This window comes from Equus caballus, chromosome X, assembly GCF_041296265.1.
Source record: "Equus caballus isolate H_3958 breed thoroughbred chromosome X, TB-T2T, whole genome shotgun sequence".
Classification (NCBI taxonomy): domain Eukaryota; kingdom Metazoa; phylum Chordata; class Mammalia; order Perissodactyla; family Equidae; genus Equus; species Equus caballus.
This window is the reverse complement of record NC_091715.1, coordinates 40,283,999-40,399,501: the sequence shown is the minus strand read 5'-3', so window position 1 is coordinate 40,399,501 and position 115,503 is coordinate 40,283,999. Positions and strand designations below refer to the sequence as shown.

Here is a 115,503-nt window from a genome sequence, read left to right as displayed (position 1 = left end):
ATCTTACATGTCCAAAGCTGTACAGGAATAAATATTAAAGGCATGTGTGTGCGCGTATGTTTTTAAAAAATGGGTATACATTCAGATAGTTCAAAATTCAAAAGGCACAAAGGAGTATAAAGTGAAAAGTTTCCCTCCTCTCTGGAGGCAACCAGTGTTATCAAATATCTTTTGTACATGTATAGGATGCTGGACTGATAATGGGGTTGCTGTGAGGATTTAAATGAGTGATATATATGAAGCTCTCAGAATAGTGCTTAACACATTACAGCCACAATTTAAAATGTTAGCTATTCTCTCTATAATAATGATATAATCCTTCCCTTCTCTTTGTACACAGTTCCAACACAGTTCGGCATCTTGCATTTCTTACTTAACTAAATATCTTGGTGATCGTTCCATAGCTCTATATTATTATTAAGCATAGCTGCATAGTACTTCATTTTGTGTCTGTGTCAGAGTTTATTTAAACAGGTCACCAGTAATGAGCATTTAGGGAGTGTCCCCTCTTTCTTGTTATAAACAGTGCTACAGTGTATGGCATTATACATACATCTTTTAGCACATGTATGAATCCATCTGTAAGATAAATTCCTAGAAGTGTAAATGCTGAGCCAAACAGTATATGAATTTGTTAGTTTGCTAGATTTTGCCAAATTACCCTCTACAGAGGTTATACTAACTGAACTTCTACCAGCAATTTATGAGAATGCCTGTTTCTGGCCAATCTGCCAATATTGAGCATTAGCAAACTTTTTTACATTCATCCTCCTCAAAGATGAAAAACACTATCTTAGTTTTTACAGGCATTTCATTTAAATGAGTGAAGTAGAGCATCTTAAGTTCCAACTGTACTTATCCATTGGATTTTGGCAACATGGCAATTGTCATTGGTGGGCCTAGTTTTAGTAACATGAACAGTAGTCCAGTTAAGACAGAGCTGAGAAATAAACAGGATGTAAAGTGTAGAGTTGGGGTAGGCAAAAATTTGACTAAGGGGAAGACAGAAATAGGGGAGACGGTTGGAGGGTGGAGGAAGCGGTCTTTAAGATGTCCTTAAAATGCAGATGAGAAGAAACCCTCAAAACTGTTAAACTGCAGGGACTTTGGGCACTGCCAATTACTAGCTGGGTGAGCCTGTGCAAGTCATTTAACCTCTCTGCGGGCCATTTTCTTCATCTGTAAAAATAAAGCTGATAGTCCCTACTACATAGGGCTGTTGTAAGGATTAAATGAGTGAATACATTCAACAAACTCAGTGAAGAGCCTGGCAAAACGTCATATTGTAGGACCGACTGGCCCACCTCTCCCCACAGCTCTAGCTGTGTTTTCAGAGACAACAATCTCCCCAAAGCGTTCTCACGGCTCCAGCCTCTGGGCCGGAATGGCTGCCGGGGAGATTTAGGCACGGCCCGTTGTGCGCAGGCGCGCGCGGCAAGCAAGGCGAGGGGCGCAAGGGGCGGAGCTGCGGCTGCCTGGGCTGTTCCGACGATTGCGCGCCTCCCCCGCCGCGCCCTGCGCCCGCCCTTGCTAGCAGGCGCCTCCCGCCCCCCGCATTGCTGATGCTGCTGCTGGCAGACATGGACGTGGTGAATCAGGTACGCATTCCAGCACCGCGGACAGAGCCCGCCGCTGCCTAGCCTCCCCGCCCGGGTGGCAACGGGTCCGCCGACTTCTAAGAGGCCAGGGTCCTGGTAGCCGACACCTGGTCCCGGGCGCTGGGGCTGGGGTCTGCGGCAGGCGAAGGGAGGAATGGGGAGGTGAGGAAAAGAAGGAGTGCATCCTTTGCCGCAGCGAGGGCCGTCCTTACTGCCGCAGCGGGGTCCACCAGAAGCCCGGTTCCTTACAGGAGACCGCGAAGGGAGAAAGAGGGGTCTTGGGGCTGGGGTGCGGACAAGGGGGGAGGGGAGGGGAAGGTGGAAGGAAGATGGGGGGGTGCTGCGGATGAGCTAGGAAATAGAGCGACAGAAGGCGTGGGGGTGGGGGTGGGGGGGAGGGCTGACACCTGCCCCTCCCAAACGGAGACAGTACCCCAGTAGACGACCACTCCTTCCCCCAAAGCAGACCTAGGAGGACGATCCGGTTTTGCCTCTCCAAAACCCCTAGTCTCCCCTCTCCCAGCACATATCCAGTGAAACCATGTCCCAGCCCTCCCCCGCCTTAATCAGCCAGACCCTCTCTGCCATCTCACTCTTCTTCACCACCTCAGAACCTCACCGTCTCTCTAACCAGTACCAACCGCTCCCCATCCTCATCGCCTCAGACCCCCCATCACCACCATCTGACTCACCTTTACCGCTGCAGACCCTTCCCCCACCCTAGCCAACCCACTCCCTCCCTGTCATGACTCACCTTCACCGCCCAAGACCCCCTCCCCCACCCTAATGAACCCGAATCCTTCCTCACTCTCTCCACCTGATCCCCTTCGCCATCTGACTCACTTTCACCGTTTCAGACCTTCTCCCCTTCCCTAACTAGTCCTGACTTCATTCCCATCTTCCTCACCCCTGACCCCCTCTGCCGTCTATCTCACTATCTCCCCAGACCTCCCCACCAGTTCTGAACCCTGGCGGGTCTTCTCTCAAAGATTCTGTGTTCACACCTTCCCTGAAGTGTCACTTTCTCCTTCTCACCTCCTCTCCAAACATCACTCCCTCCCCGAGATCACATGCCCTATCCCCAGGGGTCATCACCTGATGGCCTTGACCCTCACCTCCTTTTCCATCCCCAACAACCCCACTCCCTCCCCACGGTTTCTTTCCTCAGCTGGTGGCCGGGGGTCAGTTCCGGGTGGTCAAGGAGCCCCTTGGCTTCGTGAAGGTGCTGCAATGGGTGAGTGTGGTCTTGGCTATGGGGAGAGAGAGGGAGGTCGTGGGGTCCAGAAGAGCAGGGGTGGAGTAGGGATGGGGAGCCAGTAATGGAAGGAAGAATTGGGCTCCCTGGTGAAGTCCCAGGGGATTGGGGCCAGAGAATGGATGGGCTGTGATGTGACACCACATAAGGCCAAGGGTACCCCCATGGTGAACTGGAAGACTATGACGTCCTACCTCCTCTCCTGAGGTGAGAGAGGGGCAGGGGAGGTGGAGCCTGAAGCCGGTTGCTGCAGGAGAGATGCAAAGCCAGAGAAACCCAGAGACAGTGAAGGAGACAGAGAGACTGAGAGACAGGGAATGATGGCGACAGAGATGGAAATACTGAGAAAAGAGAGATACAGAGATGAGACAGAGAGAGACAAACCAAAAGAGACAAAGAAAAGGGAGACAGAGAAAGATACAGAGAGAACAGAAATGCAAAGAGAAATAGACATAGGAGGAGGGACAGAAAAATGGGATGGGGGAGAGAAAGAGACAGAGAGAGAAAAAGAGACACTCAGAGAAAAGAGAAAACCATCCACAGAGAAGGAGAGGCACAAGGGAGACAGAGAGAGAACCATACAGAGACCAGGTGAGAGACAGAGGAGGGAGACAGATAGAGACAGACAGATGGAGAAAGACACACAGAGACATACATTCACACAGAGAGAGACAGAGAAAAAAGAGACAGAAAGAGACACACAGATACTACAGAGTCAGAGGCAGAGAGAAAAACAGAGATACAGAGACACAAGGAGACATCTGAGAAAAAGAAAGACACATAGAGAGACAGAGACAGAGAGACACCGAGAGAAATAGAGACACAGAGAACAACAGAGACAGGCAGAAATACAGTGAGACAGAAATAGAGAGACTGAGACAGAAGAGAAAGAGAAGGAGGGAGATAGTCAGAGCATTGAGAGGTAGAGACAGAGAGAGACACTAGGAGAAAGACAAGAAGAGACAGCCCCACCCCTGTAATCAGCTTGTCCTGGGACCCGATGAGCCCTGATTAGGGGGTGGGGGTGGGGACCGCTCCATCTGCTGCTGCCTGTGCTGGGCCCCCATCCGTCCAGAGGAGGGCACCCCCATCCCACGTGCACACAGGCTCACCGTGGCCATCCCCATCCCTGCTGCCCAAGGTCTTTGCCATCTTCGCCTTTGCCACATGCGGCAGTTACAGTGGGGAGCTCCGGCTGAGCGTGGACTGTGCCAACAAAAGCAAGAGTGACCTCAACATCGAGGTCGAATTCGAATACCCCTTCAGGTGTGTCCTCACCCCAGCCCACCCTGGGATCCCGACAGACCTGGGAGAGGGAGGGGGCGGGGCCGGACCGGACAACATCTCTTCCCCAGTGGCTCCTGCCCAGCCCCCACCCCAGGAGACCACACCCGCTCGGGTCACTGTGCATGCAATGAGCACCTACCTTGTGCCTGGCACAGCTCTGGACATCTAGGACATGTGGTGAACGAAACAGGCATAGGCTGTTGCCCTCTAACTATGTTCTAGTGAAGGACTGGGGCAGGAGACTGGCAATGAACAAGATTTGAAAGTAAAAGTATATATATGTGTGTATCTCCTTAATGCAGTAGGTGTTCAATTATTGTTAGCTAATATTATTATTTAATTCCCATTCACTCATTCCATACACATTTTTTGAGAACCTGTTGTATGCCAGGTACTGCTCACAACAGTAAACAAAACAGACCAAGCTCCCTACCCTCATGGAGCCAACATTATAACAGATAAACAAATGAATTAAGAGGATAATTGCAGGTTGGGAGAAATCCAAGGAGGGGATCCTCATGCTGAGTTTTATGATCGAGAATAATAGGGGGTGCTGCTGAGCTATAAGGGACGATGAAACCCAGTTAAACAATGCTGACATGCATTGAGCTCCTCCTCTGAGCCAGGTGCTGGGCACATGAGAGTGAGCACAAGCGGCCAAGGCCACTGCCCTTCTGGAGATGCTGGCCCCCTGAGGAGCGGGGAGACATAGACCCCCACACACCATTCCAGTAGAGGCCCCTGAGGCTCCTGTGGTACTGCTGCAGGTCTTGATGTCCTTGTCTGTGAAAAGGGGTTGGAACGCCCACCTTACAGGTTAGGATGGACAGTAAATGAATGACTATTGTAAAGTGCTTAGCACAGTGCCGGGCACGCAGTAAGTGTTCTATAAGTGCTTGTCATAATAAGTAAAATAAATACATTTAAGGGACTCAGGGAAGAGGGCAGGGATTGCATTGGAAATTGGGAATTTTTGAGCACTAAGGGTAAATGTGGGCTGAGGAGCTCCCCTGGGAGGAGAGGGAAGAGTGACAAGAGAAGACAGCCTTGCGCTGGCCCTGAGCAGTAACCAAAAGAAAAGGAAAAGCCAGGGAGGTGTGGCCTGAGAGGCAGGGGGGCAACCAGGGATCCACTACAGGTTCGCAGAAGCCCGGAAAGAGAGTTCGGGGAAACAGGGGAGCCAGCAGCATGGGATACTGCTGAGAGCAGGCCCTTTGGGAGTCCAGAAGAACACAGAAATCTCCTGCGGACTCCCCACCCCAGTACCTCCCATGCCTAGGATCTCAGGTCCTGAGGATCTGCCCTTTTCTCACAAGTCTCCCAGGAGAAAAGTCTTTGCCCTGGGTCCTCCTTACCAACCCCCACACAGCCCCAATACCCCCCCAAGGACCCTTTATTCCCCCTCGGATACTCTCTCTCCCATCCCAGCCCACTGGAAACCCAGAGATTCAAACCCAGATTCAACTCCTACCTCGTCATTTAGTAGCTGTACTACCTTGGACAAGAACTTAACCTTGCTGAGCCTGTTTGTTCATCTGTAAAATGGGTATAATAATCCCTGCTTTAGAGAATTGAGGGGGAGGGTCATTAAATGAGGCAATTATGTCAAGTGCTTTGTAGGTGATCGATAAGTATAAACACCTTCCCTCAGAACCTTTGCTACATGAAGGCACTGGCACCATTTGCTCAGTCTCAGGATCCTGCCCTCTAATCTGAGGCCAGAGCTCCGGGACCCCACCCCAGTCCTTCTCTCCACGTGCATTTTCTCCCTATGACCCCTCCTCCATCACACCACAGGAAAGGCCTGAGTTTCAGGACACCTTCCCAATCTGCCCGTCCCCCCTCACATATGCACAGCCTGTCCAGGATCCCTTCTGCTCTCCTGTCTTTCTCCTCCTATTCTGTAGTCTCTAGCTCTCCTCTGCTATGCATACATTTCTTCTCTCCGGGACCCAAAGTCTGGTGGGGAGAAGAGTCAACATGATGTAGGGGGAAAACACAGGGTTCAGATCCCAACTCTGCCATTCCCTCACCAGCTGTGTGACTTTAGGCAAGTTAATGCACCCCTCTGAGCCCATTTCCACTGCTGTACATTTTATTTAATAAACATTTTTTGAGCGCCTACTATGTGGCAGCACTGTTCCAGACGCTAGGAATACAGCCATGAACAAAACAAAGGGAAAAGCCCTGCCCTCTTGAGGTTATAGCAAAAATTAAGGAAAAAAAAGTAAAATACATGGTATGTCAGATGGGGTATCACTGCTACAGAGAAAAGTGGAGCAAGGAAGGGGGCTAAGGAGTGGTAGGAGGGAATGGTTCCATTTCAATTTTAAACAGTGAGATCAGGGAAGGCCTCGCTGAGAAGGGGACAGTTGAGCAAAGTTGAAGGAGATGAAAGGAGTAAGACACGCAGACATCTAGGAGAAGAGCATTCCAGTGCAAAGGTCCTGGGGTGCAGGGTGCCCGGTATGTTCTACGAATAACCAAGAGGCCAAAGTGCCTGGGTTAGAGTGAGGGATGAGTAAGACCTATTTCACCGGGATGCTGTGCACAATCAATGGGATGTGACTGGCACACAGTAGGTGCTCTGTGAATGGGTGTTTCCTCCTCTTCCTGAGATGTTGTCAGAATCTGGGGGACCCATGACTGGGCAGAGGGGTGGGGGGAGGGGGTTCTTAGGGTCTGGGCCACACCTGCCCACCTCTCTCCACAGGCTGCACCAAGTGTACTTTGATGCACCCAACTGTGGAGGGGGCACTACCAAAGTCTTCCTGGTGGGAGACTACTCCTCATCGGCCGAATTCTTTGTCACCGTGGCGGTGTTTGCTTTCCTCTACTCCATGGGGGCTCTGGCCACCTACATCTTCCTGCAGAACAAGTACCGAGAGAACAACAAAGGACCCATGCTGGTGAGCCGCCACAGCCACTCGCATGCAAGGGCTGGGGGGCGTGGAGCCTCAGGGACACAGCCACGTTCAGAGGCCACACCAAATCCCAGACAGGCCCGCATACAAGCAGCCACCATCACAGCCACAGAATTTACTGCTGCTGCCGCTGCTCTGAGTACTTGTAGCCCACACAGAATCCCAGACAGGCCTACACCAGGAAACCTGCTGCCTCTCACACGACCACACAGTCGAGATCAAAGAAAGGAGCACACAGGTTCACTGGGACAGTCATGCTTGTCATCATGCCACACAGACACACTGATTCCTACACAGCTGCACTCATACACCCTCATCCCAGACACAAAATGACACAAATTCCCACATTCAGACACAAGTGGAAAAACCCACTACTTTCCACAGGTTCAGAAACCATCCCACAGAATCCCCCACACACTCACTCACAAATCACAATCACCCCCTCCCCACGTCCTCTGTGTCACATACACACACGAGCCCAAGCTAGCAGGGCCACCTTCAAGGGAGTGTTGGGGGCTTCAGAGCTGAAAAGGCAGGATAGACACAGGCCTCTTCTGGGGGACCCCACCCTCGCAAGAAAGCCTGTGATATGAGGAGGCCCCACAGCCCAGCTTGAAGCAACCCATTCACAGTGCTGTCTCCCTCTCCCCTGCCCGTCCTAGGACTTTCTGGCCACCGCAGTGTTCGCCTTCATGTGGCTTGTTAGTTCATCGGCCTGGGCCAAGGGGCTGTCAGACGTGAAGATGGCCACAGACCCAGAGAACATTATCAAGGAGATGTCTGTCTGCCACCAGGCAGGAAATACATGCAAGGAGCTGAGGGACCCTGTGACCTCTGGCCTCAACACCTCGGTGGTAAGCCCTGGGAAGCTGGCTGGGCCAGCTAGGGAGGGGGCTGGGAAACTTAGAGTCTGGCATGAGGAGTGGTGGAGAGAGAGAATGAGAGGAGGAGAATTCGGAGGAAATCCAAGAGGGCTCCCTGGAGGAAGCATGCCAACAACAGAGCCTTGAAGGATGAGATAGCAATTGTAATCATCGTGATATCACAGACTGTCCCCAGGAGAGGAACATGAGACTTTCTGTCCACTTGGGTTGGAGAGACCTGGATCCCAGGCCCAGCCTAGTCATGTAGACTCTCTGGCAACTCAGTGCCCTCTTGGGACCTCAGTTTCCTTATATCTAAAGTGAAAGAATAATTTGACGTGTTTCCCACCTGGATGCCCCCTACTGGCCGGAGTCAGACTGTCTGAGCTCAAATGCCAGCTCCGCCACTTGCATGCTCTGTGAGCTGAAACAAGTTATTCAGCCTCTCCGGCCTCAGTTCAACCATGTAAATTGAAAACTAATAATAAGTCCTGTTCCAAAGCTGGGTATTTAGTGAACTAATAACAAAGTGCTTAGAAAGGGGCCTGGCACATGGTATGTCATATACAAGTGTTACAGATGGTAAGATTCTGATTCTTTTTTTTTCTGTCATTTGCTGGCTGTGAGACCTTGGGCAGCTTAGCCTCTCTGGTCCTCAGTTTCCTCAACCGTAAAGTGGGGATATTACTTCTTGTCCCAAAATTGAATTATATTATATATATTTATATAAATTCCATATATTTCTTTTAAAAGAAAAGTATATGTTTATATACTTTATATATATTTACATACATATTTATACACATATATTATGTATTTACACATATATACACATGTATACTTTGTATATACATGTGTATATATGCATCTATTAGTTGTATATTTAATAAACATGCTTAACATTGTACTTAATTACAAATTTAGGTTTACCATATTTTATACACGTATATATGTATATGTAATATGTATATGTGCAAACATATAAATACTTATATATGTAATACTGATAGATCTCAACATCCCCGGGAATATGGATTCTAACATGCCCCGCCCCGCCCCCCCAAGGTGATTTTTCTGCATGTTGACGTTCATGCGCTAGGACTCCAAGCAAGGGTCTGGGTTTTAGAAACCACCACCCTTCGGGAGCCCGCGGATCCATGCCCGACGCGCGGCCTCGATGTTCCCTGGGGCCGCCAAGGCAATGGGCGCGGGACGACAGCCGGGCTTTGTCTCCCCACAGGTGTTCGGCTTCCTGAACCTGGTGCTCTGGGTCGGCAACCTGTGGTTCGTGTTCAAGGAGACAGGCTGGGCCGCCCCATTCCTGCGCGCGCCTCCCGGCGCCCCGGAGAAGCAGCCGGCGCCCGGGGACGCCTACGGCGAGGCGGGCTACGGGCAGGGCCCTGGCGGGTATGGGCCCCAGGACTCCTACGGGCCCCAGGGCGGCTACCAGCCTGACTACGGACAGCCCGCCGGCGGCGGTGGCGGCGGCTATGGGCCTCAGGGCGACTATGGGCAGCAAGGCTACGGCCCTCAGGGTGCGCCCACCTCCTTCTCCAATCAAATGTAGTCTGGTGAGTGACAGGCGGGCGGTGTGGCCAAGGAGGGTACAGGAAAGGAGACGGGCGGGTCAGTAAACCAATAAGAGTCAGAAGTGAATGGTACATAGGGAGCTGGCTGGACAAGTAAGGGTGGGAGTTTGAAGGAGCCAATAGAGAGGCGGAGCTACATGTTAAGAGAGTAAAACTAGCCAATGAATGGAGAGCAGGAGTGGAGCTTGAAGATGGGCAGAATGAACAGCCAATGGGAGAGAGGTAGAAGTGCAGGTCTGAGGGAAGGGAGAGGAGAGAGAAGGGGGCAGAGCAACCAATGAGAGGAGGGAATAGCAAGGGGACTTGGTAGTGGAGAATCAGGGCAGCGCAGGAGCCAGGAAGGGAAGAGGAGGTGGGTCTTAGAAGTGATTGATAAGCCAGTAGGTTATGATAAGGCCAATAGATGGTCAGGATAATCCAGCTTGGATCATGAAGGTCAGACAAGTTCACCAGTCCGAGAGGAGGTGATAGATCCGCCACCTCTCCCCAACCCTCGAGGTGAGCGAGGTAGTGTGGAATTTCAAAGTGGGGGGGGAGGGTCAGGGGCATTGAAAAGGCTGGCCGACCTTCTTGCTGGGCCTGAAAGGAGAATTGAGATTTCCCTCGCGTATGAGGAGTGAAGATGGGGAGAAGAGGCAGAGGTATAGCATGAGAGGGGAAAGACACGGAGGTGGCAACACGTGGTGGAAGTAGTTTCTGGCACTTGGCAGGGAGGAGTTTATTAGGCATCTCACATCTAATTAATCAAAAAATCCTGTTGGCTCTTCCTTCAAAATAAACCCATAACCTTCCCACTTCTCACTGTCATCTCCCCTGGTCATCTTCACAGGTTTCCATCCCCATTCAAATTCTGAGAATTCTACTCACAGCGTTGGGAGAGATCATGTTAAGTCCTAAATCAGGCCACGGCCCTACTGTGCTCAGAGCTCTGCCGGGGCTCCCATCTCACTCAGACTAAAAGCCAAGGCCTTCCCTATGGCCCACAAGGCCCTACACAATCTAGCCCCATCCCCCACTTTTCTGACCTCTCACCTCCTACCGCTCCCTCCCCACTCTGTTCTGGCCACACTGGCCACCACACGTGCCAGGCACAATCCGACTTCAGGGCCTTGGTGATTGCTTTCCGCCTGGAGTTTCACACCCCCCAACACACATAAGCTTACCTGGCCAGCTTCTTACCAGTCCCCTTTCTTATCTCTCTCATAGAACCCTGTGCTTTTCTTTATCACAGTCTATGGCTCATTCGCTCACTTCCTTAAGTCTTTATTCCAATGTCATTTCTTCAACGAGGTCTTCTCTGACTGCCCTACTTACTACAGCAACCTTCCTTCCCCTACTGGCACTCCTAATCCCCTCACCCTGGTCTACTTTTTTTTCCGTTTCACTTATTATCATCTTATGTCATACTAAACAATTCAGTTATACATCATGGTCATTGTCTGAAGTCTGTCTCCCTACCACAATGTAAGCTCCACAAAAATAAAGATCTTTGTTTTGGGGCCGGCCCAGTGGCGCAGCAGTTAAGTGTGCATGGTCCACTTCTCAGCAGCCCGGGGTTCACTGGTTCGGATCCTGGGTGCGGACATGGCACCGCTTGGCAAAAGCCATGCTGTGGTAGGCGGCCCACGTGTAAAGTAGAGGAAGATGGGCACAGGGCTAATCTTCCTCAAAAAAGAATCTTTGTTTTGCTCAATATAGTTTATCACCAATGACTAGAACAGTACCTATTAACAGACTTTTTTGGATTGAGGGAAAGGGAACCATAATTTCTTTGGTACCTAACCTAGTAGGGGCAAAGTATATCTTCCCAGTGGAGGCAGCTGGTATGAAGCTGACTGCAGGACTATGAGTGAAGGAAGAAGGAAGAAAAGGCATGGCAGGCAGAGGGTAAAGCCAGGGCAGAGGCATAGCAGCCCAGTCCCTCTCTACGGGCACCACCTGTGTCTGGACCCCCTCTCCTTTCTGTGTCTTTTGCCTCCACAGGTCAGCGCAGTCCGGGAGGACCCCATGGGTGGGCAAGAGCTCAGGAGAAGGCCTGCCCCCCTTCCCACCCCTACACCCCAGGTCTCCGTCCCTCAAGCCAGGAGACTCTTAACTGTCTTTGCTGTTTATATATATATATATTATATATAAATATCTATTTATCTGTCTGAGCCCTGCCCCCACCCACTCCCCTCTTGCCTTAGGGGCCTGATCTTGAGTGGGCCCCTCTCTAACCCCTACCCCTTCCCCTGCACCCCTTGGCCCTTCTCTGTTCCCTGGCCCTGGGCCCTGAGGTTGAGGGGCTCTGAAAGGGAGACAGTGAGGAGACAGACCTCGGTTGTGTGGGGAGGGTAAGAGTGACTTCAGACCCTCTCCCCTTCTCCTTCCCCTCCTCCAACTCTGGCCTTGATTCCTCCAGCAATGCCTGAACAGGGGCCATTAAGGGAAACTCAACCCTGAAGCGGGGAGAAAGGCAGAGACTGGGGGGGCTTGGGACCCAAGGTGGTCTTAGAGAGGAGCTGGAGTCAAGGGGACTAGTAACCAGAGGGGTTAGGTTCCACACATACCTGATCTGGAGTCTAAAGAAGAGGGGTGCCCTAGAGCATTTCGGATTGAGCTGGGAAGGAGGTTGAGGGCGTGGTTCTAGAAGGGGCGGAACTTTGAGTGAGGCTGCATGTGGGCCCCAGAGTGGGCACGGCTTGGAGTAGGAGAAGGTTCTACAAAAGGGGTGTGACAAGGGGCCTGGGGACAGGGTCTGGAAGAACATAGAGGGCTGGTTCTAGAAGGGGTGGGGCTTTAACCAGGGAATGGGTAAGGCTCCACAGTGGGCGGGTCTTGGATTGCGGCTAGAGTCTATGGAAGGGGTGGGGCTGGAACATTCTGGAATGCCCCATCCCATAGGGCAGTGAAGAAAACATGTTTGAGAGTGGGCGGGTTTGGCAGTGTGGTGGGAGGAGGCTTGCCTGGGGGCTGCGGGATGGGTTTTGTTGGGGGGGGAAGTAGTATCTCTGGCTAAGGCTGGGGACTCAGGTGCCCTGGGAAGAGCAGAGAGGTATGGCTTGGAGGGTAAGGGGTGAGATCCAGAGAGAAGTACCCCCCCCCCCCCCACACACACACCCTTGCTCATCCCTGTGGCGGAACAGCTAGGTAATCAGAGGACAGAGTCAAGGGATCTGTGGGGCCGACCCACCCCCTCCACCCTCCTTCCCCTGCCTCCTCCCTCCCTCCACACCCCAACCCGTCCCGGGGTGGCTGGAGACCCGGTCTGGAGCCCCTGTCCTGCACCCTCTGCTGTGTCTGTGACGTCGGTAGTGCCTGTGATCGTGTGTTGCCATTTTGTCTGGCTGTGGCCCCTCCCCCTCTCCTCCAGACTACCCCCCCCTTTCCCGCGCCCTTCTATTGTTTGTAGACTCCCTCCCCGAGGAAGAACAAATACGATTAATTCTCCTTCCCTAAATAAACTCCTCAACCACCTAGTCCACCCGGCTCTGGCTTCTCACTGTGTCTTTTTTGGGGGGTACGAAGGGAGAGATGAGGGAGAGGAGGCGAGAGGAAGCTGCGCCTCTGACCTGCTGGACGCTATTCAAGTCACCCCACCATTTTAGGCCCAAAACAGTGTTTAGACGAGACGCATCCTCTGTGAAGCCTTGCCTGCTGATCATTCTAAGTCACGTTCTAAGTAGCCCTGACCGTTGCCCCACTACTGGCCACGGATGTCCAGTCTTTCTAGGGCTCAGTTCTAATTCTGGTCCCTTAGCTACGCCCCTTCTCAGCCCCAGTGGAGCCGTATCCTCAAGTCCCCCGAGGGGTTCTAATAGGACCGCATACTTCACAGGGAGACCTCCCTCTACCCACCCGCCTCATATTCTTCAGACCCTGCTGTCTCTCCATTTCTTTGCCTCCACCGCAGCTGGAGAACTGGGACACCCACTAGGTGGCAAAGCCTCGAGGCGGGGCGCCGCAGTGACTCGTTAGTTCATTCATTCATTCCCCTTAACCCCTCCCCGGCTCCTCCCTGGGGCAAGGAGGAGCGGGAAGTGACAGAGATGTGCGTAATGGGGCCAGGAGAGGGGCGGAGGGGGTCCTCAGCGCCCACGATGAAAGGCCTGCCTGACCACCACAGTGCCTAATTAGAGACCCCGGCCGGCCGGGCGCCGAGTGCTGACTGTGGCCCGGGGACCCCCTCCTCCCAGCCTCGAGGCACAGCGAAGCCTGATAGCGCGAAGGAGAGACTCCCAGGCCTGGGATTGAGCTTAGGGAAAGAGATAGCTAACTGGAGAGAGAAAAATGGGAGCCGGGGAGGGAAGGCTTTAAGATCTATTTGTCAGGATTTAGGAGGCAGACAGCTGGGCCTGTAAGGAAGGAGGGGCGGGGAAGAGGGCCTCGGAACCTGGCCAGTGACTTTAACCTCCTCCCCCTAAATCTCAAATAATCCTGGCTCTGAAAGACGATGGGAGCGGGGGCGTGGAGGGGGTGTAAGATCTAGCTCTCTGATGGAGGCCGGCTAGAGAGCACCAGCTGGGGCTGCGATGGGGTTGGGGACCATTCTTGGAGCGTTCATCCGGGGGAAAGAGTCTCTTGGAACATCACCAGGGGGGCCGGGGCCAAGAGGTGGCTTTAACCCCTCCCCCAAATAAACATCCAAGATAAATCAACATGAAGTGTCAATACAAGTACACTAGCACACCACCCCTGGCAGTCAGGTCGCCTCTTCCAAGTCCCCCGTCCTCCACTGCAGAACCCTTAAGTCCTAAAATATCCCGTGAGAGGCCATGTGGCATCATGTGGTTCTGGGGGCCGTGCCTTCTGAGGCCCCGCTCCCTCCCGGGGCAGGAAGGCAGGGGAGTTTTGGGGACAGCGCTCCTGGGCTGTGCGCCCCTCGCCTCTAGGCAGGGGGCGCCTCGGCCCGGAGAGACAGCAGGCCCAGGGGCGGGCCCTGCGGGGCGGGCTCCTCCCTCGCCGGTGTCAGGTTTACGGAACGGAGCTCCCGGCCGGACGCGCGGTGGCCTGACGGCGGCGAGGATTCCATTCGGCTGACCCGGCCCGGCTTGACCCTGCCCGGGCGCGCCATGTTCGCGCGTGGGTCCCGGAGGCGCCGCTCTGGGCGCGCGGTGAGCGAGATTCAGGGCAGCGGTGCGGGACCGGGGTAAACTGAGGCCCAGGAGAGGGGGCAGGGGATAGGGATCGCGAGGAGGCGCTCCACAGAGGGTCTGGGAATCCCCATCCCCAGGATTCCCAGATCAGAGGGGCTGGGGCTGCTGGAAGAGTGTGGATGAAGGAATGTGGAGCTCTGGTGGCCCAAGCTCCCTAGTCACCTCTCGGCACACCTTTATCAGCATTCCAGAGACCTAGTGTGCTCCCCTCCCGTGTGGATTATGAGAGGGGATTCTGAGAGCCAAAAGATTGGGGCCTGGGGTCCTGAATTGAGCTGGGACCTCCTGAGCTTCTGAGGGAAGGGACCTCCCCCTGTACCTTGGCGGAAGGTGGGCTGAGGAGTGGGGTCCTACACTCCTGGGGTGCCCGAACACTGAGGGCCGAAGGATTGGCATTTGGGGGAAGAGGGCTTCCAGGCTTCCACTTGAGCCAGGGAGCTTTTGACTTCCTAGATAGCAGGATCTCTCTTTTCCTTTGGAGGGGGTCTCTAGGTGGGGTCTGGGTTTGGTGGTCCAGAGGAGTGAATAGCTCTAGGATATGAGGGATAAGGGCCAAGGCTTCTTCTTGGGGTGAGGGTTTCTGACTGGAGCAGAGGCCTCCTGAGATCCAGGAGGAGGGTCTCCAGTTCTTGGGTATGAAAGAGTGAAGCCGGGGTTTGGGGGAGAGGCTCTTGAGCTTCTGAAAAGACGGGCAGAGTTCGTGTGGGGATCCCAAGTAAGGATGAGGTCTCAGACTCCTACCCTGTGGAATTAGTGTTGCTGGCCTGTGGTGGAGACAGGGCCCAGATGAGGCCTGGGAAAGGACGCCCAGATTAGAGACTCTGCGCTCTGTAGGGAGAGTCCTCTGAATTCTGGGGGAGGTGTGTGAGGCCTGGAGGAGTCAGAAGCTGGTGGGAAGTGTCGAGGCTGGGTTGGGGGAGTCCGCAGCTGGCCTGAGGAGGGGAATTCCCTGAAAAGAGGGCTTACAGGGAGGCTGGCCTCAGCTGCCCCGCCTCTACCTCGGTTGTGTCCCCCTCCTCCGCGCTCCGGGCGCTGTCTCAGCCTGCCCAGGGCTGCCCTGGTGGGACAGGCCCCAGCGTGCGGTCGCGGGCCTAGAGTGTAGAGGCAGGCGTTGACTTCCTCCTCTCCACCGCGCCTTGCCTGTTCCCGCGTCTACACCCGCCCACTACAGCCTCCAGAGGCAGAGGACCCAGACCGCGGCCAGCCCTGCAACTCCTGCAGGGAACAGTGCCCCGGCTTCCTGCTGCATGGCTGGAGGTAGGTGACCATCCCAGGGCCTAGCCTTTGTCAGGGCCCCGCCCTCAGGGGAACCCCTAGAGGCTTAAGCCACGCCCCTAGGCTTGAGCCTGATCCGCCCAGGGAGCTCAGCTGGGGAAAGAGCTTCAAGCTCAAATTTCAGAGCCCCGCCCCCTGGCTCATTCCCAATTGTTCTGTTCCCGGGAGAGCTCCACCCACTACACAGCCCCACCCCCGGAAGAATCCTCCCCAAGCCTCTGAGTCCCATCCCTAGGGAGATCCTCCGTCCTGGGCTCTAAGCACCGCCCACTGAACTCCATCCTGCCTCTTGGGCTCAGAACTCCTCTCCCAGACCCAGGGTCCTGTCCTCCTACTGGAGCCCTGTACCCAAAACATCCCACAAAATACCACAGACAGCCCTACCCCCAGGCTCGGAGCCCCAGCCACCCACAAGTTCAGAGCCTCGGCACAGGCTAGAGCCCGCCTCTAGGGAAAGTTCCCCCACAATGTCCAAAGCCAGTCCTGAGCGGAAGCCCCTAGATTTATAACTGCAGTCTTAGACTCCGAGCCCTGCCCCTCAGGTCCGCTGCCGGGAGAGTCTCACCCAAGTCCCAGAGCTGAAAGTCAGGGGATGGCCTTGAAACCGCACAGCCCCACCCTTTCACCTCCCGCACCCAGCCGTGCCCTTCCCCAGCCGTGCCCTCCCCGCTGCCTCACAGACCTTCCCTCAGCTGGCCCCTCAGCCCCTCAACCAGCACCCACTCCCCGTGGCGTCCAGCTCCCAGCCCCGCCCCCAGGCCTAGAGCCCTGTCCTGGCTCAGAATCCTTTGGTGGTGATAATCAGCATGTCCCTGCCCCTCAGTTGGACTTCCATGGGCTGTCGAGGGGTCCAAGTGGGCCACCCCTTAGTAATTGACCCCCATCCTGGCCCCCTCAGAAAGATTTGTCAGCACTGCAAATGCCCGAGGGAGGAGCACGCCGTGCACGCGGTGCCTGTGGACCTGGAACGCATCATGTGTCGGCTGATCTCAGACTTCCAGCGCCACTCCATCTCCGACGATGACTCGGGCTGTGCCTCGGAGGAGTATGCCTGGGTGCCCCCTGGTCTCAAGCCTGAGCAGGTGAGCAGAGGCCACCACCTGTTCTTGCTCTCCAGTAGGCGCACACACACAAACACACGCACTCACACTCAGGTAGGAACCTATTTCTGGGACAACGCTAGGGTGTATAGCCAGATTGCATGTGTCTTTCTGAACCCCCTCTGATCAAGGGGTGGTCAGCCCCGTGTAACTCACAGGGAATCCTGAGTGATCACTGGGCCAGTTCCGCAGGGCCTGTTCACCCGACTCCTAACCTACGCCTTATCTCAGGTCTTATCCCAGCACTTCATTCACCACATCTCCACTGACCAATGCCATCAACACATAGTTATTGAGCACGGACTGCATGTCAGACACTGTTCTAGGCACTGAGGACACAGCAGTAAACAAAACACAAAACAATATATCTGCCCACATGGACGTTAGATTCCCGAAGGGAGCAACAGCCAATAAGCAAACCTGTAAAACTGTGTCAGATGGTGTAAGGGCTATGGCATCAAAAAGCAGAGAAGCGGGGTGGGGAGAGATGTTCGAATTGTAAATATGGTGCCCGGTCAGCCTCTGTGAGAGTTTGATGTTTGAGCTTCCTGAAGGAGGTGAAGAGTGAGCCATGCAGATATCCGAGCTTAGAGCGATCCAGGCAAAGGGAATAGCTAACACAAAGGCCCTGAGTGTGCCTTGCACGTGTGAGGAACAGCGAGGAGACCAGTACGCTGGAGCAGAGCCAGCGATGACGAGCGTGGTTGGAGGTGTAGGGAAGGAAGACTTTTCCTCTGCCTAAATGTGGGTTCGTCTGGCCGGAGAACGAATTAAATTCACATGAGACAGAATAGCAAGAGAAAATTAAACAAAGCTTTATGAGGAACCATGGCCCGGGGCCTCTCTTCCCGAAGGAAGAAAGGGCACCAAAGAAGTGGGGTGCACAGAGTGGTTATGTACCCCCAAACAGGATGTTTCACATATGATTGAAATGTCCCTCCCACAATAGTCACAAGATTGCCCTGTCGGCACATCGCTTGATGGGCACAGCAGATAGTGGGTCTGCTATCTCGGTGGGCTTAGCAGGAGGCAAGTCTATTGTCTCGAGCTGGGTGGTCACAGGTGAGCGCAGCAGTCAGTTCCTAGCCTAAGAAAAGATGCTTAATCCTGAAGGAAATGCCAACGGTGGGAGGGGGAGGGAAGTCAGTCACAGGAGGTTACCAGACAAGCACAATAAACAAATGCAGATTTAAGTCCTTGCCTTCCCTATTGATTAAGAGTTTCTAGATGGAGAGTTCCTTTACAATGTAAATGTCTCTTACAAAGGGTATGTAAATTCTACTTTGCAGTTGCTTTCCTGTCTGCAAAGGAACTAGCCTCAAATAATCGTGCCAAAGAGACATACCCTGGGGTGGCCAATTCCAGACCCCTACAGAGGTGAAGTCAGAGAGGTGGCAGGAGGCCATGGAGAGGACTTTGACTTCTACTCTGAATGAGGGAAAAGCCACAAGAGGGTTATGAGCAGAAAAGGGATGTGATTTGTCTTAGGATTTAACAGGTTCCCTCTGGCTGCTGCGTGTAGAACGGACTGTAGGAGAGAGGGTGGAAGCAGGGGACCGGTGACAGGGAGGCTACCGCAATAGTATGGGGACTGAGGACCGTGCTGGAGTGGAAGTAGTGAGCGGTGGTCAGCTTCGAGTTATATTTTGAAAGTAGAGCTGAGAGGATTTGCTTGCGGGTGTGAGAGAGAGAGGAGTCAAAGATGACCCCAAGGATGGGGATGGACTAACTGAAATGGCTCAGGCCAAGGCAGCAGGAAGTTTGAGGGCTAAGAGCCTACGTTTGGTTTTGGCCGCCTGGAATTTGAGATACCTGTTAGATATCTGAGTGGTCACGCTGCCTGGAACTCCGGCGAGAGGTCACAGGGCCAGAGGTATGCATTTGTGAGGCATTAGCCATGAGATGGTATTTATAGCCATGAGGTTGGATGTGATTCCCAAGGGAGTGAACGTAGACAGAGGCAAGGCGAACAAAGACTGACCCTGAGGACCCTCCCACATTTAGGTGTCAACTAGTTGAGAAGGAACCAAAAGAGGGACAGAGAAGGAGCAGCAATTAAAGTAAGAGGAAACCCAGGCCTGTGTGGTGCTCTGGAAGCCAAGGGAACAAAGTGTTTCTAGGAAGAGGGAGTGATCACCTGCGGCCAGTGCTACTAATGGCTCAGGGTGGACGAAGATGGAGACCTGAACAATGATTTTAACAATGTGGACATCATTGATGAGCGGGACAGGAACAACTTTGGAAGAGGGGCAGAGACAGAAGGGGTGGGGAATCCTGACTCAAGTGGAGTCTAGAGAGAATAGGAGGAAAGAAAGTAGAGGCAGCGACTGCACACAACTCTTTTGAGGGACTTTGCTGTAAAAGGAAGGTGAAAAGTAGAGCAGCAGCTGGAGGGGAAAGTGGGATCAAGACATGAGGGGACTCTTAGCACGTTTGGGAGCTGATGGAAATGATCCGGCCTGGAGGAAGGAGAGATGGAGGGAGTCAGTAGGAGTTCCCTTCTGATGACTTAAGTTTTCTCAAATAGGGACCCACCATCCAAAGTCACCCCCGGTCTCCATTGTTTTCTCCTCTCCCCCATGTCCTCCCAGGTATACCAGTTTTTCAGCTGCCTCCCAGAGGACAAGGTCCCCTATGTCAACAGTCCTGGGGAGAAATACAGGATCAAGCAGCTGCTGCACCAGCTGCCCCCACACGACAGTGAGGTGAGGAGACAGATGACAGGAAGGGCGTGCCAGGTAGGGGGCACAGCCTGGGCAAATGCTGAGCAGCTTGAAAGAAATGGGCAGGGTTAGAGGAGGAGAGGTGAGCTGAAAGGTCTGGACAGGCAGGGACAATCAGGGGACATTCTTTGGCAAAACCGCAGCTGGGCCTTGGGAGAAAAGGTAGGGGGTGGGTATTTCAGGCAGGAGGCACCAATTCTACAAAGGCCTAGAAGTAAACTTTTTGAGCATGCATGAAATTTGGAAGAGGGTCGAGGGGCAGGCATTAGGGGAGGAGCCTGGAAGACCTCCACTACCCCAGGCACAGTACTGCACAGCACTGGAAGAGGAGGAGAAGAAAGAGCTCCGAGCCTTCAGCCAGCAGCGAAAGCGGGAGAATCTGGGGCGTGGCACCGTGCGCATCTTCCCAGTGACCATCACTGGGGCCATCTGTGAGGAGGTGAGCCATGAAGGGCCTCAGCGGGTGAGTGGTGCCTTTGCTCCAAGCCCTGGGGTACAGGGCCCATCTTCCAGGCCCTGGGAAGACAGGCCTGCCACTTAAGCCCTTGTGGTCTAGCTCTAGTGTCCCCTGTAGTGGACGGGTTCTTTTCCTCACACCCCACTGTTAGGCAGGAACAATCTCTAAGGCCCTCCTGGCCAGCGAGGTTTGTGTGTAGGGCCCCCAGTGGACAGGGCCTCCCTCAGATCCCACTGTTGGGGGCAGTCTGTCTCTAAGGAGGCCCTAGTTGACCTTCTCTATGCTTTCCTCCCCTCCACACAGTGGACATGAGACTTAACCTCTCTCTGGTCCTCTTGTGGTCAGGACTTGTCCTTAAGAATTGACCCTCAATGGCAGGGCCTGTCTCTCTCTAGAGCCTGGTGGTGGGTGGAATTCATCTCCAAGGCCATCCCTGGTGGGTGGAGCCTGTCCTTAGACCCTAGTGTTAAGTGAGGTCTGTCACTAAGGTCCAGGTGGTGGAGACTATCTCTGTGGTCCCCCACTGGGCCTGGCCTGTCTCTGTGGTTTCCCCAACCCCTGAGGGTGAGACTTGCCTTTAAGGCCACCCACAATGAGTAGGGCTTGTCTCTACGGTTTCCCGCAAGAGCAAGGTCAGTCTCTAAGGTGCCCCCAGTGTAGGCAGGGCCTGTCTCAACATTACCCCGTGGGTGGGGCCATCCACAAAGGTCTGCCACGGGGAAGACCCAAGTGTGACACACCTTGCCTGACCCCCATCCATCTGACCATCTCAGTCATGGTGACAGTGTCTGTCATTGGCAGTGTGGAAAGCAGATCGGAGGCGGGGATATTGCAGTGTTTGCCAGCCGTGCAGGCCTGGGTGCCTGCTGGCACCCACAGTGCTTTGTATGCTCCACGTGCCGGGAGCTGCTGGTGGACCTCATCTACTTCTACCATGCTGGCAAGGTCTACTGTGGTCGCCACCATGCCGAACGCCTGCGCCCGCGCTGCCAAGCCTGTGATGAGGTTTGTGCCTCTCTGCCCTGGGGTGGGAATGGAGGGTGGGCAGGGAGAGGGGCAGGCCCATCTGACAGCCACAGATGGCCTGTGCCCCCTAGATCATCTTTTCCGCTGAGTGCACGGAGGCTGAAGGCCGGCACTGGCACATGGGTCACTTCTGCTGCTTTGAGTGTGAAGCCTCGCTAGGAGGGCAGCGCTACGTCATGCGTCAGAGCCGCCCCCACTGCTGCGCCTGCTACGAGGCCCGCCACGCGGAGTACTGTGATGGCTGTGGGGAGCACATTGGTGGGTGAACATGGGACTGGACAGAGGGATAGGTAGAGAGCTGGGCCACAGCCCCCCACCCCCCCCCCCAGGATTCCTCCTGTCCTCCAGGCCCCATCCTCTGTTATATCCTTTAATTTCAGCCCCAGCATCATAGGCCTATACCCTTCACTGCAAGTCCCATCACCAATATCCTCCACTATGCCATACTTTCTAAACCCCACCTCCACAACACTAGGCACCAATACACATCTAGGCCCACCTCCAGAGTGCCCTCTAATTCCCAGCCCCCCAGGGCCACCCTCCTACCCTTTCAGCCTAGCCTTTACTCCCCGAGGCTATGCTCTATTCTCTAAGACTCTCGTCGTCAGCCTCCGTACTCCTACTTTCTAAGCCACATCCTACCCTTTCTCACCAAGGCCAGCCATACCTTCTAAGCCCTGCCCCCACCACCCAGGCCTTTTCTGTAGGGTCCACCTTCCACTCTCCTTCCACCTGAAGATACCTCTTAATGTCTAAGCCTGGCCCACATCTTAAAGTCCAATGCCCAGCCCTACTCTGGGAGGGGACACCGAGGGAAAGAAAGGGAGGGGGAGGAGGAGATATTTACCAGCCAGTTTCCAGGAGAGAACAAGGATGAGGAACCCTGGGGTAAGGACCAAACTTCAGGTTTCCTGCTTTCTCCAGAGAAGGGCCCCATTATGGACAGGTGGGAGAAGGTGGCTCGGGGTACCCTGCTACAGATTCCCTGCGTCTTTCTGAGAGGGGCCCAATTCAGGAGGGGTGGAAATATGCTTGAGGGCTCTCCTCAGTTTTCCCCCTCGTGTCGGTCCCCGCAGGCCTGGACCAGGGCCAGATGGCTTATGAGGGCCAGCATTGGCACGCCTCAGACCGCTGCTTCTGCTGTAGTCGCTGCGGGCGAGCCCTCCTGGGCCGCCCCTTCCTGCCACGCCGGGGCCTAATCTTCTGCTCGAGAGCCTGCAGTCTGGGGTCTGAGCCCACGGCTCCGGGGCCTGGCCGCCGCAGCTGGAGCGCAGGCACGGTCTCCGCACCTCTCGCAGCCTCCACAGCCTCTTTCTCTGCTGTGGAGGGGGTGTCAGAGACCTCCACCAAAGGCACGAGCACGGAGCCAGCGCCTGGTGAGCTAACCTTCGAGCCACGCCTAGCCACTCTGCGTCTCCCGCCCCCGCCTCAATCCCAGCCCCTCCCCTTGGCTCGCGCAAGTCCATCACCTGCGGCATCCCGGGCCCCGCCCCCATCAGCCCTCTCTTGGTCTCCAATCCATTCCAGGCCTAGTGTCCAGCCCCACATACATCCCCTCATAAAACCTGGATCCGCCCCCTTCTGTACAGGGCCTGTTCTCTACCTCAACTTGTCCCTGCTTGAGCCCAAGTTCCTCCTTCTTTCCTCCAAACCCTTGATTCTCCACCCTCCGCACCGAGGCCCCAACCCCATTTTATCCTAAACTTTGTCTGCTCCAGCTTATGCTACGCCCCTTCAATCAGAAGCCACGCCCCCATTCCTTGGCCACGCCAGTCCAATCCTGCTCCACCTGCGTTCCATCCTCCCTCATATTCCCCGGATTCCCCACCTCGCTGCTCCTCTCTGACCCCTGCTCCCACTTTCCGGTCCTAATGGGGGAAAGGGGAGAGGAGAAGGTCCTTCCAAGGCCTCCCCTGGGAGAGGGGGATCAGATACAGGGAGTCGCTCTCTTTCCAGCTGCAGGCCCCGAAGAGCCCGCCCGCTTTCTGAGAGGGGCCCCCCACCGCCACTCCATGCCAGAGCTGGGGCTTCGCAGCGCCCCAGAGCCTTCCCCGGGGCCCCCTGGCCAGCCAGACCAGCCCCCGGAAGATGGTGCCTTCGGTCGCCAGAGCGCCCCACGCGTCAGCTTCCGAGACCCCCTGGTATCCGAGGGAGGCCCGCGGCGGACCCTGAGTGCACCCCCAGCCCAGCGCCGCAGGCCGCGCAGTCCCCCTCCCAGGGCCCCCACCCATCGCCACCGCCGCCGCCACCACCACCACCACCGTCACCACCGCCACTCTGGCAGATGTCGCCGCCATCACTGTGACTTGGGATCCGGATCCGACTCGGAATCTTGCTCCAGCTCGTCCTCCAGCCCCAGTTCCGAGTCCTCAGAGGACGACGGCTTCTTCCTAGGGGAACGCATCCCACTGCCCCCGCACCTGTGCAGGCCCGTGCCTGCTCAGGACACTGCAACTGAGACCCCCAACTCCCCATCTCCACAGCTCCCCAGGAACTCGCGCCCAGGGATGCCTCGCCAGGCCAGAGACAAGAACTGTACCGTGGCCTGAAGGCTCAAGTCAGTGTAGATGATGACACCTCTCCCCCCGCACATAAGTCATAAATCCCCTTCCTTCCTCTCTCCCTGTCTGTTTGTATCATTGAAGTAATTTAATGTGTTGTAGAACAAGCCTGGCTTCTTTACCTCTCTGTTCCAGCTGCACCCCCTGCCCAATTTGCTCACTCCTGATGTCTTGAGATTTAGCCACATTTGACCAAAGGATTAATTTATTCATTACCATATGTTCTAACAATCTGTTTATTATTTATTTATTCCTCCGCAGAACCACCCCCACACTGAGGAGGTTATTTGGAGTGCGTCACAACTTGGGGCCCAGAGTCTGAAATCTGAGGCACCCTCCTCCCTCATTTTGTGGCTTAGGTGGGGGCATAGTCCAGGCAGAACTGGCATCTCCTTTTGGGTACTGCAGAAGGAAGGGGGACCTAGGCTCACCTTCAAGGTGGCCACGCCCAAGAGGGTTGATTGGCAAGCTGGAAGAGAGATTCTCCTGATAAAGGCACTTTCACCTCAATAGGGGGCTGGAAGTTGGCTGGGAGTGTTGTAGGGACAGGGAGGAGTTATTTCATGGTGGTGTTAGTTGCAGGTTGCGGAGAGCAATGAAGGGAGTTCACCTACACCGGGCCATCTGCAGGGTCTGCAAGTGAGGAAAAGAGAGAAAGCACTGGCTGGATCCATATGCCCATTCTTTAGACAAGAATACGGAAGCTTATGGTACTTATTGGCACTAAAGCCATAAGTATCAATAAGGGACAGAGTTGGCATTCATGCCCTTGGGAGACCCCTTTTATTCTCAGCCCCCTCAGCAACACCTCCCCCCCCCCCAACACACACACACACTTACCAGTAGGGGCTGCTGAATGTCTTTGCTGCCTCAAGGGGAAGGTGGTGTAAGCATCATAGCCAAAGAGGCATGTCGCAATTAGGCCCAGTACCTGGGGGTAGAGATAGGAGTGAGGGGGTTGGATTAGGTTGGCCAGCCTACTCAGCCTCTTACTCTTTGTATCTACCACCTCCAGTGACTGCCCCATGCAGGGATGGTGACTAAGTGCCAGGTTGGGAAGCCAGAGAGCCCCAGGGAAAGGCCAGGAGACTGGACTCTATCCCATCCTCCCTCCTGGTACCTCTCAACACAGGGAAGCCACACAGGAGCCCCACATACAGGCAATACCATTAATACTGTCATTTGAGACGGAGTTCTAGCAGAAGGTAGTCTAGTGTGTTGACAAAGGGCCCGCCTCTTTGTGCTTCCCACAGAGGTGCCTGTGTCAGACAAGGGAGGGTCCTTTACAGCAAATGATGATCTTGGGAGGAAAACCAGGGCCTGAACCAGACTTTCCTTCAGGCCCTGAGGACAACTGTGGCCTGGTCATGCACTTTCTGCCAGAGGCAGAAATGCCCCCTGGATCCTCAAACCCCTCTCTCTATGCTTTGGAGCTGCCTCCACGGCCTTTACCCCTGCGGTGATTCTGGAGTGGTTTCTTTCATTAACAAGGACAACAATGGAGGTGATCAGGTAGAGGATGGCCGCTATGAGGGTTCGGAAGAAATCCTGTGAGGTGTAGGGAGAAGACGGAAGTCAGCACCCAGAGTTCCCCAGACAATCCCAACCGCCCAGGCCCCTCCCTAGCCTCGCCATTTTCGGCCCCTTTCTCACACTCCAAGGCCAGTTGATGATCTGTATTTTGTTGTGCAGGTCACACATGTAGATGACAAAGAAGATAGCAGCAAGGATCATCTCAATCACCGACAGGGAGGAGTATGCTGATGTCGAGGCACTGAAGCAGATCAGAATCACCAGGCACAACACCTGGAAGGATGACAGGGGACAAGGGGCCTCGCTCAGCTCCCAGGGCTGAGGGGATTGGTTTAAATTGGGAGTCTCAGATGCCTACCAGGACTGGGAAAATGACAAATAATAATAGCTAAACACTTACTGTGTGCACACTGTGTTCCAAATATTGTTCTAAGAGCTCTACAAGAATTACTTCACTTAATCATCACAACAACCTAATGACCTGGGTACTGTTATTAGTATCTCTATTTTATAGATTAGAAAAGTGAGGCACAGAGAGGTTAAGTGACTTGCCCAGGGTCACCCAGCTAGTAAAGGGTAGAGTTCCGTGCCTCAGTTTCCCCCCTTTTCCCTTCTAAGATAGGGGTGGCCTGCGGGGAGTGGCGCCACCAGGTGTTTTGTGAGCACTGCTGGCGCCAGCTTCACGGCCTTGACGGGGCGGGACGTGCGGTTCCCCCGGCAACCCCTTTGGGAAGCGGTGAGAGCGACACTGGAGGGGCAGGGCTCGGTTAAAGGCGCCTCACCCCTTTTAGAAGTGACTCAAAGGCGGCGCCCACTTTGAGGAGGGCGAGAAACCAAGGCTCCTGAGCAGCAGGGACAGCTAGCTAACGACCTCCCGCCCCACCACAGAGCGGGGAGGAAGAACTGGCGGAGGGCAGGGAGCCCTACCCTGGGGGACAAACGCGCAGGGCCCCACCCCACCAGGCCCCGCCCCTGGGCGCGCCGCCAGCCCGCCCGCCAGTGCCCAGGCCGCGCCACGCCCTGCCACGGAAGGCCCCCCACCTCCCAGCCCCTTGGGACCCCTCCGATGAGTCCACAGACGAGTCCACGCGGTCTGCTTCCACAGGGCCCCCTATATGCTCTATGGGCCTCTTGTCCCAACCCGTGGGCCAGCAGGCCCCGACTACCTTCTCCAAACCCCACTGACTCGCCCTGCGCCCCTGGTTTCTGGCCTCCGCCACTAACCCACCCACCTGCGCCCCACTGCCGCACGCTCCTAGCCACGCACCTACCTCACCCGGGGCCGCCCGGCTCCGCGTGGTCCAGCCACCCCACCCCGCCTTTGCCCACCCGCCTGTCCCGGGACGCTCACAATTTCAGCAAACAGGAGAATTCCCTTTCGGGTGCGCCAGAAGTTGGTGCAGGCTGTCCAGCAGCCGGGGGCCGAGAGGCGCTCGGAATCCGCCATGGCGTGGGCCGGAGTCCCTAGGAGCGCGGAGGATCTGCTCGCTTGCTCACGGGTTCGAGGACGCTGCACACCCAGCCGTCTTGCCCGCCGTCTGGCCGGGAAGGTGGCCCCGGGGCGAAGGAGGGAGTGAATCACCGCAACAAGCAGAAGCGGGCGGGGCCGGAGGGGGCCGGGCCAGGTGGCTGCCGCCCCGGAAGCCCCCTCGCCCCGCCCGCCAAGGATAGTCCCCGCTCGGTGCATAGCCCCCGGGGCGCCCCATCGCCGGGGACGCTCGCCTTTGAGGCTTGGCACTTCGGGCTACTGCACGCAGTAATGTAATGGCGAGACCTTTCGCGCTTTTAGGATAGAAATACTCCCGGGGGCAGCCTCAACCCAGAACCGCGGAGATCTCGCTGTGGGAGGGAGTGACTCAGTTTCCTTAGCTGTAAAAACGGCTGAGGCCATGGTTAAGCCCAGGTATATTTCCAGAATTCGGAATATTTCGGATTTTAGAAAGTTTTCCCGGTTCATGTACGGTATATTACTTAACACCCTCAGCGGGGTCTGAGGCTGCCCAGTTTAAAAAAAACACGTTAATATTTCCCCAAGGAAAGGTGTGGATGTTCACAGTAAGTGACCAGGACTGAAAATTGTTCCTCATTAAGTCAGGTCAGCTCAGGTTTTGTAACCAAGTGATGCCCAATTTGTGGGAAAACTGTCGGTTTCCGGAGCTTTTTGGACTTCGGAATTTTGGATAAAAGATTGTGGACTGTGGAATAAACCTCTTAGCAGTGATGAGAATGAGACCACGCCAGTGCACAGGCTGAGAGAGAACAGGGCCCAGTGAGCATCACGCTGCTCAGTAAGTGGGAGTGAACATTATTAATAGTATCAGAGCCCAGGGTCTGATTCTCTGGTCTGCAATCCTAGGGAAGTCGTGGCCTTAAGTGCCATGCCTCCATGTCCTGGTTCTAAGGAGAGGGGCTATCAGCCCAGCCCTAGACGAAGAATGGGGAAGAAGCACAGGTTTGTTGTTTTGTTTTTTGTTTTTTGAGGAACATTAGCCCTGAACTAACATCTGCTGCCAATCCTCCTCTCTCTCTTTTTTTTTTTTTTTTTTTTTGCTGAGGAAGACTGGCCCTGAGCTAACATCCGTGCCCATCTTCCTCTATTTTATACGTGGGACGCCTGCCACAGCATGGCTTTTCAAGCGGTGCCATGTCCACACCCGGGATCTGAACCGGTGAACCCTGGGCCGCCGAAGCGGAACAGAAGCACGGGTTTATTTATTGCTGGGAGCTTGGCATGATGAGGGGAAGGCACCTGGGGTACCAGGCTGGGTGACAAGGCTGACGACATTTAAAGAGTGTGTTATCCTGAACAAGTAATTTCTCCTGACTCAGCCTCGATTTCTGCATCTGAGACACGCACCTGGTCTCAGGAATCAGGGTCTCCCCCGAGATGTGCTGAGGGGCATGCTCTCCAGACTGGATGCTGGTTTTATTCTCATCTCATTTGCGGAGGAGAGAGGGGTAGCTGGAAGGCCAGGATGGTTCAACCCAAGGGCTTGTCTGCTACCCCCTGCAACCTGGAGCCCCTCCAAACCAAGAAAGCCTCTCTCCTCTTTCAGCCCGGGTTGCTGAAAGCGATTGGGTAGTGGAAGGAATGAAACATATTTTTCCCAGTGCTGAGTGTATGCTTTCCAACTCTGTGAGGACATGCCTGAGTTTCTAGAACAAAACAAACTCTGCTCCACATCAGGGCCTTTGCACTTGCTGTTTCCACTGCTGTCAGTGCCCTTCCCCCAGCTCTTCATACATCTGGCTTCTGGTCATTCAGGTCCCAGCTCAAATGTTATGTCTTCAAAGAGGCCAGCAGCCCACCATCATTACCTCCCCCAACATAACCTCCTTTTGCTATCTTCATAACTCTGACTTCTCTCTGAAATTATCTTTCATTTATTAATTTTCTTGTCGTGTCTTTTCTGACATCTGTCTACCCCCCACCACATCAGTTACAAAAGGGTAGAAATCTTTATTCCTTCCCTCCGCATCTCCCCAGTGCCCATCACAGTGCAAGTAAACAATTGTGACTCAATTAATACTTGTCAAATGCAGGTGAGATTAAGAGGACAGGTTTGGAAATTGGGCCTTGATTAAGTCTTGTTTCAACTCCCCTCTCTCAAGCTATTTATACTCTCTGAGCCTCACTTCCCTCCTCTGTGAAATGGACATATCAGGATTGTTGAGTAGACGTGTAACTAGATGAAAATAGACACTGCAAGGAGAGCCGGTAGCAGGATAAGGCTAAGTAAATGGTGGCTGGGGTTACTATTATTAGTCTCCTGGGTGTGACTGTTTTAGGACTGGGGCTCTGGAGCCCTTTCCTGACTTCTGTGGGGCCACACCTCCACCAGGCTCTGAGTCAGGGGCAGCTGGAAGCCCCAGCACCCTCCCCCACAACGTCTTCAAGCATTCACCTCTTCACCTCTTTATACCCTAACTCCCAGCCTGGCTTTGCAGTCCCTCTCTGCTCCCCAACAGCCACCCTGGACACTCACACTCCAGTCCTTTAATTTCTCTCCCCACTCCCCAGCCCCCCCCCCACCCATAGGAGTGAGAGTTGCCGGTTCTGGCCTGACCACAGCTTCCTTCGTTGGGTGTATGGGGCCGAGTGTTCAGGATGTGGTGACAGCGGAGGTGACTGGACATTTCTGGCCTTGGCCAGCGTCTGCTTCGGGGCTATCCCGGTTGGAGTCCCACTAGCCATATAAGCTCCGGCTTTGGGGCTCTGTTCCCAGGATGGAGGAAACTCTGGCCTCTCCCAGGACCGGGAACGCCCAGCGTGTGGCATGTGCACACAAGCCCGGCTGCAGTTTGTCACCATCTATGGAAGAGGGAGGCGCGGCCCAAAGGTTGTAACAGCCTTTTTTAGCCCTGCCCGCTGACTCACACCTTCCCGGCTCCGCCCCAAAGGGGGCTCCAGGGCCCCAGCCCATGCCCTGAGGGGGGCAGTCTACGTGCCAGAAAAATCTGGCCAACCAGGCCAGAAGTGAGAGACCGCAGCCTCCTGGCGAAGGAAGCCGCCGTGGTTCTAGCCTTGCTATCTATCCGGCCGTCAGCTGAGAATCTGGAGATTCCGGGACAGGGCTGTTTGTATACTGGTGCACTCGTGCCACAACAGGCCCGCCTCTGCATTTCACATGCCGCGCGCAACAATTATCTGTGAGCCCTGCACACCTCCCAAAAAGTAAAATGAATGAATGGGGAGAGAAGCAGGAGTTGGCGAAGAGAAACGGAGAGGGGAGAAAGTACGCTGGGCTGAGGGCCGGCAGAAGCAAGGACCCCTCTAGAGGTGTGAAAGAAACAGCACGAAGCAAGCTTGTCAATGGTTGCAAGAGCCCCTCCTTGAAACCAGATCGACCCACCCCCCTCCTTTACCAGGTGGACTCGGGATCCTCACCGGGCCAAGAGCACCTGGCAAGTCAAGACTGGATCGAACCATTTTATTACCTCCCCCACCCGAAACAAGAAGCGCAGGGCTGGCCCGTCCGGGAGGACTGTGCCACTGACGCCGCAAGGGGAGCGCGGGCTGGTCGACTGCGCAGCAGGCGGGGGGACAAGACCAAGTGGAAGCTCTCCGCGTCATGCTAGTGCGCGGCCGGCGGAGCACACCAGATCCAGTTTGGGCAGTACCAAGTAAGCACCGAGCCGTCTGATGCATGCTCAGTGCCTCCGCCTTCCGGCTGCCATCTCCAGGGCGAGCTGCGCGGCCCCCGGAACCCCTAGGGCACGCGAGAGCCGTTCCTCGCTCGGCACCAGCCAGGGTCCGGGGGAACCCGGGGTTCGGTCGTCAGGAGAAACCGCGGAGCTGTCGGCCGCCCGCTCTAGGCTAGGCTCCGGGCTGCCCCGGGTTTTGGGCGTGGTATGGGATCGAGGGTGCTGAAACAGGGATGGGCTGGCGCTGTGAGACCTCATCACCTCTGGTCTCCCAGGATCTGGGCTGCGATCTGGGGATGGCAAGACTGCTGGTTAGATTGGGCGATAGGGTGGGGAACAGAGAGAGGGGCCCCTTGGCCCAGGGTAGCTGGGAGACTCCAAGGACTGAGGGAGACGGAGATCCTGCTCCTTAGAGAAATCTCCCTTCAAGGCCTGGACACGCCCTTAAGGAACCGGCACCACTCCTTAAGACCCCTGACACCTCCTTTCCCGAGACCTCTCCCCTCCTGGATTCAGAACACACCCATCAAAAAATCATTTCCCAAAATCCCCAAAGGAAATCAAACCCGGACCTTGACCTCGAGATGCCAAATCCCTTCCAGCTAGGACCCAGACTGTCCCCTTGCTCAACCCACCTCCCTCGGCTCCCAACTTTTTCCCTTATGGACTCCTCCTCTATCAGAACTAGACCCCCTACCCTCTGTATCCCTATCCTATGCCCTCCCCTCTGAGACCCACTCTGGCTTCCCATCTGAGGACCATGACTCTTCCTTCTGAACACCCCCTTTTACCCCACACTCATTCCATCCTCTCCCCTCCCAGTACCTAGAAAGTCTCCCTCTGAAATCCACCTTTATTCCTATCCCGACACCCTACTCCCCCAGCCACCACCCCCCCCCCGCGGCTTTTGAGGATACCATGACCCCTCACAGACATTGAACCACTGACGCTCCCCACTGAGACCACCAAACCCTTCCCACCCAGGACCTCAGCCTCTCCACTCTGCCACTCTCTCCTTGCCTTCACAGATCCCTGACCCGTCTCCCCTTGGAAACCCACCATGGCCTTTCCGGGGCCTTCCCACCCTCTCAGGCTTGCTGGGGTGTGTCTCAAGAGGCCTGCTTAGCACCAGCCGGAGCCGGGGTCCGCCTCCGCGAATCCGCTCCACGACCTGGGCATGGGTGAGGCCCTGAGTTGTTTCTCCGTTGATGAGGAGCACGAGGTCGCCAGCCTGCAAGAGTGGAAAGCAGGGGTGCTGTAGGAAGGACAGATGGAGAGCACCCTGACAAAGGGCAAGGACCGGACCAGCACCATCGAATGGAGCGTGCCTCATGGCTCACCTGCAAATGACCGCAGCGCTCTGCTGGCCCGTCCTTCAGCAGCCCGCGCACTGCCAGCGGAGTGTCTCCAGCTGCATCACGACCTCCGCTTAATGTGAGGCCAAAGCCCGTGGAACCACGGGCCAGTTCCACACAGAACTGACCAGAGGCCTGCGGTAGCTTCGAAGTACAACGTGCCTTACCCTGGGTCACTTGGGACGGCGTGGTACATGTACCCAAGGTTTCTGACCGCCTATGCTGGAGTAAGAACACAAGTGTACGTACATTGCCAGTCTTGAGGCAAGGGGCCTACGTTAGGAGGACAAGGTAGTACCTGGGGCCGGTGTTCCACGAAAGTGACATTAGGCAGGCGACTGTCCGTGACCTCTATGTCTGCAGAATCCAGCACCCTAACAGCTAGGGGAATGAAAGAGTCAGCCGGAGGAGTACTCCACGGAAACCACATAGGACCTGACCCCTGAGGTAACATTCTAGCGTCATGTCATTTCCTTGCCCCTAAATATAGACAGGCCCACTTATTAAACTAGGCTCCGGCCACACGAATAACTGTCCTGAATGGCCTTCTTAACTAATAAGCCTGGGCCCGGCTATTGGAATAATCCTCCAGACCTTGCTACCTCCCTCCCTCTAGTAACACGCAGACCTCCACCCTCAAATGGCACCCTTAGGCCCACCCTGGAGGGTGCTACTCCTGGATTCTGCTCCTGAACATTCCCGGCCCAGCCCTCTAATCAGCCTGGAAACCTCAACCCATTCCTGCCATTTCAGCCCCGCCCCCGGTGCGCAGATAGGCTCCACCCCCTTGACTAGCATTCCAGACCCGCCTCTCAGCTAAGCGCCCGCCCCCAGCCCTCTCCAGGCCCCGCCTCCTCAGAAATGCCATTCGAAGCCTTAGTTGCAACTAATCTTGCAACATTCACCGACTGCAATAACCCTGCCGCTGTCACCTCCTAGAGGAATATCCTAGGCTAACCCAAGGCCCCGCCCCCTCGATTATCCTCCGAGCCCCGCCCTCCCAACTCACACCCCGCCCCCCCCCGGCCCCACCCAGCACAGTAACTAACAACCTCGGGCCTGCCGCTTGGAACCCGGCTCCATTCCGACCCCGCCCCCCGAAAGGCCCCGCCCCCATCACGCACCCTCCTTGGGGCGCAGGCGCAATGTGGCGCCGGCCCTGCGCACCAGCGCCGCCACGTCGGCCGCAGCTCGGGCCGCCAGGGGGCGCGCGTCCAGCCGGGCCAGGAGCTGCCGGGCACTGGAGCCCGCGGGCGGGGGAAGGCCGCGGCCTGCGCGGGTGGAAAGAACAGGTCAGCGCCCACCCCGAGCCTCGGAGAGCCCCCGCGCTCCCCGACGTCAGACACCTGGAATGCCCCTCAAGATCCCCAGACACCCCCTGACCACGCCCTTGATAGTGCCAGAGGTCACCGACTGGCCCTCTCATCTCCCGCGACCCCCGACCACGGCGAATGTGCCTGTGGACCCCGCCTGCCCCCACGATATCCCTGGAGAGAGCTCTGTGACCGCAGTATTCCTGGACACCTCAAACACCCTGTGGATCTATCTCTCTGGAGGTCTCCGACTGCCCCCTCGTAACCCCAGATTCCAAACTCCCCCCCACAATATCGAGAGGAACCCCGATTCCCCCACATGTCCCGACAGAACACGGTCTGCGCCCCGGTTCCCCCTCCAGATAGCCTAGGCCACCCTGGTGGCCCCCATAACCTCGGATTGCCCCTCCACAGATCCCCAGAGGCCCCCGCCTAGCCCCCCACAATTCGCCACGGACCCTGAGTGCCCAGGTGTCCCCAGGGCCCCCGGGCACACCCCTCCGGCACATCTCCCGGGAGACTCCTGAGAGCCCCGGGATCTGGTGCGCGGCCCCGCGGCGCGGGGGCCGGTGCAGGTGCGGGACCTCGAGCCCAGCCGTGGTCGCTGGGCCCCTGCCCGCTGCCGCCGCTGCTTGGGCGCCAAGGCGGCTTTGTTTACTACCTGTCGGAAGGAAAAGGTGAGCAGCAGACAGGCGGGGCGAGGGGGGCAGGGGACGCGCGCGCTCCCCCCACCCGTACCTCCTCTGCTCCCCCTGGGCTCCGTGGCGCTCCCCGCGCGCGGCTCCATGCCCCGGAGTCCGTCGGGTGGACGCGCGGCCTGCGGCGACGCGTTCTGAGCGCCGGGGCGCACTCAGCTGGCGGCCCGCCCGGGCCTGGACGCGGCTGAGGCCGGCCGGTCCCGTGCCTGGCGCCCGACCCGCGCGGTGACCTACCTGGCGGCCGGCAAGGAGGCCTGGCCATGCGGGCCATGCGAGCGCTGGGCCTCGCTCTGCCTCGGGCGCCGCCTCCCTCCTCCGGGGACCCTGGCTGCGCTTCTCTTGCCACCCGGGGAATGTAGGGACTCCGCGCGTGAGAAGGGGAGGTCGAGGCCCAGAGAAGCTAAGGGCCCCGTTTGAGCTCTGACAACCAAACACGCGGAGGCGGAACTGGAGCCCAAGTCTAGCAGGGAATTCTGCAGCCTCCAACAGAGCTTTGCACGTAGTAGGCGCTCAGTAAACGTGCAGTCCATGTTGGCCTAAGCCGGTCCCTACGGGGGAACCGGAGGAGTCTGGTGGGCTGGGGAGGGGGACGCCCTTGGAGCCTTGGGGGCCATGGGAGGGTTTGGGGCCCTGAGCATGATGGGACTGGGGGACTCCAGGAGCAGGGAAGGGCAGGTCCCCTGGAGAGCGAGGCGGCTTTGAAGGCACCCGGGTGGGAGGGGACGCCAGCCAAGAAGAGGAGAGAAATGAGGCCCCTCCTAGGTTTGAAAAGGGCGGGGTTCTGGGGACACAGGCCGCGAGCGGGGAGCCCTTGGACACGGTGCTGCTGTCGTCGAAGGAGGAGTGGGGAACAGCGAGAGATGGCCTGTGACCACCACTTGGTGGAGGAAGAGACTGAGGGCTGGAGGGGCTCAGACGCCTGCCCGGGCCCGGTAGCCAGCCAACAGCAGCGCCGGTCCCAGGCAGCTCACCCCCAACGCTCACTCGGCCCGGGACTGTTTCACTGCGGCTGTCGGTGCACTGTGTCCTGCCGTCCATTCTGGCTGGCTGGGCAACCTCTCTCGGCCACCTCTCAGGGTCCCGGTGTTGTCGTAGGTGGAAGGGGCTGAATGGTCCCTGCTTTCGTTCCTCCTGCGACCCCCTGCCTCTCCCACCTCTCACCTGATCTTGTCTGAGGGGGATCACATTAGACCTCTTTCACTGCTCTGCCCTGTTCTTGTGGCAACCACATGAGGCTGTCACAGCTCCCATCTTATGCTCACTATTTTTCCCATCTCCCTGCCTTTGCCATGCTGTTCCGTTTGTTTGGGAAGCCCTTCCCAGCCTTTTGTGTGCCTAGAAGTTGACTGCATGTTATCAAGGCCCAGTTCAAAGGCTCCAGCCCTCCATTCTTCTATTTCTGAAAAGGAAGATCACATGATCATATGCAGAAGATGGATGATTGACTGTGTAGAATTATAAATCAAAGTGCTTCTGTTTTGGAGGAAGAGTCCGGGCTGATTACATTTCCTGAGTCTTTCCAAGAGTACTAGATTGAGGCGAATAACCGAGACTGAATGCTAGGCTCCCATGTTCTCTCCTCCACTGAGAAACCCTCTCACTCTTTCCTCCATAACCCAGTCCACTCAGAGTCCCCCTGGGGACTTCCCCAATTCTCCAGGGCAGTGCTGGTCACTGGAGTCACTGGCGTCTCTGAGCCTCTGTCTGCCTGAACTGGGATCTGCTCTGTCCCTTTTGGCCATCCCTGGGAGTCAGGCTGCTGTCTGAGCTCCCAGGGGTCCCCAGCAGAAGATGGCCACACCTGCCCACTTCTTCAGAGAAGCCAGGATGCTTTTGTATTATGCCATGTAAACTTCTTACCTATGACTTGTGGAATGAGAAATAAGCCAACACAAGGCACAATTGTTATCCCAGTTTTATAGAGTGGGAGATGGAGGCCCAGAGAGGTTAAGTAACTTTCTCAAGGTTGCAACAGCCAGGAAGCGGTGGAGCTAGGATTTGCACCAGGCTGTCCTGGCTTCAGGGACTGCATTCAGGTGCCACACTATCCTACCTCTCATGGTGCACGTAGGCTCTCTGTCTGGCTGCCCACATCTGTCCCAACCTGCGTCTGGGGCTGGGTGGGGGAAAGTGGAGACTCTCTATACTACAGTTTTCCTCCATTGGATTCTCATTCATTCGTGCATTCCACAGACATTCTCTAACACATGCTCAGAGCCCGGCCCTATGCAGGCGCAGCTGGCTTCATGGAGCTGCAACGGCCCTGGGTTCTGCTATTGGCAAGCACCCTGTTTGGAGGGAAAGGCTCTACTGGATGCTGACACAGACATTGACAACACAGTGTGGTCAGGGCTGGGACCTGTCTGCCTTGTAGATTTGTGTGGAAATATATTTGTCAAAGTAGGAGGGCACATCATATATTATTTGACAGTTACCTTGATTTGTTACTTTTAGACATTTATCCTTATAATATGTGAGCCTCCATTTGTATTCTCACCCCTGGCCTCACAAATGTTATGGGTGGGTCTGATCAACCTCAAAAATAGAGAGGGAAGACATAGATTTCACAATATTATGACATACTACAAAGATTTAGTAATAAAAAGAGTGTGGGCCTCTGCAGGGATTAGACAGACAAACTACTCAAAGAGAAATTAGGGGTTCCAAAACAGAAATAGGTATATATAGGAACTTGATACATGATACGGGTGACACTACAAATCAATTGAGAAAGGATGGGATCTTTGGTATATGGTGATGGGAAGATCAGCTCACTCTAACCTCAATGGGATACCACCTCACACCTGCTAGGGTAGTTACTATCAGGAAAACAGAAAAGAAAAGTGCTGGCCAGGATGTGAACAAATTGGAAACCTTGTGCATTTCAGTGGTTATGTAAAATGGTGAAGCTGCTGTAGAAAACAGTTTGGTGGTTCCTCAAAAAGTTAAATATAGGGGCTGGCCCCGTGGCCGAGCGGTTAAGTTTGCACGCTCCTCTGCAGGCGGCCCAGTGTTTCGTTGGTTCAAATCCTGGGCGCGGACATGGCACTGCTCATCAAGCCACGCTGAGGCAGCGTCCCCCATGCCGCAACTAGAAGGACCCACAACGAAGAATATACAACTATGTACTGGGGGGCTTTGGGGAGAAAAAGGAAAGAAAATAAAATCTTTAAAAAAAAAGTTAAATATAGACTTACCAAATGATCCAGCAATTCCACTCCTAGATATATACCCAAGAGAATTGGAAGCAGAGACTCAAAGATACTTGGTTTTTTTTTTTGAGGAAGACTAGCCCTGTGCTAACATCTGCCAATCCTTCTCTTTTTGCTGAGGAAGACTCGCCCTGAGCTAACATCCGTGCCCATCTTCCTCTACTTTATATGTGGGATGCCTACCACAGCTTGGCTTGCCAAGCAGTGCCATGTCCGCACCCGGGATTCGAACTGGCAAACCCTGGGCCACTGAAGCGGAACATGCACACTTAACCACTGCACCACTGGGCAGGCCCCACAAATAGATACTTTTATGCAAATGTTCATAGCAGCATTATTCCCAATAGCCAAAAGGTGGAAACAACCCAAATGTCCAACAAGGGGTAAATGGATAAGCAAAATGTGGTGTATACACATAATAGAATATTATTCACCCTTAAAAAGGAATGAAATTCTGACACATGCTACACATGGATGAACCTTGAAGACGTTATGCTGACTGAAATAAGCCAGTCACAAAAGGACAAATAGTGTTTGGTTCCATTTGTATGAGGTACTTAGAATATGCCAATTCATAGAGACAGAAAGTAGAATAGAGGTTCCCAGGGGCCTCTGGGAAGGAAGGGGAAATGGAGAGTTATTGTTTAATGGGTACAGAGTTTCTGTATCCATGAATGGGGCAGGACTGAAATACTTAAAAGAGGTGAAGCTTTTAAGCTTAGATCCAAGAAGTTGGCAGTGATCAGGTGAGGCTCAAATCAGTGAATGAGTAGGTATTTATGATGTAGATTGGCCTAAATCAAAGAAAGGTCTGGGGCTGAGATGGAGATGATAGAAATACACTAATGTGGGCGGGACTTGAAAAGAAGTTTACTTAAATCCCTGAATGAATGGGGCAATAAGAAGGGAGATAGTCTTAAATTCTACATGTGACGGGTTTAAAAAGGACATTGGTTTAAATATTTTCACAGGGTTTGGCTATGAGGGAGTTCTGCTCAAATCCAGGAATGGAATAGTGCGAAAATAGAGATTGGCTTAAATTCATGAATGGAGTTAACCTAAAAGAGGTAAATAGCTTAAATCCATGGAGAGGGCAGGGCTAAAAAGGATTTTGGCATAAATTTATGAGTAGGATGTCTAAAATGGGATTCACCAACCACATCTTGTAGTAATCAACATTAATTATCCTGAGTGGGATTTAAAGGAGATCAGTTTAAATTCATGAATTGGGTGTGACTATGAGAGGAATGGTAGTGGTAAAAGATTGCTTGCTTTCCTATAAGATGAGGAACAAGAAAAGGATCTTCTATCCAAGATTGTACTGAGATTGTAGCCAGTGCAATAAGACAAGAAGAAATGAAAGACATACAGATTGGAAAGACAGAAGTAAAACTATCTTTATTTCAGACATGATCATTTATATACAAAATTAGATGGAATCTCTAAAATCTACTGGAACTAAAAAATTAGTTTAGCAAGGTTGCAGGATACAAGATCAATAAACAAAAATCATCTGTATTTCTATACAGGCAATAATCCATTGAAAGTTAAAATAAGAAAATACCATTTATAGTGCCATGAAAAATATGAAATACTTAGGGAATAAAGATGACAAAAATTTGAAAGACCCATACACTGAAAACTACAAAATACTGCTGAGAGAAATTAAAGAATACCTTAATAAATGGGAAATATACCATGTTCAGGGGTCACAAGACTCACTACTATTAAGATGCCAGTTCTCCCCCAAATTAATCTATAGATTCATCAATCTCAATTCCAATAAAAATCCTTACAGGTTTTTTTGTAGAAATTGGCAAACTGATTCTAAAATTCATATGGAAATGAAAAGAATTAAACAACTTGGAAAAACAAGAACAAGTACTTATGGTACCTGACTTCAAGATTTTATTATAGAGCTGCAGTAATCAAGACAGTGTAGGGGCCGGCCCGGTGGTGCAGCGGTTAAGTTCACAAGTTCCAATTCTTAGCGGCCTGGGGTTCACCAGTTTGGATCCCGGGTGCAGACATGGCACCACTTGGCAAAAGCCATGCTGTGGTAGGCGTCCCGTGTATAAAGCAGAGGAAGATGGGCATGGATGTTAACTCAGGGCCAGTCTTTCTCAGCAAAAAGAGGAGGATTGGCAGTAGTTAGCTCAGGGCTAATCTTCCTCAAAAAAAAAAATAATAATAATAAATTTTTTTAAGTGTAATACTGGTGACAAAATAGACAAATAGATCAATGGAAAAGCATAGAAAGTCCACAAATAGATCTACACATATATGGGCAACTGATTTTCAACAAAAGGGCAAAGAGTTGTCAGTGGAGAAAGGAGAGTTTTTTTCAACATATGGTGCTGTAACAATTGGATATCTACACACACATACACACAAAATTAGTTTTGAAACATACTTCTTTATATAAAATTATTTAATTCAAAATGATCATAGACCAAAAATGTAAAACCTAAAACTGTAAAATGTCTAGAGGCAAGCATAGGAGAAAACCTTTGTGACCTTGGGTTAGGCAAAGGTTGCTTAGATAGGACATCAAAAACACAAACCACATTAAAGACTTGAATGTAAGACCTGAAACCATAAAACTCCTAGAAGAAAATATAGACAGTACACTCTTTGACATCAGTCTTAGCAGTATCTTTTCGAATATCATGTCTACTCAGGCAAGGGAAACAAAAGAAAAAATAAACAAATGGGGCTACATCAAACTAAAAAACGTCTGCAGGGCAAAGGAAACCATCAACAAAGTGAAAAAACAACCCACCAACTGGGAGAAAATATTTGCAAATCATATATCCAACAAGGGGCTAATTTCCAAAATATATAAAGAACTCATACAATTCAACAACAAAAAACCAAACAACCTGATCAAAAAATGAGCAGAGGATATGAACAGACATTTTTCCAAAGAAGATATACAGATGGCCAATAGGCACATGAAAAGATGTTCAACTTCACTAATTGTTAGGGAAATGCAAATCAAAACTACAATGAGATATTACCACAGCCCATCAGAATGGCTATAATTAACAAGACAAGAAATAACAAGTGGTGGAGAGGATGTGGAGAAAAGGGAACCCTCATACACTGCTGGTGGGAATACAAACTGGTGCAGCCACTATGGAAAACAGTATGGAGATGCCTCAAAAATCTAAAAATAGAACTACCATATGATCCAGCTATTCCACTGCTGGGTATTTATCCGAAGAACATGAAAACATGAATATGTAAAGATAGATGCACCCGTATGTTCATTGTGGCATTATTCACAATAGCCAAGACTTGGAAGCAAATGAGGTGCCCAATGAGGGACAGATAGATACAGAAGATGTAGTATATATACACAATGGAATACTACTCAGCCATACAAAACGATGAAACCTTGTCATTTGTGACAGCATGGATGGACCTTGAGGGTATTATGCTAATCGAAATGTCAGATGGAGAATGTCAAATACCATATGATCTCACTCATAAATAGAAGATAAAAACAACAAACAAACACATAGAGACAGAGATTGGATTAGTGGTTACCAGAGGGGAAGGGGGTGGGGGGTGGGGAAAAGGGGCACATATGTATGGTGACGGATATAAACCAGATTATTGGTGGTGAGCATGATGTAGACTATACAGAAACTGATATATAATAACGTACAGCTGAATTTACACAATGTTATAAGCCAATATGACCACAATAAAATAATTAAATTAAACAAACATAATCCATAAAGGAACAAATGGATAAGTTGGACCTCGTCCAAATTCAGAACTTCTGCTCTTTAAGAGACAATGCAAATCACCATCTGATAAAGGATTTGTATCCAGAATATACACAGAATGCTCAAAACTAAGTAATAAAGCAATCAATCCAATAAAAAAATACAGGCAAAATATTTGAACACAAATTTTACCAAAGAACATATACAGATGGCAAATAAACAGGTAAACCATGATCAATATCATTAGTCATTAAGGTAATGGAGGTTAAAATCATGATGAAATACCACCATACACATCTTAAAATGGCTAAAGTTAAAAAGTCGGAGCATACCAACTGTTGGTGAATTTGTGGAGAAAATGGGACTCTCATTTACTGCTGATAGAAATGTAAAATAGCATTGCAACTTTAGAAAACAGTTTGGCAGTATCTTAAAAAGTTAAACGTACACATATCATCCAGCCATTCCACTCCTAGGTATTTACCTAAAAGAAATGAAAGCGTATCTCTACACAATGACTTGTATCCGAATGTTCATAGCAGTTTTATTCTTAGTCATCTCCAGCTGCCATAACAAAATACCATAGACTAGGTTGTTTAAACAACAGATATTTACTTCTCACAGTTCTGGAGGCTGGGAAGTCCAAGATCAAGGTGGCAGCCGATTTGGTTCCTTGTAAGGGGTCTCTTCCTGGCTTGCAAATGGCCCCATTCTCTCTGTATCCTCACATGGAAGAGACAGAAATCTCTTCCTCTTCTCATAAGGCCACAATCCTATCAGATTAGGACTCCACACTTCTGACGTCATTTAACCCTAATTACCTCCTAGAGACTATCTCCAGATACAGTCACATTGGGGCTTAGGGCTTCAACACATGAATTTTGGGGAGACACTATTCAGTCCATAGCATTTGTTAATAGCCAAAAATTGAAAACAACCCAAATGTCCATCAACAAGTGAATGGATCAGCAAACTGTGGAATGTTCGTGCAGTGGAATAGTACTCTGCTATAAAAAGGAATGAAAAATTTGGATGAATCTCAAAATAATTATGCTAAGAGAAAGAAGCCAGACCAACTACCCCAAAAGAGTACATATTGTATGATTCCATTTATATAAAAATCTAGTAAATGCAAACAATGACCAAAGTAGATCAGTGGCTGGGCAGGGCAGGAGGAAACATGCCAGTGAGGATTATGTTCACTCTTGATTGTAGTGATAGTCTCACAGGTGTAAACACAGTTCAAAAACTATCGAATTGTGTGTCAACTAAACCAGTCTGTTAAAAAAAAAAAAGGCTTGATTAAATTAACAAGAATTGGGTGGGTCTGTGAGAGGGATTTACTTAAATCCATGAATGTATGAAGCTAAGAGGGGAACTGGTTTAAACCCAGCGATCTACAGAGCCTCAGGCCCCCATTTCCCAGTGTCTAAGCAGCCATATAGTCCATCCACCAGTTACGGAAGCCTTAAGTTCCAGCTTGGAAGCTGCCCTCTCCATCTACAGTGCTTGAACTCTCACCAAGAACTGGGCCAGGCAGCAAAGGAGGTCCAGTATGTCCCCCTTCAGACAAGGTCAGGTGAGAGGTGGGAGAGGCAGGGGGTCGCAGGAGGAACGAAAGCAGGGACCATTCAGCCCCTTCCACCTACGACAACACCGGGACCCTGAGAGGTGGCCGAGAGAGGTTGCCCAGCCAGCCAGAATGGACGGCAGGACACAGTGCACCGACAGCCGCAGTGAAACAGTCCCGGGCCGAGTGAGCGTTGGGGGTGAGCTGCCTGGGACCGGCGCTGCTGTTGGCTGGCTACCGGGCCCGGGCAGGCGTCTGAGCCCCTCCAGCCCTCAGTCTCTTCCTCCACCAAGTGGTGGTCACAGGCCATCTCTCGCTGTTCCCCACTCCTCCTTCGACGACAGCAGCACCGTGTCCAAGGGCTCCCCGCTCGCGGCCTGTGTCCCCAGAACCCCGCCCTTTTCAAACCTAGGAGGGGCCTCATTTCTCTCCTCTTCTTGGCTGGCGTCCCCTCCCACCCGGGTGCCTTCAAAGCCGCCTCGCTCTCCAGGGGACCTGCCCTTCCCTGCTCCTGGAGTCCCCCAGTCCCATCATGCTCAGGGCCCCAAACCCTCCCATGGCCCCCAAGGCTCCAAGGGCGTCCCCCTCCCCAGCCCACCAGACTCCTCCGGTTCCCCCGTAGGGACCGGCTTAGGCCAACATGGACTGCACGTTTACTGAGCGCCTACTACGTGCAAAGCTCTGTTGGAGGCTGCAGAATTCCCTGCTAGACTTGGGCTCCAGTTCCGCCTCCGCGTGTTTGGTTGTCAGAGCTCAAACGGGGCCCTTAGCTTCTCTGGGCCTCGACCTCCCCTTCTCACGCGCGGAGTCCCTACATTCCCCGGGTGGCAAGAGAAGCGCAGCCAGGGTCCCCGGAGGAGGGAGGCGGCGCCCGAGGCAGAGCGAGGCCCAGCGCTCGCATGGCCCGCATGGCCAGGCCTCCTTGCCGGCCGCCAGGTAGGTCACCGCGCGGGTCGGGCGCCAGGCACGGGACCGGCCGGCCTCAGCCGCGTCCAGGCCCGGGCGGGCCGCCAGCTGAGTGCGCCCCGGCGCTCAGAACGCGTCGCCGCAGGCCGCGCGTCCACCCGACGGACTCCGGGGCATGGAGCCGCGCGCGGGGAGCGCCACGGAGCCCAGGGGGAGCAGAGGAGGTACGGGTGGGGGGAGCGCGCGCGTCCCCTGCCCCCCTCGCCCCGCCTGTCTGCTGCTCACCTTTTCCTTCCGACAGGTAGTAAACAAAGCCGCCTTGGCGCCCAAGCAGCGGCGGCAGCGGGCAGGGGCCCAGCGACCACGGCTGGGCTCGAGGTCCCGCACCTGCACCGGCCCCCGCGCCGCGGGGCCGCGCACCAGATCCCGGGGCTCTCAGGAGTCTCCCGGGAGATGTGCCGGAGGGGTGTGCCCGGGGGCCCTGGGGACACCTGGGCACTCAGGGTCCGTGGCGAATTGTGGGGGGCTAGGCGGGGGCCTCTGGGGATCTGTGGAGGGGCAATCCGAGGTTATGGGGGCCACCAGGGTGGCCTAGGCTATCTGGAGGGGGAACCGGGGCGCAGACCGTGTTCTGTCGGGACATGTGGGGGAATCGGGGTTCCTCTCGATATTGTGGGGGGGAGTTTGGAATCTGGGGTTACGAGGGGGCAGTCGGAGACCTCCAGAGAGATAGATCCACAGGGTGTTTGAGGTGTCCAGGAATACTGCGGTCACAGAGCTCTCTCCAGGGATATCGTGGGGGCAGGCGGGGTCCACAGGCACATTCGCCGTGGTCGGGGGTCGCGGGAGATGAGAGGGCCAGTCGGTGACCTCTGGCACTATCAAGGGCGTGGTCAGGGGGTGTCTGGGGATCTTGAGGGGCATTCCAGGTGTCTGACGTCGGGGAGCGCGGGGGCTCTCCGAGGCTCGGGGTGGGCGCTGACCTGTTCTTTCCACCCGCGCAGGCCGCGGCCTTCCCCCGCCCGCGGGCTCCAGTGCCCGGCAGCTCCTGGCCCGGCTGGACGCGCGCCCCCTGGCGGCCCGAGCTGCGGCCGACGTGGCGGCGCTGGTGCGCAGGGCCGGCGCCACATTGCGCCTGCGCCCCAAGGAGGGTGCGTGATGGGGGCGGGGCCTTTCGGGGGGCGGGGTCGGAATGGAGCCGGGTTCCAAGCGGCAGGCCCGAGGTTGTTAGTTACTGTGCTGGGTGGGGCCGGGGGGGGGCGGGGTGTGAGTTGGGAGGGCGGGGCTCGGAGGATAATCGAGGGGGCGGGGCCTTGGGTTAGCCTAGGATATTCCTCTAGGAGGTGACAGCGGCAGGGTTATTGCAGTCGGTGAATGTTGCAAGATTAGTTGCAACTAAGGCTTCGAATGGCATTTCTGAGGAGGCGGGGCCTGGAGAGGGCTGGGGGCGGGCGCTTAGCTGAGAGGCGGGTCTGGAATGCTAGTCAAGGGGGTGGAGCCTATCTGCGCACCGGGGGCGGGGCTGAAATGGCAGGAATGGGTTGAGGTTTCCAGGCTGATTAGAGGGCTGGGCCGGGAATGTTCAGGAGCAGAATCCAGGAGTAGCACCCTCCAGGGTGGGCCTAAGGGTGCCATTTGAGGGTGGAGGTCTGCGTGTTACTAGAGGGAGGGAGGTAGCAAGGTCTGGAGGATTATTCCAATAGCCGGGCCCAGGCTTATTAGTTAAGAAGGCCATTCAGGACAGTTATTCGTGTGGCCGGAGCCTGGATTATGACTTGAGGGAGCGCTGCCTAGATATTTACAGTAATAGTGTCAAGGCCCGGATGTGACTTCAAGGAGATGAAGCTAGAATGTTAATTTAGGGGACTGGGCCCTTGTAGTTTCTATGGAGAGTCGCTAACTGCTTTTTAGCCTTTTCCATTCCGCCGCTATTAGCGTGCTGGACTCTAAGGATGATAACAACGTCTTGGAGATAAAGTGAAGATCCCTTGTAGATCCCACGCAGAGTTCCTAGCATGGCAAATACAGTAAGGTGTGAAAAACCTTGGGTACTTTCGTGGAGCTTGAACAGTCTATGGGGCTGGAGACTTAATGAACCTTGGAGGCAGGGATTGGGGGAGAGGGTGGCGAGGAGGGTGGAAGCTGCAGGAGAGCAGGGGGCAGGGCCAGGCTGAGAATCTAGCACAAGTCCTGAGTGAATATCGAGAATTGGGTAAGACCCCAGTCTCTGGCGCCAGGTAGCCTGGGTCAAATGTGACTCTTTTACTACCGGCTTTCTGACCATTTGTATGTTATTTAATCTCTTTGTGAAAAGCTTAGCTATTCAAATATAAAAGTAATATATGTATATTTTAAGAATCAGAACAAAAGAGTCACAACCACGTAGTCTATATTTCCCTTAGACTACCTCCTCTTTCTGACCTTGAAAATTTGTAGAAACATGATTTGTTTGAAATACACACGATCACGGAGAATGTAGTGCAACCTTTTAACAACTAAATTGAGACAATGTATCTAATTTACATATGACGCAATTCACTCATTTAAAGGATATGCTTCAATTGTTTTCAGTATATTCACAGGGTTATGCAGTTGTCAACACAAATAATCAATAACCAATCTATAGATTAGAAAGACAGAGTGATAGCTATTGAGCCAATGCTGAGGACTAGCCCAGAAGTGTTATCTTCCCCAGGGAAGAAAGCACTCTGGAGAAGCAAGGTTCACAGCGTGGTTATATACCATTTCAGAACGAAGAACATACATCAAGCATGACAGGGATACAATTCTTTCCCCAAAGTCACAAGGAGATGTTTTGCTGCAGTTTAGCACGTACACAGCAGGTCAGCTTGACCTTGGTTCTCTGGGAAGAAAAGCTTATCTTCAAAGAAATACTGGTATTGGCGTCAGAGAAAGGGGGACATCACACCCCTGTCTTTAAAGAGTGACTTCTTTGCTTTGGGAAAGTGTTGGAAGCAGATGTACAATGCATGTTTGGTGGGCCCTAAGTCAGGCTGCTCTGGGAAAAACAAGTTTTAGGCCTAATCAGATTTAAACCAGAATGGCTTCCCCATGTGCCTCAATATGTGGAAACTTATTATTTTAATCACAATCATCACCCCAATGTACATTTAGAATATTTTTATCTCCCTGAAAGAAGCCTCATAACTTTTGGCAGTCACTCCCTGTTCCCCAACTCCACCCCTCCAGCCCTAGGCAACTACCAATATACTTTGTTTCTATAAATTTGCTTATTTCCTAAAAATGGAGTGATACAATATGTGGTCTTTTGTGACTGGCTTCCTTCACCAAGCCTAATGTTTTCAAGGTTCTATGTTGTAGCATGTGCCAATACCTCATTCCTTATTACTACCAATTAATATTTCATTATATGAATATACCATATTTATTTATCTGTTCATCAGTAGATGGACATTAGGGTTGTTTCCACTTTTTGGCTATTGTGAATAATGCTGCTATGAACATCTGTGGACAAATTTTTGAGTGATTGTATGTTTTCATTTCTCTTGGGTACATACATAGGAATAGAATTGTTGGGTGGCATGGTAACTCTAAGTTTTGTAGTTTGAGGAACTGTCAAACTGTATTCCAAAGCCATTGCACAGTTTTACAATCTCACCAGCAATGTCTGAGGCTTCTAATTTCTCCACATCCTCTCCAACAGTTGTTATTGTCCATCTTTTTTATTATAGCCCTCCTAGTGGGTGTGAAATTGTATCTCATTGTGGTTTTGATTTGCATTTCCCTAATAGATAACTGTATTTTGATAGGTAGAATAATGGGCCTCCCAAGATGTCTACCTTCTAATCCTCAGAACCTATGAATATGTTATCTTATATGGCAACAGACACTTTGCACATGTGATTAAATTAAAGATCTCGAGATGGAGAGATGATCCTGGATTATGGGGGAGTAACATAATCAAAAGAGTCTTTAAGAGTGCAAAGGAGCACAGGAGAGTCAGAGAAGGAAATGTGGTGACAGAAGCATGGGTGAGAGTAAGAGATTTGAAGATGCTGCACTGCTGGCTTTGAAGACGGAGGAAGGGGCCACAAGTCAAGGAATGCACGCAGTCTCTAGAAGCTGGAAAAGGCAAGGAAAAGGATTCTCCCTTAGGGCCTCCAAAGGGAACGCAGCTCTGCTGACACCTTGATGTTTCTGCCCTACAGAACTGTGAGATAATAAATTTGGGATTTTTTTTTAAACCAATAAATTTGTGGTAATTTGTTATAGCAGCAGTGGGAAACTAATACAGATTTTAAGCATCTTTTCATGTGCTTTTTGGCCATTTGTATATGTTCTTTGGAGAAATGTATGTTCTGATTCTTTACAGATTTTTTTTAAAGATTGGCACCTGAGCTAACATCTGTTGCCAATCTTCTTTTCTCCTTCTTCTCCTTCCCCTTCCACTTCCCCTTCCCCTTTCTTCTTCTTCTTCTTCTCCCCAAAGCCCCCCAGTACATAGTTGTATATTCTAGTTGTAGGTCCTTCTGGTTGTGCCATGTGGGACGCCGCCTCAGCATGGCCTGATGAGTGGTGCCATGTCCATGCCCAGGATCTGAACCAGCAAAACCCCGGGCTGCTGAAGCAGAGCACGTGAACTTAACCACTCAGCCATGGGGCCAGCCCCCTGTTTACAGATTTTTAAAGTTGTGTTATTTGTGTTTTTATTATTGAATTGCATGTTCTTTATATATTCTGGATACAAGTCCCTCATCGTATATATAATTGTAAATATTTTCTCCCATTCTGTTGGTTGTCTCTTCACTTTCTTGCTAGTGCCTTTGAAGCACAAAAGTTTTAATTTTAATGAAGTTCAATTTATCTGTTTTTTCTTTTGTCGTTTTTGCTTCTGATATCTTATCTAAACAAACCATTGCCTAAGATCACAAAGATTTGTTCCTATGTGTTCTAAGAGTTTTATAGTTTTAGCTCTTACTTTAGACCTATGACCCATTTTGAGTTAATTTTTGTGTACAGTGTGAGGAAGGGGTCCAACTTCATTCTTTCGTATGCAGATATCTGGTTGTCCCAGCACCACTTGTCGAAAAGACTATTCTTTCCCCATTGAATTTTCTTGGCACCTTTGTTGAAAATCAATTCATCAATTCACCAGAAATCTAAGGCTTTATGGTGGAGTCTTAATTCAGTTCATTGACAGATATATAGAGATATCTATCTATATATATATCGAGAGAGAGAGAATGAGAATGATGTATATATCTCATTATGCCAGTCACCACACTGTCTTGATTACTGTAGCTTTGTAGTAAGTTTTGATATTGGGAACTGTGAGTCCTCCAACTTTGCTGTATTTTGTCAAAATTGTTTTGGCTATTCTGGATCCCTTGAGTTTCCATATGAACTTTAGGATCAGCTTGTCAATTTCTCCAGTTTTTACTTCTTCCTTTCCAATCTGGATGCTTTTTATTTCTTTTTCTTGACTAATTTCCCTGGCTAGAATTTCAAGTACAGTGTTGAATAGAAGTGACAAGAACAGACATTTTTATTTTGTTCCTGATCTTTGGTGGGAAGTATTCAGTCTTTCACCATTAAGTGTGATCTTAGCTGTCTTCTGGACTCCATTGTTACTGATGAGATGTCAGCTGGTAATCTTATTGCGTTACCTCGTATGTGATGAGTCATTTTTCTCTTTGTTCCTGCAAGATTTTGGATTTCAACATATTGACTATGATGTATCTGGGTATGGATCTGTTTTCATTTATCTTACTTGAAGGTCTTTAAGCTTCTTGGATGCGTAAAGTTTTTCATCAAATTTAGAACATTTTTGGCTGTTACTTCTTTGAGTATTTCTTCTGCTCCTCTCTCTGTCTCCACTTCTTCTGTTACTCCTGTTACTCATATGTTGGCCCACCTAATGATGTCCCATATTTCTCTGATGCTCTGTTCATTTTTCCTGATTCCTTCTACTATCTCTTCTTCAGATTGCATAATCTGTATTGATCTCTCCTCTAGTTCGCTGGTTATTTCTTCTGCCAGCTCAAATCTACTGTTAGCCTCTCTGGTGTTTTTTGGCTGTTGTACTTTTCAATCCCAGGACTTCCATTTGGTCCTTTTCTGTGATTTTACTTCTTTATTGATATTCTCTATTTGATGAGATTGTCTTCATACCTTCCATTAAGTCTTTATACATGATTTCTTTTACTTCTTTGAAGAAACTTACAATAGCTGCTTTGAAGTCTTTATCTGTTGGTCTGACATTTTCGCCCTCTAACAGGCAGTTTCTGTGTCCTGCTCCCCACCCTCCACAGCATGGATAAGTCACGCTTTCTTATTTCTTTGCATGTCTCATAATTTTTTTGTTGAAAATTGGACATTTTAGATAATGTAGCAATTCTGGATACTGATCTTCCCATTTTTGTTATCATTTGCTTGTCTATTTGTTTAGTGACTTGACTGGACTAAGTCAAATCTATTTTCATCTGATGTCCCTCTTCAGAGTGTTTCAGCCTTGGGCGTGAGAAGTCACCCTGGGATGACCTTGCTTTTATCCAGGCTCTCTTTGTTTCTTTCCCTGATCTCCTGGTTAAACTTCTGGCTGGTCTGCCTGTATTGATATCACACCCAGCTGTTAATCTCCACTAATTTTTGACAATGCTCTGGGGCATAATTTGTTCCATAGTCCTATCAAATTAAAGTCAGGCCCCTTGGAAGGGTATTCTTTGAGGGCAGTCTGTGGCTTGCTCTTACCCCAGAAGGGCTGTTCTTAGCTGTTTCTTGCCCTATTTCACGTGTTGCTATCATAGAGATACCGGCCTCCCCTTAATTGCTCACAATGCCCTTAGACTTTAACTTCTTGATTTTCTGTTCCAAATAAAGTCAATCCCCTTCGGGAGAGCTGCTGAATTCTCTGTTCTTTGCTGTCCTGATTAAGAGCTGGGGGTGGAGACAGAGGCCCACTTCTCTCTCTCTCTGTCTCTAACTTATACAGTTGTTAATATTGATAAAGTAAGCTTTTTATGTATTATCTGCGACAGTTCATCAAACTATATGCTTATGAGTGAATGTATGTTATACTAGAGTGACACCTGTCTCTATAAGCAGAGTACTGGGGAGGTTATACCCCTTGGTATTATCTGCTTGTCTTTCCTAGTGCGGAACCCCCACCTTACCAGTAAGCTGTGGAGAGGGCAATCGGGGCCCAGTATTCTTGGTCTGCCACACTGGGGGTAGAGCTTCCACCCTATGAATAGGATCTGGGTGGCGGAAGGGAACCCCAGACCTCTCAGTCATGCTTTCCCAGAATAGAGCTTCTGTAACACAGGGCTGGAGGAGATGAGAAATGCTGGTGGCCTGCCCCTCCTGAGGAGAAACCACTGCCTTAGACTGGGAGCCTGTGGGGGAGGGAGCCCCATGTTCTTGGCCACACCCTCCTGGAGTTGAGGTTCTGTCACACTGAGCTGGGGTGCAGGGAGGGAGCAAATCACAGCTCAAGTGTCGGGCTCTTGGTGTTCTTACAGTGATTTAGCACATCTTCTTGAATAAATGTTTCTCCATTTGCTGTATGCCCTTATGCAATTCCCAGAGACTTTAAATGGTTGTTTTTTTAAGGAATTTTCACCAGTTATGGTTACCTTGTTGAGGATAAGGCCCACCAAGCTCCTCATGCTCCCATTCTGTAGGTGTTTCTCTATTTTTTTAAATGGTGAAATATACCTAATAGAGAAGAACATGCATATAACATACATGAACAGTTTGACAAATTGTAAAATTAATACCTGTGGAACTCTCACCACGTTAAATAAGAGAGTGTGACTAATACCCCAGAAGTCCCCCGCTCACTCCTCAATTGTTTTTTCCACTTAACAAAACATCGTAGCGATTGTTTCATACCAAGCCATGAGGAATTTTTAAACCTTTTTAATCAAAGTATAACATACATTTATTCATCAGCATGCAGTTTGATGAATTGGCACACATAATACGTAAAAGTTTACTTTATCAATATTAACAACTGTATAAGTCAGGGTGGAAAGGAAGTGGAGGGGAGGGGAGGGGAGAGAGTTGAGTTGGGTGGGAGCCAGGACCTATAAGTGGGCATTTAGATTGTCTCCAGTATTTTTTTTTTAAGATTTATTTTGTTCCATTTTCTCCCCAAAGCCCCCCGGTACATAGTTGCACATTCTTAGTTGCGGGTCCTTCTAGTTGTGGCATGTGGGACGCCATCTCAGCGTGGCCTGTTGAGCAGTGCCATGTCGGCGCCCAGGATCCGAACCGGTGAAACCCTAGGCCCCTGAAGCGGAGCGCACGAACTTAACCAATCGGCCACCGGGCCGGCCCCTCCAGTATTTTTTTAAATTGAAAAAAAAACCGAGACTAAACATTCTTGAAAAAAGATTCTGCCCAAATTTTCCATTCTTTCTTTCATTTCCATTCTTAGAAGTGGAGTCATTGGGTCAGAGAAGGTATACATGGTATTATACTGCCTCTGATAAATGTTGAATCAATTGGTGCCCCTATCAGCAGTGTATGAAGGTTTCCATTTTCTTCCATCATTAGTGACTCTGGACGTCATTCATAGTACTTACTGTTTGAGATCTTGGCCAACTGAGTTAGCCTCTCTGGGCCACAGTTCCCTCATCTGTAAAATGGATTTAAAAATAGTTCCTTTCTCAGAGTCCTTTCGAGGACTAAATGAGTGCTTAGATGGGCGATTGGCATAGAGGACCTAACATTGAAGTGTTTGCTGTTTTTACTTTTGGTCTTTACCAATGAGTTAAATGAGGAACAGCGTTTCATTATTCATTTATTTGCATTGCTTTGATTATTAGTGAGGTTGAGAATCTTTACATATGCTTAATAGATATTTGTATTTCCCATTTTGTGACTCGCCTAATGATGTCCATTGCCCATTTTTCAGTCAGGAGTTGCTTGCCTTTTAAAGTTATTGAACTGCTGGAACTCTTTTTTTAAAATTTTTTTATTCTTGAGGAAGATTAGCCCTGAGCTAACTGCTGCCAATCCTCCTCTTTTTGCTGAGGAAGACTGGCCCTGAGCTAACATCCGTGCCCATCTTCCTCTACTTTATATGTGGGACACCTGCCACCGCATGGCTTGCCAAGAGGTGCTATGTCTGCACCCGGGATCCAAACCGGTGAACCCTGGGCCGCCGAAGCAGAACGTGCACACTTAACCGCTGTACCACCAGGCTGGCCCCTAGAACTCTCTGTTTTGAGTATATTCACCCTATATCTTTCTTTTATATATATATATATATTTTTTTTCTTTTCCCCCTGAGGAAGATTAGCTCTGAGCTAACATCTGCTGCCAATCCTCCTCTTTTTGCTGAGGAAGACTGGCCCTGAGCTAACATCCATGCCCATCTTCCTCTACTTTATATGTGGGATGCCTGCCACAGCATGGCTTGCCAAGCAGTGCCATGTCTGCACCTGGGATCCGAACCGGCAAACCCTGGGCCACCGAAGCAGAACGTGCGAACTTAACCACTGCGCCACCGGGCCAGCCCCTACCCTATATCTTTCTTTCTTTCTTTTCTTTTTTTGAGGAAGATTGGCCCTAAGCTAACATCTGTGCCCATCTTCCTCTATTTTTTTTTTGAGAAAGATTAGCCCTGACCTAACTACTGCCAATCCTCCTCTTTTTGCTGAGGAAGACTGGCCCTGAGCTAACAACCGTGCCCATCTTCCTCTACTTTATATGTGGGACGCCTGCCACAGCATGGCTTGCCAAGCAGTGCCATGTCTGCACCTGGGATCCAAACTGGTGAATCCAGGGCCGCCAAGAAACAGAAAACGCAAACTTCACCACTGTGCCACCAGGCCAGCCCCTTCCTCTGTTTTTCATATGTGGGACACCTGCCACACATGGCTTATTGAGCAGTGCATAGGTCTGCACCTGAGATCCAAATCAGTGAACCCTGGGCTGCTGAAGCAGAGCGCACGAACTTAACTGCTGTGACACTGGGCCAGCCCCTATGTTATTGTTTTTAAAGATTGTATTTTTTTCCTTTTTTCTCCCCAAAGCCCCCTGGAACATAGTTGTATATTCTTCGTTATGGGTCTTTCTAGTTGTGGCATGTGGGACGCTGCCACAGTGTGGTCTGATGAGCAGTGCCATGTCCGCGCCCAGGATTCGAACCAACGAAACACTGGGCCACCTGCAGCAGAACGCACGAACTTAACCACTCGGCTACGGGGCCAGCCCCTGTTATTGTTTTTAAAACACAAATTTTGTCATGTCACATAATCTTCTCATGACTCCCTCATCACCTCTAGCAGAAAGCCCTAAGCTTTGAATTCCCTGCCATCCATGACCTAACCTAGCCCCTGCACATTACTCCAGCTTCACTTCCTGCTGTCCTCCAGAATGCTTTTTCAATCTTCAGCCCCTCTTGGAAGTAGTAGTGTATACACCCCTTCTGTCTTCTCCACCTCCCCTCCCCACAGCCCTGTGTGTCTGCAGGCTTAACTGCACTTGTTTTTTTGAGGCTTTTGGTTGTTGTTTTGCAGGGAAAGATTCGCCCTGAGCTAACATCTGTTGCGAATCTTCGTCTCTTTTTTTTCTCTCCAAAGCCCCAGTACATGAGTGTATATCCTAGTTGTAAGTCATTCTAGTTCTTCTATGTGAGCTGCCACCACAGCATGGCAACTGACAGATGAGTGGTGTGGTTCCACAACCAGGAAGCAAACCCGGGCCACCAAAGCAGTGAGTGCTGAACTTTAACCACTAGGCCGTCAGGGCTAGCTCTTAACAACATTTGTAATCATTGATTTTCCCATCATCCCATATGAGTACCTTGGAGGCAGGGCCTGTAACAAAGTAAGTGCTCAATTAATGTTTATTGAATGAACAAAAGAATAAATGGTTGAATTTGCAAAACTTGCGTATAGTCGTCCTTAACTGCATGGCAAGAAAATACTTTTCTCAATGTTTATAAATAGAAAAATTCCTGATGTTGTTTTTAGGATGAAGGAAAGACAGGAAAAAAAGTGTCTTGATTTGCATTTCCCTAATAATTAGTGATGTTGAACATCTTTTCATGTGCCCATTGGCCATCTGTATATCTTCTTTGGAAAAATGTCTGTTGATATCCTCTGCTCATGTTTTGATCAGGTTGTTCATTTTTGTTGTTGTTGAGTTGTATGAGTTCTTTATATATTTTGGAAATTAATCCCTTGTCAGATATATGATTTGCAAATATTTTCTCCCAGTTGGTGGGTTGTCTTTTCACTTTGTTGATGGTTTCCTTTGCTGTGCAGAAGCTTTTTAGTTTGATGTAGCCCATTTGTTTATTTTTTCTTTTGTTTCCCTTGCCTGAAGAGACATGGTATTGAAAAACATACTGCTAAGACCGATGTCAAAGCATGTACTGCCTATGTTTTCTTCTGGGACTTTTATGGTTTCCACACCCATCAGAATGGCTATTACTAAAAAGACAAGAAATAAGAAGTGTTGGAGAGGATGTGGAGAAAAGGGAACCCTCATACACTGCTGGTGGGAATGCAAACTGGTGCAGCCACTATGGAAAACAGTATGGAGATTCCTCAAAAAATTAAAAATAGAACTGCCATATGATCCAGCTATTCCCCTGCTGGGTATTTATCCAAAGAACATGAAAACGTGAATGTGTAAAGATAGATGCACCCGTATGTTCATTGCAGCATTATTCACAATAGCCAAGATGTGGAAGCAACCAAAGTGCCCATCAACAGATGAATAGTGAAAGATGTGGTGTATACATATATATATATATATACACTGGAATACCTCTCAGCCATAAAAAAAGATGAAATAGTGCCATTTGCAACAAGATGGATGGACCTTGAGGATGTTATACTAAGCAAAATAAGTCAAAGAAAGACAAATATGGTGTGATTTCACTCATATGTGGATGATAAACATACACATAGATAAGGAGAGCAAATTGGTGGTTACCAGAGGGGAAGAGGGTGGGGGGAGAGCAAAAGGGGTAAAGGGGCCCGTATGTGTGGTGACAGATAAAAGCTGGACTATTGGTGGTGAACACGATGCAGTCTATATGGAAGTCAAAATATAATGATGTACACCTGAAATTTACACAATGTTATAAACCAATGTGACCTCAATAAATAACACATTACAATAAGAAAGTGTCTTTTCTCCTATTGCATTTTCACCACAAAGTTTTCCATCAGAATCAGGTTAGCTTGGCATGATCTCTGAGGTATGTGTCAGGAGGGAGTCAGAGACCAGGTGTGAACCAGCTGAGAAGGCAAGACTCTCTCAGGGACCTCTGGCCCCGGCCTGTGTAAGCCTGTATTGTGCACACTGCCTCAGGTGGCTGCTTCAGGAAGTGGATATCACTTCAGCCACGGACAGTTTGCCTCCCAGGCAATGTTCACATCATTAATAATAAGATATAACGTCATGAACCCCCTGATATGATGTGATGAGAAGAGCACATCACCTCTGTGGCATTCTTGCCAAAAACCCATAACCTCAGTCCAATCGTGAGAGATCATCAGATAAGCCCACAATGAGGGACATTCTACAAAATAACTGAACTGTACTTTATGAAAGTGTTAAGGTCACGAAAGACAAGGAAAGACTGAGGAACTGTCACAGACTGGAGGAGACTAAGGAGGCATTACGATTATATGTAATGTGTAACCCTGGAACAGAAAATGGTCTATAGTTTAGTTAATAGTATTGCACCAATGTTCATTTTCTGATTTTGATAATTACACTATTGTTATATAAAATGTTTAGGGGGATCAGGATAAAGGATATACAGGAAATCTCAGTACTATCTTTGCAACATTTCTTTAAGTCTAAATTTATTTCAAAATAAATTTTTAAAGATTTTTGTTTTTGTTGTTGTATATTGAAAACCACAGCGGCTTCACCTTTGAGATTCCAGGGCCCATCCCAGGATGCCGAGGGCTTCTAAGCCTGGAAACATGGCCATGAGATTGATCAAATATTGGGCTTCCTGTTTTCAAGACCATCCTCTGACCCACCATACTACTCTACTTTCTAAACATTGTGACTATGTCCCCATTTCATTTAATTATATTTATGGCTTCACATTTAAAGGCTAGTTCCATCCGAGGCATGTGCTATAATTCATTTACCCTACTCCCTTCTGTTGTTCATTCAAGTCGTCTTCAAGCTTTTCCTACTATAAATAATACTATGATGAATCTCGTGTAAAAATCTTTTTGCACGTCTTCAAAGATTTCCTTGGGATAAATTTTTGGCAGATTTGTAGTATTCTTTCTTGTGACTATTTAAGTATTAGTCTTCTACTTTACAAACTCCCGAGGAGCGGGGATGACTGGCACGTGCCACCATGCCCAGCTTTACAAACTCTTAAGGTCCTACACAAGAGGAATCTGTCTGGCTCTCATAACATATTTAGTGTTAGTGGGAACTATTTTTTTTAAAATATCGGTTTAAGTGTCATTGTTCCCCACTGAACTATGAGCCCCTAGAGAGGAGGAGGTCTATTTTATTAACATCTGCGGGCCGGCCCCTGGCTGAGTGGGGTTAAGTTCACACGCTCTGCTTCAGTGGCCCAGGGTTTCACTGGTTAGGATCCTGGGCGCAGACATGGCACTGCTTATCAGGCAACGCTGAGGTGAGGTCCCACATAGCACGACCAGAGACACTCACAACTAGAATATACAACTATGTACTGGGGGGCTCTGGGGAGAAGAAGAAGAAGAAATGGCAGAAGTGTGGCAACAGATGTTAGGTCAGGGGCAATCTTTAAAAAAAAAGATGATTGGCAATAGATGTTAGCTCAGGTGCCAATCTTTAAAAGAAAAAAAAATATTTGAATCCAGAGCTTGTCGAGTGTTACATCTGGCATTGGTAGGCACCATTTATATGTCTATTATTTATTATTGTACACAACTGGCACTCACAGATTTTTTTCTTAATGATTTATTTTACTTACACTTCCCACACCAGTAGGGCACAGTAAGGTGTACACAGTAAGCTATCAATAAATACCTGTCAAACTCCTACACAAAGGAACGAATACCTGGCAAGAATTAATCCACCTTCTACCACGCCTACCTCCCTGAAGAACTACATTTCCCTGTAGGCTTGGCGCGACGCACTCCTACGAAGTAAGAAAAAGCGACAATTACGTCCTAGGGCCACTTATCCGCCTTCGCCTGCCGATGTCGCAGTCTTTTATGGGAAAGGTAGTTCTAGTGCTCGTCGTCCACATCCCCCCGCAGCAAACTGAGCCCAAACTAAACTTCCCAGCAAGCAGCGCGCGGGCGTGGGAAAAGGGGCAAGATGGCGGATGCCGAAGAAGGAGTTTTGCGGCCGGCGGGAGCCTCCACTGCCCCAATTTCATTCGGCTTCAGTCGCACATCCGCCCGGAGACGGCTGGCGGACCCAGGAGATGGCGCAGGTGCACCTCCGGAGGAGAAAGATTTCTTGAAGACTGTGGAAGGGAGGGAGCTGCAGAGGTGAAGCGCCGGGTCTTTCATCCTTTGGAAATTAGTGCGGTGGGTGTAAGCGGGAGGGTGGAATCTGAGTTGACTGTGTTGGTGACAGTGGCCTGAAAAGCCTGAAGCAGAGCCTGAGGAAATTCGTGGAGGCGAGGAGGCGAGAGTTTGTAGGAGAGGTGGGGAAATTGGGCCTGATGCCCGTGGGGATTGAGAGAGTGTATTCCTGTGAGGGAGTGTCCTTAGGACTTGGGGACCCTGAGATGTGTGCGTTTTGACCGAAGGAAAGGAGGGGCAAATGACAGGACCCAGTGTCTCAACTGAAGCGTTGATGCTTCTCCGATATGGGGAACCGGACGGAGTAGCAGATTCAGGTTGGGGGAGTCCATCATCAGTTTAATTCGGAAAGGAGAGTCTGAAGGAAGCACTTCCAGAAAAGAATCAACCATCCAGGAGGCTGGTGTGGAGCCTGGAGCTGGGGAGTCTGGGCTGAACATGGTGATTTGTGGGTCATTGTGGAAACCGTGAAAGTGGGTCTTGGGATGAACAGAAGGTCAAGGACTGAGGACTGGTTCCTCAAAGGCACTGACATTTAAGACTTGGAGATGGGGAAGAGAATCTAAAGAAACCATAATCAGAGACATAAGGGGAGAGCCAGACAGGAGAACAGAGGGTGTGGTCCATGGGGCTGGGAGTGAGTTTGGCTCTTGTGTTTTCTCTGAATGAAGGGATGTGGCTCAGAACTCACTGACAGTGCTACTTTTCCACCTTCACCCCTCTGTGTCCATGTCAGTGTGAAGCCCTCAGAAGCCCCCAAGGAGCTCGTCATCCCTTTAATCCAGAATGGCCATCGCAGGCAGCCACTGACACAGGCCCCTGGGCCATCCACAGATACTGAGGCCTTGGCGGATGGGATGCTGTCCCAGGCTGTGAAGGAGCTCATTGAGGGTGAGTGATCCCCCCTTTGCCTCGCCCCAGTGAAGGAAGAAGGGGAGGAAAATGGAAGGATAGGGTGAGACCTCATTGCTTCCTCCCATTCTTCCTTAGAATCCAAGAAGTCTCTGGAGGAGAGAGAAAATGCGGGTGTGGACCCCACGCTTGCTATCCCCATGATCCAGAAAGGATGCACCCCTAGCGGGGAAGGGGCAGACAGCGAACGCTGGGCTGAGACGGTGAGTCCCCTAACCCGCTCCTGCCCCAGCCTCTATGCCCGTCTGCCAGGCTTGCCTCCCTGCGCACAGCAGGGAATGTCTCTGTGTACTAGCCACCTGCTGCCTGTCCCCTCCTCCTTCCATCCTTTTTGGAAGCATTAACAAATGAATCCAAATACTCAGGTGTGAAGAAGTACTTGGATTCTGGGATTATCTGAATGAGATGAGGAGTAAAGGAAATAGGAAATGTAAAGACCCTGAGGGTAGACTCTGCCTAGAGCGTTTGAGGAACACCAAGGAGACCAGTGTAGCTGGAGTGGAATGAGTGAGGAGGAGGAGTGGAGGAAGTCAGAAGTCCGGGGGCTAAACCAGGCGGGGCATTGTGGGCCATGGTTTTGGCTTTTACTCTGAATGAGATGAAAGCCGTGGGAGGGCTCTGAGTGGAGAAGAGACAAGCCTATGATTTGACAGGATGTCTCTGGCTGCTGTGAGCAGGACAGACTAGTAAGCAGAGGTGGAAGCAAGGAGACCAGTAATCCAGGCTAGAGATGGTGGAGACTCAGACAAGAGTGGTAGGAGTGAGGCCTGGAAGGACAGGTAGGGTTTAGTGAGACAGGGAAGAGCAGGGTGAGTACTCCTAATGGCAACAACGACCCAAACAATGGCAGCGTGACAGGAAATCAGTGTGGTGTGTGTCTGCCAGGGAGACAACTTGTGGTGTGTCTGGAGCGAATATAAAAAATTGAAGGAGTGATGATGGGAGGTGATAACAGGAGAGGTGAGGGGCGTGTCTACAGAAGTAACCAAGGCTGTCTTTCATACCCATGGACCCCACTTTTCACCTCATCATTCACAATTTTTTTGCAATGCTTCTTTGGAGCCTAGGTCTCCTACAGCCCCAGATTACCATCCCTTTTGACTGAATTGCTTTCATTAGCCTTCAGATGTCCTCTTGTTTCTTTTATCTTAAAGAAAAACAAAGACTTGTACTTCACTCTCCATCCTGTTCCAGCTTTGGCCTCATTTCTTTAAGCTTCCCTCCTCTCACAGCCTTCCACATCTCAACTGATCGCAGTTCCATCCATCCTTCCCCTCACTCAGCCTAAAAACCTTAGAGTCACCCTTAACTCCCCTCTTTATTTCATACCTCATATACAGTCTGTCAGCAAAATCTTCTCATCACCCTTTTCAAAATGCATCCAGAATCTGACCACTTCTCACCATCACCACCAGCACTACCACTCTGGTCTGGGCCACCCACATCTCTCGTCTGGACTATTGCAGTTACTTCCTCGCTCGTCTGGCTCATGGCTACTATGCTCTTGTGGCTTCTGCCCAGCTCTCCTGATAACCTCTTACCAGCCCTCTCTGCCTCCATATTGCTGTTTCTGTCTCTTCACACATGCCAGATTTCGTCCTCCTTTAGGGCCTTTGCTCTGTTTCTCTGCGTGGAATACTCTTCCTTCTCATATCCTCATGGCTCCCTCTGTCATCTCCTGGTCTCTGCTCAGATACCAACTCAGTGACACTCTCTTCTTCCTCCCTCTGCATCCCCTTAACCTACTTGATTTTTCTTCATGTAACTCACCACCACTTGATGTATTGTGTTTTTATCATGTGTCAGCACGCCGAGAAAGTAAGCCCCACAAGGGCAGGAGTGTTTGTCTTTTTTGTCCACTGCTTTATCCCCGGTGCCTAGACCAGTACCTGGCACAGAATAGGTGCTTTATAAATATTTGTTGAAGGACTGAACATGGAGGAAAAAAGTGAGGGATGGCGAGAGGAAATCAAAACTCACCCTTGAGCTAACTGGAAATGAGGCATCGAGGGTCACCCAGCGGGTGATAACAAGGGCACTTCAAGAGGGCCCACCATAAGCCAAGCCTGACCGTCCTTCCTCTGCCTGAACCCATAGGTGCCAGAGGAGGCTGATTACGAGGCAGTCCCTGTGGAGGCCTATGGGCTGGCCCTGCTGCGGGGCATGGGCTGGAAACCTGGTGAGGGCATCGGCCGCACCTTCAATCAGTGAGTTCTGGGGTAGGGGCAAGGGAACAGCAGACGGGGCAGTGAACAAGACCCCCACGGTTCCCGCTCACCCAGAACCGTCCAGCCAGGGAGAGGGCACGTTACTAGCATACGTAATTCAGTAGCCCCTTCCGCTGCTCTTTCAGCCTCCTGTTTGTGCTGTGAAACTCCATGACAGGATCCCATTTAAAATTGTAAAGATTGCCTCTCTGGGCATCAGCTTCCTCATCTGAAAAATAACAGTATGGACTCTCCAGGTCTGTTGTGAGAATTAGGTGAAATTATACACATAAAGTACTCACAGTTGCCCCTGGCCCCAAATAAGCACAGACTAAACATTTGCTATCATCACACGGCTTTACAGTCCCTTCTCTGCAGTTCTCAACTCCAAAGAATTCTGAAAACCAAACTTATTTCTTTTTTTTTTTATTATTCTCCCCAAAGCCCCCCAGTACATAGTTGTATATTCTAGTTGTGAGTGCCTCTGGTTGTGTTATGTGGGACACCGCCTCAGCATGGCTTGATGAGCAGTGCCATGTCCGTGCCCAGGATCCGAACCAGAGAAACCCTAGGCCACCGGAGCAGAGCCCGCGAACTTAACCACCCGGCCGTGGGGCCGGCCCTAACAGACATTTTCTTCATAAACCCTTTGGCAGCCAAACATGACCTGAATTGACATTGAGTGTTTTATAGTCTGCTTCTCCTGCTTGGTGTGAATATTTGTATGATTTCCCCTGTAGAAATATTAGTGTATTTGGTTACACTGTAGATACCATGTAATGGGTGGTATGTACAGCATGTTATTAGGTTGAACCAAACGAAATTGCCATTTCTGTAGGTCAAAAACAGTCCTAATACGAGCTCAGGAAGGAGATTCTTGAACATATTGCCAGGGTGGGATTTGGGTTGGTGCTCGCGGGGGAATGGGGCATTCAAGACAGTCGTATCCCCCCACAACAAGCCCGTAGTCTGTGCTCCCTGCAGAGTGGTGAAGCCCCGTGTCAACTCCCTGAGGCCCAAGGGGTTAGGACTGGGCGCCAACCTGACTGAGGTCCAGGCTCTGGCCCCCACTGGCCCCCACCGCCTGCCCAGGCCAGATGAGGAGCAAGAGAAGGATAAGGAAGACCAGCCCCAAGGACTGGTGCCTGGAGGAGCTGTGGTGGTTCGTTCTGGCCCTCACCGAGGCCTCTATGGGAAGGTAAGGGACCAAGATGTGCCTTCAGCCCAAGACGGGCAGCAGGGACATTGATGTGTGGGTCAGAGGGAGGAACAGTTGGGTTTGGGGTGGACAGGCTAGAAGTCCTTGTCCTTCAGGCCTGCCTGGCCTGTTGCCTCATTAGGTGACTCAGGACCACTTGCTGGGCCTTTCTGAGCCTGTTTCCAAATAAAAGGAAGAGAATGCCATATGCCACAAGTCCCTGATGATTAATTGCTTAAAATAGCTCCATGCCCCACAGTCTGGTGGGGGAGACACAGGGACCAGGCCAGTGGAGGTAAGGGTGGACAGCTTGGTCTTAGGGCTGTGGTTGGAGTCCACTCAACCCTTGCCTGACTTCTTCCTCTAACACTTTAGGTAGAAGGCCTTGATCCTGACAACGTACGGGCCATGGTTCGTCTGGCCGTGGGGAGCCGCGTGGTGACTCTCAGCGAGTACTACCTGCAGCCTGTCTCCCAGCAGGAGTTTGACAAGAACTCCATGGAGCTCAGTGAGTGAGCCTCTTACCTAGCTGGGGGAGTTGGAGAAGCATTCCTGCTGGTGATAAGGCCTGTCTCATGGTGGGAGGGGACGGGGGGTTAGATGTGCCTGGCAAGTGTGACTTCGGTTAGAGGTCAGGAGGTCAGAGTGAACGTAAGTGGCTTATTCCATTTGAAGAAAGGTTGCTCTTGTAACCCTGGGTCTTTAGCCTCTTTCTGAGGGGGAAGAGACAGGTACAGAAACTAATTCCTACCCTTAGGAGGTCTGTCTATTTGGGGCAATGAAGCTCTCTTTCGCTAGGGAGTGAGAACAGCTAGGACTGGGGCATGACTGGGGAGGAAGGCATTCTAGGCGTGTCGATAGGATGGGGCAGTTTGGCAGATGGGAGAGGGGTGCCGACCGAGCTCTCTGGGACTCTCGCCCACACGAGGCACTCAGGTAAGCACTGTCAGCGCGGGCTGGGTGTTTGGGGAAGGCTTCCTGAAGGAGGCCGAGATGGTTGAGAGGAAGAGGAGAGTGTTCTAATAGCCCAGGCAGAGTGTGATGGTGAAAGGGGGCACTCTGGCAGATGGGAGGTGGCCTGAGGCTGAGGTGTGGCCTGGAAGGAAAGACAGTGAGACACTGAGGCTCTTTCCTGGTTCTCCCCACACCTCTTGAATAGGCCAGAGGAACAGAAGTTCCCCAGGGCAACAGAACGGAACAGCCTCATCGTGGAAGGCCCTCCGGGATCAGGACCTCCACATCCGGCAGGAGGACTCAGAGAGGAAGCGGAAACACCTTCCAGACCGGTGGGACCCTGGGCATGTGGGATGGGGGAAGAGGGCGGGGTGTGGGGAGGCTCCAGCAGTCAGAGAAGGCTTCTAGGGCAAGGCAGGTGCATAGAAGGAACTAGGAATGGCATTATGGGTAGGTTTTACAGCATCGGCAAAGGTGGGGTGGCCAGAACATGCGTCCAACTAAGCCCAGTGTTGGCCGGCTTTCCACAGACAGGATGGGCCTGCAGCCAAGAGTGAGAAGGCAGCCCCCAGGAGTCAGCACTGGTTGCACAGGGACCTGCGTGTGCGGTTTGTGGACAAGCTGCACAAGGGTGGCCAGTATTACAACACCAAGGTGGGAACCCTGCAGCCTGGGGCCCCTTCCTCCCCCAGGGGCTGGGCCCCCTTAGCTCTCTAACATTCTCATGTCCCCTGACCCTCTCCCCAGATGACAATTGAAGATGTTCTGAGCCCAAGTACCTGTGTGTGTCGGACAGATGAAGGCCAGGTCTTGGAAGGTGAGTCTGAAGGATGGCCGCTGGGTCGTTACCATCCTGGAGGCTAATCGAGAAGGCTGTCTTAGGCCAAGAGTCTGGCCCAGGCAAAGGCTGGAAGTTTGGGCAGAGTTCAGGTTTTTTGCAAGGCCCAGCATCCTCTAACAGAACATTAGACACTTCTGTGATGGTGATTTTCTGAGCCCCTCTTTCCCCATCTGCAAATTAGCATGGAAAGGACCAATTTCTCCCTCTTGTGACTGGTGCCTTGTAGAATGTGTATTGAGTTCCCAGTGCAGGGCAGGGCTTACGACATGCCCACAATAAACGGTGTCTGTTCTCACCACCACCCGTCGTCATCGTATGTAAGTGCTCCCTTTATAACGGTTAGTGCTAGGAACTGCTCCTTAGGTTTCGTCGTCTGTGAAATGGGCGTGGTGGCAATCCCAGCTGTCAGTAGGGTGCAGAGTGGCTCCAGGGAATACAGGAACGGCCCTTCTGACAGGACCCTGGCTGGGCTGGCCCTTGCTGCAGGCCTTACTCCCCTCCCCTCGTCTGCAGGCCTGAGGGAAGACATGCTGGAAACCCTGGTCCCCAAGGTCGAAGGCAACCGGGTGATGGTGGTGCTGGGGCCAAAGGCTGGAAGGGTGAGTCACAGACCTGGGAATGGAGGGTGGGAGCATGTAGAGGATATCCTGGGGTCTGGATTGGCCTTGCTGACTCTACCCGCCTCTGCTCTAGGTGGGCCGTCTGCTGGGCCGAGATGGAGAGCGGAGCCGGGCTCTGGTGCAGCTGCGGAGAGAGAATCGGCTGGTGGAGCTTCACTATGATGCTGTCTGCCAGTACGTGGGCCCCAGTGACTCAGAGGAAGACTGACTCCTGGACCCTCTCTTGTCCCCCAGGCTGTTCCCAGTTCTGTACAGTGTGAAAAGCTTGCCTTCGTGAAGGTGGGAGGTCATTGTTGCGCTTTCCACTTGCGGTACAGCCCTGGGACAGGGACAGGGCACAAGCTGGATGGACCAGAAGGGAGGCTAGAAACAAACCCTGTATTTACCAGAAGTTAGTGTCTAATAAAACCTGTTTCAAATACTTAGTAAAATGAAGAGATCATAAATGGTGTGCCGAGCTGTGAGTAGAGGTGGGAGCTGTGCTGACGGAGGTGGGAACCATTCCATTTGTCAGCCCAACCACCCTGCTTGGGCTGCCAGACAAGTTAAAGGATCCATTTGCTCAGGAGCTCACCATCGGAATGCAGAAGCTATGATATCTGGCCCCTGAGCGGATACTGTGGAGTCTGGAACGCCACATCGCTGGACAACTTCCTGAGCAGGAATCCTGGCAGTGGCTCTGCTTTTACTCTTGGTCCCAAGCAGACACTCAGAGGCACTTGAGCCAGTGACAGGAGTCAAGAGGAAGGGAGGCTTCTGCCCACAGATGGGATGTGTTAGCACTACTTTCCAGAGGAGTCAGTTAATTTTCGGACTCCCGTTTTAGTCCCAAAACTGGCTTGAAGGTAAAAAAGTTTTGTCTGTCTCAGGTGGAAAATTCCTGGTTGCTCCAGGTAACTGGAGTCTCAAAAAAGTTAATTGTTGGGGCCGGCCCCGTGGCATAATGGTTAAGTTCATGCACTCCGCTTTGGCAGCTTGGGGTTGGCCAGTTTGGCTCCGTGATGTGGACCTACACACGGCTCATCAAGCCATGCTGTGGCAGCGTCCCACGTAGAAGAACTAGAAGGACTCACAACTAGGATATACAACTATGTACTGGGGCTTTGGGGAGGGAAAAAAAAAAAGAGGAAGATTGGCAACTGATGTTAGGTCAGGGCCAATCTTCCTCACCAAAAAGCATTGAAAAAGTTATTGTCAGAGAATCCTCAAACTTTTTCCTGTTTAATGGCCTGAGATACAAAATCAATGAGAGAAGTCAGAGCTTTAGGCACAATTGTTTCTAAACCATCCCCAATCACTAAGTTGTTGATGTAATGGGTGATATTTGAGCTGGATCTAGGCTACTGATACAAACTCCTGGTGCGTCAGAACATGGCACAGGGATGGCAAATTTAAACCCTTACCCCTGGAGCAGGATAATGAAGGTAAGCTGCTGTCTTGAGCCAAAATGAGCAGGTCCAGAAAAACGAGTTGGCCAGATCAGTGGTCATATGCCCAGTAAGGTAAGGAATGGTCAGAAAATCTTCCAATATAGTAACCCCAACATGAAGTACACTTCCACAGACTTTTTTTATCATCCCTAATTAATTCCAGAACTCATCTGTTGTCAAGATTAGCTAAACAGGCTTGTTAAGGCAGACAGCAGAGAATAACCCCCCAGCCCCAGTTCCTCTGGTTCATGAGTCATTGTTGTGATTGCACACGCTGCCCCCAAAATGCCGGGCTGGGTTGTGTTTTGAATCTTGCGGGGAGAGGTTGGGAGTTCTAGAGGTTCCCAATCTGGCGTGTCCGGTAGTCAGTTTCCTTTGCTGCATGTGCTTCGTCCAGTCAAGAATCCTCCTCCTCTCCCCAAATCATAACAAATCCATCTTGGTAACACCTTGAGAAGTCCTGAAAGCCCCCCGGGAGTGGCACTGGTCCCCTGTGTCTGCCCTGCCATGTGGCATAACCTGGCAGTTTCAGACAATCTCTCCATCTCCATGCACCACGATACTTAAAACATCTTTCATCGCATTCCCATCCCCTGGAGTTCGCGTTTCTCACAAGCCTTCCTCTGGAGATGGGGCCCGAAGCCTCTGAATACAGCCCTGTGCCCAGAACGCCTCACGCTGCGGGCCTTTTGTGCTTCCCCAGAGAGGATGCCTCCTGACCCCTCAGTTTGAGGGCAGGGCTCCTTACCTTCCAAGAAGTGTGGACAGTAGCAGGAGGCTTTCCCAATCTGCCCCTTGTTCATTGTATACACAGACTGGTTTCTAAAGACCCTTCAAGTCTGTGCCATTGTCTCTCGGCATGCTGCCTGCCATTTGCCTGCTGCCAAGGTTGCCCCTTCGGCAGCGGTTACTGCAGCGACAGCTTCTAGGAGCCCATGAATTCTGCATGGACTGCTCAAGGTGGGGCCCATGACCTGGACAATTTGTCCAGGCTGGCTTCTTCCACATCACAGTGACTGAGCAAGATGTGGGTGAAAAAGCATCTGCCTCTTATGCCAAGTTTCTGGAAGTTTCCCTGGCAGGATGCTGCATCTGTTAAAAACTGTCCAGACACGGAGCTGGGAATTTGTGGCAGCGGACTCAAGGTGCAGCTGCTTTGCCTTTCAGAGAGAAGTGAGTTATTTGGGTGATTGGGACTGCTGCCTGGGGCTGAGCTCAGTGGCAAATATGGACAGGTGGCCTCTCTTTTCTGACATTCCTTCCTCAGCAGGGGGAATGCTCCCCTCCACTCCCACCCTGCAGCCTCTTAACCCCCAGGTTTGGAGCACCAGGCAGAGGGATGAGATATCCAACAACCTAGAAAGCTCTATGAGGAGGAGTGGGTCCTCACCAAGTGCCCCTCTTGTCCCAGTTCCTTCCATAGGCATCTGTTGAGCCCCTACTGTATGCCAGGTACTGTTCTGTGTGCTAGGGATGCAATAGAGTAATCATTCATTCAGCAAACATTGTGTCCCTAATATATGCCAGCATGGTTCTAGCTACTTGGGATACAGCCATGAGAGAAACAAAGAGCCTTGCCCTCATGGAGCTGACATTCCAGCGGGGCTGAGAGACAATAACCAATAAGCATAAGAAGTAAATTATCTAGTATGTTAGAAGGTGCTAAGAACCAAGGAGGAGAAAGGACAGCAGGGTAAAGGGGATCTGGTGTGGACAGATGGCAGTATTCATAGGATGGCCAGGGAGGGCTTTACTACAAAGGTGACCTTTGAGCAAAGATAAGAAGGGAGGAAGAGAGTCATGCAGCTCTCTGGAGAGAGTGGTCCAGGCAGGGGAGATAGAATGTGCAAAGGCCCTGTGGTGGTACCCGTGCTGGTGTGTTTGAGGAATAGCAAAGAGGCCACTGTGGCTGCAGAGGAGTAAAAGGGAGAAGGAGGTCGGAAGGCAGGTCAGAGAGGTACTGTAGTGCTTCAAGGGCCACACTCTGTTCTAACTGAGATGAGAAACGTGAGATGCCTCCCTGCAGCCGCTGCCCAAGAGCACCTGCTGCTGCTCCCTCCACCGCCACACTCACGGCCACGCTCAACACACTTGCCCCTCTAGCACTTGCTCAGCCTGGCTGGTTTCCACTGTTGTGAACTGATTCTCCAAGGGCTGCCCAGTGGTGCTGCTAGAAATTCCTGGAAGGCTTTCCTCTCCATCAATGCCAGTCAGGGTACTTGCCTCAAACTTGGGAAGCATTGTCCTTCCTGGGCCTCAGAGGCATCCTCGGCACCTGACTGCCACACACCTTTGATCTTTTACCACTTCTCTGGACGATCACCAGACACCACCAGCAAAAGGGAGAAGCACTAAATGTCTCCCCTGTTCCCCACAGCATCTCACAAGAGGACTGAGCGCCATTACTTGGCTCGCTAATCTTTTGGGAGTTCTGATTTTCCTCATAACTTCATCCCATCCTCGTCTCCAAAAATGCTTTAAGTCATTAGGGAATAGCAAATTAAAACAACAATGAGTTACCAGTACACACCTATTAGAAGGGCGAAAATCCAACACCGACAACCCCAAATGCTGACAAGGATGTGGAGCAACAGCAACTCTCATTCCCTGCTGGTGGGAATGCAAAGTGATATAGCTGCTTGGGAAGACAGGCTGGCGGTTTCTTACAAAACCAAACGTGCTCTTACCATACGATCCAGCATCACGCTCCTTAGTATTTACCCAAAGGAGCTGAAAACACGTCCACACAAAAGCCCGCACACAGATGTTTACAGCAGCTTTATTCATAATCACCAAAACTTGAAAGCAACCAAGATGTCCCTCGGTAGGTGAATGGATAAATAAACTGTGATTCATTCAAACAGTGGAACACTATTCAGCACTAAAAAGAAATGAGCTCTCAAGCCATGAAAAGATATGGAGGATCCTCAGATGCATATTACTAAGTGGAAGAAGCCAGTCTGAAAAGGCTACGTACTGGGTGATTCCAGCTCTATGACATTCCGGAAAAGGCAAAACTACGGAGACAGTGAACAGTGGTTGCCGGGAGGAGGGAGGAGGGATGAACAGGCAGAGCACGGAGGGTTTAGGGCAGTGAAACTGTTCTGTATGACATCAGAATGCGGATACACGTCATTGTACACTTGGGCAAGCCCACAGAATGTACAACACCAAGAATGAGCCCTAATGTAAACGGTGGACTTTGGGTGACAATGATTTGCCATTGTCAACGAATGTAGGTTCATCGATTGTGACAACTGTACCACTGTGGTGCGGGATGTCGACAGTGGGGGAAGACGTGTTTGGGGAGGAGGGGAGCAGGAGTGTATTTTCCACTCAGTTTTGCTATGAATCTAAAACTGCTCTAAAACATAAAGCCAATTCTTTTAAAAAGTGCTTTAAGAATCTTTATGAAAATTAGAGATACATTACCCTCTTTGCCTTTGCCATATGCTATTAATTGATTGTTTTCAAAAAGCAGTAAGGCAAAGGTTCAGAGAATCAAGAGAAATGAAACAGCCAACAGAGTCGCCTGTGGACACCCAAAGGCATAAGGCATTCTGACTCATTTTGGTGATGGAAAGCAATGATATCCATGATAACTTTTCATATTTGGGGCCCTGAGAGATCACTTTTTATGCTCTCTCTTGGAAATATCACAAAGTGACATACACGTGGAAAGCAATAGTGGTGGCCTATGAAGGCAGAAGAGAGGAGCTGTATTATTTTTAAAATAATATGTGTATACACCCAAGAAACCATCACTACAATCATGACAGTGAACATATCATCACTCCCAAAAGTTTCCTCTGCTCCTTTGTAATCGCTTCCTCCTGCCCTGGCCTCATCCCCAAGCAGCTACTGATCTGCTTTTTGTCACTATAGTTTAGTTTGCATTTTCTAGAGTTTCCTATAAATGAATCATTGAGTATGTACTCTTTTCTGTTGGACATACACTAAAAAATTTTTGGAGAGTCATCCATGTAGTTCCATGTACCAACAGATCATTCCTTTTTTTTGTAAAATAAAATTCACATACAATAGAATCCACCTCTTTAAAGTGTATAATTCAGTGGTTTTTAGTACATTCACAAGGTTATGCAACCATCACCACTATCTAATTCTAAAACATTTCTTTTCTTTTCTTTTCTTTTGGTGAGGAAGATTGGCCCTGAGCTAGCATCTGTTGCCGATCTTTCTCTTCTTGCTTGAGGAAGATTGTTGCGGAGCTAAAATCTGTGTCAGTCTTCTTCTATTTCATATGTGGGATGCTGCCACAGCATGGCTTGATGAGCAGCGTGTAGGTCCATGCCCAGGATCCGAACCTGTGAACCCTGGGCTGCCAAAGAAGAGCATGCGAACTTAACCACTACACCACTGGGCCAGCCCCCAGAACATTTCTAGAAGAAACTCCATACCCATTAGCAATCACTCTCTATTTTCCCCTCCCACAGTCCCTGGCAACCACTAATCTATTTTCTGTCTCTGTGAATTTGCCTCTTCTGGACATTCCATATAAATGAACCATAAAATATATGGTCTTTTGTGTCTGGCTTCTTTCTTTTAGCATAATGTTTTCAAGGCTCATGCATGTTATAGCATGTATCAGTACTTCATTCTTTTTTATGGCAGAATAATATTCCATTTTGTGGATATACCACCTTTTGTTTATCCATTCATCTGTTGATGGAGGTTAGTGTACAAGTCTTCGTATTGACATCTATTTCCTTTTCTCGTGGCTAAACACCTAAGAATGGAATGACTGGATCATATGATAAGTATACATTTAATGTTTTGAGAAACTGCCAATGTCCCAGGTGCCTAGCACAATATGTAACATATAGCAGCTTTTACTGAATAATTGTTGCAGAATTTTATGACAAAGAAAAAACCCTGCCAAACTGTCTCCCAAAGTGGTTGTACAATTTTACATCCCCACCAGCAGTGTATGCGAGTTCTAGTCCCTCCACGTCCTTACCAGTTCTTGGTATGGCCAGTCATTTTGATTTTATCCATTCTAATATATGTTTCTGGTATTTCATTGTGGTTTTAATTTTCACCTCCCTAATGACAAATGATATTGAACATCTTTTCATGTGTTTATTTGCCACATGTGTGTCTTCTCTGGTGAAGAATCTGTTAAAATTCTTTGCCTATTTTTTTTAGTGGGCAATTTGTTTTCTCATTGAGTTTTGAGAGTTCTTTATGTATTGTGGATACAGGTACTTTATCAGATATATACTTTGCAAGTATTTTCTCCCAGTCTGTGGCTTGTCTTTTCATTCTCTTATCCAGGCCTTTTTCAGAGCAGAAATGTTCAGTTTTGATGAAGTCAAATTTATCAACTTGTTCTTTTTAGATTGTCCTTTCATGTCGTATCTAAGAAATCTTTGCCTAATCCAAGGTCACAAAGGTATTCTAGAAGTTTTATAGCTTTAGATTATACATTTTGGTTTTTGATCCATTTTGAATAAATTTTTGTATATGATGGGAGGGATGGACCCAGGCTCACTCTTTTGCACATGGATATCCAACGGTTCTGGCACCATTTATTGAAAAGACTGTCCTTCCTCCACCGCAGTGCTTCGTGCCTTTGTCAGAAATCAATTCTCCACCACAAAGAAAAGAAAAAAATCAGTTGTCCATGTATTTTGGATTTACTTCTGAACGCTATTCTGTTGTATTGATATATTTGCCTGTCTGTAGGCCAATATCATGCTGTGTTGATAACTGTAGCTTTATAATGATTCTTGAAATCACATAGTGCGAGCCCTGCAACTTTGTTATTCTTTTGCAGAGTTGCTTTGGCTGTTCTTGGTCTTTTGCATTTCCGTACAAATTTTAGAATCTGCTTGTCAATTTCTACAGCAAAATAGCCTACTGGGATTGGATCAAATCTACAGATGAATTTGGGAAGAATTGACATGTAATAATATTTAGTATTCCAACCCATGAACGAGTTCTGTTTATATATGTCATCTTTAATTTCCCTCAGCAGTTTTTGTAGTCTTCAGTGGATAGGTCTCGCACATCTTTTGTCAGATTTATCCCTAAGTAGTCCATATTTCTTGATATTATTGTACATATTATTTTTATTTTTTTTTCTTCTCTCCAAACGCCCCCAGTACCTAGTTGTATATTCTAGTTGTGGGTCCTTCTAGTTCTACTATATGGGACGCCGCCTAAGCGCGGCCTGCTGAGTGGTGCCATGTTCCCGCCCAGGATCCGAACCAGCGAAACCCTGGGCCGCCGAAGTGGAGCATGCGAACTTAACCACTCGGCCATGCGGCCTGCCCCAATGTACATACTATTTTTAAATTTCAGTTTCCAATTGTTCATTGCTCACATATAGAAATACAATTGATGGGGCCGGCCCGGTGGTGCAGCGGTTAATTGCGCACGTTCCACTTCAGTGGCCCAGTTTGTTCACTGGTTTGGATCCCGGGTGCGGACATGGCACTGCTTGGCAAGCCGTGCTGTGGTAGGCGTCCCACATATAAAGTAGAGGAAAATGGGCATGGATGTTAACTCAGGGCCAGTCTTCCCCAGCAAAAAGAGGAGGATTGGCGGCAGATGTTAGCTCAGGGCTAATCTTCCTCGAAAAAAAAAAAAAAGAGAAATACAATCGATTTTTACACATTGATCTTGGATCCTTCAGCCTTGCTAGATTAACGTTAATTTTACTAGCTTTTTTATAAATTCCATTGGGTTTTCTAATAGATAATCACATATCTGCAAATAAAGACAGTTTTACTTCTTCCATTCCAATCCAGATGCCTTTTATTCCCTTTTCTTGCCTTGATGCTCTGGCTAGCATCTTCAGTACAATGCAAAATAGGAATGGTGAGAGTAGATATCTGTCGTGTTCCTGATTTTAGGAGGAAAGCATTCAGTCTTTCACCATTAAGTACAATGTTAGCTGTAGGGAGTTTTTTTCCTCTCCAACATACCTGTCATTTATTAAACAGAAATGTATTACCAGCAAGCTCAACACATCCTAATCGTAAGCCTGTTTGTAAACTCGGCAAAGTCCTAGCTCCCTGTCCTTCTAGGGACTCTGGCCATACTTTGAACCGGGGGTTCCTTTGAGGCAGAAGAGACAATACTCCGGGGGCAGAAGTCTATTATTTTGTAGTATCAGACAGCCAGTGATTCTCAAACTGTGAACCTAGCCCAGCAGCATCAGTATCACCTGGAAACAGGATAGAAACGCAAATTCTCAGGCTTCTCCAGGACCTAATGAGTTTTACATTCTGGGGATGGGGACCAGCTCTCTGTTATAACGAGCCCTCCAAGGGCTTATGACGTGAGCTCCAATCAAGAACCACTCTTCCAAAAACATGACAGAGGTAGGTCTGTTTCAGGGTCAAGCCTGGGGCAGTGCCTCTGAGGACAAAGGCCACAAGCCACAACTAGACTCTCATGCCTGTTAATGCAAGATAGAGAGGGCTCTGAAAAGAGTTTAGCCATTCCACATATCTTTTTTTCTTTCAAGAAGCTTTTATTAATTTTTTAATTTTATTGTGGTAAGAACACAACGTGAGCTCTACCCTCTTAACAAATCTTAAGTGTACAACACACTATTGTTGACTATAGGTACAATGTTATACAGCAGATCTCTGTGTTTATTCATCTTGCTTAACTGAAACTTTAAGCCTGTTGATTATTAACTTTCCAAGTCCCCCACCCCCCAGGCCCTGGTAACTACCCTTCCAGTCTTTGATTTTATGAATTTGACTATTTTAGATACCTAAGTGGAATCATGCATCCTTCTGTGTCTGGCTTATTTCACTTAGCAAGATGTCCTCAAGGTCCATCCATGTTGTTGCATATCACAGTATTTCCTTATTTTTTTTAAGGCTAAATAGTATTTCATTGTATGCATATACCACATTTTCTTTATCCATTTATTTGTCAATGGACATTGAGGTTATTTCCACATCTTAGCTATTGTGAATAATGCTGCAATGAACACGAGAGTGGTAATATCTCTTTGAGATCCTGATTTCAATTTCTTTGGATATATACCCAGAAGAGGGATTGCTGGATCACATGGTATTTCTATTTTTAATTTTTTGAGGAAGCTGCATACTGTTTTCCACAGTGGCTGCATCATTTTGCATTCCCACCGACAGTGAGAAAGGGTGTTCCAATTTCTCCACATCCTCACCAACAGCTGTCTTTTGGTTTTTTTGATAATAGCCATCCTGATAGGTGTGAGGGGATGTTTCATTGTGGTTTTGATTTGCATTTCTCTGATTATTAGCGGCAGTGAGAATCTTTTTCATGTACCTCTTGCATAGATGCTCTTCATCGGGTTGAGGAAGTTATTTTCTATTCCTACTTTCCTGAGAGTTCTATCAGGAAATCATGTTTAATTTTATCAACTTCTTTTTCTGCCTCTATTGAGACGATCATATGGTTTCTTTTGTTGTTTGTTAGTGTGGTAAGTTACATTGATTAATTTTTGATTATTAAAGCAACCCTGAATTCCTGGGATAAACTCCACTTCATCATGGAATATTATCTTTTTAATATTGGAATAAATTTGCTCAAATTATGTTTAGAATTTTTGCACCCATGTTCATAAGGAATATTGGTCTCTAGTTTTCTTTTTCTATAGTGTCTTTTTCTGGTTTTGGTATCAGAGTAATGCTCTCCCATAGACGTATTCACATTTTCGGAAGAGTTGTGTAGAGTTGATATTATTTCTTCCTTAAATGCTTGATAGAATTCGCCAGTGATACCATATAGGCTTGGAGTTTTCTTTGTAGGAAGAGTTAACTACAAAGTCAGTTTCTTTAATAGATATAGGGCTATTCAGGTATCTATTTCTTTTTTTAAAATTGCAGTAAAATACACACAACAGAGTTTACCATCTTAACCATTTTTAAGTGTACAGTTCAGTGGCATTAAGTATATTCACATTGTTGTGCAACCATCATCACCATCCATCCCCAGAACACTTTTCATCCTACACAATTGAAATTCCATGCACATTAAACAATTGCTCCCTGGGGCTGGCCCCGTGGCCGAGTGGTTAAGTTTGCGCGCACCGCTTTGGCAGCCCAGAATTTTGCCGGTTCGAATCCTGGGCACAGACATGGCACCACTCATCCCGCCATGCTGAGGTGGCGTCCCACATGCCACAGCTAGAGGACCCACAACTAAAATATACAACTATGTACTGGAGGAACTTGGGGAGAAAAAAGCAGAAAAAAATTAAAAAACAATTACTCTCCATTCTTTCCTCTCACCAGCCCCTAGCAACTATCTATTTCTTCTCAAGTGAGCTTTGGTAAATTGTGTTTTTCAAGGAATTTGTACATTTCAAGTAAGTTCTGGAATTTATTGGTATAAACATATTTATAATATTCCTTTACCCTTTATAGTATCTGTAGAAACTGTAGTGATGTCGCCTATCTCGTTCCTGATTTTTGTAAGTTATGTCTTCTCTTTTTTTCTTGTAAGTCTTCATGTTTACCAATTTTATTAATCTCAATTAACCAGCTTTTGGGTTCATTAATTTTCTCCATTGTTTTTCTCTTTTCTATTTCCTTTGATTTTTATTATTTCCTTTCTTCTCCTTACCTTAGGTTTCCTTTGCCCTTCTTTTTCTAGTTTCTTATGGGGGAAGCTGAGGTAATTGATTTTAGACCTTTCTTATTTAGTCCGTTCTTCTTTTCTAATATTGGCATTTAATGCTATAAATTCAACCCCAAGAGAATAGTGGCATCCCACAAATACTAATAATGTTGAGTTTTCAGTTTCATTCAGTTCAAAATGTTTTCTAGTTTCCATTTTGATTTCTTCTTTGATCCATGAGTTATTTTGAAGTATGTTATTTAGTGTCCAAATATTTGGAGATTTTCCAGAGACCTTCCTCTTATTGATTTCTAATTTAGTTCCACTGTGGTCAGAGAAAATACTTTGTATAACCTGAATCCTTTTGCGTTTCTTGAGACTAATTTCATGTCCCAGAATATAGTCTATCTTGGTAATGTAGGGGAACTGCTTCATGCTAGTGCCCTGATGACTTTGCATCTATCCACAGAGCTCATGTAGGCAAGGCCTAACCACAGTTGATCTAACTAGGTCTTGGCAGAAGCCTCGTGACCCTCCCAGAACATTAGAGCATGGGAAGCTTGTGAGGAGCTGCTACAAGGCCGTTTCCCAATCACTTTCCTATCTTTGAGGGAAGCTGTCATGAGACGGTTCCTCATTGCCTCCAAGTTCTGATGAGGTATGAGGCTTTCCATCTCACCCCGCCCCGGTGCACACCCTGTGGGTACAGCTGCAGGCTATAAACATGCTTAGCTGCAGCATGAAATCAGCTCCTCAGCAAGAGGATATTCCACCACTTGTATTGAAGTTGTCTGGCCCCTTGTGTTTCGGTGTCATCCTCTGGGACAAAGGATATGGGGAGCTAGCACCTTTGCTACTCTTATTTTTACTATCTATGTAAGCAGTAATCTGTCTGAATCTGGCAAAGGCTTGCTGTTTTTTGACTGGCCAAATATTTCAGCCTTGCTTGACAGGTAAATGCTCTGTATGCATTTGAGAAGAGCGTTATTCTGCTGCTGTTGGGTGGAATGTTTTATAAATATCAATCAGATAAAGCTGGTTGCTACTATTATTTTAAGTCTACTATATTTCTGCTAATTTCCTGCCTGGTTTTTCTGTGAATAACATAGATAGGAATAAGGAAATCTGCAACTATAATTGTGGATTTGCCCATTTCTCCTTGTAGTTCCACCAAAGTGGAACGTGTGCACTTAACCACTGCACCACCAGGCCGGCCCTAAGATATTTTTCTTATTATTTACATCTTTTTAAGAGATACTCAACTATTTAATCAAAAGTAACAAGATTTTGTGGGTTTATAACATATGTGAAAATAAAATGCATGAAACAATAGCAAAAAGGTCAGGAAGGAACAAATAAAAACTCACTACTGTAAGGTCCTTATGTGATACCTGAAGTGGTATCATATCAGTTAAAGAGGTACACTATAAGTTAAAGATGTCCACTACAAATGCTAAAGCTACCAATAAAATGACAAATGTAAGAATTATAGATAACAAACTAGCACAAGAGATAAAAAGGAATCATTAAAAAGAACTTGATTAATCCAAAAGAAGGCAGAAAACGTGGGAAAAAGGAACAAAGGAGATGGAACAAATAGAAAATAAATAGCAAGATGGTGCACTCAAACTTTGTCATATCGCAGTATCACGTTAATCACGTTAAAGGTAAATGGCCCAAATGCCCCAGTTAAATGGCAAAGATTGTCAGATTGGGTAAAAAGCAAGACCCAACTATATGTTGCTTATAAGGAACACACTTTAAATATAATGGCATGTGTAGATTAAAAATAAAAGGATGGAGAAAGATAATACCATGTTAACACTAGTTAAAAGAAAGGTGGAATTGCTGTTGTGATATCAGACAAAGTAGGTTTCAGAGCAAAGAATATTACTAGGGATAAAGAAGCCTATTTCATAATGACAAAGGGATCAATTTATCAAGAGAAAATTACAGGGCCGGCCTGGTGGCACAGCAGTTAAGTGCGCATGTTCCACTTCTCGGCAGCCCGGGGCTCAGAGGTTTGGATCCCAGGTGTGGACATGGCACCGCTTGGCAAAAGCCATGCTGTAATAGGCGTCCCACGTATAAAGTAGAGGAATATGGGCACAGATGTTAGCTCAGGGCCAGCCTTCCTCAGCAAAAAGAGGAGGATTGGCAGTAGTTAGCTCAGGGCTATTCTTCCTCAAAAAAAAAAAAAATCCCATAAAATTACAATCTTAAATATTTATGCACCTATTAACAGAGATTCAAAATACATGAAGCAAAAATTGATAGAACTACAAGGAGAGGGGCCAGCCTGGTGGCACAGCAGTTAAGTGCACACATTCCACTTCAGCAGCCCAGGATTCGCTGGTTTGGATCCTGGGTACACGCAGAGCACCGCTTGGCAAGACATGCTGTGGTAGGCTTCCCACATATAAAGTGGAGGAAGATGGGCACGGATGTTAGCTCGGGGCCAGTCTTCCTCAGCAAAAAGAGGAGGATTGGTGGCAGTTAGCTCAGGGCTAATCTTCCTCAAAAAAAAAAAAAAATCTTATATATTTACCTATGTAGTTACCATTTCTAGTGATCTTTACTCCATTGTGTAGATCCAGGTTTCTATCAGGTATCATTTTCCTTCTGTCTGAAGGATGTCCTTTAACATTTCTTGTAGTGCAGATTTAGAGGTATTGAATTCCTTCAGCTTTTTCATGACTGAAAATATCTTTATTTTGCCTATGTTTTTTACAAGACATTTTTTTTTTTGAGGAAGTTTAGCCCTGAACTAGCTGCTGCCAATCCTCTTTTTGCTGAGGAAGACTGGCCCTGAGCTGACATCCATGCCCATCTTCCTCTACTTTATATGTGGGATGCCTACCACAGCATGGTGTGCCAAGCGCCATGTCCGCACCCAGGATCCAAACTGGCAAACCCTGGGCCGCTGAAGTGGAACGTGAACTTAACCGCTGCGCCACCAGGCCAGCCCCTGCAAGACATTTTTGGTAGGTATAAAATTCTAGGTTGACATTTTCTTTTTCAGTACTTTGAATATGTCATCCCACTGTCTTCTGGCCTTTTTGCTTTCTGGTGAGAAACCAACAATAAATCTCAGTAAGGATCACCTGTATGTGCTGCTTTTAAGATTCTCTCCCTTGATGATTTTAAGATTCTTTTTCTTTGTTTTTTGAAATTTTGATTATAATCTGTCCAGGTGTGGATCTCCTTAAATTTATGCTGCTCAGAGGTCTTTAATTTCTTGGATGTGTAGATTAATGTTTTTCACCAATTTGGAAAGTTTTTGGCCTTTATTTATTCTGACCCTTTCTCTCTCTCCATCTGGGACTCCCATTATGTGATACATAGGTACGTTTGATGGCATCCCACAGTCTCTGAGGCTCTATTCTTCTTTTTTTTATCTTTTTTTCTTTCTGTGTCTCAGACTTGATAGCCTCAATTGATCAATCTTCAAGTTCAATGATTCTTTCTTCTGCCAGCTCAAATCTGCTGTTGAGCTCCTCTAGTGAATTTTCATTTCAATTATTTCATATTTATTTTCTTTTTCATATATACTGTTTTTGTGTTCAATTATTTTAACTCCTGAATTTCTGTTTGATTCTTTTATAATTTCTGTGTCTTTATTGATACTCTCTATTTGGTGAGATAGTGTTATTATACTTCCCTTTAGTTCTTTAGACATGGTTTCCTTTAGTTCTTTGAGCATATTTATACTAGCAATTTAAAATCTTTGTCTAGTTTGTCCAATGTCTGGGGTTCCTTAGAGACAGTTTATATTTACAACTTTTTTTTCCTGCATATGTTCCATACTTTCTAGTTTCTTTGCAATTTTTTAATCCAGACATTTTAAATGATGTGGCAACTCTGGAATTCAGATTCTCTCCTCCCCAGGCTCTGTTGTGGCAGCTGTTTGTTGTTTTTGTTGCTGTTGTTCATTTAGTTACTTTTCTGAACTAATTCTGTAAAGTCTGTATTCTTTGTTGTGTGTGCTCACCAAAGTCTCTGCTTCATTAGCTTAGTGGTCAGCTAATGGTTAGGCAGAGATTTCCTTAAATGTTTTGAACCAATAAGTTTTCAGCCTTTGCCTAGAGTTTCTGTGTGTATGTTGGAACAGGCCTTGAACACTCCAGCAGGTAGTTTACAACTCTGCCTTAGCCTTCACTTTTGCTCACACAGAGCCTCAAGGTCACCCAGAGGTGAGGGCTTAGGGCCTTCTCAGTTATTTCACAGGTATTCTCACAGCCCTGTGCATGCACATGCATGTGACCTTCCAGATTCCCAGGAATATGTCAGAGCTTTTCAAAGCCCCCTTTGGACAACTCATTCCACAGCTTTTCCTTTCATGTTTTTGGGTCAACCTTTTTTTTCCTCCAAGTGTTATCACCACCTCAGGCATCTGTAATGTTAAACAACTGACATCGATTGTTTTTGAAAGGCTATTCAAACTGAGAAAGCTCTGAGTCAGGTCAAACAAACACAAGCCCTGTAAGTGGGGGTTTCCAGGGAACTTCCATACAAGTCAAGAATGACAATTCTCTGGGCCTCACACCCATTAGGATGGCTACAATTTAAAAAAAGGAAAATAACAAGTGTTGGTGAGGATGTAGAGAAATTGGAACCCTTGTGCACTATTGGTAGAAATGTAAAATGGTGCAGCTGCTATGGAAAAGAGTATGGCAGTTTCCAAAAAAATTAAAAACAAAATTACCATGTGATCCAGAAATTCCACCTCTGGATATATAACCAAGAGAACTGAAAGCACGGTATTGAAGAGATTTTGCACACCCATATTCATAGCAGCATTATTCACAAATAGCCAAAATGTGGAAGCAATCCAAGTGTCCATTGATGAATTAATTAATATGCAAAATGTAGTATATACATACAATGGAATATTATTCAGCCTTTTCTTTCTTTCTTTTTTTGAGGAAGATTGGCTCTGAGCTAACATCTATGCCCATCTTCCTCCATTTTATATGTGTGACACCTGCCACAGCATGGCTTGATAAGCAATGCACAGGTCCATGCCTGGGATCTAAACTGGCAAACCCCCAGCCACGGAAGTGGAACACATCAACCTAACCACTGCACCACCAGGCCAGACCCTTATTCAGCCTTAAAAAGGAAGGAAATTCTGACACATGCTACAACATGGATGAACCTTGAAAGCATTATGCTAAGTAAAATAAGCCCGTGACAAAAAGACAGATATTGTATGATTTCACTTATATGAGGTATCTAGAGTAGTCAAGTTCATGGAAACAGAAAGTAGAACAGTGGTTGCCAGGGGCTAGGGGGAGAGGGAAATGAAGAGTTGTTGTTTGATGGTTATGGAGTTGCAGTTTTGCACAATGAAAATGTTTTGGAGGTCTGTTTCACAACTATGTGAATTTACTTAACACTACTGTACATTTAACAATGGTTAAGATGGTGAATTTTATGTTATGTTTTTTAACCATAATAAAAAAATTAGCATAAAGTTAAGATGGCAGATTTTATGTCATGTGTATGTTACTACAATGAAAAGTATAAGAACGCCTACTATGTGCCTGGCCTTCTGGTTCATCTTTGTATGACCAGTGCCTGCACAGAGTGGGTGCTCCTCATCTTTCCCTCTCAGCAACATTTGGCAGCTGATGACTTCCTTCTTGAAATGCTTTTTCATTTGTCTTCCAGGAATCCTTTCTTTGTTCTCCTCCTGCCTCACTGGCTGTTCCTGCTCAGTCTTTGGTGGGTTCCTCCTCATTCCCCTGACCTCTGCACCTTGGAAAGGCCCAAGAGCCTAGGCCTCTGACCTCTTCATCTACATTCACTTCCTAGGTGATTTCCTCCAGTCTCATGGCTTTAAATAGCGTTGACATTTTGATGGCTACTAAGTTTGTATCTCTAGCTTGTACCTCTCTCCTGCTCTTCAGTGTCTCTAACCACCTACTCAACATTTTTATGTGATATATGTAAGCATTTCAGACTTCACAAAAACAGAACCAAACTCCCAGTTTCCCCTCTCAAATCTGCTCCTCCCGCTGACTCACATCTTAATTCAAACCTTTTGAATCATTCTTAACTCCTATCTTTCTCACACCCTACATCTAATCCATCAACATATCCCTTCAGCTCTACCTTCAAAATAATTCCAGAATAGCTCTTATCTCCTCCCAGTGTCCAAGCCACCAAACCCATTGCCCGATTTACTGCAATAGCCTCCTAACTGCCCTCCTTGCTTCCACTCCCCCGCTCCCTCCTTGGTCAATGCCTAGCGGCCAGAGCTCTTTTGAAAAGGCAAGTCTGGTCATGTCTCTCTCCTCTGCTCCAACCCCCCAAATGGCTCTCTAGCTCTCTCAAAATAAGGGCCAAACCCTTTCAAATGGCCTACAAGTTCCTGCAGGATCTGCCCCTACCCCATGCCTCTGTGCCCTCACCAACTCGAACTGCATTGCTATCCTTGTTGATCCTTCTGCCTGCAACACTTTTCCCCCAGATTTCCACATGACTCCCCGCCACCCCCCCTCCCCCGCCCCGTCTTCCTTCAGGTCTCTGCTCAAGTGTCACCTTATCACGGAAGCTTCTCTGACCGCCCCAAATAAAACAGCAACTCCTACCTCTACCTCAGTCCTTCCTCTCTGCTAATCCTTTTTCTCTTCATAGAAGTCTTAAATGTGTTCATCGCCTTTCTCCTCTGAGGACGAGGATACTGCCCTGCTTACTGTTCCATTCTGCACTTAGGACTGTGCGCCTCATGATGTGCTGTAGGTGCTCAATCAATGTTGAATAAATGAATGAATGAATGTCCAATGATTCGTTGTTAAATGAAGGTACCTGGAAATCAGGATGCTACTTTTCAAAACATCAGAGTCAAACAATTCCTCAATTCACAAACAAGCCATTTTCCAGGATGCATTAGAGAAAGGAGATTCATTCAGGAGTCACACCCACAAGAGAAGGGGAAACCTTCCAAGGAGGGACTCTAATATTAAAGTTGGCCCAACTGGGTCTGAGCAGTTATGTTTAGCTTCAAGATTCATGCTTTGAGAGAGATTTTGACCGAGATGTAGATACTTACAACTCATTTCCACAAATCTGGAATGCCTGAACATTCATTCAATGTTCACATTTCTTTAACACATTACTTACTCATTGGAAATTGGTCCTTTTCAATCCTGACACTCTTCCTCATAACAACTTTGTATGACAAGAATGTGCACCATTCTTCATTCTCAGGCGACTGTCATTTTTTCGAGGAAGATTAGCCCTGAGCTAACATCTACTGCCAATCCTTCTCTTTTCTGCTGAGGAAGACTGGCCCTGAGCTAACATCCATGCCCATCTTCCTCTACTTTATATGTGGGACGCCTACCACAGCATGGCTTGCCAAGTCGTGCCATGTCCACACCCGGGATCCGAACCGGTGAACCCTGGGCTGCCGAAGCGGAACGTGCGCACTTAACTGCTGTGCCACTGGGTTGGCCCCTCAGGTGACTATCTTATTAATAGACAGCATTAAGTAAATAACCAGACCACTGGCTTGACAAGCAAGTTAAAAAGGATTTAAAGACTTAGGAACCCATCTTAATTCACATAAGCCGTTAAGCCCTACTTACTCCAGTGTAAAGTTGAGGTAAAACACTCATTGTGGAGGTGAGGGCAGGGTGGCACTTCCACAACCAGAAGCTTTAACAACTTTGATTAGTAGTTCTGAGTGTGGCCCAGGATCCCTGGGGGTCCCCAAGGCCCAAAGGGTCTGGAGGCCAGAAGTATTTTCACGATACTAAGACATGATCTGCCTTTTTCACACTCATTTTCTCACAGTGTACAGTAGAGTTTTCCAGAGGCGACACGACAACATGTGACATCACAAGAGATTGAATGCAGGAGCAGATATGAGAACCTACCTGTCTTCTATTAAACCAAACATTAAAGAGATTAGCAGAAATGTAAAACAATGCCACTCTTCTCACTAAATACTTTTTGTTTTTTTTGGGAAAATGTTATCATGTGATTAAAAAAAGCGAATGACAATGCTCTAGGAATGGAGCTTTTGGGGCAACTCCAAGTCCATTTTCCTCCCTCCATCCTGCAAGACTGTTGGTTTTCATTGGTACCAGGGAGATGGGGCATGCAGGATAGGAACAAGGCACACTAAAATGCCACAAAGCTCATTCTTACTGAGATTCAGCCATTTTTCGCAAGTAAATGCTCCTCGGATCGTTGCAAGCATTTGGCTAATTTCTAAAGTTCTCAAAAAGTTGATTTGGGCCCCCTGTTTTTTGGGGGGGTTTTGGGCCAGTGTTCTCATTGCTTTCATGTATGGAGGAATGGATATTTGAAGTCCTTTACTCGGCTGTTCAGAAAATGTCATCCTCTTTCAGCACTTTAAAGATGTTGCTTTAGGGGCTGGCCCCGTGCCCCAGTGGTTAACTTCGCACACTCCACTTCAGCGGCCCAGGGTTTAGCTGGTTTGGATCCCGGGTGCGGACGTGGCACCGCTTGTCAGGCCACGTTGAGGCGGCGTCCCACATGCCACAACTAGAAGGATCCACAACTACAATATACACCTATGTACTGGGGGGACTTGGGGAGAAAAAGCAGAAAAAAAATAAAACATAAAAATAAAGATGTAGGGCCGGCCTGGTGGCACAGTGGATAACTTCGCATGTTCCACTTTGGTGGCCCAGGGTTCGCCAGTTCAGATCCCAGGTGTGGACATGGCACCACTTGGCAAGCCATGCTGTGGTAGGCATCCCACACATAAAACAGAGGAAGATGGGCGTGGATGTTAGCTCAGGGCCAGTCTTCCTCAGCTAAAAGAGGAGGATTGGCAGATGTTAGCTCAGGCCTAGTCTTCCTCAAAAAAAAAAAAGAAAGAATAAAGATGTTGCTTTACTATCTTCTTGTTTGCATTGTTTTTGACAAGAAATCTGATGTCCTTCTTCTCTTTTTCTTCTTTATGTAACATGTCTTTTTTCTCTGGTTGCTTTTAACATTTTCTCTGTATTTTTGGTTTTGAGCAATTTTATTACAATGTGCCTTTGTGTAGTATTTTCCATGTTTCTTGTGCTGGGGTTCATTGAACTTCTTGAATCTTTGGGTTTATGGTTTTCGTTAATTTTGGAAAGCTTTAGGACCTTATTTCTTCATATACTTTTTCTGCCCCCTCTCCTCTCCTTTGGAGATTCTATTTCCCTGCATATTAGGGCTACTGGAAAGTGTCCCACAGCTCATTTATGCTCTTTTTATTTTTTATGTTTCTGATGTTTTCCTCTGTTTCATTTTGTTAGTTTCTATTGCTATGACTTCAAGTCACTAACGTTTTCTTCCACAGTGCCTAGTCCTTAATCCCATCCAGTGTGTCTTTCCTCTCACACTCTCTATTTTTCATCTTTAGAAATTCAATTTGGGTATTTTTATATCTTCCATGTCTCTGCTTAACTTTTTTAACATATGGAGTACAGTTTTAATAGGCTTTTCGGCATCATTCTCTCCTAATTCTAACATCTGTGTCCATTCTGGATCAGTTTCCATTGATTGATTATTATGGGTCATGTTTTCCTGCTTTTTTAAAAAATAACACCTTTACTGAGATATAATTCACATACCACATAATTTACCATCTAAAGTACACAATTCAGTGTTCTTTTTAGTATAGCTACAGAGTTGTCCAACCATCACCACAGTTTCAGAACTCATCTCCCCAAAAAGAAACCCCCTACCCCTTAGCAGTCACTGCCCTTTTCTCCCCAAGCACCTCCTCCCCGCCCTAGCCCTAGGCAACCACTAAGCTACTTTCTGTCTCTGTGGACTTGCCCATTCTGTACATCTCCTATATATGTCATCATACAATATGCGGTCCTTTATGACTGACTTCTTTCACTTAGCACATTATTTTCAACATTCTTCCATGTTGTAGTATGTACAACATACTGCTTCTTTTAATGCCTGGTCATCTTTGTTTGAGTAACAGACATTGGGTAAACAGACATGTTTAGGTGCTGGAGTTTTTATTATTATTATTATTCCTATAAATTTTCCTGACCTTTGTACTGAGATAGTTACTTGGAAGGTTTGATCTTTCAGGGTCTCCCTTTTATGATTTGTTAAGTAGATGTGGAGCAGTACTAAGTCTAGGGCTAATTATTTCCCACAACTGAGGCAAGACCTTCCTGTGTATTCTACGCCCTGTGAACTATGAGTTTTTCCAGTCTGGCTGGGGGGGTGCAGGCATTATCCGCTGCCTGTGTTCCGGGCCCTGTCCCTTCTAATCCGTTTGGTTGGCTGTTTCGCTGGCCTTGGGTAGTTTCCTCATTTGCACGCTCTGATCAGTACTCTGCTGAACCCTCGGGGGGGCCCTCTGCAGCTCTCTGTGGTTCTCTCTTTGTGTAGCTCTCTCCTAATACTCTGTCCTTTGAACTCTAGCTGCCCGTGTCTCTCTGGACTATCTCAATTTAGGGAGGCCACCATGCTCTGCCTCAGTCTCCCCTTCCTGTGCCATAGCATGGAAACTCTCCAAGCAGTAGACTGGGCAATTGTAGGGCTCATCTTGTTTCCCATCTCTCAGAGATCACTATCCTTCATTGCCTGATGTCTACGTCTTGAAAAACACCGTTTCATGTATTTTGTCTGGCCTTTTTTTTGGGGGGGGGAGGGGTTGGTTGTTTCATGTGAGAGGGCAAATTTGGTCCCTGTTACTCCATCTTGGCTGAAAGTGCATGACTGAGGGGTTGTATTTGTGACACCTTTTGACAGTGGGACCAACAGAGTTTGCCAATGATAACGGAGAAGAACCAGCATGAAATATCTACTCTTTGACAGTGACAGACTGGGTATTACGGTGCCATTTGTTGAGGATGAGGGAGACAGGAGGGTTTTTGAGCCAGGGAAATTTGAGAGAATGAACATGTCAAACAGGCCATAACATATATGAATCTGGTGTTTAGGAAAGAGGTCAAAGTAGAGGCCTAAATTAGTGGATCTTTCAAATATTTGCAATAATGCAGGCTATAAGACAAGATGAAGTCATCTTTGTTGTTAGTGCCATCAAGTTGATTCCGACTCCTAGCGACCCTGCGTGCAGCAGAGTGGAACCATGCTCAGCCTTTTTGCACCATCCTCTCATCTTCCAGCGCTATATCAGACAATGCTCTGCTGCTACTCATAGGGTTTTCATGGACAATTTTTAAGTGGGCAGCCAGGTTCTTCTTCCTAGTCTGTCTTAGTCTGGAAGTTCCACTGAAACCTGTCCACATGGGTGACCCTGCTGATATTTGAAATATTGGTGGCACAGCTTTTCAGCATCACAGCAACATGCAGTGTCCACAGTATGACAACCGACAGATGGGTGATGTGGTTCCCTGACTAGGACATAGGTGGGCAGCAGCAGTGAGAGCGCCAAATCTTAACCGTTAAACCCCCAGTCACCTAGAGAGAGAATATTGGCTACATAAGTAAAGGGGCCAGGATCATCAGGGGCCAAAGATACTCCAATATTTTGAAACTGAATAAAATTGGAGTAGACAGAGATGTAGGAGAAAAGGAAGAGAGTGACAGCAAGAAACTGGAATGTCGTGGGTGGTCATATGAGAGGGTAGAGAAGTGACTGCTGGTTTGGCAAGATTATTATTCATCAGTGATCCGGTTAAGAGCAGTCTCAGAGAGATAGGGTTGACAGAAGCCAAACTGAATTAAGTTAAATATGGTATAGGACACAAGGAAGTAGAGACTGAAGAAAGCCAGAAGATTGGCTTTACTGAGGAGCATAGCAATGGAGTCACGCCTAGAGCAATACATGGGGCCAAAATTCACAACTAAATATGTCCATGGATGTTGACAACATGAAACAACCTAGATGGCCATCACTAGGGGAACAGCTTAAAAACGCAACATTTATTCCACAGAATACCGTGAATCAGTTAAAAAGGATAAATTAAACAGATGTCCATTATATATCAATACATTTCTTTAGAGGCATCAAAAACAATACTTGAAAAAGGGTAAAGGATGGGTGGATTGCATCAACGTCAATATCCTGAATGCAATATTTTACTTTAGTTTCACAACGTTACCTTTGGGGAAAACCGTTAAAGTACATGGGATTTCTTTGTATTATTCCTCAAAACTACATGTGAATTCACAATTATTTCCAAATTTAAAGTTGAATTAAAAAATATTTCCAGTATGTACCTAACTGGGGTCATTTTTTTCCCACAGTAAAACATTTATCCCTCTTGCCGTCAAAAAAAAACATTTTTCATTTTGTAAATAAAACAAAGAGGGGCGGGGGGGATTCCCACCCCTAGCTTCCCCTGGCCAAGAGGACAGTCTCGGCTGTCAAGCTCTCCAGGTCAGGCCCCGCCCCGAGGCTCCTCGGTCGCCTCTCCAGAAGTCTGGGAGGACTACGTATTGCTAACAAGGGCGGCCACTCTAGCCCACCTCGGAGGTCCAAGTCTTGTTAGCCCAGAAGGTTAACGCCCCCAGCTCTGCACGCAGAACCGAGTTGGGGAATCGTCGGCCCGTTTCCGCTCAGCGACGGGGAAAGCTCTCTCGCGCCCACCCGGCCGCAATTCCGTCAGTCATGCCTTTGCGGAACCCCTCCGCCCTGTCAGGATACCGGTGTCGCTCGCGTTTGCTCCTAAGGGCCGCAACCCGGGCGAGGAGGGCTGCGGCCGGGTCTTCCGGCCTGGATGAGTCATTTCCGGTCACAGGCTCCCTCCCCCGGAAGTGAGACCTGATGTAAACACCGGAGCCGGGCGTCAAGGCCCGCGAGGTCAGAAAGCCGGGCCGCGGGCGGCACCGAGAACCTGGGCGGAGATCCGGGACGCGCGGAGGTCAGGTGAGTGCGGGCGGCGCGGACTGGGGCATGATCCCAGAATTGGTTGGGATTTGGAGGAGGGTAGGAGGTCTTTTGAGCAGGAGTCTTGGTGGATGGGGGATCTAGGTCAGGGATCTTGAGTGGGTGCTGGCGTTGGGAGGAGTATGAGGGCGGTCTTGGACATGAGGAAGTGGCGGAGGGGGGCGGTCTGTGAGGCATCCCGGGGCAGGGCTCTTGGGTGGCGTGGGTCTTTGGAATGGGGGCGTGGGGTCCCATAAAAGGGATCTTGGGAGGTGGAGCTGTCTAAAGAATGGGGTCTTTGGGGAGTGAAGCGGTCCGGTGGAGGTGGTAGGAGGTTTGGCACTTGGAGGATGGGGCGGGGGTGTGCCTGGGCAAAGGTCTTGGAGAGATGGGGGTTTGAAGGAAGTGTGGAGGCTCTAGGACAGGAGTCTTAGAGGGGTCTGGCGCAGGCACCTTGGGGGGGTTGAGTTGTCCCAGGTAGGGGTTTGGGGAGTGTGTGTCTTGGGCAAGGTTCCTGAGGGGCTAGGGGCACCATGGGACAGGGTCTTGGGGAGAGGATGGGTGTTCTGGAGGAGGAATCTTAGGGGTATGGGATTCCTGGAGGTAGGTCCAAGCCAGCCCATGTTGGAAGCAGGGACAGCAGAGCACGTGGAAGGGGATGTCCCAGGGGTGGGGGATTTGGAGTGATAAGGGAACCTTGAGGTGGGGTCTACAGGGCATAAGGGGACCTGGGGGAGTGTCCAGGCGGGCCTTGGTTGGGCAGAAGTTAGCATGGCATGAGGAGGGGTCGTCCTGAGGTAGGCATGGGATCCTGAAGGGATTGGGGTAATCCTGTGAGGAGGGAAGGTGTGAGAGGGCTCTGAGGTGGTGGAATAGGTTGGGAGTGTCAGAAGCCGGTGAGGAAGGGAGTTCCTGTGGGGGATGCACCAGCCATAGCAGGCCTCGGGGCCAGGTCAGGGAGATGCAGGAAGAGGCGGGTGTCCTAGCCCCCTTTCCTCACTTATTGACGGGTGGAGTTGGGTGCTAGGTCCAAGTGTGAAGATGAGAAGTGGGTGGGGAGTGGTTTCAGGGTATGTTGGGCATTGGGGCCAGGATTGGCTGGGGGTAGGGAGGAGATATCACTGGGGTACCCCCTACCCCATTACCCCCTGACAAGCAGTCTGAGGGTCAGGGAGTAAGGAGGAGGTGGGGGGTCCAGGCCAGGGTAGGCCCGGAGCTGGGGTCAGCCAAGTGTGAGAAGATAGAGAGGTTCTTGGCCATGCTGTTTGGGGTCTTGGGAGCTTAGAGTGGGGACCCCAGGACTCTCCCTGTGTTTGTCTTCTTTGCAGTCCTGCTGGGGTTGGTAGGTAGCATTGTGAGGAGGAAGAAGAAATCAGTTGGGGACAGGAGTTCTAGGACTTGGAGGACAGACCCCAGGACTCTTTCCAGCTCTACCCCCATTTGCGTCCAGGAAAGCAATCCTGGACCATGACTCAGCAGCCACTTCGAGGAGTGACCAGCCTGCGTTTCAACCAAGACCAAAGTGAGAGACACTTTTGCCTGTACCCTCATGGGAGGAAGGGAGGGAGGGAGTGAAAGGCCAGGGGTGGGTGTTGAGCCCTCAGCTTCCCACCTGGGCACCCTTTGAGGCAGCCCGGATTCCTCCCATCCCCCAGGCTGCTTCTGCTGTGCCATGGAGACAGGTGTGCGCATCTACAACGTGGAGCCGTTGATGGAGAAGGGGCATCTGGGTGAGCCGTCGGTCGGGGAGAGGCAATGGGGAGAAAGGATGGGCTAGGCATTGGCTCCCACCCCCAGTGACACCTTGGTCTTTGTCCAGACCATGAGCAGGTGGGCAGCATGGGCCTGGTGGAAATGCTGCACCGCTCCAACCTGCTGGCCCTGGTGGGCGGTGGTAGCAGCCCCAAGTTCTCAGAGATCTCAGGTAAGTGCCCTCATCCCATCCTGCCCTTGGCCTAGATTCCCTGGAATCCTGGCCTCTCGTAGGCACCTCAAGACACTGGCAGATGAAGATGTCAGAGCACCTCAGAGTCGCACAGCGAGGCCTACAGCTTGGAAGTCATGGATCTTACAGCTTGAGAAGCTTGGTGTTTTGTCTTCATTTAACAAACATTAATTGCATGCCTCCTGTATGCCATGTCTTTACCTATGGAGCACTTGCTGTGAGCCTGGTACTGTTTAAGCACCTTGCATGTATTAACTTATTTAACCCTCTTAGTGACTCTGTATAGTAGGAAGTATCATTATCCTCATTTTTACAAATGAAGAAACAAAGGCCCAGAGAGGTTAAGTGACTTATCCAAGGTCACACAACCAATAGGTTCTAAAATCTTCGAGCTGTCTCTCCACCGCCATCTTGTTTTAAGAGTTTTTGTTGGTCCCATTGGGACTTGGCAAGAGACGCCATAGGCGAGTCACAGAGCCCTAGGATTCTGCTCAGAAATCTTCTGGGGGTATGGACTGGGGGTATGGACTTCTGCCTGGAGGAAGAAGTAGTTACTGACGGGAAGTTACAGGCCTGGGTGTGAGTCTCTACTTAATTGCTGATGGACTGTGAAGTCCTTGGCCAGATGCTTAACCCCTTCAAGCCTCAGTTTCCTCATTATAAATGAGTATAACATTTCTAGAACCTCTTCTCTCAGGAATCATGTCCACAAGTGCTCATGGTCTGTGAGGCTCACATTAGGTGTTAGTAAAAGGTCAAGCAAGTGGGTTGAGGTCCTCTGGGGAATAGGGGTAGGTCTTGTGTCACCAGGGCTGCCCCTCACCCTAAACCTTGGCACCGACAACACACCCACCTGCCCAGCAGTGCTGATCTGGGACGATGCCCGGGAGGGCAAGGACTCCAAGGACAAGCTGGTGCTGGAGTTCACCTTCACCAAGCCAGTGCTGGCTGTGCGCATGCGCCATGACAAGTGAGCCTGAGGACTGGGGGTGGGGGAGGTAGGAGGTCCCCACAGCAGGCAAGAGGGTTAGTTCCGCCTGCGCATCCTGCCCTCCCCTCATGGCCATCCTGTGTTGTGATGCCCACAGAATCGTGATCGTGCTGAGGAACCGCATCTATGTGTACTCCTTCCCCAACAGTCCCCGAAAGCTGTTTGAGTTTGACACCCGGGACAACCCCAAGGGTGAGAGGACCCAGATATGCAGGTGTCAGGGCAGGAGGCAGTGGACGGGGCAGAGGGGCAGAAATGAGGAGAGGATGAAAGGGGCACACACAGAACCGGGAAGGAGGCAGGGAGACAGGCTTTGCAGAGAGATGCTCAGAAGGGCTGAGAGATGCTCCTATTCCCAGTCTAAGCATCGTTCCATCCCTTAGCCAGTTCTCTCTGCCCACCTTCGACCTCCCCCACTCCTGAGTAAGGACATGGGTGGGTATGTAAGGGATCCCTGGGGCCTCCTGGGGCTGCTGCAGCTGCATAGGGAGCAAGGGAATCTGCCTCGCTGGTGGGGAGCACAGCCAAGGACAAGCCCCCTGAGAGTTCTGTGGGTAACATGCATCATGGAAGGTCGAAATCTGGCCCTTATCCAGCCCCGTCCATTCTGAAACCCTGCCTGGCCCCTGCCTCCCCTTCACCAGCCTACTCCTGCTTCGTCCTAACACCCTAGGGCTCTGTGACCTCTGCCCCAGCCTGGAGAAGCAACTGCTAGTGTTCCCAGGACACAAGTGCGGGAGTCTGCAACTTGTGGTGAGCCATCCAGTGGTCAAAGAAGGGTAGGTGGGTGGGCTGGCTCCCCCTGTGGACTCTTGGCCCCTGCCCTCCATACTACCCCAAGCCCAAACTGCTCCTTCTACCGAAGGACCTGGCGAGCACAAAGCCCGGAACTTCATCTGCTCCGTTCACCATCAATGCACATCAGAGCGACGTGGCCTGCGTGTCTCTGAACCAGCCAGGCACCGTAGTGGCCTCGGCCTCCCAGAAGGGCACCCTTATTCGCCTTTTTGATACGCAGTCCAAGGAGAAACTGGTGGAACTGCGCAGAGGCACTGACCCCGCCACCCTCTACTGGTGAGTACAGGGTATGTGTGGCAGGCTGGTGACCCTATGCCTCGTGACATGTGGACATCACTGCTGGTCTGTCTTCCAGCATCAACTTCAGCCATGATTCCTCCTTCCTGTGCGCTTCCAGTGATAAGGGCACGGTCCATATCTTTGCTCTCAAGGATACCCGCCTCAACCGCCGCTCCGCGTGAGTACTCCCTGCCCCACCCTGCCGCATCCCCAGTCCCCTGCCCATGTACCACACCTGGGCTTAGCCAGTATTGCCTGCAGGCTGGCTCGTGTAGGCAAGGTGGGGCCTATGATTGGGCAGTACGTGGACTCTCAGTGGAGCCTGGCAAGCTTCACCGTGCCTGCTGAGTCAGCCTGCATCTGCGCCTTCGGTCGCAATACTTCCAAGAACGTCAACTCGGTCATTGGTGAGTGGGACTGGCCCTTGACTGGGTACTGCATAGGCAAAGGCCTGCGAGTTGGACCTGAAAAAATTTTAGGCCATGAGAAGCCTTCAGGAGCCAGAATGGGTAGCTCAGCTCCATCATCAGTAAGTGGGAGGGCACGTGGGCAAAAGCCTGGAGGTAGACCCTAGGCCATGGGACACCTGAGAGGACTGGAGTGTGTGGCTTCTAACCTCTTATGGATCCTCTCCCCCTCCTCCAGCCATCTGTGTAGATGGGACCTTCCACAAGTACGTCTTCACTCCTGATGGAAACTGCAACAGAGAGGCTTTCGATGTGTACCTTGACATCTGTGATGACGATGACTTTTAAGGACCCTGTGGGTTGTGCCAGGAGCCTGCAGTGGCAGATTGCAAAGCCTTTAGGGGGTTGGGAGTGCTGTGGAAGCCACTAGCCAGCAAGCATTAATGGGGCAGGTGCCCACTTTCTACTCAGCAGAGAGTGCCTAAACAGCTCTCTTCCCTCAAGCACTTCGTGAAGACTGTGTACCAGTAAGGCCAGGCCATGGACCCTGGACGGCAGCAGACCCCCTGAGGCTCCCAGCCTGGAGAAGACTGCTAGGCACCCAAAGGGAGTGCCCTAATCCAACCTGTGTGGGGGGGATTAAAAAACTTCCCTGAAAGAGACGATCTTTGATGTGATGAACATGAATAAAAGGCCCTTAATGGTATTTATGGCTGGACCTCGGGGGGTCGGGTCTGGAGGAGGTGAGGCTGAAAAGGCCCTGCAGGAGTTTCCAGGAAAGGTGTGACGCTCTTGGTCCCTGACGGGATCCTGCTCGGACCCCTCTGACAGCCCCTGCTGTCATCTCTGCATGTCCTCCAATGTCTGGGTACTGTGTGCATGAGCCAGCAGCTCGCCCGGAGTAGTCGCCGATGGCGCCCCCGCCCGGGAGCGGGTGGGACCGCCTCTCACCGCATCCGAGACTTGATTTCCTGGCAGCCCTTGCTGCCTTATAGTTCCGGCGTCTTGCTGGCGTTTCCTGTCACGTGTGTTGCTGCGCCTGCGCAGTCCACCTAGGTGGGAAGGGAAGCGTCCGCACGGCTCAGACTCCGTTTCCCAGTGTTCCCCGCGGTGGTGCGGGGGGTAACGGGTGTTGTAGTCCGGCCTCTCTTCTGGCTGGTCCAGCTACATCGACTGGCAGGATGTCGGAGGTGCGGCTGCCCCCGCTACGCGCCCTGGATGACTTCGTTTTGGGATCGGCGCGTCTGGCGGCCCCGGATCCATGCGACCCGCAGCGATGGTGCCACCGCGTCATCAACAACCTCCTCTACTACCAGACCAACTACCTTGTCTGCTTCGGCTTCGGTCTTGCTCTGGCCGGGTGAGGGAGGGCGGGAGGCGCTTGTTGGTCAGGGATGCCTGCAGGGCATGGAGGGTAGACCCGTGGGATTTTGAGGACCGGGAGGGGTAACCTGAGGGGAATGCAAGGCCTGGAAGGGCGAATTCAGTAGAGATGGAAAGCCTAAGGGGCATGGGAGGGGGCACTTGAAGGAAGTGGAACCTGGTTAGGAGGAGGGCCTGGGGCAGGATAGACCTAGGCTGAGGGGGCCCTGATGGGGATGGAAGGTGTGAAGGGAAGACCTGGGGAGGATGGAGAAAGTGTGGAACTGATGGGGAAACTGTGGGCAGGGAGGTGGACCTGAAGATAAGGAGGGTCTGAAAGTGGGACCTGAGTGTGCTCGGGGGGTGGCGGGGCGATGTGAGTGATGGGGCCAGATTAAGGCGGCCCTGGACGACTTAGGACGGGGACAGGGGCGTGGTCAAGTTGAAGGGTGTGGAGGGTGGACTTGTGGAGAATCTGTGCTTGTAGGGAAGCCTGGCTATGACTGGAACGCCCAGGAGCAGGTACCTGTTGGGGAACTTGAGCCAAGAGGGACGACCCAGGGATGGAAGGCCTGAGACAGGAGATGGATAGAGAACCTGGAGGAGGGACTTGGGCGGGGTTGGAAGTTAAGAGTGGGACCGAAAGCCTGGAAGGGGTTCTAGCAATGATGGAGGGGGAATCTATAGGGACATTGGAACCTGGAGGGGCAATTTGAAGGGGAGGAAGCCTGGAAGGAAGTCCTATAAGGACCCTGGCCTGGGGAGAGGGAAATGTATAGCGACAGAAGGCTTGGAAGAGGAATCGCAAGGGCTGGGCTTAAAGGGTGGGTTTGGGGGCAGATTCGGGGGGCGGGGGAGGCTGGAGAGGGGCCCCGCCCGGTAGGGTCGGAAGGAAAGGGCTGGGAGCCTGGGGGCATAGCGGGATGGGAGGGCCTGAAGCAGGAAATCTCAGGGAGATGGGACTGTAGGACTGATGAGAAAGAAATGAGGCTCCACGGAGAAGTGCAGGGCTCCTGGAGCTGGAAGCCCTGGAGGGTAGACTTGTTGGAGACAGGGCTGGTGGGAGTATTTGCCGGGCTGGAGTGTCCGGAGAGGGAGGACCAAAGCTCTTGGGGCCGGGGATCGGGTGGGCGGTGGTCCGGAATGCTCGGAGGCCGGGCGGCCCTCTCCCGCCTGCGCTGCTAGCTTAGTTCCATTGTCCTCGCAGGTACATGCGTCCGTTGCACACCCTCCTAAGCGCGTTGGTAGTGGCGGTGGCCCTTGGCGTGCTGGTGTGGGCGGCTGAGACTCGCGCAGCCGTGCGCCGCTGCCGCCGCAGCCACCCTGCCGCCTGCCTGGCCGCAGTGCTGGCCGTCGGCCTCCTTGTTCTCTGGGCCGTGGGCGGCGCTGGGACTTTCCTGCTCAGCATCGCCGGGCCCGTTCTTGGTGAGTCTCCACTATCCTCAGATGGCCGGGAAAAAGGCCAGCGCGTGCGCACGGAGCCAGGCCTGCCCTGGTTCCCGGCCGGCCGTGAGGGGGCTGGGACACCCGGCGGGCCTGGCCACACCTCCTTTACAAAGCGCCTTCCTTGGCTTCACTCCCCTCTTCTGGGAATGCCTCGCTTACTACCGCCTTTCCAGGCCTCACTCGGTATTAAGTGCCTTCCACCAGCCACGTCCCCCTTACTGCACCCGCTCTAGCCACGGCCCTGTTGCAAAGCGTATTACTCAGCCACACTTTCAGGATTAAAGGCGTCCTGGCCACTGACCACTCCATTGCCTGCCTGTGCTCCAGTTCCCCTGTGTGGGCCCCCATTGGTTAAATGTTGATGTCCCATCTCACTGACCCCCCTCCTCTCCGTATTGCCCACAGTGATCCTGGTGCACGCCTCGCTGCGCCTGCGCAACCTCAAGAACAAGATTGAGAACAAGATCGAGAGCATTGGTCTCAAGCGGACGCCAATGGGGCTGCTACTGGAGGCGCTGGGACAAGAGCAGGAGGCTGGGTCCTAGGGACCTGGGATCTGTACCCAAGACCTGGAGAATGCCATCCCCACCCTGGCCCGTACCCGGAACCCAGAGCCCTTTCCCAGCCCTTAAAATAGGAGCCCCTTCCCCAGTTCAAAAAGCAGGACATCGTGACCCTCCCCCCAGGTCCAAAACTGGGCTATCCTTCATACCCAGCCCCCATCACCTAGAGGACACTCCAGTCCTGAACTTGGGACCCAGAGCCACCCACATCAGGCCAAAGCTGGGGCTTGGAGACCAGAGCATCCATGGCCACCTCAAACTCTGGGCCCAGATATTCCCCCCAACCCCAGGCTGGGACCCACCTGTCCCCCATGCTCAGCTCCAAAGCTGGGGTCTGGGACCAAGGCATTCTCCAATCTTGAACCCTGGACCAAGGCTTTTCCAGACCCCACCCCAGCTTTGAACCCAGGTCAAGGCATTGCCAAATCTTGAACCCAGGACCCAAGTGTTCCCAGCCCCCATCAGGGCAGAGGATTCAGGGATCCTGACCCTGTTGAACCCTTGCTCGCAGGTGACCCCACCACTCACCAGTCCCACTTGCCCCCCCCCCTTGCTTAGGGATTCTTCCCCTCCCCCACCAAAGTTCCACAGTGGCGAGGACCAAAGGGTGGGGACAGCTCCAACTGGGAATGGGGCATATATATCAGTGTTGCTGCAACAATAAAAGCTGTTGCATCATTCAAGCCAATTTGGGTCTCCTGGGTCAAGTCTGCATGTTTCAATGGCCAGAAGGAGCCTTGTGCTTTTCAGTTCTGCTAGAGACTCTTGACTGGGTCTCTCTGTCAAATGTGTGGACTGAAGTGGTGAGCTCTCAGTTCCTTCCTTGAACCTGTTACCTCTGGAGCAACATTAATGCAGAAGGTAGTTAAGGGCACGGAGTATTTCCTACTCTTTGTGTGACTTAGGGCTCTTGTTCAGGGTTGGCTAGGAATTTGAACACAGACGGGCAAAGAACTTACCCCACATCATAAAGCAAGTAAAGCCAAAGCAGATGACATTATCACAGGCTGTTTCCACAATGCTCTACTGTTTATAAAATGGTGTTATAAAAATATATGTGGTCTTAACTATAGGTGTGGGCTCCTATGGCAAAGCAGATAGAAGAGCAACACATGGGTTCAGTTTACACATTTATTATAGAAATCCCCTTCCAGTGTGGGTAGTGTCTTGGGCCCAGATCCATTGGTACAAAAAAAAGTTTAACACCAGGTAAAGGGGGCAGGGGAACCCCCAGCTCCAGAAAGTCACAGACAGGTATCATAGAAAACACAGGTTGTGTGGATTTGTTTAAAAAGTGGTGGATGGAAAGAAAGCCAAGGAAGACGTGACGTAGCCCATGGCCAGACGTCACCTGAGGATTTTACTGGCATCTACCAGACGCCAGGTTCCACCACCGCAGCATCCCAGGACACAACACATCCGATGGCTCTGCCCTTTGGCCCTCCTGCGGGGCCTCCTGATCGGGGATAGACAGGGCGGAGGCTGCCGCCAAAGGCTGGGCTATCTCACCCTGTGGGCAGAGGCAGCGGGCACAGACAGGCAGACAGGGACTGGGGCTCCTTCAGGCACCCCTGAGGGTGGGAAAATGAACCCAAGCCCCCCACCCAGACTTCAGTCCTTCCAAATGTGGGCAGAGAGCCCACCTCCCCAAGAACTGCCCTGGCGAGGGGTGGCAGGGAGTTCTGTTCACACCGGAGTATCCTGGCTGCCCCAAACAGGGCCCTAAGACCCTATGTGGTCCATTTTGTGGAGGGGGTTCCTAAATGGAACAGGCTGGGCACGGGGACGGGAATGAACCCAACCAGGACGAGATCACAGTTTCCCTTTCATAAAACGTCTAGTGTTGGGGGAAGACAGTGAATACCTAAGTCACAACTGTAAACAGAAATGGAGGAAGGGGCTTGGAGTCCCCATTACACCATCCCCCCCTCTTTTAAGCTAGCTGAGGGCCCTCAGTCCCCAGCACAGTGTGAGAGGAGAAGCAGGGTGTCAGACACCTTCATGGACCCACAGGGAGCTAGGGGCCTTGGAAGATCTGATTGGCGCCCCGACCCAGGACTGAGAACAACCCCACCCCAGGGCTCAGCGAGGTCAGCTGTGTGCTCCCCAGACTGGAGTCATGCCCAGACCAACGAGGGGCATATCAGAAGGGGTCAGACCAGTGTCCCCGGGGTCTGGGGGTCAGAACTGGAGGACTGCTCCCCCTCTAGCGTCAGGTCACTTAAACGAGCGCTCAGCTCCGGGGGGTACAGGAAGTCCGCGTAGTATCTTTAGAAGGGGTAGCAGGAGTCCGGAGGACAGGGCGGGAAGACAGAGAAGAGAGGAAAAGACAGACAAGACACAGAAAGAGAGGAAAAGAGGCTCGTTAAAGAGGCGGAGGCAGGCACAGGACAGCACCTTTAGGCTCGCAAGGGTGGGGCATGGTGAAAAGAGGAAGAGAAAGGCAAGGCACACGGGATGTCCCTTCCTGCCAGCACCCTGGTTTCAAGGCTCATTTTCAGCTGACATGCACTGGCTGTTAAAATATTAAAATTCTTCTATAGCTTTGTAAAAAACTACTGCTACCAGGGCCCAAGATACCCCTCCACCGAGACCCCGTGGACTAAGGCAGCTCAGGCAGGGCCCAGAGACCCTGGGCCAAGGCTGCAGCTAGTTCTCTTGTGGTCCAAGTCATTAGCTATCATGACCAGCTGCTCTCTGGCCTGGATGCCTTTGCCATCTGCCTCAAGAGACCCCTACCCATCAGTAAAAGCACCCCCCATACCTGCCGGAGACAGGGGGCGCCGTGAAACTCCTTGAGTGTGGGAGCGGCGCCTGGCTGGGGGCCCCATACAGCGCCTGGCCCACCTCATAGCAGCGGGCATGGAGGAAGGGTGGGTGTTGCGGGCCCATGTGGGGGAGCACAGGCCGGCGCTGGGGCCCCGAGGCCAGTCCCGAGTTCCGGATGTACCAGTCCCGCAGCCCCTCCAGGGCAAGGTTCTTGTGGCCGCTGCGCTCACCAGCTGGGGGGATACGGGTGGGTGGCGGCATCCACAGCAGAGGGTTTGGATGCACCTCTGGACCCTCAGTGGCCTCCAGGGGCAGGCCACAGGGCTTGGTGCGGGTGGCACGGGTGTGGGGGTCCTTGCTGCGGAGGAGGGGGCTGCTGCCGTCAGCTGCATACACAGGTGGTGGGCCTGGGAGCATGGCGAGGAGCCCATCCCGGCGGGAGAGGGGTCCTGGGACCTCAGCTGCGGGCAGCAGCTCCCCCCAGCCTGCCCCGCCGCCACCACGGGGCAGGCCCCGGTCCAGGGAGTAGTCCAAGAGGAAGTCTCCGCACACAGGTGGGAGCCGGGGGGCCCCGCGGGAGGCAGGGGCTGCTGAGCTAGGCCGGGCAGCCCGGGGAGGGTCTGGGGGGCCTGTTGTGCGGGAGGAGAAGGCAGGGGTTGGTTGGGGGCGCTCATACAGCACCTCACTGCTCTTACAGACCGGGGGGCCAGTGGCAGGGGGAACCAGAGGTGCAGGTGGGGAGCTGGCTCCCCCACCACCTGCCCGGTCCACTAGCAGGGCCTCGGAGCTGTTGCTGCGGCGGGTGCGAGCTGCAAAGAGGGAGGCGCGGTCGGAGGCAGGGTCCGCCCGTGGGAAGCCCATCTGGGAGTCCTGGCTGCCGGACCACTGGCGAGAATGGAGACCTTCGGGTCTAGGGGCGCAGAGGCGGGGGTAATGGGAGGAGGGTCAGAAATATCAGGCAGACGGGCTGAGTGCCCTCCCTACCCCACCTCTTTCCAAGCCTTCGCTTCCACATCTCCAAAAGGGGCCCAGGATTAGCAACTGTGTGTATAAAGGTGTCAGGTGGTGGCATGTAAAGGACAGCAGAGGTTCTGTCCCTGCCTGGGGGGCCCAGGGCTTGAAAAGGAATGGGAGGGCCTGGGGCTGTCAGCTCCAAGGGAGAGGTGAGTGTGTGCGGGGCTGAAGCGGAAATGCCAGCAGAGGAGGGGCCCAGCAGAGGGCTCTTCCTAACACCCGGACCCCTCACCCCTGCTAAGGCACTTCTCACGGCTCCCCACCTCCTCCACCATGAGGCCCTAACCCTCAGGCCTGGAATTCAAGACCCTTCCTGAAGTCTCCGAGGCCCCGTGCGTATGAACCACCCAAAACTATCATTCCAACAGCCCCATTCACAGGACACAGTGCCGCAAGGATGGGGACTTTGTGTTGTTCACAGCCCAGGAAAAGGGGGCACCCAGGGAGTGTTTGTTTAAGCAGCAGTAAGGTACAGTGACTAAAAGCACCAACTCTGGAGTCGCCTTGCCTGGGTTCAAATACCAGGTCTTCAGTTTACTAACAAGTCACTTGACCTCTCTGGGCCTCAGTTTCCTCATCTATAAAATGGGACTAACTGTAGCACCTACCTCACAGGGATCTTGTGACAATTAAATGGGTTGACACCAGGCAAAGCCCTGATTCCTAGCAGGCAGCAGGCACTCAGTGCATGTCAACCAGAACTTATTATGCCTACAGTGTCTCTCAGAGGCACGTATTATGAGGCCCATTTCACAAATGAGGAGACAAAGATTCAGAGAAGGGAAATGACTTGTCTAAAATGCACAGAAAAGCCCACACTCAAATTCTGATGCTTCTGCCCCAAATTCCCACCCCCTTCTTCTCCACCAAGACAAATCCTATTCACCTTTCAAAACCCAGCCTCTCACGTCCCACACCCTTTGAGAATGCTCTCCCCAACACCCCCAGTTAGAACTGACGGTTCCCTCCTCTGGTCCTCAAAGCCACCCTCAGAGTCCCCTTACTTGCAAAGCTGGGGGCCAGCGCCCCGGGTGAGGACAGGGGTGGCAGGCACACTTCGCCCCTCAAAACTGGAGGCACTCCTGGGCAGCGAGCGTGTGGGGCTAGACAGAGACGAGCAGGCCCAGGTGGGGGTCCAGGTTAGAGACCGTACCCACTAGGAGGCCCTCCTGCCAGCCCAGGCTCAAGATCCCGCTCCTGGCTCCTGGAGAAGGGGCTCACCCTCACCTGGTGGGGCTAGCCACAGAGTTCCGCCGGCTCTTCAGATCCCCATAAAGATCTGATGGGGATGGTTTCCACGGGGTTCGTCGCTCAGGGCTGCCCCCAGACACCGCCCGCAGCTGGTCCCAGGCTTTGGGTGGCGAGGGACGCTCGGCCAGAGGGAAGCATCCACGGGGCTCCTCTGGGTGGAAGGGAGAAAGTGGGGGAGAATTCAATGAGAGGGTCGCAACAGGTTGTAGGCAAAGCAAAGGGCAGGGGCTAGGGAGGCAGGGAGGGGCAGAGGGCTGGGCAGGGCTGAGCCAGCTGAGGAAGAGCTAAGAGATGAGGCAGGAACTGAGGCATGAACTGGGGCAGGCGGGGTGGGGTGAGTCGAAGAAGATGAGGAAGCCACAGGAGGATGGGGCGTGGCTGAGGAGGAGCTAAAGAGGGAGAGGAGGGGCTGAGCCCCAAAGGATGGGTGGGTTTGGGGGATAGGGGTCCTCACCATTATCATGGCTGGCCCCAGACTCTGAGAGGGAGCTGCTCTCCGAGTGCAGAACTACATCCTCTAGGGGCAAGAAGGGGGAGACCGGGGCCTATCAATGCACGGCCTGGGTGCCGTCCCCTTACACCACTGGACAGCCTCCTCCTCACCCTGCTCCCTTCCCCAGAGCCCACCTTTACCTGGATTCAAGACCACCAGAGGCTTGGCTCCTCACTTTCCCGGAGCCTTGTGGTCAGTTCCCAGTGGCCTCACCCTTGCCCAGCCAATTTATCACAACTTCCCTTAGTGGTCGGTCCTTTAAGTTCTGTCTGCCTCCCACTTTTCACTGCCTGTTCGCCCACCCCACCCCTCCCACGTCCCCTAGCCAGTGCCCACTCTCCCACTTTCACTGGTGAGGTGATGGGGCCTGGCTCACCTTGGCTGAGCTGAGCGAGGCGCGTGCCCAGGCACACTCCCTGGGTGGTGATAACTGGCCCCGTGGACAGTGGCGGGAGCACTGGGAGGCCAAGGCGGGCCCGGACGTCCCCGAGCTGCTCCTCCAGCTCATGCAGCCTCCGCAACGCGTCTGCCTGCACCTGGCGCCGGCGTCGGCGCTGCTCGGCACTCAGCTCGGGGGCCAAGGCCAGGCGGCGGGCAGCGGCCGCAATCTGCTGCTGCACTGACACCTCACGCTCCAGGGCCTCAAGAGCCAGCTCCTACAGGGCCCACCCAACAGGGGCGGACAGGACCAAATGTTGGAAGTGGCACAGGGACCAGGCCACCGGTGGCAGAGCTACACTGGAGACGGGGCCTGCTCTTCCTGGGGACAGCCTATTCTGGGGTGGACCTTATTCCTTCTGGGAGCAGGGTCTGTCTTGATTAGAAGCTGGGCCTATTCATCCTCCAGAGGGTGAGAGGCTTATCCTGATGGTTAGGGACCAGCATCCTCCCTCAGACCCAGAACCCACCTCCCTCCAGCCCGGTCCCTTCTCACCTTAGCCTCTCCTTCCCCTGGACGCAACCCCCACTCTGCCCACGGCTTCCTCCAGGCTCCTCCTCCTCTGGACCCATCTCGCCCCCATCTTGCTCTCCATGCCCATCTGCTCACCTCAGTAGGGCACAAGGAGTGGTGTGCTGGGTTGGGGTGCAGTGGAGGGTAGGCTCGGGCTGCAGGGGGCCGCCGGCGGACCAACTGAGGCCGTTCACCTGGCTCCAGTGGGCACTCAGGGGGCAGTTGGCCAGTCAGCTCCTGGGCGGTGGGAGGCAGGGATCAGAGACCACCAAGCGTTAGTTGGAGGGATGGGGCAAAGCAGTAATGACCCAGAAGCTAGAGAAGCCCTCTGAGGAGCCCAGTGCTGCTGAGCGCCCATGCCTATTAGTTCTCTTTCTCCTCCCAATTCTCCACTGGGCAGATGCGCAGCCCCCCGATGGCCCAAATCCCCAGGGCGGTGGCCATGGGAGGCAGGGGGGGCATATAAAGGTGACACAGTCTATGCGCTGCATATTCTATAACACTCCCTTCAGGGCCTGGGGCTGCAGGCTCTGAACCACATTATTATTTCTGGCAAACTGTGGACATTTACACCAAGAGGGGAAAATCAAAACCATAAATCACCTCATGTCAGTTCAGGTCTGGTTTTACTGCCGAATTTTGGAACTAACTATTGTTTTTTGAGGTTTTTTTGCATTTCCAATTGTTGATAGGGGATTGTGGACCTGCCCTGCCATATTTTATTGATTCCAAGACATCTAGTTGAGCTGTGAGGAGCTGGAGGGTGACAGGGAGTCCACAGCTCAGCACCCCCCGCCAGGCTGCCTGCCTAGGGGCCCCGGCTCCTCACCCCCTCCCCGAGGCTCTAAGGGCCAGGCCTCACCGCCTCCTGGAGACACACTTTGCGCAGCTCCTGAAGTTTCAGGCTCAGGGCCTCCTGCAGGGCCCGCTGCCGGTCAAGCAGCCCCCGCAGACGCTCTGACTTCACCTGGGGGGCGGCCTCTCCAAACAGGGCAGCTGGACACACAGGGAGCAAAGATCAATGGAGCAGCCAGGACATCCTGGAGCAGCTGTGAGGCCAGGGGCCAACCCTTCCCAAACGGACATGCGGTGACTCAGAGCAGAGGAGGAGGCAGCGGGAGGGGAAAGCAGCCACCGACCTGAGGCATTGAAGGTGGGAGAGCTGATCAGCTGACCTTTGACTTCCATCCTGGTGCTGTCAAGAGGCCGGGGCTGATGGCTGGACAAGGCCTGGTAGCGATGCACGGGAGCCATTAAGGAAGCACATCCCTCAACCGCCCCCCTTACCCAGCTTCCCACACCCCGGCTGGGAATACGGGGTACCCTGACTCCACCCGCCTGCTTGGCCTGTCCTCTCAGAATCGGTGCCAATGTCTGGACCCACTTGGCCCTGGTACCTTGGTTCCCTTCCCATTGAGTGGGAGTACAGCAAGTGGGAAGCCGGGCGGACTTACAACGCCTCCTCAGAGGCCCATGGGTCACCGTCAGGAGTCTTGCCTGGGGAGGGAGAAGTAATGGTACAGATTCATCCAAGTATAACAACAGTGGGCATTTATTAAGCACCTGGCTGCCTGGAACAGTCACCTTCTATGCCATATTGAATCCTCACGACCACCCTGTGACAGGTCTGTGATGATTATTACCCCCATTTTAGAGATGAGGAGAACAAGGCTCAGAGAGGGGAGGGAGCCTGCACACCACTAAGGATGCAGCCCGGGCCACCCCTTTGGTCCAACACTCTCCCTCACTAGAGCTGCTCCAACTCCCACAATTCCTCAGGAGCGCCCAGGCCTCAGGGCCTTTGCCCAGGCTGTGGCTGCTGACTGGAGTGCTCTTTTCCCCTCTCACCACTCCAGTCCCTGGTTCTCACTCTGGGGCTTAAATGTCACTTCCAGAGGGGGCCCCAGCATTACATCCCCTCATAACTGCTGTCCAACAAGAGACTGTGCCTTCTTCATACATTCACGAGGACAGGAAATGCATCTGTCCCGTTTTCATCAGTATTTCTGGCACTTCTAACACTTCTGTGCACATAGCACGTGCTCAATGAACGTCTGCTAGGTGCATGAAAGAATGACAAGGGAGGGCCGGTGCGGTGGCACAGCGGTTAAGTTTGCACGTTACGCTTCGGTGGCCTGGGTTTCGCTGGTTCGGATCCCAGGTGCAGACATGGCACCACTTGGCAAGCCATGCTGTGGTAGGCATCCCACATATAAAGCAGAGGAAGATGGGCAAGGATGTTAGCTCAGGGCTAGTCTTCCTCAGCAAAAAGAAAGAGGAGGATTGGCCACAGATATTAGCTCAGGGCTAATCTTCCCCCCCCAAAAAAAAGAATGACAAGGGAGCTGAGCCAGGGATCAAGCCCAGATCCGTGGGTCTGTTATCCCAACTCCAGCCTGTGGTCCTGTGCGGCAGGGAGACTGTTCCCTTGGCCCCGGACCCTTCTGGCCCCTCAGGACCCAAGCCTCAGCACCCCAGGGAAGTCACCCTGCCGGGACTGTGAGTGGCAAAGTCCGCAGCTACAGATAACAAGCTGCCTGCCTTCTGCATCCTTCTCTGCCCCCAGACGCCCTGGCTGACCATGGAGCCTGCCTTGGCTGGCCGCCAGCCCTGCCCTCGTCCCCTCCTCTGGAGTTTGCTCCTGCCCTCCTACATCCTGCTCGGTCCCCAGCTGGGCCGCCAGGTGACATCACCTCCCGCCACCTGGCCTGACTTCAGTAGCAGGCAACAAGGAAGGCCTCATGAGGCTACAGAGGTCCCAGTCTCACCTACCTTGAAATCCCCAGTTTGTCATGTCACGGTGGCTAGGTGTGGGGAAGACCCAGGCAACCGAGGATGCACGGGTTCAAGCCCCGTCCCCATCTATACATTGGGGATGTGGCCAAGCAGCCAATATGCTGCTACCAGTTTCTCGGCAGTCCTCCTACCCGTCCCACAGGGTCTGAACCGCCCCCACAAAGCAGTGGCTCCCCATCCTCAACATCAGGGCTGGAGACCAGTCCAAGCCCTTGCACACGCCCAGGCAGCAGTGTGGGCTTTGCAGAGGCGCTCACACGCCCACCCTCCAAAGTCTGACAGTGCCCAGTGTGGCAGGGTTTCCTCAAGGACCCAGCTCAGCCTCCTCTGCCCCTCGGCTCCTGGGGCCCCTTCTTCCCCAGTCCCCATTTGGGTTTGAGGAACTCTCCCAGGGCTCCCCTAAACCTTCCTCCGCCCCCACAGGAACCTCAACTCTGCCCTAGGGGGCCCGTTCACCAGGAGTGGTCCCATATCCAGCACTGGGCTGCCTTGAGCCTTCCTTCTCTGGGAGCTCACGGCTTCCTGGAAGTCAACACGGGGTCCAAACAGGAACCCCGACTCCACCCTGGCAGTCTGACCTCGGGGACATAGCTAGGGCCTGAGTCATGGGGTCACTGGGCAGGCTAGACACAGGGTCAACGCCCCACACCCCCACACTCGGCTCCCAAATCTGCCTCCGCTCAGCTGCCCTCTGCACATTTGCCCTGGGGCCTGGGGCTGCCCCATCCCCACCTGGAGATGGTGAGAAGGGGGACCCCAGCAGCCCCCTGCCCAACACACCCCCACACCAGCCCCTGGGGCTCCCCACTGGTGACCCTGTGCCCTGTCCTGTCCCAGGATGGGCTGCAGCAGGAGAGCTGTGGAGGGCACCCCCCACACCCAGAGGCGGGCCCAGCAGGTTTTTCAGGTCTGCCCTTCTGACACCACAGCCGAGAAAGAAATTCCTGGCTGTAATGACTGTTTACAACCAAGACGCTTCACCTGGGTGGCACCCCAACACCCTCAGTGGGACCCCCATTTCCACATCCTGCCATGGTTTGAGCAAATGCAAACTCCCCCTGTCTGGGATGCTTCCCTACGCTGCCCTAGAGGCCCCCTGCCCCCACTCTAGGTGAACAGGTCGGAGGCTGGCAGGCAGGTACTGGCAAGTAGTTTCTCCATAGCCCAGTCTGGGCTCTCCTGGGGACTGGGCTGAGGGAGGGCAGAGGCTATTCATGCAGGGGAGGACGGAGGAGAGGAAGGGCGGGGAACAGAGAAGGGGGATTCTGGCTTCTCTTTTCCCCCATCCCTTCTCCTCGTCCATTTCCGGCAAGAAATCAGCTTCATGCCAGGAAAGGAAATGGGATGTTTTGGGCTTCACCCCTCTCCTCGGGGCCCCCTTCCTTGCTGTCCCTCTTCATAGACCTGGCTCTCTCCTGCAGGGAACTTCAGTATACCCTAGCCCCTCCTCCCACACCCCCCGCCCCTGGACCCACTGCTCCCAGGTGCTCACCAATGCCAGAGACGTGCTGTGGGGTGGCCTTGGGTACCTCAAAAAAACAGTTGTCTTGACCAGGCCCTGCTCCGGCTGGTAGTGGCAGTGAGCGGGGAGTGCAGTGGCGGATGCCTAGGCCGCCTCCCACTAGGCAATGGCCCAGCCTACCTGGCCAGGGACTGGGCAGGCCCATACCTTTTAACCCTTGCCTGCCTGCCTGCCACCAGGGCTCGGGCTACCCTCAGGGGCAGTCCGGAAGCCAGGTCCCCTCAGGGTGTCCAACATGGCCAAGACCTGGACCTCCCCCCTCACTGCCTAGCAGAGGACTGAGGAAGAAGGGCTAAGGGTCGTGGCAGCGGCAGCTGACTCTGGTGCCGCTCAAGTTCCCAGATCAGACTTGGCCCAGCCAAGGGTACTACCTAGGAGCTGGGGGACAGAGAGCCGGGGAGCTGCTAGGCACACAGGAGGTCTTGGGTGTAAATTGGGTGTGTGTCTCTTGGCAGCACACATCACATTCCTGAGGCCCCTACCCTTCCCTCCCGGGGCAAGGCAGGGCTGGGAGAAGGTCTTAGGTCTTAGAGCAAGTCCCACCCTCACTGGGATGATTATTGCCCAAGTTGGGAGAGAGGGGGTCAACTTTTCTAAGGAGAGACCAGGTCTCAAGACTCTACCACCTTCTGCAGCTCCAGAAGAAATCATCCTAGCAAACCAACAACACACACATGTGGTTCAAGCCCTCCAGATCCCTACAAACCTGGGAGGAGGGCACCAACCCAGCTCCTCAGAGCCAGCCTGTAGATGTGGAAGCTGCGGCTCGGGGAGGTGAAGAGGCCTGATTCTGATCACAGAGGCATAAGAGCAGGTAGAAGCAGAAGTCGGGGGGCTGGCTCCTGCAGTGGAGGCCGACAGAGGCTCCTCCCGCAAGGGAGGAGGAGTGGGAAAGGGGGCTCACGCTTCTTCACGTCCAGGCTGGGTCTCCCCCATCCACCCCCCTGCCCCGAGGCATTTCTGGACAGGTGCCAAGGAAACTGAGGGCTCTGAGTCCCCCTGAGGTACTGTCTTCCCCACACCGCCACCCGAGCTCTGGGCCTGTCCCGGCATACACCACACAGCCTGTACTCCATTTGGGACCATCTACTTTGTGACCTCAGGGCCCAAGCCCAAGCCAGGTCCCTGCGGCAGCCCACGCCATGATGTGAAAGCAGAGTGAGGAAAGCTCCCTCTCTGCTTGGCAGGCGGGCCAAGTCCGGAGAGGAGCTCACTGGATCAGCAACGCCCCACATACACGCTATTGTGGCCTCCCGCCACCCTGCCCACCTTTCTTCCTGGGTGTGAGATTTCTGGCATGGGACACAAAGGCCCCTTTCATCACCCCCCTTCTCCCCCCGCTTCACTGCCTGGGGCTGGTGGAGGCGGTAGCCATAAGGTGGGCAGCTGGGTGTTGGTGGGGAGTGTCCTCTCAGCCATGGCCTCTCCTGCCTCCTGTGGGACACCAAGGATGTTGGGAAGAGGGATGTTTATAAAATCAGAGCCGAGAGGGACAAGGGCATCAGGCTGGCAATGAAGATTAAGTCTCAAGTCTTCTTCATCTGTAAAACGGGTACACGGTGGTTTCAGAGCCGACAGAGGCGAAAGGAACTTTGGAAGGCATTTCAAAGTGCATGGTAACTCGCACCACGTCATTAATGACTGTTAATGACGACAATAATAAACTCACGCAGGTGGAGGGCGCGCGGGAGTGAGGAGAGGAGAGTAAGGGCCCCTCGGGCCAGGCAGACAGATGGGGCAGAGGCACCCACACACACCACTGCCCTGGCCCACGACTTTTAACAGCCTAGAAGACAGCCAACCTCTAAGCCCCACCCCAGCCAGGACCTGAGCCTCACCCGGCCTCATGTAGGGGTAGCAAGTGGTGGGTCAGGGATTCAACCTAGCTCTGCCACCTACTGGCTGTGTGACTGCTTGGACAAATCACTTAACCTCTGTGCCTGAATGTCCGCATCTGTAAAATGGGGGTGACGATAAGAATATGTACCTCACAGAGGTGCTGTGAGCATGAGTTAATACATTTAAAGCTTGCTTAGGACCATGCCTGGCCTGCAGTAAATGCTCAGTATGTACTGGCTTTCATAATTACAAATATTTCTCCATATGTATATGTATATTTTTGAGAGACAGCTGGTATCCCTCAGCCTCCAAACCCTCCCTACTTGCTACCCAGACATGGAACCCTCCCTACTCGTCAAACCAAACATATTTGAAACAAGGCTGTTTTCCCTCATTATCCAACCTCTCCCTACTCAACATCAAAAACATGGGAACCTGGGGCTGGCCTGGCGGCATGGTGGTTACGTTCACAGGCTCTGCTTCAGTGGCCTGGGGTTCACAGGTTCGGATCCCGGGCGCCGACCTACACGCTGCTCATCAAGCCATGCTGCTGTGGTGTCCCACACACAAAACAGAGGAAGACTGGCAAAGACGTTGGCTCAGCGACAATCTTCCTCACCAAAAATAAAATGCAGGAACCAAATATATTCAGGTAAATTGTCCAAACTCTCACTATCCAAATACAGAAACTGAATGGATTTGGATACATTTTTGAGGAAGAACTGTATCCCTCACTCTCTGAGCTTTCCTTACTCACCAGGCAAAATGCAGAAACCAAATCTGTTTACACAACACAGTACCCTTACTATCTCAACTTTTGCCACTGGAGCTCAGGAGAATGAGTAGATTTGAATATATATATATATATGTATGTATATATTTTTTTTTAAGAAAGATTAACCCTGAGCTAACATCTGCTGTCAATCCTCCTTTTTTTTTTTTTTTGGCTGAGGAAGACTGGCCCTGAGCTAACATCTGTGCCCATCCTCCTCTACTTTACATGTGGGACACCTGTGACAGGATGGCTTGATAAGCAGTACATAGATCTGCACCTGGGATCCAAACTAGCGAACCCTGGGCCACCAAAGCAGAACATGAGAACTTAACCACTGCACCACCAGGCCGGCCCTAAATACATTTTTGAGTTACAGCCATTATCCCTCATTATCTGAACTCTCCCTACTCACTGTGTAAAATGCAAAATCAAAATACCTTCAGATAACTTGGTATCTTTCACCGTCTGAACTATCTGAACTCTCCTACTCAGAACTTGGGTACCAAATACATTGTGACAGTGAGGGATGCTTGTGTTGTTATTAATAGATTTGGATAAATGTTTTAGATAAATGAGACAGGTCTGGGATCTCATTATTCAAACTCTCACTACTCTCTATGAGAAATGCAGGAACAAAACATAATTGAATAATGTGTTTCCTCCTCGCTAGTCAAATTCTCCCTGTCCACCTCAGAATCAAGGAGATTCAGACAGTGAGACAATCTCGTATTATCCTTGTTGTTGTTATTGTCACTACTGGATGGGCGTGATTCTTACATGCAGTGACACTCCCCCTCCCCCCGACCCCAGATCTGTCCCACAGAGGCGGGATGGACTTAGCACCAAGATTTGTATTGCTTCCTGCTGAGAGAAGGGGGATAAACCTCGCCCCCATCCCACCCCACCAAGCCCTGAAGTCTCCAGCCTAGAATGGGGTTTTTCCAGGCCAGGAAAGCAGGGAGCACGCACCCAGGATCAAGAGCAGGAGATGGGGGTAATGTGACCTAGAAGATTCACACGTAGCCGAGTCCCCCACCCCCACATATTTGCTCACCACCCCCGCCCCCGGGGACATGGGGTAGCCCCCAACTTAGCGAGGCGGAAACATGACCCAGACCTCGCAGACTCCCAGGGAGTCACTGAATAATTTAGGGTGTTCTTTCACACCCGGGGAGGGCGGGGGGCACAAGAACAGCTCCATGCCCTCCTGGGGCAGGGAGAGACATGCAGGCTCTGTGTGAGATCACCGGGGGGGGGGGCGGCGGGGGGAACACACAAAAAACCCTCAGCCACAGAGGGCCCATAAAGCTACTCGCTCTTGCTCATGCTAAGAGCAGCATTTAGAATGAACTTCAGAGATAATGAGAACAGCGGAACCGCCAAATTCAGGGGCAGGGTACAACGGGACCCCTGTCCTTCTGGGCTCAGAGGAGATGGAAAGTGGGCGTTAGGAAGGAGGGAACTCTGAACAGAGTGGGGGGATATGGGAAGGAGTAGGACAGGGGCCTGGGGTTGGGACGGAACGAAGGGACAGGACAGGAAGGAGTGTAGGGGACAAGACAGTGTCAGACTTGTCGTAGGATGGAGGTCAGGAGGCAGGACAGAGAAGGAGCCAGGACACTGGCCAGGGGATGGGATGGAGTGAGGTTCGGGACAAGAGTCAGAGAAAAAGTAGGGGACAGCAGAGGACAGAAGAGCAGGGCACGGGTCAGGGTCAGTATAGAACAGCAGTCAGAACATGTGACCCAGAACAGGTCAAGACAGGGGTCAAGGGAGGGGATAGGGAAAAGAGCAGGTTCAGGATGGAGGTAAGGCACAGGAAAAGATAGGGACAGAATGAGGATAGAAATGAGGACAGTGATGGGACAAGAGAAGATGGGGAAACAGCACAGAGTTGGGGGCAGGAGATGGGGCACCATCTAAAGGTGGTGAGCCAGGACAGAGATCAGGAGCTGGGAAGGGGGCCGGGGGACAGCACAGGGTGGGATGAAAGTACAGAAGTCAGAGGTCAGGAATTAGAACAGCTCTGGATCAGACTTCGGTTAGGGGGACAAGACATGACTGGGAAGGGGTTCAGGGACTGGACCAGAGTTTAGGGAACAGACAGGTCAAGCATCAGGACAGAAACTGGTGTGATAAGGACAAGGCAAGATGAGCTTCAGAGATGGAACAGGGTCAGGCAAAGATCTGTGATCAGGCTAAGGATCCTGAGACCAGAACTGGATGGGGTTTGGGGTCAGGACTGAGTGTAGGACAAAACAGGGGTTGAGGATCACGCCAGGCCAGAATATGGTTAGGTCAGGGGTCAGACCAGAAGTCCTGGAGCCAAGACTGGCCAGGGCTCGAGGCTAAAACAAGATGTAGTCAGGTCAGCAGGGGTCCCGAGTGAGACCACGGGGTCAGAGGTCGCGGGTGCGCGCGCGGGTTCGGCCCCCATCGGCGTTTCCGGGCCCTCACCCCGCCCTGTCTCCTCCCTTCTTCCCGTGGCGGGCGTTACTCACCGAGGGTCCCCGCCGCGGTGGAGGCGGGGTCGGTGGAGGCCGGGACGGAGGTGGGCGCGCCGCGCCCTCGCTGCCCCCGCTCGTCCCCGGGCTCGCGCCTACTCCGCCCTGCCCGTGGGCCGCGGTCGGCCGCGCCACTGTTAGCTGTGGGGGCCAGACGGGGGGCGCGGGGAGGGTGGGAGAGGAGAGCCGGCTCGGCCGCGGGCGGTGGACCCCGGCCCCCCACCTTCAACTCGGGTCCGTCCGCTCCCGGCGGCACCGCCGCCGCCGCCGCCGCGGAGCGCGAGCCTGGGGTGGGGGATGAGGGGGGACAGGGGCGGGGCGCGAGACCACAGCAGCGGCGAAGCCCGAGTGCGCAGGCGCCAGTTCGGGTCTTCGATTTTCCTGCCCTGGGAGCGCCAGGAGCGAACCAGCTGGGAGCGCGTGCGCACACGCTTTCTCGAGGGTGGCGGAGCGCCCCCTACCGAGGCCACGCCCCCTCAGTGATCAGACTGGCACCCCTCAACCTCCAACAGAACCCCAAAAATACCCCGAACTGCCTTCTGTCAGCTGCCGCCACACCTGTAAATTCCCCCAACTACCCTCCATGCCCCAAATGCACCCCAAACAACCATCATCCCCCAACTTGTATCCCCAAATTATTGTCCGTTGATCCCAAGCAGTACCCCTAATCCATCCTCCATGGACACCCAAGCTGTACGAATAAACTAGCCTCCACTACCTCCAAGTAGTTCCCCCAAACCATCTGCAATCAGCCCTGAAACCGTTCACCTCCAAAGAGCACTTCCAAATCACCCTCTGTCTACTCCCAATATGCACCCAAAACACCCTCCACTGACCCCGAACCACTCCCCATGTACCATCTTAACCATACTCTATGGATACCCAAATGGTTCTCCAAGAGCCCTCAACACCGCCCCAAACATTCTCAACCACCTTTGGCGTGGCCCCCACCTACGCCCCAAATCAATTCCAACAGTCACCTGCTCTACCTCCAAACCGTGTTCCATGAACCCCCCCACCAAAGCTTCCATGACCAACCCCACCCCCTGCAAAACTACCTTCCAACAGCCCCTATCACTGTCCCGTATACTCCCAACTACTCAATGTGTGATCCTCCAACTGCACCTCAGACTACCCTCCAACACCTCTCCACCGCTGAACCACGCTCCACTGATCCAAACTCCATCCCCAAAGCACCGGCCAACAGTCCTCAACTGTACCTCCAAATAACCCCCAACTGAACCCACAAATCATACTCCAGTGGCCCAAAATGTGTCCCTCAAACCCTCCAATGACTCTTACCTTCACCCCAAATCATACTTCAGTGGCCCAAATATATTACAAAGCACCCTCCAATGATCTTTTCTTAAAACAACTTAATTGAGACATAATTTACATACTGTAAAAGTCACCCATTTTAAGCATGCAATTCAATTATTTTAGTAAATTTACCAAAGTGTGCAACAACCATCATAATCCAGTTTTAGAGCATTTTCATCCTCCCAGTAAGATCCTCATGCCTGAATACAGTTAGTCCCCATTCCCATTCCCAGCCCCAGGTGAACACTAATCTACTTTCTGTCTCTATAGATTTGCCTTTTCTGGGCACTTCATATAAATGCAGTATGTGGACTTTTGGTGTTTGGCTTCTTTCACTGAGCATAATCAGCCATGTAGTAGCATGTATCAGTGGTTCTTTTTACTGCTGAATAGTATTCCATCCAATGATCTTTAACTACTCCCCAAAAAACTCACTAATAGCTCCCCAACTATAGCTCATAATAGCCCTCTGACACCCAGACCTCAAAACAGGCCCCCAAACAGCATCCCAGACTATACCCACCAGCCCTCAATTATATCCCAAAACCACGCTATTGATCCTCAAACTTCATCACTAAACTACCCTTCCAGAGCCTCACCTTCATCCCCAAACCTCCTTCTAACAGCCCCCACTCTACCCTCAAACTGCCCTTTAACTCCCAACAATATCCCCAAAGTGCCCTTTCAAGGATGCCCAGCTCTAACCCCAAACTACTCTCAATTACAAACCTCACCCCTAAAATTCCCCTTCCAAGAGCCCCCATCTCTACCTCTAAATAACCCTTAACTGCCTTCCCTTTGTCCCACAGCTGCAGCCCCAAACTATACCTCCAAATCACTCTTCAATGACTACTATACCGAACTTGTCTTCAATTACATGCAACTACACCCACAAAACATCTTCTAATTGTTCCCAACCATACCACCCAAACCACCCTCCAAGAACTCCCGACTACACCCTAAAGTGCCCTATAATAGCCCCCAATGCTATCTGTAAACATCCCCCATTTATCTTCCCACAGTTTCCAACTACACCTCCAAACCACCCTCCAGTGACCCCTCAACCCCACCTCAATCTTCCCTTTGATGACTCCAACTGTACTCAAACACTTCCCAGTGGCCTCTAATTATGTCCTCAAACTGTCCTCAGTAACCCCCAAGCATACCCCTAAGTCCCTCCTACAGCCCCCAAATCTACCCCCAAGCCATCTGTATTAGCTTCCTGCGGCTTCTGCGGCAAATTACCACAAACTCGGTGGCTTAAAACAGAAGAAATTTATTCTCTCACAGTTCTGGGGGCCAGAAGACCGAAATCAGGGTGCCAGCAGGGCTGTGCTCCCTCCAGAGGCTCTAGAGGAGAATCTGTTTCCTCTTCCTCTTTTGCTGGCTGTCAGCATTCCTTGGCTTGTGGCCACATCACTACAATCTCTGCTTCCTTGGTTGCATTGCCTTCTTTTCTGTCAAATCTGCCTCTGTCTCCCTCTTATAGGGACACTTGTGATTACAGTTAGGGTCCCCTGGATAATCCAGGACAATCTTCCCATCTCAAAATCCTTGCCTTAATCATATCTGCAAACTGAAAAGTCCTTTTTCTCTTCTTCTTCTTCTTTTTATTTATTTATTTATTTGCCATCTAAGGTACCTTCACAGGTTCCAGGAATTAGGATGTACATATCCCAATCTGGGGAGGGCATCATTCAGCCTACAACAGTACACTCTTTGGCCCCCCAAATAGCTGCATCCACTCCACATGCAAAACACATGTACCTCATCCCAATACCCCCAGAAGTTTCAACCCATTACAGCATCAACTCAAGTTCAAAATCTCACTTTAATATCATCAGCTCAATAGTTCCAAATCTCATCATCTAAATAATCTAAATCAGATATGAATGAGACTCTGAGTGTAACCTACCCTGAGGCAAAATTCTTCTCCGTCTCTGGACCTGTGAAACTAGAAAACAAGTTATCTGTTCCCAAGATGCAGTGGTGGGACAGGCATAGGATAAGAGTTATAGACATTCCTATTCCAAAAGGAAGGGAAAAAGGTGTCACTGGTTCCAAGTAATTTTGAAATCCAGCAGGGCAGTTTCCATTAGGTTTCAAGGTCTGGGAAGAATCCACTATCACTTGAGGCTCCACCT

General features: G+C 51.0%; 8 protein-coding genes and 2 long non-coding RNA genes across 33 annotated transcripts; 6 read left to right on the top strand and 4 right to left on the bottom strand.

Moving 5' to 3' along the window:
• The first annotated feature begins 1,487 nt into the window (after positions 1 to 1,487).
• Positions 1,488 to 12,984, top strand: SYP (synaptophysin). Its single transcript, XM_005614147.4, has 7 exons — positions 1,488 to 1,598; positions 2,767 to 2,832; positions 3,995 to 4,119; positions 6,854 to 7,049; positions 7,727 to 7,918; positions 9,168 to 9,498; positions 11,500 to 12,984. Exons 1-6 carry the CDS (start codon positions 1,563 to 1,565, stop codon positions 9,492 to 9,494), a joined length of 942 nt encoding a protein of 313 aa, XP_005614204.2. The 5' UTR covers positions 1,488 to 1,562; the 3' UTR covers positions 9,495 to 9,498; positions 11,500 to 12,984.
• Positions 12,985 to 14,299: 1,315 nt separating this feature from the next.
• Positions 14,300 to 24,024, top strand: PRICKLE3 (prickle planar cell polarity protein 3). Of its 2 annotated transcripts, none has more exons than XM_001495412.7 (9): positions 14,300 to 14,609; positions 15,823 to 15,908; positions 16,825 to 17,008; positions 19,618 to 19,731; positions 20,051 to 20,188; positions 21,008 to 21,211; positions 21,304 to 21,490; positions 22,309 to 22,608; positions 23,189 to 24,024. In XM_001495412.7, exons 1-9 carry the CDS (start codon positions 14,568 to 14,570, stop codon positions 23,779 to 23,781), a joined length of 1,848 nt encoding a protein of 615 aa, XP_001495462.3. In that variant the 5' UTR covers positions 14,300 to 14,567; the 3' UTR covers positions 23,782 to 24,024. The 2 variants fall into 2 exon arrangements, with proteins under 2 accessions (XP_001495462.3, XP_023490032.1); XM_023634264.2 differs by having other exon boundaries at positions 14,503 to 14,644; positions 23,189 to 23,900.
• Positions 24,012 to 26,969, bottom strand: PLP2 (proteolipid protein 2). Of its 2 annotated transcripts, none has more exons than XR_011434954.1 (5): positions 26,678 to 26,929; positions 25,447 to 25,599; positions 24,961 to 25,341; positions 24,634 to 24,724; positions 24,012 to 24,426 (listed from the first exon to the last, which is right to left on the bottom strand). XR_011434954.1 is itself a non-coding variant. In XM_001495293.7 (5 exons), exons 1-5 carry the CDS (start codon positions 26,771 to 26,773, stop codon positions 24,404 to 24,406), a joined length of 459 nt encoding a protein of 152 aa, XP_001495343.1. In that variant the 5' UTR covers positions 26,774 to 26,969; the 3' UTR covers positions 24,012 to 24,403. The 2 variants fall into 2 exon arrangements, 1 of the variants encoding a protein (XP_001495343.1); XM_001495293.7 differs by having other exon boundaries at positions 25,246 to 25,341; positions 26,678 to 26,969.
• Positions 26,970 to 29,805: 2,836 nt separating this feature from the next.
• LOC138921943 (uncharacterized) lies at positions 29,806 to 32,357 on the top strand. The gene is made up of 2 exons (XR_011434956.1): positions 29,806 to 30,450; positions 31,500 to 32,357. It is a non-coding gene; the product is annotated as an uncharacterized lncRNA (long non-coding RNA).
• On the bottom strand, positions 30,243 to 34,671 carry MAGIX (MAGI family member, X-linked). Of its 4 annotated transcripts, none has more exons than XM_023634260.2 (6): positions 34,072 to 34,671; positions 32,951 to 33,097; positions 32,125 to 32,207; positions 31,812 to 32,048; positions 31,531 to 31,702; positions 30,243 to 30,761 (listed from the first exon to the last, which is right to left on the bottom strand). In XM_023634260.2, exons 1-6 carry the CDS (start codon positions 34,106 to 34,108, stop codon positions 30,478 to 30,480), a joined length of 960 nt encoding a protein of 319 aa, XP_023490028.1. In that variant the 5' UTR covers positions 34,109 to 34,671; the 3' UTR covers positions 30,243 to 30,477. The 4 variants fall into 4 exon arrangements, with proteins under 4 accessions (XP_023490028.1, XP_023490027.1, XP_023490029.1 ...); XM_023634259.2 differs by having other exon boundaries at positions 33,878 to 34,129; XM_023634261.2 differs by lacking the exon at positions 32,951 to 33,097 and having other exon boundaries at positions 33,878 to 34,108.
• A 3,750-nt stretch (positions 34,672 to 38,421) lies between these two features.
• Positions 38,422 to 44,406, bottom strand: LOC138921942 (uncharacterized). The gene is made up of 3 exons (XR_011434955.1): positions 44,246 to 44,406; positions 43,548 to 43,810; positions 38,422 to 42,064 (listed from the first exon to the last, which is right to left on the bottom strand). It is a non-coding gene; the product is annotated as an uncharacterized lncRNA (long non-coding RNA).
• On the top strand, positions 42,817 to 64,929 carry GPKOW (G-patch domain and KOW motifs). 2 transcript variants are annotated; one of them, XM_023633271.2, is made up of 11 exons: positions 42,817 to 43,292; positions 58,503 to 58,657; positions 58,757 to 58,881; positions 60,776 to 60,885; positions 61,870 to 62,083; positions 62,459 to 62,591; positions 63,243 to 63,369; positions 63,568 to 63,691; positions 63,785 to 63,854; positions 64,392 to 64,477; positions 64,572 to 64,929. In XM_023633271.2, the coding sequence occupies exons 1-11, from the start codon at positions 42,997 to 42,999 to the stop codon at positions 64,704 to 64,706; spliced, it is 1,575 nt and encodes a 524-aa protein (XP_023489039.2). In that variant the 5' UTR covers positions 42,817 to 42,996; the 3' UTR covers positions 64,707 to 64,929. The 2 variants fall into 2 exon arrangements, with proteins under 2 accessions (XP_023489039.2, XP_003365836.3); XM_003365788.5 differs by lacking the exon at positions 42,817 to 43,292 and adding an exon at positions 57,355 to 57,730.
• A 23,008-nt stretch (positions 64,930 to 87,937) lies between these two features.
• Positions 87,938 to 93,459, top strand: WDR45 (WD repeat domain 45). 12 transcript variants are annotated; one of them, XM_005614140.4, is made up of 11 exons: positions 87,938 to 88,333; positions 89,662 to 89,855; positions 89,989 to 90,063; positions 90,153 to 90,257; positions 91,143 to 91,248; positions 91,367 to 91,461; positions 91,943 to 92,022; positions 92,135 to 92,343; positions 92,423 to 92,524; positions 92,608 to 92,753; positions 92,992 to 93,459. In XM_005614140.4, the coding sequence occupies exons 2-11, from the start codon at positions 89,801 to 89,803 to the stop codon at positions 93,099 to 93,101; spliced, it is 1,083 nt and encodes a 360-aa protein (XP_005614197.1). In that variant the 5' UTR covers positions 87,938 to 88,333; positions 89,662 to 89,800; the 3' UTR covers positions 93,102 to 93,459. The 12 variants fall into 12 exon arrangements, with proteins under 12 accessions (XP_005614197.1, XP_023489998.1, XP_005614201.1 ...); XM_005614141.4 differs by having other exon boundaries at positions 87,955 to 88,333; positions 89,784 to 89,855; XM_023634228.2 differs by having other exon boundaries at positions 87,960 to 88,333; positions 89,966 to 90,063.
• A 315-nt stretch (positions 93,460 to 93,774) lies between these two features.
• PRAF2 (PRA1 domain family member 2) lies at positions 93,775 to 96,812 on the top strand. The gene is made up of 3 exons (XM_001917296.5): positions 93,775 to 94,113; positions 95,323 to 95,540; positions 95,967 to 96,812. Exons 1-3 carry the CDS (start codon positions 93,935 to 93,937, stop codon positions 96,104 to 96,106), a joined length of 537 nt encoding a protein of 178 aa, XP_001917331.1. The 5' UTR covers positions 93,775 to 93,934; the 3' UTR covers positions 96,107 to 96,812.
• Positions 96,813 to 97,241: 429 nt separating this feature from the next.
• On the bottom strand, positions 97,242 to 112,469 carry CCDC120 (coiled-coil domain containing 120). Of its 7 annotated transcripts, none has more exons than XM_023634221.2 (11): positions 112,037 to 112,469; positions 104,001 to 104,100; positions 103,743 to 103,833; positions 103,466 to 103,599; positions 102,700 to 102,840; positions 102,028 to 102,307; positions 101,613 to 101,675; positions 101,135 to 101,309; positions 100,912 to 101,010; positions 98,889 to 99,803; positions 97,242 to 98,392 (listed from the first exon to the last, which is right to left on the bottom strand). In XM_023634221.2, the coding sequence occupies exons 3-11, from the start codon at positions 103,789 to 103,791 to the stop codon at positions 98,278 to 98,280; spliced, it is 1,971 nt and encodes a 656-aa protein (XP_023489989.1). In that variant the 5' UTR covers positions 103,792 to 103,833; positions 104,001 to 104,100; positions 112,037 to 112,469; the 3' UTR covers positions 97,242 to 98,277. The 7 variants fall into 7 exon arrangements, with proteins under 7 accessions (XP_023489989.1, XP_023489992.1, XP_023489988.1 ...); XM_023634224.2 differs by having other exon boundaries at positions 104,058 to 104,100; positions 112,037 to 112,174; XM_023634220.2 differs by lacking the exon at positions 112,037 to 112,469 and adding an exon at positions 106,892 to 107,023.
• Positions 112,470 to 115,503: the final 3,034 nt, after the last annotated feature.

What these genes read in the sequence shown, in the direction of transcription:
- SYP (XM_005614147.4), top strand. Translation starts at nt 1,563, where the DNA reads ATGCTGCTGCTGGCAGACATGGACGTGGTGAATCAG. An exon ending in GAATTCGAATACCCCTTCAG is followed by an intron (nt 4,120 to 6,853) that starts GTGTGTCCTCAC and finishes CTCTCTCCACAG; the next exon opens with GCTGCACCAAGTGTACTTTG. An exon ending in ACAACAAAGGACCCATGCTG is followed by an intron (nt 7,050 to 7,726) that starts GTGAGCCGCCAC and finishes TGCCCGTCCTAG; the next exon opens with GACTTTCTGGCCACCGCAGT.
- CCDC120 (XM_023634221.2), bottom strand. Translation starts at nt 103,791, where the DNA reads ATGGAAGTCAAAGGTCAGCTGATCAGCTCTCCCACCTTCAATGCCTCA. An exon ending in AAGTGTGTCTCCAGGAGGCG is followed by an intron (nt 102,841 to 103,465) that starts GTGAGGCCTGGC and finishes CCCACCGCCCAG; the next exon opens with GAGCTGACTGGCCAACTGCC. An exon ending in CCTCGCTCAGCTCAGCCAAG is followed by an intron (nt 101,676 to 102,027) that starts GTGAGCCAGGCC and finishes TCTTGCCCCTAG; the next exon opens with AGGATGTAGTTCTGCACTCG.
- GPKOW (XM_023633271.2), top strand. Translation starts at nt 42,997, where the DNA reads ATGGACTGCACGTTTACTGAGCGCCTACTACGTGCAAAGCTCTGTTGG. An exon ending in ACCGAGGCCTCTATGGGAAG is followed by an intron (nt 62,084 to 62,458) that starts GTAAGGGACCAA and finishes CTAACACTTTAG; the next exon opens with GTAGAAGGCCTTGATCCTGA. An exon ending in CGGAAACACCTTCCAGACCG is followed by an intron (nt 63,370 to 63,567) that starts GTGGGACCCTGG and finishes GGCTTTCCACAG; the next exon opens with ACAGGATGGGCCTGCAGCCA.
- WDR45 (XM_005614140.4), top strand. Translation starts at nt 89,801, where the DNA reads ATGACTCAGCAGCCACTTCGAGGAGTGACCAGCCTGCGTTTCAACCAA. An exon ending in GTGCGCATGCGCCATGACAA is followed by an intron (nt 91,249 to 91,366) that starts GTGAGCCTGAGG and finishes TGATGCCCACAG; the next exon opens with AATCGTGATCGTGCTGAGGA. An exon ending in GACCCCGCCACCCTCTACTG is followed by an intron (nt 92,344 to 92,422) that starts GTGAGTACAGGG and finishes TCTGTCTTCCAG; the next exon opens with CATCAACTTCAGCCATGATT.
- PLP2 (XM_001495293.7), bottom strand. Translation starts at nt 26,773, where the DNA reads ATGGCGGATTCCGAGCGCCTCTCGGCCCCCGGCTGCTGGACAGCCTGC. An exon ending in TCATCAACTGGCCTTGGAGT is followed by an intron (nt 25,342 to 25,446) that starts GTGAGAAAGGGG and finishes TACACCTCACAG; the next exon opens with GATTTCTTCCGAACCCTCAT. An exon ending in ACTCCAGAATCACCGCAGGG is followed by an intron (nt 24,725 to 25,245) that starts GTAAAGGCCGTG and finishes CTCTACCCCCAG; the next exon opens with GTACTGGGCCTAATTGCGAC.
- MAGIX (XM_023634259.2), bottom strand. Translation starts at nt 33,926, where the DNA reads ATGGAGCCGCGCGCGGGGAGCGCCACGGAGCCCAGGGGGAGCAGAGGA. An exon ending in GCGCCTGCGCCCCAAGGAGG is followed by an intron (nt 32,208 to 32,950) that starts GTGCGTGATGGG and finishes TCATTCCCCTAG; the next exon opens with CTGTTAGGGTGCTGGATTCT. An exon ending in AGCGCTGCGGTCATTTGCAG is followed by an intron (nt 31,703 to 31,811) that starts GTGAGCCATGAG and finishes CCACTCTTGCAG; the next exon opens with GCTGGCGACCTCGTGCTCCT.
- PRAF2 (XM_001917296.5), top strand. Translation starts at nt 93,935, where the DNA reads ATGTCGGAGGTGCGGCTGCCCCCGCTACGCGCCCTGGATGACTTCGTT. An exon ending in TTCGGTCTTGCTCTGGCCGG is followed by an intron (nt 94,114 to 95,322) that starts GTGAGGGAGGGC and finishes TTGTCCTCGCAG; the next exon opens with GTACATGCGTCCGTTGCACA. An exon ending in CATCGCCGGGCCCGTTCTTG is followed by an intron (nt 95,541 to 95,966) that starts GTGAGTCTCCAC and finishes TATTGCCCACAG; the next exon opens with TGATCCTGGTGCACGCCTCG.
- PRICKLE3 (XM_001495412.7), top strand. Translation starts at nt 14,568, where the DNA reads ATGTTCGCGCGTGGGTCCCGGAGGCGCCGCTCTGGGCGCGCG. An exon ending in GGCGCCGCTCTGGGCGCGCG is followed by an intron (nt 14,610 to 15,822) that starts GTGAGCGAGATT and finishes CGCCCACTACAG; the next exon opens with CCTCCAGAGGCAGAGGACCC. An exon ending in CTGGGGCCATCTGTGAGGAG is followed by an intron (nt 20,189 to 21,007) that starts GTGAGCCATGAA and finishes TGTCATTGGCAG; the next exon opens with TGTGGAAAGCAGATCGGAGG.